Genomic DNA, 125,593 nt, shown 5'->3' on the forward strand with positions numbered 1-125,593 from the left:
ATGAGGGGAATGAGTGAGAAAAAAGTTAAAAAAGAAATAATTACTATGGAAGAAGGAACTGGAAAGAAATCAATGACTTGACATGAAGTATAAAATCTGCCCGAGCAACAAAACTTACTGAAAATTAGAGTTGACCAAATAAAATCAAAATTCCATGAGGTGACAAAAAAACAAAGTGAAAAGGCTAAAAATTTTAGAAGAAAATAGAAGCTATCTTATAGCAAAGGCAACTGTCCTAGAAAACAGATAAAGAAGAAAAAAAATTAAGACATTAAGACTCATTGGACCATATAAGTTATATGACAAAAAAAAAAATCTGGCATACTATTTCAAGAAATCTTAAAAGAAAACTGCTTGGATCTCTTAGAACCAGAGACAAAGTGGAAACTGAAAGAAAACACCACTCATCTTCTCAAAGACAACCCAAAATGAACCCCACCCCCCAGAATATCACAGCCAAAATCCAGAGTTTCTGGATCAAAGGAAAAATGCTGCAGTCAAGTCAGAAAGAAAGAATCAAGTACAAAGGAGCAATAGAGAGGGCCACACGGATTTAATAACCAGAATTATAAAAAAGCAGAGAGTTTGGAATATATAGTATTTCAGGAGACAAAGGATAGGGATTTATAGTCCAGTATAACTTACTCAGAAAAACTAAGTGTATAATGTTACAAAGAGGAAAAAAAATGAATTTTTAGGGAAATAGAAGACCTCTTCAAGCATTTCTGATAAAAAGAATGGAACTGCAGAGAAACTTTTGACTTTCAATCACAGAAGTGAAGGTATAAAAGTTAAGCACGAGTGAATAAACTGTTTACATCCAAATATGGGGAGATGATAAATCTCTGAACCTTTATCATCAGGATTCATAGAGGGAGGCCAATTAGACAAAGTTTGGAAATAGTTCAGTTATGACTTGAGAAATTTAAGAATGGAAAGGAGAAAGAAGGATGGGGGGAGGAGAGGAGAGGAAGAAAGATTAGGGGAAATTATCTCACATGATGAGGTATACAAATAGACATTTAAACCTACAAGGAGGAGAGGGTGAGATTGGCATTTGCCTTCACTCTGTCTTAACTGGTCAAAAGAAGGAAGAACATATACACATACAGTTGAGAATAAAAATATATTTCACGGTGGCTAGGTGGCACAGTGGATAGAGCACCAGCCCTGGAGTCAGGAGTACCTGAGTTCAAATCCGGCCTCAGAAACTTAATAATTACCTAGCTGTGTGGCCTTGGGAAAGCTACTTAACCCCACTATCTTGCAAAAAAAAAACCTTAAAAAATATATTTCGGGGTGGCTAGGTGGCATAGTGGATAAAGCACTGGCCTTGGAGTCAGGAGTACCTGGGTTCAAATCCGGTCTCAGACACTTAATAATTACCTAGCTGTGTGGCCTTGGGCAAGCCACTTAACCCCATTTGCCTTGCAAATATATATATATATATATATTTCACTGAACAGGAAAATAGGAAGGGAAAGAAGAGAAGGGGATGGAGATTAGACAGAGGACATAGCTCTTTTTGTGATGGCAAAGAATTAAAGACTGAGGGGAGACCCACCATTTGGGGAATAACTGAACAACTTGCAGTATATTAATATGATTATTATGGTTTTGTTAGAAATTATGAAAGGGATGGTTTCAGGAAAAAATCTAGGAAGGCCTGGATGAATTGATGCAAAGTAAAATGAACAGAACTAGGTCAACAGTTGGCACAGTAACTTTGGTAATATTGTCAAGATAATCTACTCTGAGAAACTTGGTAACTAATCCACAATAACTCACCAGAAGTCCAAAGGATTCATGTTGAAAAAATGCTACCCACTGCCATCTCAGAGAGCAGTCTTTTTTCTTTTCTCTTTTTCATTCTTCCTTCCTTCCTTTTTTCTTTTAACTTTTTTCCTTTTTTGGACATGGCTGATGTGGAGATTTATTCTGCATGACTAGGCATATTTGTAATGGGTTTTGTTTTTCCTTACTTTTTTTTAATGGGTAAGGAAGAAGGACTAAGAGACTTCAAAGCCAAAAAAAAAATGGTTTAGAACAAAGGAATCATCAGTGTAAGATCCCCAACCAAACTCTGCCTGTGTAGCCTGCGTAGCCCAAGCATATCTGCTACCTCATCTTTTAATTTCTTAGAATTCCTTGGCATGCTTTTGTCAAGATGGGATGTATCCACCACATCCTACCCCCCACCATGATGAGCCAAAGGAAGTACAGGCACTGCCCCCAAGGTATTTATAAAGAGATGAAGAAATATAAGATACATACAAAATAAAGAGTGATGGGCGTGAGGGGTCACTAATGGCTAGAGATATCCTGAATAATCTCTTGAAGGAGATGCCACTGGAGCTGAGATTTGAAGGGGAACAGGGATCCCAAGAGGCAGAAGTGAGGAGGGAGAGCACTGGGAGAAAAGGGAGAAGAGACAGCCTGGGAAAAGACAGGCATGGGCAATGAATTATTGAGTAAAGGGAGCAGTGAGAAAGTTAGATGTGAGGAGTCGGGTGAGAGAGAAGATAGTCATAAGTAATAAGGTTAGCACCGAACTCAGAGGAACTTTAAATGCTAAAAGGGTTTGCGTTTTAATCTCAAGGCAAATCAGGGGATGATGCCATCAGAGCTGCATTAAGGATCTCAGTGGCAGCTGGGTGGTGGAGGCATCGGAGAAGAAGAAAGTGAAGGCAGGGAGGCCAAGCAGGACACTTGGGTTATAATGCAGCTGATGTGGTGAGGGCCTTGGTTAGCATGGCAGCTGTGGGAGTAGGAGGTTTCAGTGGGCCTGGTGGTTCAGGTGATGGGATCCCTCCTGTCTGTGACTGAGGAGTTACTTAAGGGGAGGTAGAAAGGGACATCTGCTTCTCAGTTGAAATAGTTAAATCAGAAGTTGGAATAAATAGTAGGACCAAGACCCAAGGTGAGAGAGGGAGGGGCAAATATCTGGATTTGGGAGATAAGATCATTGATCTTCCCCTAGAGAATAACCACCAAAAAAGTGTAATGGGGAGATTGGGAAATAAATGATCTCACTGCTTTGTCCTCCTGAGGTTGGTAGACATCTAATAGGACCTTCCCCTTTCTTCCCCAGGTCACCTCCCATTCCCTGCTCCTTTTTAGAGGACAAGGCATCAGCCCCAACTTGCTCACCCTTAACTCCTTTGTGACCTTATTCCATTTAACTCCTCTCTCTCCCTGTAGCATGTGATACCTAGACAGAAGATTCCTGGCCATCTCGCATCCCCTAATCTCTTATCCCTGTCCAGATCAGCAACCCATGTCAGCCCTAGCTCACACTACCCTTCCCTTCCACTATGCCTTCTGCAATGCTGTTCTATCATTAACAAAATCCTTCACATTAGACCTCTTCTCTATCATCCCTTCTAATTCCTCCAAATGAAAACTATCTAACTCTCTGCAGAAGGTGCCATGTCCCTGGCCACCCTCTCTAGTACTGGATGTCCCTTGAGTAAAACTCACAACCTTCTGTCCACTGGACCAGGAAGAAGAGGGTACTGGTTTCTGGTTTTCTATGGTTGCCTCCAGACCCTCCCCTGCCAACTTCACTCAGCAACCTTTTGTATAAGGTTCACTCCAGATATATCACCTTTATCCAAATGTACTGGATAAAGATTGATCCAGTTCCCACCCTCACTTCCTGTCATATTACTCTGATTTCAGTGGCTATTTATTACTACTCTCCCTATGACCCCATTCTTCTTCCTTTCTCAATGATCTTGAGAACTTGCAGTCTCCCTGCTCCCTCCATCCAAAACCACACACTTAGCCTTGGGGACTTCAATACCTATGTAATTGTTCCATCAAATAATCCTCGCTCCCCAGTTTCTCAGTTCCCATGATAGTCATCTCTCCACCTCAGGAAGAATGGTCACAGCCAGGACCTGGCCATTATCTTCATGATCCATTTCTTTGAAATTTCTCTCTGTGGGAAGGAATCAAGTGCTTTGTTTCCATATGTTTGAGAGGATATTGCCAGAATCTCACATATGTCTGTGAGGATAATACATTACAAAAGCTGGGATGTCCAGTCTTTGTGGAAACCAAAAAGATGCCAACCTGTTTACAGGAAGGAGAGAGCTGGACAAATGAATCACTTTGCAAATAGTCAGGGGTTGAATGGGGGTTTGTATTATCATCCTTTGCACCTGTTCAAATATATCAATTAGATTGTGAGCCCTGTCAATGATTGGCATGAAGGGGGAGGAACAAGCCTTTTGGGGGGGGGGGTTACTAACAGGACAACTAGCAGAGCTGTTTTTATGGCAGAAAAACCATAAAATTAGCATACAAGATAAAACAATTCAATGAAGTTTCTCAAACTTGCACAGAATGTAACCCAGGTCAAGAAGTTTGGGTACAAGGATATCACGCAATGGTCACATATTGGTCACACAATAACATAGTTGTGTTATTAGCACAGCAGAGTTCCGTGAAGAGCCTCTCACTAGAGGGTTAGAAAAGCCACAACTGACCTTTCACCACGATTTTCTCAAGCAGCTCATCATCTTATAGTCTCAGCTGGAATAGACTCAGCACCAGGTTCTTTCCCACTCAAAAGGAGCCTAATGGCATTTAAAATGTCTTCTTTAATTGGAACTTCAGTTCAGAATTGCTTAATTTCAATAGTTTCTGCACTGATTGATGATGGTCTGTTAACACAGATGTATTCAACCTACTCCTCTAGGATCAAGTCCCTATTGTTAAGCAATGTGGATCCATCAGCACTAAGTACTAGAGATGCACCATAGGACTTTGGTCCATAAAGAGCCTTCAGGGCATCATAAAAGCATATGGATTTGTTACTGTTTGCATAAAACTTTATTTCATCTGCCTTCTTACTGAACCAAGAGTCCTGCATCTCTCTAAGCTTCACTTGGACTTAACTTTTTTTTTTGCAAGGCAAATGGGGTTAAGTGGCTTGCCCAAGGCCACACAGCTAGGTAATTAGTAAGTGTCTGAGACTGGATTTGAACCCAGGTACTCCTGACTCCAGGGCCAGTGCTTTATCCACTGCACCACCTAGCTGCTCCTGGACTTCACTTTTGATGGAATTAAATACTGCTTCTTAGAAATGGATGAACTATCTTGCTTGTAAACCCTGTGGAGTTCTTATTTTTTCATTTAGCAGCTTCTGTATTTTCCAATCATTTTCATCAAACCAGTCTTGATTTTCATGTCTTCTGGCCTAGATGAGCAAATGCAGCACTGTACACCAGATCTCTGAAAGTTTCCCACTCTTTTTCTGCTTCTATTGCTAACTGTGTGTTGTCTCACTTTTACCTTGGGATCATCACTCAGTTGAATATGAATACTTAACTTAGAGAGGATGAGTCTGTGATCAGTCCAGCACTCTGCACCACACATTGCCTTTGCCACTCTCACATCCTGTCTGTCTCTTCTCCTTATGATCACATAGTCTAATAGATGCCAAAGTTTGCTACAAGAGTACATCCAGGATTGCATTTAAGTAAATGGAAGACAGTGTTTGTGGTGAGAAGGTCATGAGATGTGCAGTATGTGACCATCGCTGTTGCCATTTCCAACTCCATTCCTCCCAAGACTCCCTGCCGTGTCTGGTAATCTGAGTTTACTCCAGTATTAAAGTCGCCCACAATTATGAGATTATCCTCTTTTGATGCATTGATGATAAGGGTCTTCAGTTCTTCAGAAAATCTTTCTTTAACCTCATCAGAGTTTGTCATAGTGCGAGCAAAGGCATTGATGATGTTTTCCTGGAAGTGGCAATCTATTGTTATGAGCCTGTCATTCACTCCTCTTGGTAGGCATTCAAGAATGTTGACCAGATTAGTTTTTTCTTTCTTTCTTATTTATTTTCATCCATTTGTACATATATATTTCTAAGTTACAAAGTTTTTCTCCACCTTCCCTTCCCACCCCCCTCCCCTCAGTTGGGAATGGTCAGGTTAGCATTTTACATACATATTTTGTTAAACACATTTACAAATTAGTAGTTTTGGGCATGAGGAATAAGGATTAAGGGAAAGAGATACATAAGAGATAGTTTTTATAATGTTTTCATCAGATTCAGTAGGGGTATTTTTTTTCTGTGTATTTTGTTTTGTTTTTCTTCCTCTGATTGGGGATAATATAGTCCATAATCTATCAAATACAGTTGTCCTAGCTCTCTGGACTGAGGAGAGGGGTTGCTTCCATCAAGGTTGTTCATCTCATAATGCTGACATGTAAATTGTTCTCTTAGCTCTACTCCCTTCGTTCAGCATCGGATGCCATAAGTCATTCCATGAATCTCTAGAGTTCAACCATTTATTGTTTCTTATAAAACAATAATATTTCATAGTATTCATGTACCATAACCTGTTTAGTCATTCCCCAATGGATGAGCATCCCCTCAATTTCTAATTCTTTGCCACTACAAAAAGGGCTGCTATGAATATTTGGGAACTCTGGGGCTTTTTCCATCTTTTACAATTTCTTCTGGATATAGTCCTAGAATTGGAATTTCTGGGTCAAAGGCTATGAACAGTTTTATTGCTCTTTGGCATGGTTCCATATTGCTCTCCAGAAAGGTTGGATCTGTTCACAACTCCACCAGCAACAAGCCTTTCAAAGTATACATAAGACCCAACTTCATCATGATTCAGTACCCCTCTCCCCTTGAGAGAGGTGGTCCTTTTGTTGAGATATCTTAATAAAAGTCTTTTTAATCATTCTGGACTAAGTATAACACTTGATAACACTCTCTTTGACTGACCATTACTGTAATAAATGATTTGTTTCATTTCTACATTAGTTAGGAGAAATTGAGAAGAGTTTAAGTCTTACAGAGAAACAGCTAGGAAGGATACAATAAAAACTATTAAGTGGACTGATGTAGAGTCAGGAGCCTTGTATTGAGGAATGTAGGTTTACAGGACGTAAATCAAACTAACTTACAACTTACTGGGAACAAAAGGAATCCCTCTCTATAGAGAAGAAGTAGATAAACTTGCAACAGGAAAGCAAGGGACCAAAGAATTAGAAGCTTGGGTGAATTAGTGAATAAAATGGCACCATATGGGGTGGCTAGGTGTCACAGTGGATAGAGCACCAGCCCTGGAGTCAGGAGGACCCAAGTTCAAATCTGACCTCAGACAATAATTAGCTATCTGTGTGGCCTTGGGCAAGCCACTTAACCCATTTCCTTGCAAAAAAAACTGGCATCAGTCTAAGTGTTAGATTCATACATCTGTGTTATATCTCTCAAGGGCCTGGCTACCAAACTGTGGGGATAGGGAGGGTCCCCACAGGGAGAGCCTTGGGTTCTTTGGATAGGATTTTGACCTCTGCAATACCCAGTCAATTGGGGACATGGGAGGGACTTGTGTTTCTAGGAAGGAAATAAAAGGCTATGATTTCATGCCCCATGTGTGCCCATTTCTGTTTGGGACACCCCTTCTTAAGGATGTTTCAATAAAGGATCCTCTTTGCTTCACTAATGGTGGTTCTGAGTTCTTGATAAGGGATTTGTTTCTTACAACCTCCAACCTCTTTTCCTCTGAAATAGTCTTGGTGACTCTCCCCCCCAACCCCTACCAAAACCAAAACTTATGTCCTTGGTCCCTCTCTCCTGTCTCTTCCCTTTCAATGCCACACCTTCCCTTCACATAACCTATTTTTCAATCTCTCTATTCCCTTCCCTTTGGCTTTAAACATGCCCAGACAACCCCTATTCTTAAGTAGACTTTCATTGACCATCATCCCCTCAAGCTATCATCCTATGTCTAAAATTCCTTTTACAGTCAAACTTTAGAGCCATCTATACTGACTGCCTACACTTTTACCACCTCCCCTTCATTTCTCAGCCCTTGAAATTCCAGTCTCAGGTCACTACCTCCTTATGGCTAAATTCAATGACCCCCCCTTGACCATTTTGCTACATTTGACCCTGTAAGACCATGAAGAGATGAATTCTGGATCCTGTCTTCACCCCTGGGCTTTTATGATGTTGCTCTCTCCTTCTTCTCTTGCTCATATCACCATCCATGTCATGTGTGTCTATATTTGACTCTCTCTGCTTCTCTGTATGTTCATCTGCTGGTCCCTATGTCTGTCTCCCATCACCACCACTGCCTGCCATCAGCTGCCAGAGTTCAAGACATATTTCTATGCAGATGACCATTTATTCATTTCCAGGGGATCTCCTGAGCTCTGGTTCTTCTATTTTCCCTTATCTCAACCTTCAAACCTCAGAAACACATCAAACTCATGTCCACTAGACATCTTAAACTTAATATGTCCCAAAAGAAATGCATTCTCCTTTCCCCAAGACCCTCTCCCACCACCTTTCCTATAACTTTTGGGGATAATTCACAACCTAGAAGTCATCATGAATCCACCATTTCGAATTTCTTGCCAAGGCCTGTTGATTTCCATGTTGGCAGCTTCTTTCCTCTGACATTGTCCCCAGCCTGGGATAGGGCCTCATCATGTCACACCTGTTCTATTGCAATAACCTGCCTGTCTTCAGCCTGCCTCAAGTTTCCCCTCCCTCCCCCCCACCTCCAATCCAGTCTCTACTCAACCACAAAAATGATTTTTCTATAAAAGATCCCATTGTGTCACCCCCCCCTTTGGTGGCTCCCCATGGCCTCCAGAACCAACACAAATGCTCCATTTGGCATTCAAAGCCCTTCATCCTCAGCCTTCTCCTCACTTTCCAGTCTCTTTACATGTTACTCCTTCCTCTTGGATCCTGTGATCCAAGCCTGGAACCTCCAGCTCCCCCTCTTTATCTCTTGACCTCCCAGATTTACTTTAAGCCCCAGTTAAAACCCCACCTTCTTGATGATGCCTTCCCCAACTTCATTCTAGGTCATTCTCTCTGAATTTTCTCCTATTTACCCTGTCAAGAGCTTGCTTATATATAGTTATTTGCTTGTTGTCTCCTCCATTAAAATGTAAATTCCTGGAGGGCAGGGACTGGCTTGCCCTTTTTTGTATAATCAGTACCTAGCATAGGGTCTAGAACCTAGTAGGCACTTAAGCAATGCTTATGGATGAATGCTTGGATAGATGATGGATGTTTGGGTAGATGATGGATGGATGGTTGATGATAGATGGATGATGGATGAATAGATGGGTAGATGGACAATGAATGGATGGATGGACAGATTAGATAGATGATGGAAGGATGGATGTCCAAAACTGTGGTGAACATCTTATGCTCATCTTAGCTTGGTGACCTGCTATCTGAGGCAGGGGATGTTGGTCCAAGGGATCCTGGGCATATTCTTTTTCCCCTCCTGGGCTTTGGTTTTCTTCCCTGTACAATGAAGTTGGACTAGATGCTCTCCAAGGTCTTCTCAGCTCAAGATTACTGATTCTTTGGCCTTAGAAGATGGTCTAAGTGGCAGCTAGGTGGCGCAGTGGATAGAGCACCAGCCCTGGAGTCAGGAGTACCTGAATTCAAATCTGGGCTCAGACATTTAATAATTACCTAGCTGTGTGGCCCTGGGCAAGCCACTTGACCCCATTGCCTTGCAAAAAACCCTTAAAAACAAAGATGCTCTAAGTTCCCTAAATTTACCAAACTGGCTGCCTGGCTCTTCTGAGCATTTATGGGGGGATGAGCACATAGTTGGCATCTCCCTGGCCTGTCTTTCTAAATGTGATCCTGAAGTGCCAACAGCTGGGGATTTTACTGGGTCTTGGCCAGGCTGAACAGTTATCAGCACTGTTGTCCTAGAGAGAGCAGATGGGTTCTTCTGGGCTCTGGATTTCATTTTCTGTCTAATGGCTGTGAAAATCTTTGGTTCCAAGGCTCAAGAATAACTAGCCCATTACCAGCTCTATAGGCTTCCTACCTGCCAAATGTGCTGTCTCCTGCAGCACTGGCAGCAGAGGCCAGCGTGGGCTGATCCCTAGAGACACAACCTAGTTTTGCCCTCTTTCCTCCCACACAATAAATTACTTGGTTAGTACCGCTGGGTGTTATAAAGAACTCTTGGCACAGGAAGGAGCTCAATCATCTGGGGAAGGCTTTTGTGGTGTGGCAGGCTTAGGAAGATTCATTCTCCCAGCAGGGTCCTCCCTCCAACCTCACCTTGTGGGCATCTAGTCTCCCAAAGTCATAACCACTGAGATGGACACTGATGCCTCCCTTACCTTTGCCCCATAGTACCTTCCCAGTCTAAAACCTTTATTACCACCACTAGCTTTGGCCCCTTCTCTAGGGCTATTATGAAGGGCAGGATGACTACCATATTTTCCCCAAAATAAGACCCGTTCTTATATTAATTTTTGCTCCAAAAGATGCATTAGGGCTTATTGTTAGGGGATGTCTTATTTTTTCATGTGCAATAATCTATATTTATTCATTTATTCATGTGCAAAACTCAACATTTATTCAAATACAGTCATGTCATCTTCTTTTGGAACATCATCATAACTTTCCAAATCCCAGATTCTGGTCTGAATTTCCTGTGACTCCATTTCTTGAGGAATCATTGACCCCAATCTCTCATGTCCAGCAATAGAGTTCTCCTTCAATAGAGCTAGACAGATCATAGTGCATTAACAACACATTCGTCAGTAATTTTATCCCATGAATTCTTCACTCCAGTCACAACCTTTTGCAGGCTCTCCACCCTATTTTCAGTGTAGTCATTGATTTCCATGTGCAAATGATCCTCGAATGGCTTGTTTATTGCAATATCAAGAGCCTGGAGATAGGCAGCCATTTCTTCAGGAATCCTTATTTGACTTATTCTTCTCTCTGCAAGGACATTCGTTCTTCGCATCTTTAGCATGGTGTGCACTGCTGAATCTAGGTAAGCCGACCTCTCTGGCCACCTCACAAAACAATTGGCAGCATTCAATCCACCCACTTCCTCATAACTGCTCATGGTCAAGTGCTCACGTTATTTGTGTGTGGTGTCTATACTTTGATCAGAAATTCAGCAGTAAGTTTCAAGTTGATCTGTTTATATAGGTGTTTATCTCTTGCTCAAGACCCTCACTTGGATATTACAAATACTTAATTATAATTTATATGATCATTTATATTATTGATGTCAATATTATTATTTATTTATATTTGATTCTACATTAATATTATGATTTTATAATTCAATACATCCAATGTGTATTGCAGTGGACATACTTAATGCATCCATCTGGCTGATGATCTTAACAGGAGCTCATTTTGGCGGTAGGACTATAATACGAGCATCCTGAAAAAATCATGCTAGGGATAATTTTCTGGGGATTTTATTTAAGCAAAGCAGGAAACTTAGCTTGGGATCTTCAGAGGAAAGTGACATGTGGGTTTTTTATTCTGATTAAGGCAAATGCTCTAATATTTTAATATCGATATCACTAGAAAAATCAAAGAGGTGAAAGAGACCTCAATGGACATTTATAAAGATTTATTCATATATATATATGTATATATATGTATATATATATATATATACATATATATATTCCACATTGGGGCAAGTCTCATGGTTAGGAAGGCTTTCATGACAAGTCCAAACTGACCTCTTTGGGATTTCCTCCACTACTTTTCTGGAACCATTCTTTTCCATATGTAAGATCTACAGATACTTCCAGATAGCTAATGTTATGCTTAATCTCTTCAACTAATCCTCCTATAACATAGGGTCATATATATTTAATCTCTTCAACTAATCCTCTGATGACATGGACTCAAGAAGAAGGATTGAGAACTGAACCATTTCTCCAGCATCCCTAAGGCGCTTTCCACTAGAGTCTTCCACATTAAGCCATTAAAACTATTCCTTCAGATAAGCAGAACCAGAAGAACATTGTCCACCCTAACAGCAACATGGTGGGGGGTGATGGTCAGCCTTGATGGACTTGCTCATTCCATCAGTGCAATAATCAAGGACAATTTGGGGCTGTCTGCGATGGAGAATACCATTTGTATCCAGAGAAAGAACTGTGGAGGTTGAACAAAGACCAAGAACTATGACCTTTAATTAAAAAAAAAAATCAGGGTGGCTAGGTGGCGCAGTGGATAGAGCACCAGCCCTGGAGTCAGGAGTGAGTACCTGAGTTCAAATCCTACCTCAGACACTTAATAATTACCTAGCTGTGTGGCCTTGGGCAAGCCACTTAACCCCATTTGTCTTGCAAAAAACCTAAAAATAAATAAATAAACAAACAAACAAATAAATAAATAAACTGTTATCTTATTATGTAATTTTGCCATCTTTTATACTTTATTTTTCTTCCTTAAAGATGTGATTTCTCTCTCATCACATTCAACTTAAATCAGTGTTTAGTGTGGAAATAATGTAAAGACTAACAGACTGTCTTCTGTGGGGGGAGGGAAGCAAGATTAGGAGAAAATTGTAAAATTCAAAATAAATAAAATCTTTCTTAAAAAAAATAAAATAGATGTTTATGGGGGAAAACAAAGTTAAAAAAAATAACAGCTCCTTCAATCCAGCCATCCAACCAGTCCAAATACTAACATTTATCTGACACTTTAAGATTTGCAAAGCATCTCCTCACAAAAATCTGAAAGAGAGATACTATTACCCTTATTTTACAGTTAGGAAAGTTAGGCAAACAGAAGGTAAGTGACTTGTCCAGGGTCACACAGTCAGTAAGTATCTAAGACTGGATTTGAACTCGTCTCTTCCTGGTTCCAGACTTCCACTGCTTTTGCATTCCCTAGCTACCTCCATGAGGACAGTATGAGATGGTTTACAAAAAAAAAACCAACTTGGTTAAAACTTAGTTTAAAACACAGCATTCCCCTCATCTACTGGTTTAGCAATCCTGTCAAAAAGAAAATAAAGATGATTCAGATATGGCCTGTGCTTGCTGACACCAGGTTGGCTCTTCATAATCATTGCTTCACTTCCAAGATGTTCGTTAACCATTGCTTTATTGATCTAATCCAGAATTTTCCCACAAATCAAAGGCAAACTTACTTGCCTGTAATTTATAGACTCCATTCTCTTCTTTTTTTATTATTATTTATTTAAGGCAGTGGGGTTAAGTGACTTGCCCAAGGCCACACAGCTAGGCAATTATTAAGTGTCTGAGGCTGCATTTGAACTCAGGTCCTCCTGATGCCAGGGCCGGTGCTCTATCCACTGCGCCACCTAGCTCCCCCCACCACATTCTCTTCTTTTTTGTGAAAATTGAGGCACTGGCCCATCTTTACTGCTGATACCTCTCCTGTGCCTTTCTCAAACAAGGAGAGAAGAAACAAACCTATGAGCAAGCTTCCACTTTGCTTTAGTGCCACTCTAAATCCTCATTAATCAGAAGTTGCCACCTGCATGGAACTGAGGAAACTTTTGAATGCAGTACACCTGCCCACTCTTTCTTCCTCAACAGCATCTAGACCCAGCACAAAATAGTGCTTGAAAGAAGGCCGCCTTTGTGGTGAGAGGGGAAATTACACATTGCTCGCATTCAGGACTTTATTTTCTTTTCAAAGTTCAGCACCTGTATCTGGGGGAGGAAAACTTAGAAACCTGCTATGACAACCATCCATGGTTAACTCCCACAGGTTGTCCTTACATCTGGGACTATAATTTAATCCAGAGGAGGCAAGGGGAAAATGAAGAGAGAGAGAAGGGTGGAGAGGAGGTAAATAAGAGCCATTTTCTGGCAAAAACAGAAGACCATTACAATTACCCTTCATATCATTTGACAGATGTGGAAACTGAGAGGCCCAGAGAGGGGGGGCATGTGAGCCAAGATCTGAACATAAATCCTCTGACTCTAATGGGTTTTCCTCTGCCCTTCTCTCTGTTGTTGTGCAAAGTGATGTGTCTCCCATTCCAAAGGAGGGAAGGGCCAGAGGCCCTGAGAGAAGAGAAGGGAGCCCAGACTAACACATCCTGGACACCTCTTCAGAGGTAGCCACCATATTTGTTACTAGAGGTGACAGGAAGACACAGAGAAGAAAGGAAAGGAGGAGTGACTGGGTAGCTGGATACCAGATGGCTGCCCTCACAGGAAGCTTGGTGCAAGATTTTGTGAGCAATTCCCCAACCTCATTAGGGAGAATTCAACCCAACTCAGGTAAAACCCAGGAACCATACAAGAAAAGTCCCCTGCCCCCTCTACCCCCACCCCATGGCACTCACTTTTTACTTTTTGGTGGAAAAGACTGAATGAATAGCATAGAATGAGCAGTTATGGAAAGGTTCTGAGGACATCATCTTTGCCCCCAAATCCTCCCCCTGCCACTTTCCCTATTACTGCTGAGGGCATCACTTCCCCCCCCCCCCCAGACCCTCAGGCTCCCAAGCTATACATTATCCTCAACTTCTCACTCTGTCTCATCCCCTCCTGCCCCCATATCTAATCTGTTGCCACTTCCTGTTGCTATTACCTTCATAATCTCTTTCCATGTACACCCCTTCTCTCTCCTCTGACATTCCCTGGTGTAGGGCCTCATCACCTCACACCTGGACAACTACAACAACTTGATGGTGGGTCTGCCTCAAGCCTCTCCCAACTCCAGTCTACCCCCACTCAGCTGTCAAAACAATTGTCTTCGGAGGCAGCATCAAGATGGCAGGATGAGAGTCAGCAGTTCTGCCCAGTTCTCTCAACACTCCCCCTCCCCACACACAACAACAACCCAGAAAAATGCACCAGACCGAATTCTGGTAGAGAAAGCTAAGAAAGACTCACAGGGAGTCATTTTTCTATCCCAGAGCAGCTTAGAAAACTAGACAGAGAGGTCTATGGACACTGGGGAGGAGCCTAGGAGAGCAGCACAGAGACAGAGATCATTCTGGCTCCCAGAGACAGAAAGGGGCCCGAGACTGAATACCAACAGCAGGAATCATCAGGGCAGAAGATCCCAGGAGACCCCTGAGACACACCTGGCAGTGGAAATGACTATCATCTGGCGGTTTTTACCCCTTCCCCAACTCTCAGGCACAGATCTAGGACAGAAGCAAATGATCTGATCTGGTTGCCATGTCCCCCCATTGCCCTGTCCCAGGTCACAGTTCTAGGGTGTGATAGAAAAAGAATTGGGCATTATGTAAGAAAGTTATGAAAAACAAATTAACAACTTTGTAAAAGAGGCATAAAATTAATGAAAAGAAATAACTTTAAAAATCAGAGTTGGCTAAATGGAAGACAACGATTCAATGAAACATCAAGAAATAAGGTCAAAAGGCTGAAAAAATAAGAATAAAATACAAGATATATCATAGGAAAAAAGAACCTACACAAAGAACCTACAACAACAAAAAAAGAAAACAACTGATCTGGAAAACAGATTAAGGTGAGATCATTTAACTGCTACCTTAAAGCAATCCTCAGAAAATTTCTAGATATCATATTTTAAGAAATGAAAAAAGGAAACATCTTGGGACCAGAAACGAAAACAGAAATAAAAATAATCCACCAGTCACCTCCTGAAAGAAATCCCAAAATGAAAATTCCCAGGAATATTGTGAATATGAATGGAATAAACTCACTCATAAAATGGAAAAGGATAGCACAATAGTTCAATAACATACTATTTACCAAAAACAAATTTGAAACATAAAGATACATATAGAGTTAAAAAAAGATTCTGGAGCAGAATTTATTCTGCTTCAGCTGAAGTAAAAAAAAGGCAGAGATGACATTCATGATCTCAGACAAAGTAAAAGCAAAAACAGAGCTAATTGAAAGAGAATTAGAGAACCCACATTTTGCTAAAAGAAAGCACAGATGATAAATTAATATCATTACAAAAACATGCACTAAATAGCATGGGATCCAAATTCTTTTTTTTAATTGAAATTTTATTTTATTTTTCAATTGCTTTTAGTGGTAGTTTTTCAACATTCATCCATTTGCAAATTTATGATTTTTATGGGTTTTTTAGGCTTTTTTTGCAAGGCAAATGGGGTTAAGTGGCTTGCCCAAGGCCACAGCTAGGTAATTATTAAGTGTCTGGAGCTGGATTTGAACTCAGGTCCTCCTGACTGCAGGGCTGGTGTTCTATCCACTGCGGCACCTATCCACCCCGAGTTTTACATTTTTCTACCACCCTCCTCCCCTCCCCATGTCAATGAACAACCTGGTTAAAGTTGTACATGTACAATCCTGTTTAATATATTTCCATATTATGTTGTGAAAGAGAAATTAGAACTAAGGGAGGAAAAAAACAGGAGAAAGGACGGAAGAATATAAAAGAAATTTTAAAAAAGTGAACATAGCATACATTCACCTCCATGGTTTTTTCCCCCTGGATATGGATGATATTATTCATAGCAGGTCTCTCAGGGTTGTCCTTGGTCTCTGAACTGCTGAGGAGCTGCATCCATCATATTCAATCATCTGACAATGTTGTTGTTAATATGAACAATGTCCTCTTGGTTCTGCTCACTTTACTCAAGATCAGTTAATGTAATTCTTTCCATGGTTTTCTCAAGTCTGACCACTCATGATTTCTTTTTTTTAATATTTTATTTATTTTTTTCAACTACATGCAACAGTTGTTTTTCAACAGCCATTTTTCTTTGGAAGGTTTTGAATTTTACATTTTTCTCCCTCTCTTCCTTTCCCTACCCCTCCCCTGACAGAAAGCACTCTAATATTGGCTCTATATGTACAGTCATGCTAAACATATTAATCATGTTGTGAAAGAAGAATCAAAATCAAAATGGAAAAAAGATATTAGAGCAAAAAATATAATACCAAAGACAACTTTTAAAAATTGAAAATAGGAAGCTTTGGTCTGCATTTAAACTCTACAGTTCCTTCTCTGAATATGGATGGTATTTTCCATCATAAGTCTTAGAATTGTCATTTCATACTGCTGAAAGGAACAAGTCGATCCTAGGTGATCATCACCCAGTGTTACTGTTAGTGTGAATAATGTCCTTTTGGTTCTGCTCACTTCACTCAGCATCAGTTCATACCAGTATTTCCAGGCTTTTCTGAAGTCCCATCCCTCATTATTTCTTATAGAACAATAGTGTTCCATAGACTACATATACCACAACTTGTTCAGCCATTTCCCCAATTGATGGGTATCCTCTCAATTTCTAATCTTTGCTACTACTAAAAGAGCTGCTATGAATATTTTTGTACATGTGGATTTTTTATCCTTTTTCATGATCTCTTTGGAAAACAGACCTAATAGCGGCATTGCTGGATCAAAGGGTATATACAGTTTTACTACCTTTTGGGTATAATTCCAAATTGCTCTCCAGAATGGTTGAATCAGTTCACAACTCCACCAACATTGCATTGGTGTTCCAGTTTTCCCATAGGCCCTCCAACATTGATCATTTTCCTTTTTAGTCATATTGGCCAATTTGAGAGGTGTGAGGCAATATCTTAGAATTGTTTTAATTTGTATTTTTCTAATCAATAATGATTTAGAGCATTTTTACATAGACTATAGATAGCTTTAATTTCTTCATAAGAGAATTGTCTTTTCATATCTTCTGACCATTTATCAACTGGGAAACCACTCATGATTTCTTATAGAACAACAGTAGTCCATAACATTCATATGCCACAACTTGTTCAGTTGTTCACCAGTTGATTGGGCATCCCTCCAATTTCCAATTCTTTGCCATTGCTAAAAGAGCTGCTATAAATATTTTTGAATGTGTGAGATTTTTTCCCCATTTTTAAATGATTTCTTTAGGATATAGATCTAGTATTGGTATTGCTGGGTCAAAGGGTATGATCAGTTTTATTGCTCTTTGGGCATAACTCCAGACTGCTCTCCAGAATGGCTTATGGATCCAAATTCTTTTTTTTTTTTTGCAAGGCAAATAGGGTTAAGTGGCTTGCCCAAGGCCACACAGCTAGGTAATTATTAAGTGTCTGATTACGGATTTGAACCCATGTACTCCTGACTCCAAGGCCGGTGCTTTATCCACTACGCCACCTAGCCACCCCTGGATCCAAATTCTTAAATGAAAAGTTAGATGACTAATAGTGGGGAGGTATGGAGAGGGGACTCAAGTTATTCCCTCTTAGGCCTAGGTAAATCTAACCATATAAAATTTGGTTTTTTGTTTTGTTTTATCCTTCATGTGGTTTTACCCTTTAGTTCTGATTCTTCTCTTGGTTCTGCTCACTTCACTCAAGATCAGTTCATTTAATTCTTTCCATGGTTTTCTCAAGTCTGACCACTCATGATTTTTTTTTATTTTTAGTGTTTTATTTATTTGTTTTATATATGTAACATGATTGTACATATATAAGCTATATCAGATTACTTGCTATCCTTGAAGACAGAGAGAGAGGGAACTAAGGAGATTAATAGGATTTTAGAAAAAGTAAGATATGATAGGCTTCCAGAGAAATTTTGAATAGGAATAAAAAGTAAACCAGTTTCTCTTACTGGCCAAGTCCAATGGTCTTTTTTTCAATCTTTATTCTTTTTTGACCACTTCTTCTCCTTGATTCTTCTTCCTCTCCAGATTTTCGTGAGGCTTCACCTCTCTCGGTTTCCCTGAGGCTCACCTCTCTTGGTGGCCCTGCAAGCTGTTTGACCACTCCTTTTCTGTCTCCATTACTAGATCTTCATATCATACTCACTCATCACTAGACTCTCTCCTGGACCCTTTTCTCTCTATACTCTTGGTGACTTTATCTGCTCCCATTGATAGAATTAGTGACTCTATGAGTTGACTCTCAATTAGCTATCTGTTTTTGTTGTTATTCATTTGTTTCAACTGTGTCCAACTCTTCACGATCCCATTTGGGGTTTTCTTGGGAAAGAGACTGAAGCATTTCATCATTTCCTTCTCCAAATCATTTGATAGATGAAGAAACTGAAGTAAACCAGGGTAAGTGACTTGTCTATGGGGTCACACAGCTAATAAGTGTCTAAGGCCAGATTTGCACTTTCTGACTCCAGGTCTGATGCTCTATTCATGGTATTCTATCTATCTATAGATATATTTGTATTACCATTCCTAGTTTCCCTCCTGAGCCACTGACTTGTGGAAATCACACAGCAGACATCCCAAATTAAACACTTACAAAACAAAACTTTTCTTTCCTCCTAAACCCACCTTTTTTTAAGCTTCCTTATTTCACTAAGGATATTCTCACCATCCCTTCAACCACCTCAGTTCATGGTCATAATGCCCTCATTGACTCTACTCTCATTCATCCCTCATAGCCAACTAGTTGCCAATCAGAACTTCCTTTCCACCTGTCCCATGGATTAATTTTTCTTTTTTTTAAATTAATTTTTATTAAAGATATTATTTGAGTTTTACAATTTTCCCCCTATCTTGCTTCCCCCCCCCCACAGAAAGCACTCTGTCAGTCTTTACTTTGTTTCCATGTTGTACCTTGATCCAAATTGGGTGTGATGAGAGAGAAATCATATCCTTAAAGAAGAGACAAGAAGTCTAAGAGGTGACAAGATCAGACAATAAGATATCTGTTTTTTTTCTAAATTAAAGGGAATAGTCCTTGAACTTTGTTCAAACTCCACAGCTCCTTGTCTGGACACAGATGGCACTCTCCTTTGCAGACAGCCCAAAATTGCTCCCGATTGTTGCACTGATGGAATGAGCAAGTCCTTCAAGGTTGATCATCACTCCCATGTTGCTGTTAGGGTGTACAGTGTTTTTCTGGTTCTGCTTGTCTCACTCAGCATCAGTTCATGCAAATCCCTCCAGGCTTCCCTGAAATCTTGTCCCTCCTGGTTTCTAATAGAACAATAGTGTTCCATGACATACATATACCACAGTTTGCTAAGCCATTTCCCAATTGAAGGACATTTACTTGATTTCCAATTCTTTGCCACCACAAACAGGGCTGCTATAAATATTTTTGTATAAGTAATGTTTTTACCCTTTTTCATCATCTCTTCAGGGTATAGACCCAGTAGTGGTATTGCTGGGTCAAAGGGCATTTCTTTCTTTTTCAAAAAAATTATGTATTCATTTATTTATTTTTCCAATTATATTTAAATAGATTTTTCAACTTTCATTTTTGTACAGTTTTCTCCCTCCCACCTTTCCCTCCCCCCATTCTAGGAGAGCAAGTTTTTTGATATAGATAATATGTACAGTCATGTTATAAAGATTTCCATATTAGTCACACTCTGAAAGAAGAATCATTTCAAAAGGGAAAAGCTACATGAAGAATAAAATAAAAAACAAAGTTAAAATAAATGTGCTTTGATCTGCATTCAGATTCCATAGTGCTCTCTCTCTCTCTCTCTCTCTCTCTCTCTCTCTCTCTCTCTCTCAATGTACATGGTATTTTCCATTGCAGATCCTTTAGAAATGTTTTTGATAACTGTATTGCTGAGAAGAGCAAAGTCCATCATAGTTGATCATCTCACAATATTGTTGTTACTGTGTACAATGTTCTCTTGGTTCTGCTCCCTTCACTCAGCATCAGTTTATGCAATTCTTTTCAGGTTTTTCCTGAAATCCACCTGTTCATCATTTCTTATAGCATAACAACATTCCATTCCATTCATAGATCACAGCTTGTTCAGCCATTGCCCACTTGATGGGCATCTCTTCCACTTCCAATTCTTTGCCACTCTAAAAAAGAGCTGCTAGGAATATTCTTGTCCATGCCGGTCCCTTTCTCTTTACTCGTGAAGCCACCCCCTCCCCCCATTCAAGCCCTTAGCACTGCTTACCTGAAATACTGAAACAATCTCCTAATTGTGTTCTCTGATTAAATTTCTTGCCTCTTCAACCCATTCTCCAAACATCCCCCCAAAGAACTTCCTAAATCAAGTCTAACCATGGCTCCCTCTAAATTCCAAGATAAAAAAAACATGCCTGAAATGTAAAGTCCATTGCAATTTGTCCCCATCCTGCTTTTCCATTCTTCTTACATGGCCCAGCCTTTCAGGCCCACATGCTCTTTCTGGAAGGAAGTTTTGAGCCATTGAGTCCAAGTCCCTTATTTTGCAGATGGGGAAACTGAGGTCCATCATGATGTTGTAACTTGCATTGTGAATATCTGAGGCTAGATTTGAACTCAGTTGTATCTGGTGACAGGTTGTGCCTCTTAGCTGCCTTCAGAAAGTAGTGAAGCAGAGACGTTGCTTTATTCCCATACAATCAAACAGCTATTAAATGGGGAAGCTAAAATCTGAATCCAGGTCTCTTGATGCCTTAATCCATAGTTTCTTTGTTACATCATTCCCCAGGACTCCCAAGTCCAACCTACTATTTAACCCCAGTCTAGTTTCTCATGCCCACCAAGAAAGCTTTTTAGGGATAGGGTCCACACTCAGCCCTGCCCATGACTTACTCCTCTCCCCAAGACCAGGAGTCAGGTCACCTTAAGGTAGCCTACTTTCATTCCCAGGGACCAAAGGAATTTCCATCTCCCCTATCCCCTCAAAGGAAAGAAGGAATCCCTGGTTTCTTGTTGGTGGCTCTAAGGCATGGGTCTTCAGGGAAACCTTCATCACTTCAGGTCACTGCAGTTCCTTCAGAAGAAAATAAGGCTTCCCCATGCCAGTCAGAGCAGCTGTAAAGGCCCCCAGAGACCACTCCCCTCTTCCTGTTCTCTAGCTGCTCTGGGCTCCAGGTCTGCTGGACTGGGCAGAGTGACCACTTGCTTCTTCTTGTCCCTGATGGGCAGGCAGCCAGCAGCCGGGAAAGTTGGGGGGGGGGAAGGGACTCCATGTAGGAATGGCAAAGGAGCAGCAGGTGAATCTCTCAGAGAAGAGATGAAGGAGGCCTTTCACAGCTGGGAGCTGTAAGGTACATCAAGAGTCCTCTTGTCCAATCTCCTCCTTTCCCAGTTATAGCCACTGAAAGATGTTCCTCCCAATAAGCTGAGACCCAGGAAAGCCCTCTATAGATAGAGATCTTTGTTTGACAGAAGAGGAAACTGAGGCACCAGGCCTCCCCAAAACCTCTTCCAGACAAGGAGAAGAGCCAGGTTGATCTTGGTACTTTGGGGGAGAGTGGGAACCTCCTGGACAAAGGGTTCTTGGACTGAACTTGGAAGATACTAGGGACTCTGTGAAGTCTCAGTGAGGAGGGAGAGCAGAGATGGAATCATCCCAAGGGCTCATCGTGGTGGGGGGATTCAAAAGAGAAAGAACAAGTGATGAGTACCTGGGCTTGTTGAAGAGAGAAAGGGCAGACCACTTAGCTTGCAAATTAATAATGTTGACTGGATTCCTTCTCTTTATCCTCTTCTTCACAACCTGACTTTTCCTGGAGTCAGGAAGACCAAAGTTCAAATCGGACCTCAGACACTTGCTAGTTGTGACCCTGGGCAAGTCATTTCACCTCTGCCTCAGTGTCTCCCTATTTATAAAATAGAGAGGATAAGAATCACCTGCCTCACAGCATTGTGGTGAGGATCAGATGACAGAATAATTGTAAAATCAACAAAAAAAGAGATAAAAATATAAGAATCTGAATAGAAATGTAGAAAAACAAGATATGATCAATCTCTGGGGATTACTGAGTAGGAATAGAACAGAATGTACATATTCTCAGCTTGACAACGACAAGTTTACAAAAGCTGACCATGTGCTCAGGCATAAAAACCCCTTCAAAAAGGGCAGAATAGTGAAAATATTAACATATCTTTTACTGGTCACGAAACATAAAATTATTATCAAAAATGGGCATTTGAAGAAAAGATTCAGATTTAACTTAGAGTCAAACTTGGTCCTAAAGAATGTGTGGGTCAAAGGAAAAAGTCACAGAAACCCGGTCTGGGGCTATAAGTTGGCAACAGCTTTGGACGCTAGCCCTGTCCCTCCCCTGTAGAAACCTGCAGCTTCAGACTGTCTTCTGAAGTTTCCCTGAGTTGTACTGGCCTTGTCCCTCTCCCTATGACATCAGTCACTGATGTAGCCCCATAGGGGATGATCTACTAGGGTGACCCCAGATCCTTGAGCTCACCGAACTTGACCTGGTTTATTTGCCTGGGCACCTACCAGAACAGGGAAGTATTGACACCCCCCACCCATCTCCTTGTGCCTTTCTTATATCACATAGAAATGGATACCTGAGGGGCAGCTAGGTGACATAGTGGATAGAGCACCGGCCCTGGAGTCAGGAGTACCTGAGTTCAAATCCAGCCTCAGACACTTAATAATTACCTAGCTATGTGGCCTTGGGCAAGCCACTTAACCTCATTTGCTTTACAAAAAAAAAAAAAAAAGAAATGGATACCTGCTCACTCGAAATATTTCGAGTTAGAAAACCACAAATTAACATTATCTGGACAGTATTGTATTCTTATTTATTTTGTTAAACACTTCCAAGTTATGATTTAATCTCTTTCCTCCCCCCTGGGAAGTTTTAAAGGTCTCATTTTGCCTGTGGGATGGATTTGTTGCTCTGCCTCATGTGACAGTGGGTTTTTGAATAGTTCTGTTGTTAGAGGCAGTAAGGGATAAAGGTCCTAAACTGGAGTCAGGAAGAAATGAGTTCAAATCCAGCCTCAGATACTTACTGGGAGAGTCACTTAACCTCTAGGTCTGTTCCCTTTTTATTATAAAAAAAAATGGGGAAACTAAATCTATCTCTAGAATTGTTGCGAGGATAAAATGAGATAATTTTTATAAAGTGCATTGCAAACCTTGAAACATTGGTTAATCTGTTGTTTCCTCCAGGACTCTTCCTCATCAGGATACTCTTATTGGGGAACTGGATTTATCTATAACTTTTTAGGTCATCATCTTAACCAGAAATCAATATTCGTCATTTGGTCCAAGACTCTCAATCAGTCAATCAATATTTATTAAGCATCTAACTTAATAGAAAAAAAGAGGCAAAAGAAAGTCTCTGCCCTCAAAGAGGGATCCAAGGCCGACACTGCCCAGAAAGCAATCAGTGAAATAAGGCGACTAAAGAACTGAGGAGAGTGTAGAGTTGAATTGGTTCACCAAGGGTTCAAGATGGGGAGAAGAGGAGAGATTGGCTGGAGCAAGAGAGATGGCCTAGGAGAGAATTGAGGGCCTAAGGGACTGGAGGTGACAGTGAGGATGAAAAGTGGGGTTCCATAGGGGAAGGCAGAGGGAGAGGTAAAAACCAAGAGATGATGATTAGGATAGAAAGATTTTAGAATTCTTTTTTAATTTTTTTTATTTTAATTTTTCCCAATTATATGCAAAGATATTCATTCTGGTAATATTTTGAACTCTACATTTTCTCCCTTTCTTCCTTCCTCCTCCCCCAAGACAGCAGGTAGTCTGATATTAGATTATACACATATAATTATGTTAAACATATTTCCATATTGTCATGTGGTGAAAGAAGAATCAGAACAAAAGGGGAGAAGTCATGAGAAAGCAATTGTTTTAAAGTGAAAATTTTAAAAAGTAAAAATAGCATGCTTTGAACTGCATTCAGACTTCAGAGTTCCTTCTCTGACTGTGGATAGTATTTTCCATCACGAGTCCTTCAGAATTTTTTTGGATCACTGGATGGTTGAGAAGAGCTAGGTGGATCATGGTTGGTCATCACAATCCTTATTACTCTGTTCTCTTGGTTCTGCTCCCTCCGCTCAACATCAGTTCAGGTAAATCTCTTCAGGTTTTGGGGGGTTTCAGAATTCTTGACCCTGGAGGCAGTGCATTTGTGAGTGAAGGCAGGTCGAGGGGAAGACCATCTTTGAGTGGGGGGGCTCTTGTGGGAGGTGAGTAGATTGAGAAACTGAGTGAATCATGAGTTTGATGTTTATTGAAATCCCCTAGTCTGAGGGCAGGAGTTGGGTAGAAGAATGGTGATCCAAGTACTGAGCTCATTGAGGAAGGAAGGGAAGGGGCCTGGGGCGGGGGGGGGGGGGTGCTGTAGACAACAGTGACCACATTTTGATTGGGAAGCAGGTATGAATAGTATGAACCTCCAAGGATGAGAGTCTAGAGACAGAGGGAGAAAGGGGGAGAATCTGGAAGTGTTAGTGGGCAGCAAGGAGCACCCCAACTCTCCAGCCTTGACTAGTGAGGATGCAGTCAGTATGGGGATGGGGAGCAAGAATGCCATCACAGGAGCTTGGATTTGGAGCTGGGGGGGGGCATCTGCTCTACTCAACCCCATTGACAGAGGATGGGTCCAGAGCAGTGACTTTCCCAAGGACTCAAGCAGGATTTGATCTTCCTGGTCTTCCTGAGTCCAAGGTCTCTAGCCACCGTCTTGCTCAGCCTCACGTGTGTACCTTAGGCTCCTTAGGTGAGTGCAAGCCAGAGATTGGGTGGATTTGGATGGTCCGTGATCCCCCCACCATATGTTTTCTAGGGGCGATAAATGATAGTTCAATCTCATGCTTGGAAACAAGAAGCTCCTCAACTCCCCTCTTCCTATCATGTCATAACAGCCTTTGAAAGGCTGTTTGCCTGGCCTCATTCTTTCCAGAATGAGAGATAATTGGCATGACCTCATTGACATCACTACTCTGGAGCTCAGGTGGAATTGGCCCTGCCCAAAGGAGGTCACCGAGTGCCCAGTTATCTTTGGGTCCTTGGTGTTGTCATGGCTTGCCTGGGTGGTTTTTCAAGATACAGCCATCGGTGTGATGACAGGTGAAAGGTGGCGAGGAGGCTCATCTCCATGAGCATTAGGTGCCGGAGAAGCCACACTCAGAGGGAACTGCTGCCCAACAGTACAGGCAACTGCCAGCCTACTCCATAGCTTGAGACTTGGCTGTTGTTGAGAAATGTGCAGGGCCATCCTGGGGGGAGCTGTGAAGAGGGAATGGCAAGGGACGGTGGAGGGAGTGATGGCCAAGGCTGCTTCTTGGAGAAATTTCGGAGGCCTCATCTGGCACAATGAGGAGGCCCAAGGCACGGCAGCAGGGAGCAGAGCCAGGATAAATGTGGCAACATCTGGCCAAAGTGTGAGACAGACAAGACAAGTTCCTGACTCAACCCCATGAAGAGAGTACCAGGGTCTGATGTTGGCTGAGACATGACTTGGAGCAGATAAACAGGTCATGGTGGTGGCGGGGACCAGGTGACCTGGACAAGACCCCAGGACTCCTGGTGACCTAGGCAAGACTCAAGGGCAGAGAAGGTGACAACTGGCATTGGTGGAGGAAGTTTCTCATCTGGGAGTTCCCTATAGGAGCAAAATCACATTTCTAACCAAAAAAGTCTACATTTCCTCAGATAACTGATTGAAGGCCACAGAGGGAAGCTCGTCAGTGGGGCTGGGAAGACCTATGTGACCACCCAGCCCAGGGCCTGGCACTCAGACTCATCTAACTGTAGAGAGACAGTGACTTGTGAAGAACCCAACAGGAAGCAGAGCACCAGCCCTGGTCAGCAGGGCCTGGATTCAAATCCAGCCTCAGACACCTATCTGAGGTGCTTAGTGACAGGGGGGACAGAAAGAGAGAGAGAGAGAGAGAGAGAGAGAGAGAGAGAGAGAGAGAGAGAGAGAGAGAGAATGAATATGGGAGGACCAGAAAGAGAGGGGGAGAGACAGAGACAAAGACAGAGATGCAAAGGGAGACAGAGAGTCAGAGACACAGAGACACAGAGACAGAGGGAGACAGAGAGAGACAGTAAAAGAGACGGAGAGAGAGAGAAACAGAGACAGAAACAGAGAGACAGGTAGAGACAGAGACAGAGACAGAGGAGAGAGACAGAGACAGAGAGAGAGAGAGAGAGAGAGAGAGAAGAGGGAGAGAGAGACAGAGACAGAAACAGAGACCACACTGGACGTCAGAGTCAGAGATCCCTGAAGGATGACTGAGGAGGTCAGCTTCTGTAGACAAGCCACATGTCAACTCTCTCCACAGTGGATGGAAACTCCAGCCATACAATGGCACTGCTGGATGAAGGCCCTTCAGTCAATCAAAATGCATTCATTTATTTTACATTTAAAATTTTTTATTTTAAAATTAATGGATAATAAAGAATTATTAAACAGAAAACCAAAGACTATCATGGACTACTTCCAACAGAAGAAGATGGTAACATGTGAAACTAGAAATGTCTTCTATAAAAACTGTGAATTCTGTCACTTTCAAAACTGTCTGGCTTGTCTGTGGTCTTCTTTGAATTTCCTTCTGTCCCCCCATGTATTTAAAAATGTTTCGATTCCTCTTTTTTCTTCTTTTTGTCCACCCTATTGTTATTACTTTCACCCAGTTAATCCCCCTTCCCAAAATCCTTATGATAATAAACAAAACAAACAGACAAAAACAAATCCACACATTTGCTGTGTCCAAGAATATATCCTCCACAGTTAATGGGAGGGACATAGCCAGGACCATCCCCAGGCTTCTGGAATTGTGCGGCATCATCACATGGATCAGAACTATTGAGTCTTCCAACCTTGGCTTTCTTTCTGGTGCTTTAAAAAAAACTTTGTTTCTTGGGGTTTTTTGATACCACCTCACTGCCCCCTTTCTTTCTGATGTTGTTATCATTGTGCCAATTGTTCTCCTGGTTCTACTCACTTCATCCACATCTTCTCAACTTACTCTGAAACTATCCTTTTCACTAGTTCTTATGGTGAATAATATTCTATCATGGAGTCTAAACTCTGGACTCACAATTCTACAATGAGACTGGTTCTATCTCCTTCTCTGGACTCTAGAGGTGTTGAGGGTGATTCTCAATATCAACTGGGAGTCAAACCCTGCTGGTGTGACCCCTCCTACTCTCTCTCTCTCTCTCTCTCTCTCTCTCTCTCTCTCTGTTGATCCACTCCAGCCACCCCCCCTCCTTCTAGTGGGGGGTAGTCTTGAGCTTAAGAGTGCACAAGGAGCTTTCTTAGGAATAATTGGGTTCTGGTTGTCTTCCATTGTGGGGTGCTCAAGAAATTGCCCTTCAGCATGATGACTGCCAACCCATGGGTGCTTGGCTTTTGGACTGGGGACACTGGTGGGCCGTCAGCAGGAGGATGGGATACTGGAGATCCTCAGCCCTCCTCTGGTGAAGAGAGATGGGCATGGTAGGAGGAAGAGACCCAGCCAGCCCGAAGCGCAGGCCTCCTCTTCTGGCTCCCCAGCACTTCCTCCCTGGAAGCAGCCCCTGCTCTGGTGGCTGGGATCCTGGCCCTCTCAGCCTGCCTGGGAGCTGACAGACAAGCTCCAGGGTACGATCAGGTGGCCTCCCCAAACACGAGGCCCAGCTTCATTCCTTGGAGTGCATGGTTACAGGATTCCCTTTGGAATTAACCTAGGACTGAATAGGTTGGCATCTTGTTGCTGACTTTAGGTGGGTGACTGAGTAACTCCCATCACTCAGCCTTTACCTTCCTCCTGGTGAAGAAACACCAGCAAAAACACAGAGTTAACTAGATTGTACTTTCCCAAGCCCACAAAGCCATGTTTTCCTAACATCTCTGAAAAACTTTTATCCCCTCAAGGAGAGGAGCCAAATGACAAGTTTTTCAGTATTCAACTCAAAACTCCAAAATGATCCTAGACCACAATCTGCATGGCTACTGTGATATTTTTATATATATGTGGGACTTTTATCTCTTTCTTTGATTTCCTTGGCCATATAGACCTACTAGTGGATCACCATTTTGTGATTTGGGGGACACAGCTCCAAATTGTTTTTAAAAATGGACTAGGGGCAGCAAGGTGGCACAGTATATAGAGCACTGGCCCTGGAGTCAGGAGGACTTGAGTTCAAATTTGACCTCAGACACTTAATAATTACCAAGTTGTGTGACCTTGGGCAAGTCACTTAACCCCATTGCCTTAAATAAATAAAATAATTTTTTAAAAAACTAAAAAATTTTTTGAAATGAAAGGACTAATCATGGTCAGAGAAAAGATAGAGATTCTAAGGAAGTAAAATGAGAAACTTTGATTACACAAATTTAAAAATTTTTGTATAAACCAAACCAATGTAACCAAGATTAGAAGAAAAGCAGGAAACTGAGAAAAAAAAATCTTCATAATAAGTTTCTCTGATAAAGATCTCATTTCTCAAATATACAGGGAACTAAGGGGTGGCTAGGTGGCCCAGTAGATAGAACACCGGCCCTGGAGTCAGGAGTACCTGAGTTCAAATCCAGTCTCAGACACTTAGTAATTGCCTGGCTGTGCTGCCTTGGGTAAGCCACTTAACCCCACTGCCTTGCAAAAACATATGTTTGTATGTGTGTGTGTGTGTGTGTGTGTGTGTGTGTGTGTGTGCACGCGTGTGTGTGTATGTGTGTGTGTGTGTGTGTGTGTGTGTGTGTAACTGAACCAAATTTATAATAAGGGGAAAAACAGACACTAAAGCACTGCAGATGGAGTTGTGAACTGATCCATCCATTCTAAAGAACAAGATGGAATTACATATGCCTAAAGAATCAAAAAGTTGTGCATACCCTTTGATCCAGTCATACCACTCCTAGGTTTATATCCAAAAGAGATCAAAGGAAAAGGACCTGAAAATGGCTGAAAAAGTTATGGGGTATGAATGTGTTAGAATATTATTTTTTATTTTAAATAATGTTTTATTTTTTTCCCAATTACTTGTAAAATTTTTTTTTTAGAAATTTTGACTTCTGGAGCAGCTAGGTGGCACAGTGGATACAGCACCATCCTTGGAGTCAGGAGGACCTGAGTTCAAATCCAGCCTCAGACCCTTAATAATTACCTAGCTGTGTGGCCTTGGGCAAATCACTTAACCCCATTGCCTTGCAAAAGAAAAAAGAAATTTTGACTTCCAATTTTTCTTCCTCCCTCTTTTACCTTTCTCCTCCCTGGGACGATAAGGAATTTGAAATAGTTCTATGTGTGCTGTCATACAAAATATTGTTATGTCATCTCAAAGCAATAAATCTGGGAGTACTAAGATTTTTCTTTTTATATGTGTTTGAGACCCAAAGGAAAAAAATAAAGAGAAACATAATAGGCTTCAATCTGCATTTGGACTCTTGATTTGAATGGCATCTTTCATCATGAGTCTTTGGATCACTGTATTACTGGGAAGAGCGAAGTCATTCACATTGCATCGTTAAACAATATTGCTCTCACAGAATACACAGTGTTCTCCTGGTTCTGTTCACCTCACTTTGCATCAGTGTGTGTCTGTCTTTCTGCAGGGCAGGTGGTGCAGTGGAGTCAAGAGGATCTGAGTCCAAATCTAACCTCAGCCACCTAATAATGGCCTAGCTGTGTGATCTTGGGCAAGTCCCTTGACCTCATTGCCTTGCAAAAACCAAACCAAAACAAAAAAGTGATGCAATATTATTATTATGCTGAAAGAAATGACAGTGGGAACAGTTCCAGAAAAAGATGGGGAAACATTATGAACCGATGCAAAGTGAAATGAAAAGAACTAGGAGAACATTGTACAATAGCAGCAAGATCAGAAAAAGAATCAATGACCCATTCAGTTCCAAAGGACTCATGATTAAAAAAAAAGGCTCTTTATGTCCAAAAAGATATCAGATGCCTGTAAAGTACAAATTGAAGCATATTTTTTCTCTTTCTCCCCAGAACAGGACTAATGAAGAAAGGCTTTGTATGACCTCATATATATTTCTTGCCTTCTCAATAGATGGAGGAGAGGGGGAAGGAGAGAATTTGGAACCAAAAATAAAACTGAATTTTAAAAAAATCATCCAGTTGAGAAAAATCATTTTTGCCCAGCTTGGCTTGCAGAGGATAGGAGAGAAGATGGGAAAGTTCTAGAAATAACCTTTCTTTTTCTTAATTTAAAAAAAAATTTTGCAGCATGACCAAAAGGTAATATGTTTTGTATGGCTACACATGCATAATAAGTGTCATATTGTTTGGCTTCTCAATGGATAGGGAAGAAACAAGAGGAAGAGAGAGCATTTGAAAATAAAAAATAAAAGAACGAAAGTTTAAAAAGAAATTCATATGCTAGGTGGTGCAGTGGATAGAGCACCGACCCTGGAGTCAGGAGGACCTGAGTTCAAATTCAGCCTCAGACACTTAATAATTACCTAGCTGTGTGGCCTTGGACAAGCCACTTAACCCCATTGCCTTGCAAAAACCTAAAAAAAAAAAAAGAAAGAAAAGAAATTCATAGAGGTGAAAAAAAGAAATCTTTAGAAATGAAACATATAAATATAAAAATCTTAGTACTCCCAGATTTATTGCTTTGAGATGACACAACAATCTCTTTGTCAAGAAGGGTTTATGTTAGAAAACTAGTCAATGAGTCAAGAGGAGTTGCCCATTCTAACTTTAAAAAAAAAAAAGACAACTTCTGTCTCTATCCTCTTCTTCCTCTTTCCTTAACTTAGTCTCTGGGACTTTATAAGCAAGTCAGTTCTCTCCCTACTCCATGTGGGTAAAAAGAATTTATTGTATTGTTTAGGAATTATTATGCTATTTAAATCTAATCCTATGTGATTAAAGGTTGTCCACACCCAGAATGTTGCCTCACCTCAGAAACTGTCTAAGAATGCTGGAGAATGTTCCAAGGTGTTTTAGGTCTCCCTGGATCTCAGATTCACTCAAAGCATTCTTGTGTTGGGTTACAGACTCGGGACTTGTGATGGATCCACTCAAGCTTGTGTTCTGGCTTTGGGGTTGTGTAAATCCTATTTAAAGTAAACCTTCCAGAGTTTAGATGGGAAGAAGTCACAACTCCTTTCCAGCTGCCTCTACCAAATGACCTAATGAACTTCTTTCTAAAACTATTACAGATCTTCGGGTCTTCTTCTCATGAACCACATCCACCACACACCCTGTCCATTAAATCAACTACTCTAATTGACTTCTGGTCAATGTGCTGCAGAAATGAGGTAAAACTTAGGCCTCTGTCCCTGGACATCTATTCATGAAGTTTTGAAGAGAGGATGATGGAGAATCCTGAACAAAACTGCCTCACCAGACAATAAAACTGAAGAAAACAGCTATCAGAGGCCCAATGAGGACCAGCGTCGAAGGCTTCCCTAGAGATGTCGAGAATCCCCAGATCCTCTTTGTCTACAGATGACATTCCCAGCCCTGGAAGGTCACAGAACATCCTAGACAAAATTTATGGCCAGTCCAAAGAGTATGGTCTAGTCATTCACATAATGAAAAAACATCTATTTTGGTAGGTCTGTAATGGCTGCCCATCAGTGTATAATCTTGGACAATGGGTAAAAAAAAAGAAGAGGAACAAGGTAGGCTAAATTGCCTATAGGGAATTGCAAAGTTCTTTATAAAGACCTACAAATCTAGAAATACCACCAAGATAAATGTTATGTTCATCATAGAGGATTGGAAATGCTAAAGCAGGAATAACAGGCAAGACTGGCCCTGGAATACAAAACTATGCAGGGCCAAGACAAGTAAGAGTTTGCTAAGACAATACACCGGTCACAACACTTTTTTTTAAGTTTTTGCAAAGCAATGGGGTTAAGTGGCTTGCCCAAGGCCACACACCTAGGTAATGATTAAGTGTCTGAGGCTGGATTTGAACTCAGTTCCTCCTGACTCCAGGGCCGGTGTTCTATCCACTGCACCACCTAGCTGCCCCAAAAACACTTTTTTTCAATAAGCCAAAAGGAGACTCTACGATGAACATCACCAAGTGGTCGATATTGAAATCAGTTTACTTATATATCATGTAGCCAAAGGTTGAGAAGCTCTATATAGTTAGTTAAATGAGGCCAGCTCAGATAAGTTTCTTATTGAAAAATTCAGATTTGAATAGGAAAAAAGCAGGGAAAACCACCAAATTGTATAGTGTGATCCAAATAACACCCATTATGAATATGACATGGAGGGAATGAATAAATTTAAGGGATTAGGTCTGGGAGACAGAGTTCCTGAAGAACTATGGGACAGAAAGTGTGTGAGATTATATGGGAGGCAACAACAAAGAAGTATTTAAAAGAAACAAGAAAACAAGATGGCCATCTGATGACGCCTTAAGGATGAAAAGCAAGATATATCCAAATGAAGAGTTCCAGAGAACAGCAAGGAGAGATAAGGTTTCTTATTGCCAAAAAGATGTTAGATTCCACTTCCTAATCCATTGTGCTCCCCTCCTCTGTCCCAGGGGTGGGTTCACCAGACTCCTGGGCCAGGGCACTCACCACTGGGCCACTAGCTGCCTCTGTTGGGCTGCCTCTCACCCTGCCATCCTCCCTATGCATCCTTAAGTAGCTCATGCTTAGCCCTGTGCCAAGGGCTGGGGATACAACTGGTCCTGCCTTCAAATAGCTTACATCCAGGGGAGATGGGGAGAATGACCCAACAGCAAATCAACACATCACTACAATAAAGATGTCACACATACAGTGATGTACCAATGGAGCTTTGAAAAGATCTAGAGATCCTAAGGCTTAGAGATGGCAGTGGATTGTCATGTGGCAGGGGAGACAAGGTCAGTTTGACTGGACTATATTGCATGAAAGGGAGGACCGTGTGGAAAGGTCAGTTGGAAACATTGTGAAAAGCTTTAGGTGACAGAGACAGTGATAAAAAGGGAAATTCCATTCCAAATACCCTTAAAAATCATAAAAGATCAGGATTCAATCTCCCAAAGCATACTCAATGCCTGTTAATAATGAGATTCAATTATAAAATACTCCTTAAAGAAATAAGAACAAGGGGTGGCTAGGTGGTGCAGTGGATAGAGCACCGGCCCTGGAGTCAGGAGGACCTGAGTTCAAATCCAGCCTCAGACACTTAATAATTCCCTAGCTGTGTGGCCCTGGGCAAGTCACTTAACCCCATTGCCTTGCAGAAACTTAAAAAAAAAGGAACAAACTTGAATCACTGGAGGAATATTCAGTATCTGTGGCCAGGTCATAGAAAAATGACAAGACAATCAAAATTCTTTGATAGATTTAATGCTTTTCCAGTCAAAGTGCCCAAGGTCTAATTTATAGAACTAGCAAAATCATAACAAAATTCATTTATAGAAACAAAAGATTTAGAACTATCCAGGGATGTTATAGAATAAGATAAAGGGGAAGGAAGATTAGAAGTTGACTAGATTATAAAAGTGATCAAACTACTTTGGTAATAGTTAAAAACAACTGCAAAACTAGATCATGGTCTGTAGTAGATAAGGAAGCTTCAGAAATAATTTAATTTAATAACTGCAGGCTCAATAAATCAGCTGACAGAAGAATTTCTGGGAAAAATGAAATAGTAGTGTGGCAGAAATTAGGTTTGGAATAACATCTTATATTCCACAACAAATTGGAAGTGGATCTGTGATTGTTAATAGAAGAAAATCGAATTTAAAAATGAGAAGAGAAGCAAATGCTATGCAGATCCTTCCACCGCCAAGACCACTCTCCCTCCCCAGGATAGTGTGGTCAAACTGGGGGGTTCTGGGGCCCAGGGAGAGAGTGCCAACCACTGAAACGGGCAGACACCCAATACTCTGGATGACGGACCAATGGGGTGGAAGGGTGACCACGCACAGCCACCCTCCTCTGAGAACTGAGGGAGCAAGGCCCCCACCCCCTGCTCTGAGCTTAAGAGCAGCACCCTATCAGGACCAAGACACCACACACACACACACACACACACACACACACACACACACACACCAGTCACTCACATACCCCATGCATTCATATACACACATACCATACCCTCATACACCACACACATACTCTCATACACACCCTACACCACACAAAGAGGTTCACACACACACATGTGAGTGCAAAGTCAATACTGATTGCCTATTGGCTGAGAATGTAGCATCACATCAAATGGACGCAGATCTGAGGAAAGCTGCTCGAATGGACATTTGCATTTCTCCTTCGAATTGAAAGCCAGGAAAATGAGGTGCAGGATCAGTTTGGAGGACACCCATATCTTGCCCATGAGCAGCATCTGGTGCAGACTCCAACTGGTCCCTGCAGGTGGTGGGACATTTCCTCCCCCTCCATTAGGAACCCACTACTGATCCCCAGCACTGTCACACCTGGGCAGGTACCACCCCAGCCACCCCAAGACCACAGAAGGCAAGGTATCACAACAGCGTGTTTATTTTAACAATGAGAAAAAGAAGCCTGTGGTCACCTGGCCAGAAGCCGAGCCAGGACCATCTATCTCTTTTGGCTGCTTGCCGTCCCTCTGGGAAAGATCCAGGTCATGGGGTGACCGTCGGCTGACCGGGGTCCCGCAGGCTGTGCAGGGGAGCCCTCTCCCATCATCCAATGGCACCAGGGCTCCCTCATCTAAAGGAAAGCCCAACCCATGCTCAGCAGAGTCTGGTGATGGGGATTCTGAAGGACTGCTTCCTTTTCCTAGCTATGATGGGCAAATTCAGAAGGAATCTCAGAGGATTAGCAGGAAAGTAAACTCCCTGGATTGTCCACAAGCATAAGGAAGTGAAGACGAGCCCGAGGTCCTGGCTGCCCTCCGACGCTGGGTCTTGGGCCTACCTGTGCAGAGCTCCTCAGTGGTGGGGCAGACGAGCCTCCGAGATGGGGCTCCTCACCAGCCGATACAAGGGTCTGGGCAATCTCGCAGGTAGACTTCGTACACATTACCGGGCACATCCATCAGAGTGGTATAGACTGTGAGCTGTAAGAAACAGCACTGAGCCCAGGGCAGAGAGGCCCATGACCTGTCCAGGGTCCCACAGCCAGGATGGGTTTTCCTGACTCAGAGGCCCTCCGTCCACCACACCACACAGCCTCTCTAGAAGCCAGACCAGGACACTCTGGAGAGCAGCATCCACAGCCCTCCCCGCAGGATGGCCGTGGGTGGGGGCTCCTGGCAGCTAGTGCTAGAAAGGCAGCCTCCGCTGGCTACCACGCTTCCTGCCCATTTGCCAACAAAACAAAATGGCACACCACACCTTTGTGGCGCCACACAAAACGACCCCAACTCAACTGGTGCAGCCCCCACCCCACTCAGAGCAGCCCAAGGGGAATGGTCATGTATTGGGCCCCAGCAGAGACGCCCTCACAGCCAACAATTACCTTGTTGAGGATGGGCTTTGTGGACAGGATGTCATAGGAGGTGGTCTTGGAGATGTTCTAGGAAAGAAAGGCACCATCTTGGGTTCTGGCCCTGGTGACTGGGAAGATCTCTCCTCCCTGACAGACCTCTCATGCCAGCACCCCAGGAGGGAAGAGGCTGGTATGGTCCCTTCTGGGGCCCCAGGCAGTGCTCCTGGGGCCAAGAAACAGCCCCCAAGGGGGGCTACTGGGGAGATGAGACCCCAGCCTTTGGGGTGGGAGCAAGCAAGTCCATAGGGCCAACACTGGGCTCACAGACCCAAGCCAAGGATAAAGCCACCCTGCTGCCCTGAACCATCTGCCTGCCATTGTCCCCAGGGGATGCCCCACCCCGCCAGACTGAATGAAGCTAGCTTCTGCAGGTGTCCAGTCTCCCAGACCACTGAGTCAGGCCAACCCCATTCCACTGACCCCCCACTCCAGCTGGTAGAGAGCACCAATACAGCCTGGATGCCCCCTTACTACTCTCTCTTGGACCACCAGGCATGGGACCAGTTTCCCAATGCGCCACCTGTGTCCTTTCAGACCAGGCGACCTCTAGTGTGCCGGTGACAAACCACTGACCTTCACAGAAAGGCTCTCCTCATGGAAATGAGAACACCCTCTCCATATTTTTCCTAACAACATGACCCCCTCCCATTGCCCATCTTCTGGTTTCTGCCCCCCCCAGGTCCCAGTAATGCCCAGCTTCCTCTGGCTGCTGTGCAGGTGTGGGGGGAATGGACTGTACAGGCGGGCCCCTCCCCAGACACTTCTGGGGTCTCCACAGTGACTCCTCCTTTCTTTCCTGTCTAAGGAGGGTTAAAGCTAGGCGGCCATCTGCCTTTCCCACCCTCGGATGAGACAAAGCTGTTCCACCTGGCCGGTGGTCTGTACACTCTGCTGTGAGCCCAGGCCAGAGGTTCAAGCCCATCCTTTGACCCCACGTCCTCAGCCAGCTGCTGCCTTCCCCACCAAACTCCATTATTCTGTTGGTGCCCCCTGGCTTTGAGCTTGTGTCCGGGGTCTTGGACTCCAGGTCATTGCTTTGGTTTTGATGACTCAGAGTGAGAGTCAATAGGAACTGTTTCTGGACCCCGAGGGCCTTTCCCCATATTGACTTTTTCTTTTGTTGAAGAGGTAAAAGAGGCCATTTTCCCCTCCTTTCTTACCTAACCTCAATCATTGAATGGACATTGCCTCAATGAACTGGGAAAGACCTCAGCTTTAAAAGGTCAAGGTCTCCCACTCATCTAGGGCCATCTCCAGTCATCCTGATTCATATCTGGCCACTGGACTCGGATGGCTCTGGAGGAAAAAGTGAGGCTGGTGATTTAGCACTCCCCCACTCAAATTCAATTCACAAGGTTGTCATGGCATCATCTCCCTTTGAGAAGGACCACCACCATCCTTTGGATCCATGGGACTCAGCAGAAAAGGCTACCTAAGGATCAGGAGGGTCTTCTGGATGGACACAACAGACCTCACCAGCAACATCATTCACTGACCCGCCCCTGCCTTGCAGAATCCCCATCTGCTCCTCCTGAATCTCCTGTGGGCTTCATCCTTGGTGGCTACTCGGGGGTCTCCCCCAACTCCAGTCTGGCAGACCGGGCCACCCAGCTCTAAGGTGCCACACTCATCCCTCTCTACCCCTTCCTGATCAAAGCAGAGATCTCATTTGTCCCTTGACCACAGCCTGGTGAAGCAAGTCCTCCATCATGGCAGATGGGGTGCGGTCAGCCACTCCTGGGGGTGAGTCCAGCTGAGCCCCGCCAGAGCCTCGCCAGCTCCTCCCCTCTGCCTTGATTCTCTTCTCTGAAGTGTCACACTCTTCATCTGCCTTCTACTCCAGACCCTCCTCCCTTTCTATCTAGAAGGAGAGTCTAGGTCCCTCCCAGGGCCTAGAGATTGTTGTCCTTTGTTTTCCTCCATTTTCCCCCATTTTCCTGCCAAGTTCCCCCCCCCCCCAGATTCACCTTTGACTTCCTCCTCTCAGCTGCCCCAGCCACCTGGCTCTCCCCTGAGGCTTGCAGCTGTCCCCTCCTCACATGATACATACAGTAGGAGGTTACTCCAGGCTTGGTCCTCTCAGCTTCAAGCTCTGCAGACTCACCTCTTGTGTGGTTTGGTTTAAACAGGTGATTGTGGGGTTTCTTCGGTCATCCAAGAAGAAGGGAGCTTTCCAACGGTCATAATTGGTCTCCACCACGAACCATCTGCCCTCCTTGGGTTTGAGCCTGGGGCCAGACAGGCAGATGGACAAAGTTCAGAGAGCCTGGCCCCTCACCCCCCCCCCCCCCATCCCCAGCATCCACTTCCTCCCAAGCAGACTCACTCATAGAAGTCTGCAATGGATTTTCGGTCCCGCGTTATCACACAGCCCTGCCCGGACTTGTTGCCTCCCAGGATGAAGTAGGCTGGGGCCAGGATTTTGGTTTTGATCAACATGTTCTTGGCGTCTTCGTAACTGCTCAGGGGAATGGGGAAAAACAGGTCATTTCTTCCCTCAGCCGAGACACATCCTTAGGGGCCGAGTCTGCCCTCGGAGGGCTTCCCCTCTATTGGGAGGACCGCACTCGGTCCACAAGCCTTCTTCTTGGGGATACATTCTTTCTTCAGACTTCAGCAAGCCCAAGGGAGAATATGGAAGCTAAAGAGAGCAGAGCCAGCCTGAGACCACCTCAAAAGAGGGGCCCTCTATCTTTTCTGGCTGCTGAGTTTGGGGGTCCTTTATGGGATGACTGTACACTGGCTCTCACATGGAGCAGAAGGGCTGACCCAGGCATCATTTCTAAATTAATATGAAAATGGGCCACCTACTCAGGTCTAAAATGCCACCCCAAACTTCTGAGGATTCTGGAGCCCTTACACAAAGGGCTCCCCCAATCAGACAAGCGATCTCACTTAGTCTTTGACCACAGCCTGGTGGAGCAAGTCCCCTACCAGGGGATATTATTTTCATTTTATAGAAGAAGAAACTAAGGCACAGAGGGGCTCGGGCACAGGCCACATGGAAATCTTGCCTCTGCCCCCTTTTTATCTGGGCACTTCCCTGTTGAACCCCAAACTAAGCCCCAGAGAGAGAGACAGTAACAGCAGCTCTCCCTCTCTGCCTGCCTCCATCACTCCCTCCAATGTGCAAGGTCTCTAGGAGCAAGGGAACCCTCTTAACAAGGAGAGGAGGACCTGGGCGGGGGGAAGCCTGAGCCTCCTTAAAACTAAAACCCCAAACAGAGTGTTGCCATGGAGCAGTCCTGGGGGCAGATTACAGCAGCAGGTTCGAATCTTTCTGTGTCACCCTAGGGCCTACCTTGTGGCATTTTCCAGCACGCTTCTCATAAGGAACCCAATCCACGTGTCATCTCTTCTGCCCAAGAACCACTCTAAGATGCCTGAAAAAGAGAGGAGCAGGCCCAGAGGATAGTCTCGGGGGTCTTCTGAGTCTCCCCCAACCCCCTGCTCAGCCTGGGAGGCCCCAGAAGAAGCCGCTCACCCAGATAGCCGCCGTTAAGAGTGAAGCGTTCATTCAAGGTCAGGCTGAAGATCCCCTGAGAGAAACAGAGAGAAGCAGAGCAGTGCTTAGGGGCGGTGGGCCTTGCAGAGCAGTCTGGGGGTCAGCGGCAGGAGCAGGGCCAGGGCCTCATGGGAGGACCACTCTCAAGCTGCAGCTTCACTCCCTCTCCCCAAGGCTGCCAGGGGCCACTGGGGGCATGCCCCCCGAGCCCAGAAAGAGAGGCTCCTCACTGGCTTCATGCCTGTTAGCGAGCCCACGTAGCCTGCAAATGAAGTAGCTTTGAAGACTGTCTGGTTGTTCTTCTGGAAATCCAGATTCACCGATATCGATTTCAGATTTTCTGTCACAGTCCAGGTGTTATTGTTTATGTTCCACCTGCAAAGACATAGCCCCATGGCAGGAAGACACATCCAAGGAGACCTGGGCACTCCAACCTCAGTGGTCTGAGGACCACAGGCAAGGGATGTCCTCTTGAAGGGGAGACCCCCGGGAAGTGGCCTGAACATGGCTGGGGAGGGGCGGTGTGGGGAGACAGGGAGGGCCCTGGCCTGGCTGCAGCTCTTCTCTTCCCTTCATCTTCTTCCTCGCTCACAGTTATTCCCATCCCCGTCTCTCCCCTCCACTGAGCCTAGTCTCTGGGACCCTTAGCCCTGATGCCTCAAGCTAATGAACTTTTGGGCTAGATCTGGGGCTGCCTCCCAGTCTTAAATCAGAGACTCAGAATAAATGGCCATGAAGCCAGTCTTCTTTACTTACCCAAGAAAGATACCAAAGTCCATATTTCTAGAATGGAATAAATGACCTCAAGAAAGAAAAGAAGGAAGAGTAAGGATTAGAACCCATGATGGCCCCTGTCTTTCCACCAGGTCACAGCAATGGCAAGTCCTCTGGTGGCCCCAAATCCAAGGGCCTCGGTTCCTGAGTGGAGCTAGCCAGGCTGTAAAGGTCAGGGTCATGTCTGCTGGGTTCTACTTTTGGCTTCCAAGTTGGACTGGTTCCACCTGGGAAGTTCTAAATGAGGAGGGGGAAGAGATGGCTCCATTATCTATCACGGTGCTCTTCACCCCCAAGATGGTAGCCAGCTCTTTCCCACCTCTCCTGAGGAGGGTCGAGAGGGGGCCAATCACCCCAGTGTCTCAGCCTTGAGAGTTCTTAGGGGCTGTTTTTTTTTTAACATTTTTTTTTGGCAAGGCAATGGGGATAAGTGGTTTGCCCAAGGTCGCATAGCTAAGTAATTCTTAAGTGTCTGATGTCAAATTTGAACTCAAGTACTCCTGACTCCAGGTCTGGTGCTCCATCCACTGTGCCACCTAGCTGCCCCGGGGGGGGGCGCTATTTTTGCTGTTGGAGGTCCAAGGGAGGGGAAAGAAGGCCATCATGGCAGAGGCTAGAATGATAAGTGGCAAAGGCACCAAGATTTAGTGGGACAGACCCATCTGGGATTTTGGGGGTGCCATACTAGGGCTAGAGAGCTCCTTAAAAGACCCACTGCCAGGCTCATGCCAATGCCTGAAAGACTGGTGGAAAACTGAGCATAACTGACTTAAGCCAGAATTGCAAGAGTCTGCCCCGAGGCAGGAGAGGTTGAAATAGGAAGCCCAGCTCTCCACCCAGGCCTAACCCCCACCCCCACCCCCAGCACCCACCACATATCTTACCTTTCTTATCTTCTGCTATGATGGAGGTACACATGGTGAAGAGTTCATAGAAGATGTTGAATGAAAGAATCTCACCTGAGGGGGACAAGACATATGCCAGGTTATTAAACAGACCAGAGATCTAAGGGCACTGGCACAACCCCAGTTATGCCAGAGGGGCCCACCTCTGCCAGCAGCTCTTTGGTGGCGGAGGGTGGGCAGGACCAACCATGACTCTACTTCTCTTCTGCCCTCCAGTTCTATGTTTTTTTTATTTATTTAAGGCAGTGGGGTTAAGTGACTTGCCTAAGGTCACATAGCTAAGCAATTCTTAAGTGTCTGAGGCCAGATATGTACTCAGGTCCCCTCCAGAGCTGGTGCTCTATACACTGTGCCACCTAGCTGTACCCTGCACTCCAGTTCTAAGAGATCTGAGCACTTCTCTTTTAAGATTTCTTGAAACAGGACAGCTTTTTGGTTGTGGCATTCAGATAATCCAATGAGTCTTAATTTATTCTTTTCCATCTGTTTTCTAGGTCAGTTGTCTTTGCTAGGAGATGCATTCTAGTTTCTTCTATATTTTTTTCCCTAGCCTTTTGGCTTTGTTGTAGTGTTTCCTGTGGCCTCCTGGAGTCATTGACTTTAATCTGGTCCACTCTAACTTTCATTAAGCTGATGTTGGACAGGTTCTCTACCTTTTTCCAATTTTCTTCCATAATTCTCATTTTTTTTTCCATTTATAAAAACCATTTTCAACTCCCAGTTCATCTCTTCCAGACCTTTGAGCTGCAAGTCAAGGCTGGCTTTGCTTTGAGACTGCTTTTGAATGTTTTAGAGTCATACACAATCAGATCTCAGTGTACTGGGGTTCTTTTGCTGTTGCCCATTCTCCCAGGGACATGCTGTGAGGACTGGGCTCTGTGGCCCTTTGGGGAGGTCTGGGGGGGGGGGGGTCCTCCTTCTCAAGGACAGCTTGGGATCTTTAACTTTTGGTGTTCCCAAGAGTCTGCTCCTGGGAAGAGCCTGATGGTTGCCCCTGGCTGCGAGCCCTATGGTCTCCGGACTTGGATCTGGGTCGAGAAGAACAGAAGCTGCCTGTCTCTGCCCACCAGCTCCAGTCTGTTCAGTTCTTCCGTCCAGAGCAGTAAAATGCCAGGATCCCCTTGGTCTGGGATTCTTGGCCTGGTCATTCCCTGGCGCTTCGGCTAGATGGTGGAAGCAAGACGCTGTCCTGGGCCCAGAATCTGAGCCCACGGCTGCTGCTGTTGCCGCTGCTGGTGATGAGGCCCCAACTCCTTGCTCTGGACCCTGCCCTGGACCTCCCTATGACCTCTCAGTCCTCCCTAGATCTGGGATCTGGAACTGGTAATGGGTGATAAAACTTCCACAGTCACATGTGTCCCCACTGCCTGAGACCTCCTCTTGCCCTGGTGTCCCACCTTTCCCTGGTCAACAACATGCTCCTGGCCCAATCCCTGACTCCAGACTTCTCTGTCTGTCTCTCTGAATTTCAGTCATTCTTTTGGACAGTCCCTCATGGGATGGATGGGTAGATGAAGGGAAAGAAAGAGCATGGTCAGGTGGGATTTGGGACTGGTGGAAGGGAGGAATCCAAAGACTTATCATTAAAGGTTCAATGTCAACCTGAGAGGTATCCACAGAAGGGCCTGGCTTCATGTTTCAGAAAAAGGCCTAGAGGACACCCACAGAGCAGGGGCCAAAAGATCTCAGGCTGAATAGCATGAGATAAAATCAGATGGGCATAGATGTAAACCCAGCAGTGCAGCCCCACCCGGCTGATGCAGGTCACCTGAACTGCCTCAGAGGAGGTGTCCGGGGCTAAGGAGGTGGGGAGTCTCCTGACCTTGGCCCTGCTCACCCCTTGGCTGGTGTTCCATGCTCAAAGCGATGGAGAACCCCAAGAGAGGAGCAATCAAGACAATGAAGGGCCCCCAGGGTCACACCACCTGGGAGGGCTAAGTGAAGGCATTGCAGGAATATATGTAGGAAGACCAGAGGAAGTGGGTGGAAGTTCTCGGGAAGCTGATGAGGACCCCCAAGGGCAATGGGAGGAGGATGCAGAGGCAAAGTGAGGCTTGAAGCCTGGAAAGCTGTCCAGTAAAGAGTAGCAAGTGCCCTGTCATGGAGGTATAAAGACCAGCCTGCTGTCACTTGTTAGGGAGGCTGAAGGCAAGGGGGTTCTTGGCTAGGGATGGGATGGCCTTGATTTTTCAACAATTTTTCCTAGATCTTTTACTTAATTTGCAAAGCATCATGTAAAAATTACTGTAGCAGATGGTGGCTTCCAAAACACTGAAAGCACCAGAAAAGGCATCTCCCCTCTCCCTCAGCCCTCTCCCAGTCCCAGCCCAGGGGATTACCTAGGGGGATTCCAGACACATCGGCAATCCCCTTCAGTTCTTCCTCAAAGGGCCAGGGAAGGTTCCCAAGCATGCTGGGCTGGAATTCAGAAAGCAGAGACATCAGCAAGTTCTTCACAGGGTGATTTTCCCCACATAAAACACACTAACCATTCTCATTTGAAAGTGAAATGTTGGGAAAAGCAGAATTTTTCCCAGAAGGCACAGAAATCACTGACTGGTCCTGGGTGGGAAAAACAGTGAATGTTCAGCTGTTCTTCAATCTCTATTAAAGTTGGTTTTAATTGGAAACCGAGGAACTGCCCATTGGTTAGGGATGGACGAACAATCTGTGCTATATATGAATGCAATGGAATCCTACTGGGCTTGTAAGAAAAGTTGAGCAGGTGGATTTCAGAAAACTCTAGAAAGATGTAAGCTTTGAACTGATGCAAAGTGAAGTGAAAAGAACCAGAAGAATACTGGATACAGAAACAACACTGTGCAGAGGTCAACTATGAGAGATTTCGCTCTTCTCAGGAAGGCAGCAATCCAAGACTCATGATGAAAAATGCCAACCCATTCAGAAAATATGAAACTATGGAATCTGAAGACAGTTAGAAACAGACTGTTTTCACTTTCTTTGGGTTTTTTTTGTGTGGTTTTTCCCCTTTTCCTCTCTTTAGTTCTTATTTCTTTCGTAACACAATTAATGTGGAAATTTGTGTACCAGAACTGCACATGAACCACCCACATCAGATCGTTTGCCATCTTGGGGAAGGGCAGGGGAGAAAACTGTGGAACTCAAAATCTTATGAAAAATGAATACTGATGGGGCGGCTAGGTGGCACAGTGGATAGAGCACTGGCCCTGGAGTCAGGAGAACCTGAGTTCAAATCCAACCTCAGACACTTAATATTTACCTAGCTGTGTGGCCTTGGGCAAGCCACTTAACCCCATTTGCCTTGCAAAATCCTAAAAAAAAAATGAATACTGAAAACTAAATTTATATATAATTGAAAAAATAAAATTCTATGTACAGTGGGGTGGCTAGGTGGCGTAATGGATAAAGCACCGGCCTTGGAGTCAGGAGTACCTGGGTTCAAATCCGGTCTCAGACACTTAATAATTACCTAGCTGTGTGGCCTTGGGCAAGCCACTTAACCCCATTTGCCTTGCCAAAAACCTAAAAAAAAAATTCTATGTACATAAAAATAAATGAATAAAAAAGAAATGTTGATTTTAATGCTTTGCTCTCTTAAGAACAGCAGGAGAGTTCCAAGTTTCTTCCAAAGTCAGGGCTAAAAATTGTGAGGGAAATCAGGGAGAGCTTGAAGAGAAAGGGAATGGTGGTAGGGACAATCCATTGGAGGAGGGGCTGAAGAGGGGAATGAACATGTCTGGAGATGATGATATGAGCAAGGAGAAGACCATCTCCTTTCTTCACCAGACAAAGAGGGGAAAGAAAAGTGTCAGATGATGAAGGGGTTTGGAAAGGTAGAGGAGACAAAAACCATATCCCTATTGGTCTATTTTCTCGGTGAAGAAAGAGGTGAAAGCCCTGTTTGTGTTTGGGGTGAGGGAACACCTTGGGATGCTTGAGAAGAAAAGTGAATGGGTAGAACAGTTACTGTGGGGAATCAGGGAAAGAGTGTAGAAGGCAGGACTTGTTGAGATGAGACACCATCTATTTGCATTGGATTTTCTTAGGATGACTTTCTCAAAGTTGGCAGCCTGAGAGTAAGGGTGGAAGAGCCTCAAGGCTGAGGTTGGGCAAGGCACAAGTACTCCCAGAGACCAGGAAAGGTAGGATGGAGGAAGGGCAAAGGACTTGAGGGCAGAGTAATGGGTAGAATGAAATGGGGAACCTGGGACTGAGGCTATGGACAGAGGAAAAGAGAGGTGGGGCCAAATACTAAGGGATGGGAAGGACATGGACGGACCAGAGAGGAGGAAGGATATGCTTGCCATGGTGGCAGGAAAGGTTTAGGCCAGGACCTTTCAGAGTTCTCCATCATGGAGTGAAAGACTCAGCAGTGAAATGAAAGATGAAGGGGGTCTATCCCTAGGGGTAGAAGAAGGGGATGATGGTGGAAGATAGGGGAGCTGAGAATGGGAAGGGAGAGCTCCTAGAAGTCCACTAGAATAAAAGCAGGGGTAGGAGTAGAGAGAGAGATAAGGGTTCAACACAATGAAAAGTCCTGGGAGCCAAGAGATAATGGTGTTCCTTTGGGTAGTAAAATAGACTAGGCATTCTAATAGTGCTTACCCCCACCCCTTGAGTGTGGCAAGACAGAATTTGTCCAGCCTCCCCTCCCTCCCCCATCTTGCCTCCATCCCAGAAGAGATGGGTCAATCTTCCCCTTAAGTGAATGACAGATACCACCAATCCATACATAGAGATGCACACATTTGTACCTACATAAAGATTGTTTTGGACAATAAAAATTCTTACCAAGCGTTCATCCACCATCTTCATAATTCTTCCAGTAGGAGAGAAGGCATTCACTACATCCTTCACATTCTGCACAATAGTACGGAGCTGGAAAAACAAACAAATGCACCAATCAGAAAGCAGGAGGCAAAAATTATAGGGTGCTGACATCAGAAACCTTAACGGTTCCCAGGATACAAGCCAACAAGAGGACCATCAACTTTGAGCTGGAAAGGCTCTCATGAGTCTCTTGGTCCAAGCCCCCCATTTTACACTTTGGCAAACTGAAGTTCAAAGGGAGATGCCATCGGTTCAAGAGGAAGAGCCAGGATCTAAAGATCTAAACTCTGCCTCCAAAACCCTCTCCAAGGGTTTTGACTACTCCACAAATTAAGTTGTAATTTGTGTCTGAGGAGGATTCTGGATGACAGATAAGCTTTCTATACCTAACTGGATCTTTAAAATTCCATTTCCTGGATTACTCTGATCTCTTCTCTCCCAACACAAACACACCCAGAGAGAGCTGAGGGCCATCAGACAAGCAGAAACCGGCCCAAGAAGGCTGGCTGCTCTTGTGAAGCCATCCTTGAGGCTTCTGGGAATGTCAAGAACATCCAGGCATCTTGTCTTTGTGCACGATGTGAAGGACTGGAAGAAAACCCAAGCAGAGGGCCAGGGAGTCTGAAGGCAGGGGCCAAGCCCAGGCAGGAGGAGCTGCTGATGCTCCAAAGTGACTTTCACAGTTCTTTTACTGGATCTGTAGCCCCAGCAGGGTGAGGATGAGCAAGCAGGTCCCTTGATCAGAGTTAAAAGGTGTGGGGACTCCCCCCCCCTCCCCAGGGAACAGTTTCCAAGAGGGCAGAGTCCTTCCTTGAACCCTGATCCTCTGGCTCCAAGGAAAGTGTCCATCCTCCTCCTCCTGTGTTCGAGGCCCTTGGGGTCCCATTCCCACCCTGTCCCTACTCCTTGTGCCTCCTCCCTTGGGGCCTCAGTTTCCTTATCTATAAATGAGGCAACTGAACCAGAGAGCTGCTTTTCCAAAACCAGTTTCACGATACCCCCAGTCAAGGTCCCTGGATGCCCCAGCAGGCTTCCTCATGGTCCAAAGGACAAGCAAGTCCTGGAGGGCATCAGTCAGAAGAAGGACCAATATCTTTGTCCACAAATAGCCCAGCCCACAGAGGAAAAGACAAACCCACTCCCAGGCGAATCCTAGGAATTTCTCTGCTGGGACAACATGATCATGTCCTGTTCCCATGAGGGGGACACAGGTGTAGACACCTTGAGCAGTTGGGACACAGGTGTAGACACCTTGAGCAGTTTTCTGCTTTTGTCATGGGATAATTGAAACTCCAGAAAGGGAAGAGACACACAAGTTGTAAGTCCCAAGGCCAGGTAAAAACCTCAATCCATCTCAAACACCACATCAGGTACTCTTTTCCCTGGACCTCATGGAGACCAAGGCTCCATCAATTCATTTTTCCTACAAAATCCTTTCTAATCCCTCAAAGAAAAGGTGACTGACTTCTGAACAAGACCACAGCCCCAAGTCTCTCACTAAGTCTGAGGCCTAGCTGAATCCAGGTCTCCAAAGGCTGATTTAAAACATCAGATCAGGAATGGGCTCACAAAAAATGGAACTATGCCCCCCCCTCAAAAGTAGTCTTCACATAGTTGCTAAACAAGTTAATGCAATGTTCTACTTTACTTTAAAAACTATATACAACTGTGAAGAATTAGCATGGAAGGTTCTCATACCCCTGGTGACAGGACTGTGGTGACCTCCTGCCATCGCTTGTACGGGGGCAAGTCAAGATTGATGGTGTACCAAGGCAATAGACCTCTGTACCTGGAAGGAAAATACACACATTATTTATTCTTTCAAGTCCCAGTTTTGGTTAGGCAGATACTCACAGCATTGGGCCAAGTGCTGAGGAAACCAGCCCTGGCTAGAAATAGCTAAATCCCCTTTGGACACTCTATCAGAGAGAAATCACGCACACCCAGGAAATGCAAGGGAAGGCATGGGGCAGCTCCTCAAGGAGGGAATCTCAAGGGTCTCCTTTTGGAGGTGGCGGCTCAGGAGCTGAGCACAGAAACAAAAGATGGAGAGCATGTCCTTGCATGAAGCCAGGAGTCCAGGGGGAGAGGCAAAGGGGTCGACCCAGGGAGATAAGTGGCAGCCGTGCTATGCAGGTAGATGGCCAAGACTTAGAACCTGACTGAAAGGGGGTAAAGGATAGTGAGGAGATGAGGAGGATTCATGGTTGTGACCTTGGGCAGCTAGAAAGATGGAGGCTAATCTTGAAATAACTTCATTTGAAAGGGGGATGGGTTGGGAGGGTTGAATGATTATGAGTTCTATCAGGGATATATTGAGTTTGGAATGTCTTTGGTGGGCAGTACTGGTCTCAGGAGAGAGGTTAGAACCAGATATAGATCTGAGAGTCAGATGCACAAAGTGATACCTGGACCAATGGGACTTCATGAAGTCACAAAGTGATAAAGTATTTAGAGGGGCAGAGCCAAAATGGTAGATAGGATACAACTTCAAAATAAGACCTCAAATAAAATTCTATTGTGGCAGAGACAACAAAATGTGGAGGTGACACATTTTTCCAGTCTAAAATAACTTAGGAGGTCAGCTGGAAAGGTTTGTGACCAGGGTATCATTACAGGATGGAAAATGGATAATTTCAATTACATCAAATTTGATAATTTGTGCACAAACAAAACCAATGCAACCAAGATTTAAAGGAGAACAGGAAACTGAGGGAAAATTTTTTTACAAGTTTCTCTGATAAATACCTAGAGAAATGAGTTAAATTTAAAAAGACTATAGGTCATTCCCCAAGTAATCAATGGTCAAAAGATATGAATAGGCAGTTTTCAGAAGAAATCAAAGCTATATAAAGTCGTATGAAAAAATGTTCTAAAAATCTCTATTAGAAAAATGTAAACTGACACAACCCTGAAGTACTACTTTATGCCTATCAGACTGGCTAACATGGTAGAAAAGAAAAATGATCAATACTGGAGAGAATGTGAGAAAAGTGAGACACTAACATATGATTGTAAATTGTGAACTGGTCCAACCATTCTGGAGAACAATTTGGAACTATGCCCAAAGGACTGTAAAACCATATCACTACTATACCCCAAAGAGAGTAAGGAAAAAGAAAAAAGAACCTATATGTACAAAAATAATTACAGTAACTCTTTTTTAAGGTGGCAAAGAATTGGAAATTGAGTGGCATCCCCATCAGATGGGGAATGGCTGCACGAGTTGTCCTATATGAAATGATGAGCAGGATGGCTTCCAAAAACCCTGGGAAGACATGAATTTATGCAAAGAGAAGTGAGCAGAACCAGTAAAACATTGTAACAGCAATGTTGTACAATGATCAACTGTGAATGACTGAGCTATTCTGATCAATACAACAAACCGAGACAATTCCAAAGGACTTATGATTAAAAATGCTATTCACTTCCAGAGAAAGAAGTGATAGAGTCTGAAGGCAGATCAAAGCATACTTGTAAAACTTTATTTTTTAATATTTTTTCCAATTACATGTAAAGACAATTTTTGACATTCATTTTTAAAAAATTTTTTATTTATTTAAGGCAATGGGATTAAGTGACTTGTCCAAGGTCACACAGCTAGTCAATTATTAAGTATCAGAGCCTGGATTTGAACTCAGGTCCTCCTGACTCTAGAGCTGGTGTTCTATCCACTGCACCACCTAGCTGACCTTTGACATTCATTTTTTGTAAGATTTTGAGTTCCACATTTTTTCCCTCCCCTTTCATTGAAGACAGCAAGTGATCAGATATAGTTTCTATATGGACAATTTAAACCTTATTTTTCTAGTTTGTTTTTTAAATCTGTGCTTTCTTTTGCAACATGGTTATAAGAATGTAGAACTCAAAAATTTAAAAGACTAAAGTTAAATTTTTTACAGGTAATTGAGAAATATTTGATGAAGTAAAATATATTAAAAACAACAAAATACAAAAAGTTGTAAAAAACTAAATAAAACAAATAGACCTTTGGGGAAAAAATTAATTGCTCATGGGTAGACTGAGTCAAAATAATACAAATCACAATTCTACTCAAATTAATTTATTTATTGTGTGCCACTTCATCTTATAGAGCTAGAAAAAAATAGATCAAGAATTTCAAGGGGCAGCTAGGTGGCGCAATGGATAGAGAACCGGCCCTGGAGTCAGGAGTACCTGAGTTCAAATCCGGCCTCAGACACTTAATAATTACCTAGCTGTGTGGCCTTGGGCAAACCACTTAACCCATCGCCTAGCAAAAACTAAAAAAAAAAAAAAGAATTTCAAGGGATCCAGAACCCTGCTCAAAGATCAATAAAACTGATCATACTCTTTGACCCAGCAATACCAGTATTAGGTCTATATCCAAAAGAAATCATGAAAAATGGAAAAAGTTCCATATATGATGATGAAGAACAAAGAGAACATTGTACACATGAACAACAACATTATGTGAGCTGATCAACTATGACAGATGCAACTCCTCTCAGCAGTTCAGAGATCTAGGACAATCCTGGAAGATCTGTTACAGACAATATCAACCACATCCAAAGGAAAAACAAAAAAAAAACCCCAAAACCCACAGAATCTGAATATATACTATGTTCACTTTTTTTTAAAACTCCTTTTATGTTTTCCTTTCCTATCTCATGGTTTTCTTTCTTTTCCCTTAATCCTAATTCCTCTTACACAAAATAACTAATATGTAAATATGTTAAACAGAAATTTACATGTACAACTTTTACCAGTCTGTTGCTTCATAGGGGAGGGAGAAGAAAAGGGAAGATGGTAGAAAAATATATAATATAAATTTGCAAATGGATGAATGCTGAAAAACAACCATAGCATTAAATTGGAAAAACAAAATAACAATTTAAAAAAAAAGAATTTCAAGGGAATTAATGAAAAAAAATGTAGAGGAAGACAACCTAGCAGTATCAGATCCTCAAACTATATTACAAAGCAATAATAATCAAAACAGTCTCATATTGGCTAAGAATAGAGTGATGGAGCAAGTGGAATATACATTAGTAAATGACCATAGCAATCTAGTATTTGATAAATCCAAAGGTTCAAGTTCTGGGGGAAAAGCTCGACGTACGATAAAAATTAGGTATACACCAATATCTCACACCATTTATACCAAGATAAGGTTAAACTGGGAACATGATTTCTTATTTAGATTTGGATTTACCTATATCTGAAAGGAATAAATTGATACCCTACCCACCCACTAATATAATCTCACTGTCTATTTCCCTTGCAATTCATTTAATTTTTTTTGAATGCTATGCCATTTGCAGCATATTCAGTTATGCTATTAATTCATAGTCTTTAGTACATTTTAGGAAAATGTAGTTTCCTTAACTATCTCTCCTTTAATCAGATATATTTTTGCTTTTGCTTTTACCGGAAATCATGATTGCTATCTGCCTTTTTTATTTCAACTAAAAAGATTCTACTCCAGCCCCTTATTTTATCTATTGTATCTATTTCAAGTGTTTCTTGTATACTGATATTGTTGGATTTTGTTTTCTAAACCCTCTGCTCTCCACTTCTGTTCATCCCAATCACATTCAGAATCATGTGTGTGATTCTGTGTATTTCGTCTTATCCTTTTATCTTCTATTTTTTTATACCATCCCCTCCTCCAAAGACTCCTTTGCTTCTGACCACTGCCTCCCTTAATCTAGCCCCTCAAGCTTTCTCTAAATCCATTCCCCTCCTTCCAATTGAGTGCATGTGCTCTTTGAACCTGTTTAAATGAGACTAGAATTCAAATGTTGTTCCTTACTCCTCCCACTCAATCTTCTATTGTTTAATTTTCCTCCTATGCCTCTTTTATGCAAAATAAATATTTCCCCATTCTTCCTCTCCTTTCCTTTTCTCTTCTTTTTCCATTCTTCTTTTGAAAACATCCCAATCTCATAGAATCACTCCAAAGCCCACAGTCTATATATGTAGACTCTTTTTAACCGCCAAGTTCTGAGAGGTTATATGTTTAAATGTCAACTTTTCTATTCGTCTCTGGTCTTTTTTTTAAGAATGCCTGATAATTTTCTCCTTCATTAAATGTCCAGTTTCCTTCCCCTCCCTCACCCCTTTGCTGAGTTTTCCTGGGTAGGTTGTCCTTGGTTGTAATTCTACCTCATTTGACTTCTACAATATAATATTCCAAGCTTTTTGCTCCTTTAATGCAGTAACTGCTAACTTTTGTGTGATCCTAACTCTGACTCCACAGTCCTTGAATTCTTTCTGGATCCTTGCAGTATTTTCTCTTTGACTTGGGAGTTCTGGAATTTGGCTACAATATTCCTGGGATCTCTTTCACATGACTAGTGGACTCCTTTAATTTGTACTTTGCCCTCTGATTCTATGATATCTGGCAGTTTTCTTTTATAATTGCTTGAAACATGATGTTAAGGTTTGTGAGGATTCTGGCTTTCATGTAGTCCAAAAATCCTTAAATTATCTCTCTTCAATCTATTTTTCCAATACTTCACATCTCCCCCACCACACACACACACACACACATTTTTTCATCTTTGATTTCGTATAATTGTTTCTTCAATGCCTCAAGGAATCACTGGCTTCCATTTGATCTAGTCTGATTTTTAGGACTTATTTTTTTTCAGTATTTTTTGATACCCCTTTTACCATTTGGCTAACTCTGATTTTAAAGGAATTATTTCCTTTAGTTTTGGTTTGTGTCTCTTTTACCATGCTATCAATTTTATTTTAATAATTTTTATTTTTACCATGCTATTAATTTTCTTTTAATAATTTTTAAACATAGTTTTCATTTTTCCCCAACCGATCCTATCTGATATTTAAAATATTTTCCCCCTTTTTTAATCTCTCTTCATTTCTTTTTTTTTTTTTTGCAAGGCAAATGGGGTTAAGTGGCTTGCCCAAGGCCACACAGCTAGGTAATTATTAAGTGTCTGAGACCAGATTTGAACCCAGGTACTCCTGACTCCAAGGCCAGTGCTTTATCCACTATGCCACCTAGCTGCCCCATCTCTCTTCATTTCTGCTTGGAATTCATGCTGGATTTTTCTCCAATTTGTATTTTTCTTTGAGGTTTTGTCTGTAGATGGTTTCAAGCTATTGCCTTCTGAGTTTATGTCTTGAGGTTTCCTGTCCCCAGGGTAGCTCTTTGTGATCAGATTCATTGTTGGCTCGTTCTTTCAGCCTCCTTTCTGACTTTAGACTTTCCTGAATTGCGCTCTGCTCCCCTCTGGGAGTATGTCTGACTTGAGCTTTTGCTACTTTTCCAGCTAGATCTAAGGCCTATAACTTTTTGATGCTTCCAATGTGCAGTGGTCCAGGGAGAAGTCTGGTCACTGTCCTGATTTGTGTTCAGCTCATGACCCAAGGATAAAGCCCCTGCTCCCTTGCAACTGCAATTGTTCCTCTCTTCCATAGAGAAAAACAAGACAAACAAAAAACAAACAAAAAACCAGAGGAGCAAAATGGAGCTCAACCCTGGTTCTCATCTCAGAATGTCTTTCTGATCCCCAGGATGTCTTTCTTTTCAGATATTCAGCAGACCTCTACCACTGGAACCATTACACAACCAGTGCTGCATCTGTTGCACCCAGCCTATACCCTAGTGTCCGCAGACCTCTCTTTCTGTCTGCCTTAACTGCCTTAGGCTGGAAAAGAATGACTTACTGTAACTTTTTGTGGGTTTCCCACTCAGAATTTGGTATATTTTTGAAAATTGTTGTAGAGGGGGTATGTTGGGAGTTTGAGAGAAATATGGGTTTCATCTTCAATAAAATATAGCACCTATTCCTACTAAAAACACTAGAGAGCATAGGAATAAATAGATTGTTCCTTAAAATGAGAAGCAGCATCTATCTGAAACCATCAACAAACATTGTATGCAATGGGGATGAGCTAGAAGAATTCCCAGTAATATTAGGGGTTAAAACAAGGATGCCCATTATTACCACTACTCTTTAATATCGTGTTAGAAACGTTAGCTTCAGCAATAAAAGAAGAAAAAGAAATTGGAGGACTTAGAACTCGGAAGGAAGAAAGAAAACTCTCACTGTAGATGACATGATGTATACCTAGAGAATTCTTAAAAAAAAAATTTAAGAAACTACTAGAAACAATTAGCAACTTTAGCAAAGTACCAGGATATAAAATAAACCCACAAAAATCCTTAGCATTTCTATATCTTACTAGCAAGATAGAGCAGCAAGAGCTAGAAAGAGAAATCTTGTTTAAAATAACATCAGACAATATAAAATACTTGGGAGTCTACCTACCAAGGCAGACTCAGAAACTCTATGAAAACAACTATAAAACACTTCTCACACAAATAAAATCAGATTTAAATAACTGGGAAAATAGCAACTGCTCATGGATAGGCTGAGCTAATATAATAAAAATGACAATTCTACCTAAATCAAACTACTTGTTTAGTACCTTACCAAACTTCCAAAAAAATTACTTTGGTGAGCTAGAAAAAACTGTAAGTAAATTCACGTGGAGAAACAAAAAGTGAAGAATATCCAGGGATTTAATGAAAAAAGTGCCAGAGAAGGTGGCTTTGCCTTACCAGATTTAAAATTATACTATAAAGTCATCAAAACTATCTGATACTGGCTAAGAAATAGAGTGGGGGATCAGTGGAAGAGACTAGGTGTGAAAGAGACTACAGGAAATGATTATAATAATCTGCTGTTTGATAAACCCAAAGAGCCCAGCTTCTGGGATAAAAACTCTCTCTTTCCAATAAAAACTGGTGGGAAAATTGAAAGTCAGTATAGCAGAAACTTGGATTAGACCAACATCTCATACCCTATACCAAGATAAGTTCAAAATGGGTACAGAAATTAGACATGAAAGACAAAATTATAAGCAAACTAGGAGATCAAGGAATAGTTAACCTGTCAGATCTATGATAAGGGAAATAGTTTATGACCAAGAAAGAGATGGAGAACATCATTAAAAAACAAACTAGTCAATTTTGATTACATTAAATTAAAAAGCTTTTGTACAAACAAAACCACTGTAACCAAGATCAAAAGAAATATAGTAAATTGAGAAACAATTTTTACAACTAATATTTCTGACAAAGGATCATTTCTAAAATATAGAGAGAACTGAGTCAAATTTATAAAAGAAATAAGCCTTTTCCCAAATGACAAATGGTCAAAGGATATGCAGAGGCAATTTAAATATGAGGAAATCAAAGAGATCCATAGTCATATGAAAAACTGCTCTAAATCATTACTGATTAGAGAAATAGAAATTAAAGCATCTTTGGAGTACCACCTCACACCTCTCAGATTGACCAATATGACCAGAAAGGTCAATGATCAATGCTGGAAAGGATGTGGGAAATCTCAATCACTAATACATTGGGTTATTTTAAAATTAAATTAAATTTATCTAAAACAATGGAGTTAAGTGACTTGCCCAAGGTCACAAATCTAGGCAATTATTGAGTGTCTGGGGTCAAATTTGAACTCAGGTCCTCCTGACTCCAGGGCAGGTGCTCTATCCATTTGTGCCACCTAGCTGCCCCTCACTAATACACTGAAGGTGGAGCTATGAACTCATCCAACCTTTCTGGAGAGCAATTTGGAATGATGCCCAAAGGACAATGAAAATGTGCATACCCTCTGATCCAGCAATACCACTACTGGATCTTTACCCTGAAGAGATGATGAAAAAGGGTAAAAACATTACTTGTACAAAAAATATTCATAGCAGTTCTGTTTGTGGTAGCAAAGAACTGGAAATTGAGTGAATATCCATCAACTGGGGAATGGCTTAATAAACTATAGTATATATGTATGTTATGGAAGACTATTGTTCTATTAGAAACCAGGAGGGATGAGAATTCAGGGAAGCCTGGAAGGATTTGCATGAACTGATGCTGAGCGAGATGAGCAGAACCAGAAAAACACTGTACACCCTAACAGCAACATGGGGGGGTGATGATCCACCTTGATGGACTTGCTCACTCCTTCAGTGCAACAATCAGGGACAATTTGGGGGTATCTGAGATGGAGAATACCATCTGTGTCCAGGGAAGGAATTGTGGAGTTTAAACAAAAAAGTTGTCTTGTATATTATGTAATTTTGCAATCTCTTATGTTTTTTTTTTCCTTGAGGATATGAGTTTTCTCTCAACACATTCAGTTTTGATCAACGCATTGGAAACAATGTAAAGACTATCATATCACACTGCCTTCTGTGGGGGGGGGGAGGAAAGAAGCAAGATTGGGGAGAAAAGTGTAAGATTAAAAAAGGAAGAAAGAAATATGGGCTTCATTCCATCTTCCTTCCTTACATTTTAAATGGAAAAGAATCTCAGAGAGAAAAAATTAACTTTAAGCAGGCCTAGGAAAGGCCTCCTACAGAAGGGAAGATCTGAACTGAGTCTTGAAGGAAACTAGAATAGCAAAGAGGTGTAGGAGGTTAGGAGTGTAAATACCCCCATGCACCTGACAGCAAAGTCAGGAAATGGAGGGTCAATTGTGAGGAACAGCCCTAGGCCAGTGTGTGGAGTCAAGTCTAAGAAAACTGAAAAGGTAGATAGCAAAGTATAATAATAATAATAATAATAATAATAATAACAACAATAACAATAATAGTTGCTGTAAGTTTTGATGACTATATTCCTAGTCAAAGGCTGATTTTCTTGCTATTGTGAGAAATGAAACTAGTCTTCCTTTGGACTTTGAAAGGAAGCCTTGCCCTGCCCTCCTGGCCCTTAAACTCATAAAAGGTTACTACCTCCCTCAGGCAAGACAGCACTGGAGAAGGATGGTTCTCTTGGATATCAAATAAAAAAAATGGCCCCCCAGGAAGTGTGAGATTTTGTCTACTATTGTTGTATATGTTTCTTTCCTCTCCCTTTGCTATAAATTTTGTAATCTCCCTCAGTTTGGGTTGGTCATTACTAAAATGGCCTCCAACCCATAGGTTCTTCAGTAATTTTTTGTAATTCCTTCACCAAGCTGCTGAGTTGGTTTTCTTGATTTTCCAGCATCACTTTCATTTCTCTTCCCAATTTTTCCTCTACTTCCCTGATGTGATTTTCAAAACCTTTTTTGAACTCTTCCATAACCTGAGACCAATTCATATTTTTCTTAGATACAAGAGCTTTGACTTTGTCATCTCCTGAGTTTGTATTTTAATCCTCCATAGGACCAAAGTAATTGTCTATAGTCATATTCTTTTTCTCCTTTTGTTCATATTCCCAGTCTTTGGACTTAATTTTAACTCTTTTTTTAAGATGAGGGTCTGCTTGCAGGATGCACTATCCCAAGCTTTTGAGTTTTTTGCAGGACCACTCCACCCACCCCACCCCCCACCCCCGCACCAGAACTCAATCCCTTCAAGGTGTGATTAAAAGCTCTGATTGCTCTCCTGGCCTGTGTTCTGGTCCTATGGATAACCACAAGCTCTCCCCCCCTGTCCTGGAGCTGGGAAGAGGGCCCTTGCTCCGCTATGACAGTATGGGGCCCAGACTGTGACCTGGATCTGAGTATGGGCAAAGCCACAGAATCCTGCCTCTGGGATAGCAAAGAGACCTCTACCACCCCAGAGTGAGTATGAAGCCCAGTCCAATGCACAGACCTAGCCCCCTGCAGCTCTTCTAGAGTACTTGAGTAATGGAAAGTAAGGGGGTCAGGGAGAATGCAGAGGTCTCTTTGCTATCCCTGAGGCATAACTCTGGTTTTGTTCACTGTCATATCCAGATTGCAGCCTGAGCCCAGTCCCAGGAAGAAGGGCAGAAGCATGAGAGAGTATACCTCCATAGCAGGTGGGGACCCTCCCCACAGCTCCAGGACAGGGGGAGAGAGCTTGTGGCCACCCACAGACCACAACACAGGTCAGGAGAGCAGGAAGAGCCTCTCATCAGACCTTGAAGGAATTGAGAACTTGCAGATCTCTGAAAACAGCTGCAAAAACCCTCAAAAGCTCAGGACAGTGCACTCTCTACCCTGGAAGTAGAGCCACATGAGTTATAGGCTGGGGAAATGAGCCAACAACAAAAGAAAAAATCCAACCACAGACAATTACTTTGACCTATGAAGGATCAAAACACACTTAGAAAATAACAAAGTAAAAACTAATGAATCCAAAGCCTCCGAGAAAAATATGAATTGGTCTCAGGCTGTGAAAGAGCTCAAAAAAGATTTTGAAAACCAAGTTAAGGGAGGTAGAGGAAAAAATTGGTTAGAGAAATGAGAGTGATGCAGAAATCATGAACACCAAATTAGCACCTTGGTGAAGGAGATACAGAAAAATATTGAAGAAAATACATCTTAAAAACCAGTTTGGATCAAATGGAAAAAGCAATCCAGAAAGAGTAGAATGCCTTAAAAAAGCAGAATTGACCAGGTGGAAAAGGAGATACAAAAGCTCTCTGGAGAAAATTTCTTAAAATGTAGAATGGAGCTAAGGAAATCTGACAACTTTGTGAGAAATCAAGAAACAATAAAACAAAACCAAAAGAATGAAAAACTAGAAGAAAATGGGAAATATCTCACTAGAAAAGCCACTGAGCTGAAAAACAGATCCAGAAGAGATAATTTAAAATTTCCTGGACTACCTGAAAGTCATGGCCAGAAAAAGAACCTAGACTTCATTTTTTCAAGAAATTCTCTAGGAAAACTGCCCTGAGATCCTAGAAGTAGAAGAAAAAAAGGAATGGAAAGAATTCACCAATCACTTCCTGAAAGAGATCCCAAAATGAAAACTCCCAGGACTATTATATCCAAATTTCAGAACTCCCAAGTCAAGCAGAAAATATCACTTTGTAGCCAGAAAGAAACAATTCAAACATTGTGGGGTTGTAGTAAGGATAGCACAAAATTTAGAAGCTTCTACATTAAGGGTTTGCAGCCCTTGGGAATATGAGATTCCAGAAGGCAAAAGAGCTTGGTTTACAACTAAGAATCAACTACTCAACAAAACTGAATATCCTCTTCCAGGGGAAAAGATAAGACACTCAATGAAACAGGAGACTTTCAAACTTTCCCATTGAAACAACCAGAGCTGAACAGGTCTGATCTCCAAGAACAAGACTCAGGCTACCTCCTTCTGATTCACAAGCCATCACCAACCTTCCTGTGCACCCCATATCACCCCTCTTCAACAGGAAGTAGCCACCAAAGTCTGGGCTAGCATCCTGATTCCCACAAAGTATCCATCCCCTTATCCTCTCTGACACCCCCATCCCTTTTGAAATCTCCATCACGTTGTGTTGTTAGAAACAGTAGCTGGAACCTCTCCAAGCTTGATTAGCCACACTCTATCCCATCAATGTCCAGGGGTGACAGGCTAATCAATCTCCCATAGCCTTTGCAGACAAGCAACTTTCCCTTGACCAGTACAAAAGCAGTGGCTCTCTCACCTAACTGACCCAGATCCCTAACTGATCCTAAAACCAAAAAATTAAAACAAAGGGTGAAATGTTACATCCAGGCCTGGGTTTCATCTTGCCCAGTTGAGCCTGGTTGAGTATTGTTTCCTCAGAAAACAAATCCTAACCTCCACAGAAACTCTACCCAACACCCAAACTCACCTTGGCAACCCCAAACAATTCACCTCCTCCATGAAGATCCCAAATGTCTCTCAAACCTTTGGTAAACCATAACATTCCTATTCCACACACCCTATAAAAAAGTGCCCCCCAAATACCTGCTGCTTGAAGTTATTCTGACCCAGCCCCCCCATTCTTTCCATTAATAAGTTCACTTTTGAACAGCTGACTTTGAGATATCTCAAGAGGGAGTTGATGTTATGGGACTGCAGGTCAAGAGAATGTATAGGATAGGATAGAACTGGTCTTCATTTGCAGAGATGTTAATTGAACTCTTGGGAGTGGTTCAGATCAACAAGAAAGATAGTACAGAATTAAAACCCAAGGTCAAGAGGATGAGGAAATGGCAAAGGAAACTGAGGAGAGTGGTCAGACAAGAAGAAGGCGTGAACTTAGAAAGTGAACTTAGAAAAGAGAAAGTATCCAGGAGGAGAAGGTGCTTGACACTGTCCAAGGCTGCAGTGTGGTCAAGATAAACATTGAAAAAGGTCATTAGATTTGGTGACTTGGGGGGGGGGGGCGGCTAGGTGGTACAGTGGATAGAGTACCGGCCCTGGAGTCAGGAGTACCTGAGTTCAAATCCGGCCTCAGACCTTGGGCAAGCCACTTAACCCCATTGCCTTGAAAAAAAGAAAGAAGGAAAAAAATTGGTGACTCAGAGATCACCTCTGAGGCCAGAAGTCAGACTGCAGGGTTGAGGAGAAGGAGCGGAGAGGAAGCAGAGGTCTGGATTATGAATGGCCTTCTTTACTTGTATATCCAGAGGGATGGTTGAATCAAATGATATTAAAGCACAGGAGGGACTTGAGGAAAAGAGTCCTACAGCCAGGAGAAGATAGACCAAAAGACAGAGTGGAGAAGGGATTGAATTCTTTATCTGAGAGTGGGGTGAAGAAGGCATCTGCAGGTAATCATATGAGGGGAGAAAGCTCTCTGGAGAATTCCCTCTATGTTTTAGTGCTATACTTAGAGGTCCTTAGCTAAGAGACTGGGGTAAAGATGAGCTCTGAGGACAGAGGAGGAGGTGGGGAGTGGATGATGGGTCAGTTAGGGACAGGTTCAAGCATGCCCCATGGAGGTTAGGGTGGACTTGGTCATCCTTGGTTCATTATTTTCTACAGCCTTGTTCAGCAACACATGAGCAGGACAGATGGTGGAAGAGATCCAAGTCTCAGATTGGGCAATGATAAGATGAGGAGACAATGGCCTTCAAAGGACAGGACGGATTCAAGCTGGTTCACCAAAGAGCCAAGATGGGGAAAGGAGAGGAGTATAAACTGTTCCAGGGTGAGTTCTGAGAGGTTGAGATGATGACAAAGACCAGGGTCTAGGGTCCAAAACAAGGAGAAAGATGGAATGATTAAAAAAAAATGCTCTGATGAAGCCATCATGTCCTATGCTCATGCTCCTTGCTTCCTGCAGGGATTTTTAACATTTCATATTTAGTTCCTGAGTATCACCCACTAATCTTCTCCCTCCTTGTCTCTCTTCTCCATTCCACCGAAACCTTCTCTGAGGCTTCTCCTCACCCTCTTAATTCTGAGATGCTGAGTTAGCTCAGGCTCCCAGATGGATGCTGCTGTGTTGCAAAATGGCATCTTGGTGAGGTGTTAATGACCCAGGGAATGGTGAAAGTCTATCAAAGTGTTTGTCAGCAATGCTAGCTATTTGTGCTTGCCAAGGGTAATGTTACATCTTGGTCAAGAGGGAGGATAAACCCTGGAGTTATCAAGCCCGTTACTTTGATCTAGGGTCAAGGCAAACACAGAAAGGTTTTTACCAATTAATGGTTGCCAATGGCCTCTACTACAGTTTGTTTAGAGTCTGTCAGACACAGATGACTCATTCTCCTCAAAGAATGCTCCCTTGAGAATGGTGATGTATATGTGTTCTGGGTTCAGCTTTACCAAAGGCCTTCTCTCCATGTTCAGTAGCGGTATGGAAGTGTCACCCCTGGGGTCCCTGGGATGGCCAAGGAGGTGCCAGCCACTGGTAGATCACACATCTCTTTGCTGCAAAGTAGGCTAAAGTACGTTTGAGCCAGAGCATCTTGGTGCACAAAGACCCTCAATCAAAGGTCAAGGAGTTAGCTACGGGGAGCAAGGACTCGCCCTTAAAACATAGAAGGATGCGTGATATCCCACAGCACCAATCAGCTGACTGCCCAAATAGACAGGACAGGTACTACTGTCTGAAACCACCTCAGAGCTCACCTGTTCTTTTAACCTCCTCACGGGTCAAGGGCAGTTCTTGCCCTCCTGAGGACATTCATTGTTCCTAACCACTCCTTAGGAGAACATGTTTCAAGTGATTTCCCCCCCCTCCTCACCATGTTCATCCAGTCTCTCTTGCCCATTTCTAGAGGTCAGTGGTAGAATCTGTGGCTAGAAGGAAAAAACAAACAAACAACCCATCACCACTGGTCCCTTTAAGACATAAGCCCTGACACCATTCCTTCACCCTTGATGAGAACCAACCCCACTCTCAAGTTTGGAAGGATCCAAGATACCCCTCCAGTCCAAGAATCTTCAGTGTTAGGGTCTCACAATTAATTCAACCAAGGCCTGGAAAAGATGTTATTATACTTCCTCCACAAGAGTCATCCAGTCTTGGGTTGGAGAGCCCTGAAGGGGGGCAGCCACTACCTCCTGAGCACTCCTTGGGATGCTCAAAGCCTGGCCAGGTAGGCCATCAAGGAAATGCTACCCGAACTAAGGCAGGAAATGAGAACCTAGGTTGGAAAGGGGAGTACCAGACATGGTGCCGTTTTCTCCTTGGTAGCAGTGGCCTCTGGCTCACTCCTAGATGTCTTGGGCCGTGGCTGTGGTTGTGGTCTGGAACTGACACAGGTCTCCTCCATGCAGAATGCTCTTTGGCCTCACTTCAACCTCATGGAACACTGGGTTCCTTCAGATCACGGTCATCTTCTGCACAAAGCCCCTGCTGCTTGTCGCTGGTCTCCCAATAATTCTCTTATCTTTTATTTAGGTCTTTCAGACCTGGGCTTGATTTCACTGGAACAAAGCTCTATCCACATGATATAGAACCTTCTCCTTGGGAAACTTTCCTGAGGAGATTTCATGGCAGGTCTTGAATTCGGGTCTCCCTGGCTCTGCATCTGGCTCTCCATCCCTGGATTGATTTGTGATTATATATGTTTACTCCTCTAATAGAATATAAGCTCCTTCTCCTGGCAGCATGGTATGGTGGAGAAAGCCCCTCCCCAGCACCTCAGATGGTTATTGCATGTGGGCCACGGACTTTCACTTGGGATCCAGAGGGCAGGGCTGGACCACTCCCTGCTAGCTTCAAATCTGCCTGGCCCTAACATCCCTCTGCCTACTCCTTCAGCCTGATGGAAATCAGACAGAAATCCAGCAAGTACTGAGTATCTTGCCCTTGAAAGAATCCATAGTTTGGGGGGCAGAGCCAAGATGGCAAGAGGAGAAGATCCTCTCTTAGGTGCTCTCTTTCTAATATTTCAAAACTTATAAAATAAGAACTCAACTAAATTTTCGAGACAGAACCCACAGAGGGATCCAGTAAGGCAATTCTCCAGTCCAAGGTAACCTGGAAAATAGTGGAAAGGCTCCGCTCCACAGGGTTAGAGGGACAGCCACCAGAGTGAAGGAACTTCAGCCTCCTGGAGGCAACCCCAGGGCGCTGGGAGCTGCGGCTCATGGCAGCGGGGGCAGTTTCCTGACCTACACCCCAGGGAGCATTGGGCACAACTTGGAAGATCAGCAGGGGACCTCTGCCAGAGCAAGTGTGTGAAGCTCAGCCCTCAGGGCACTCAGCAAGCAGCTTGGCCTGGCAGCACAGATGCAGGAACCGGAAGCAGGCGGAGTCCGAAAACAGGAGTCCCCAGGCAACAGAGCCTTGAGTACACAGCCTAGGGAGGGGAGTGAAGAAAGAGAGACTGCCAAGCTCTGTCCTTTGCCCCTGGAACAGGACTCTGGGGCTCTGACCACATTCAGATCCTGATCACAGCCTAGCCCCCCCCCAATAGAACAGCAGGTCCCCCCTCCCCTCAGCCCCATGGCAGAGGGGTGTGCTTGTGGTCATTCACAGACCAGGAGGAAAGACAGAACTTCACACATGGAGATCCTGGGGTGGGGGTTCCCAATAATATGCAAAAGCTCAGGAAGTACCCCCAAAACAGGCATAGGCTGGGGAAATGAGCAAACAGAGGAAAAAGAAGAACGCCATTGAAAAATATATTGTCTATGACTCCAAGAAGGATCAAAACACTCAATCTGAAAATGAGGAAGTACAAGCTCCTTCACCTAAAGACTGCAAGAAAAATGGAAATTGGACTCAGGCTATGACAGAGCTCAAAAAAGATTTTGAAAATCAAGTGAAGGAGATAGAAGAAAAATTGGGAAAAGAAATGCAGGAAAAACATGAAAATGAAGTCAGCAGCTTAGTCAGGGAGAGCCAAAAAAAAATGCTGAAGAAAATAACATGTTAAAAACCAGCATAGGTCAAATGGATAAAACAGTCCAAACAGTTATTGAGGAGAAGAATACTTTAAAAATCAGAACTGGTCAGATGGAGAGGGAGATAAGAAAACTCTCTGAGGAAAACAAGCCCTTCAGATGTAGAATGGTACTAATGGAAGCTGCTGACTTTACAAGAAATCAAGACAATACTTCAAAACCAAAAGAATGAAAAATTAGAAGAAAATGGGAAACATCTCATTGAAAAAAACAACTGATATGTAAAACAGATTTAGGAAAGATAATTTAAAAATTATTGGGATACCTGAAAGTCATGATCAGGAAAGGAGTCTTGACCTTATTTTTAAAGAATTTCTACAGGAAAATTGCCCTGATATCCTAGAAGCAGAAGGCAAAATAGAAATTGAGAGAATCCACTGATCTCCCCTGGAAAGAGAGTCAAAAAAAACAGCCCCCAGGAATATTATAGCCAAGTTCCAGAACTCCCAAGTCAAAGAGAAAATATTACAAGCAGCCAGAAGATCACAATTCAAATGTCATGGAGCTGCAGTCAGGATCACACAGGACTTAGCAGCAACTACCTTAAAAGCTCGTAGGGCTTGGAATATAATATTCTGGAAGGCAAAAGAGCTCAGAATGCAACTGAGAAGCAACTACCCAGCAAAACTGAATGTCCTCTTCCAGGGGAAAAAGATGGACTTTCAATGAACCAGGGGAATTTCAAACGTTCCTGTTGAAATGGCCAGCACTGAACAGAAGGTTTGATCTTCAAATACAGACTCAGGTGAAGCATAGAGTGTGGAGAAGGGGAAAATATGAGGGACTGAGATTGGATGGCCTGTCCGCGAGTATAGGGCTGGGTGGATGCTGGGCCTAAGGGGTGGTATGTGGGCTCATGGCCTCTTGGCCCCAGAGCTGGTGATCTGTCTGCTACGCCACTCAGCTACCCTATAGCAAATTTAAGAAGAGGGACAGAGTGAAAGGACAGAGAAAATATAGTGTATGGTAGTGGGGAAGTACAAATGGAGGGAGTTGCGATCAGCAATGGCAATGGTGGCAAAATATGGAAGTAGCTTTTGTGATGGACTTATCATAAAGAATGTGATCCATTGGGGCGGCTAGGTGGCATAGTGGATAAAGCACCGGCCTTGGAGTCAGGAGTACCTGGGTTCAAATCCAGTCTCAGACACTTAATAATTACCTAGCTGTTGTGGCCTTGGGCAAGCCACTTAACCCCATTTGCCTTGCCAAAAACCTAAAAAAAAAATGTGATCCACCCACAATGGAGCTGGAGGTATTGGAACACAGACTGAAGCACATTTTATTATTATTATTTTATTATTATTATTATTATTATTTAGGGGGTTGCAGGGCAAATGGGGCTGGGTGGCTTGCCTGGGGCCACAGAGCTGAGTGATTGTTGGGTGTCTGAGGTCGGATTTGGACTTGGGTGCTCCTAGCTCCAGGGTCAGTGCTCTGTCCACTGCACCACCTGGATGCCCCTACTATTATTATTATTTTATTTTATTTTGAGGGATATTTTTTGGTTTTTGCAGGGCAATGGGGTTGGGGTGGCTTGCCCAGGGTTGGGTATCTGGGGCCAGATTTGGGCTTGGATGCTCCTGGCTCCAGGGCTGGTGCTCCATCCACTGCACCACCTGGCTGCCATTATTATAATTATAATTATTATTATTATTTAAATTTTTTTCTCTTTCCTTTACTTTATTGCTCATGAAGGTCTCTCTCTCTCTCTCTCTCTCTCTCTCTCTCTCTATATATATATATATATATATATATATATATATATATATATATATATATTTTCTTTTTTAGGGTTTTTTTTGACAAGGCAAATGGGGTTAAACAGCTTGCCCAAGGCCACACATCTAGGTAATTATTAAGTGTCTGAGACCGGATTTGAACCCAGGTACTCCTGAATCCAAGGCTAGTGCTTTATCCACTATGCCACCTAGCCACCCCGAGGGTCTATATTTGGGGGGGGTATTATGTTTACTCTTAAACAAGGAATATTTTAGTAATGTATAAAAAACATCATTTGTACAAAAATAATAAATGAATAAATAATTTTTTTAAAAAAAGAACCATAGTTTGTACATCCAGAGAGTGGGTATGGGTCTGAGCCACAGAAGGAGAAGGAAGGCCAGAGAGGATCTGACCCTAAGTGAAGAGGGGCAAGAGGATCCAGCCCAACCCCAACCAGAGTGACTGCAGCCCCGCAGGACCAATGCAGAATGAATTCTTCACCACAGACAATGGCCAGCCCAGACAAACAAAAGGAGGACCCCATGGAGCTAAGCCCAAAGACACCCATACCCTCTTGAGGACCATAGATAGAGTTCCTTTTCCTCTTCCCAAATACATCATGTGGCTCCTGAACCTCCTGGTTTCTATTATTCCTTCCTTCCAAATGGAGAAGGCACCACCAGTTACTACTTCTTCCACAACTGCTGAAAGCCAGAGACACCAATGCACCCCTCCCAGGGAGGGCAGTTGCTGTCCACCAGAACAGGGATAAGCTCACTCCTTTGTTTTGGGTGGGCATCATGCCCAGCTGCCCAAGCTCTCTGTCCCCACCTCCTGTGATTCCCTTGAGCAGCTAGGTTCAAATACAAACCCCTCTGCTTGGCATGTGAGGCCTTACCAAGCTGGCTCCTGCCAACCTTTCCCAGCATTCTGATATATTCCTCCCTCTCTGTACTCACCCTGTATTCTGACCCTACTGGCCAACTTGCTCTTCTCCACATACAACATTCCATCTCCCATCTGTACACTTTTGTAGACAGTGCTCCCTACACCTGGCATGCACCCTGCCTCTCTGTTGATCTTCCTTCTGTCAAGGATCATCTTCTCCAGGAGACCTAGGCCCATTCCCCTAGGGCAAGGACCCTCTCTCTAGGTTTGGCTTTCTATGGCCATTGGACTGATTTTTCTGTGCAATTTTCCTCCAGAAAAATGTTAACTCCATGAGGGCTGGCATTGTTTGGGGGTCTGGGCATCTCCATCCTCTTCACTCAGTGCTTCTGATCTACTTCCAATAGGCTCATCTCCCTAATTTTTACTTTTGCTGTCATTGTTATATTCCTAATATTAAAAGAGGATTCCTTTGACCCTCCCCCTTCTCAATCTCTAGAGCTGCAGTGGCCTGTTGCCCCATAGCCTCCACCCTCTGCATTCTGAGATCGGCCCCACCCCCAGGAGCAGAGCTCAATCTCCTAGCTCCAACGTACAATGGCTTTTTTTTCTGATGTCTGCAGCTTTTGAAAGAGTCAATCCTTGCGACTTGACTTGAGTTAGCACACTTGTCTTATCTTCTATATCTCCACCGCTCCTGTATCAGTTTCTTACCCTCTTCTCCACCCCTTAATTTGTCCAGCATCTATTTCAAAGGCTAATGTCTGTAGCTTTAAAACCAGGTGGAATGCTGTGGAATGGGCAGTTTTAATTGTCCCTCTGGAAAGATTTGTGCGGTGGCTTGAGAAAAACTTGTCAAAGTTAGAGAAGACAGGGAAAAAAAAGAAAAGAGAGGACCTTCTTTCTTGATTAGAACTGTTCTACTTAACCTTTATTTCCAAAAGAGGATGAAGAGAATTTTTACAAGACTTTCACTGTTATCCTAAATGAAAAAAACAAGAATCTGAGGTACCTCTGCTTGTGGACATCTCACAATCGTTTATGAGAAAATATCTAAACACAGCCCTTGTCTTACCCTTAAATTCAGGAGTAATGAAAATGAATGGGGTTGATGAACTGCTAAAGCAGCAGCTTAACCCTAGAGGGGAGATACCAGTGATGCAGGCACCTTTGTTACCCATGGGGATCATCCTTAAAGTCCTGTTAAGAGGATTGGTTCCTAAGGAGGGCTCAAGAAGAAGCCAAAGAAGCAGAAAAGACCAGAAAGGAGCTGGGCCTAGGGGATGAACCAGGCGATCTAAAAAAGCACTTATCCAGAGAAGACAAAAGGATTGGGGAAAAGAAATGGACAGTTTTCCGGCCTAGATGGAAGCAAAGTATTGCAACTCTTCCAAAAAGGGAAAAAAACAACTGCCAAGAAAGGAAAAAAATAATGAAAGCAATACTTTTGTTTCTTCAGTGGGCCTTCTATTTAATTGGTACTTCCTCACCTACTGGATAAAATTACTAAATCTTTATTATTGAGAAAAATGGGTCCCTTCTAGCCTAGATCACCCAGACCTAGACTACTTGTGAGTAATTTATTTAGCAATTGCCCCAGTCCATTTTCATGTTATATGGATCTGCTCCAAAGTGTTTACTGGCAGGTACCTATTGTTTCTATGAAATATTCCTCCTGGGAGAATTTCATTTTCAGAGAATATATATTGCCATGGATCTTACACAAAAGGAATTCTAGACTAATTCTATCAAGACAAGATAGAGACTTCTATCAGAGTTCACTTGACAGGTAATAATGCTATTGATGAGGGAATTAATTTTTTTTTTTTTAGTTTTTGCAAAGCAATGGGGTTAAGTGGCTTGCCCAAGGCCACACAGCTTAGGTAATTAGTAAGTGTCTGAAGTTGAATTTGAACTCAGGTCCTCCTGACTCCAGGGCAGGTGCTCTATCCACTGTGCCACCCAGCTGCCCAGGAAATTAAATTCTTAAAGCAACCAGTGAACAGCTTTGTTCTAAATTGTTTCCTTGCCAAGGTTGTTTTCATTTATTTATAGTGAACAAAATTTGTTTTATACTTTGCTGACACATATTTCAAGAATTTTGTAAAAAAAACGCTTAATAAACTAGTAAAATATTAAAAAAAAAGAGGATTGGTTCCTAAGACTATCCTTGGTCTTCTTGTCACACCTCTCTACACTCTCCCTTTGCAATCTCCTTCATTCCCCAAACTTCACCTCATGGGAGCAAAGGAGGAGAAAACTAAGGGACAAACTGCCTCTGTCCGGTGCCTCATCTGCCTCAGGGCATCTCCACCTGGATGGTTCATTCCCTGCTGAACTTGGTCCCTACCTTCTGGAGCCTAGGGTCTCTTGCCCCAAACCAAGTCTCCCCTAGCACTGTCTAGGGCTCTTCTTCTCATATAACAACCATGTTTAGAAGCCAGGTATGATCTCTGCCTCTCTCCTCCCTTCTCAGTTCAAGTCTATCTGGACCCAGGGTTGGTGTCTGCCCCTTTCTCTCTGCATCCAGTCAGCAGCCTTGTGCAAGCATGAGAGACAGCCCTTCTCCTCTGCTCTCCCCCCCACCCCACCCCCCGTCAGTCTATAAAATTTATTGATGCTTGCCAGGCCCTGAACTAAGTGGTCCCATCCTCTTCTTCATACATTAACGGGACACTTTTCCCTTCCCCTTACCTCTCACACCTGACTCTTCCTCCCCTCCCCTTCTCAGGGGTTCGTTGCCAGGGTTGGGCCAGCTCTTGGGTAACCCAGAAGGCCTGGCATGAGAGCTACCTAAGGGGACTGACTCCCTGTGCATAGTAGCCAGCCTGTTCCCTACCACAGTCCCTGGAGCAGGGTTTGCCATCAGCTCTAGCCAGGGTTTCCTGAGGGCTAAGGGCAGGTCAAGTGGTATGCAGGAGAGGAAGGACATCCTGCTGGGAGCAGGGAGAAATGAGGCTCCTAAAGCTGAGTGGGCCTCCAGGGAGGGAGACCAGGACCTGCCACCCACTGACTATGGATGGCCCTCTTCTAGCCTGCAAGCTTCCCTGGCTGGGGATCCTGCCCCTCATGGGTCTGGGTGACATTCTGGGTTCATGTTCTAGAGTGGGGGGAAGGGCTCTAACCCTCACGGCAGGGACAGGGAACCAGGCCTTCCTTCCCTAAGATCTCTGAGGTATATGGTGAAGGACAGGATCACAGGATCAGATTCTGAACCTGAAATGGACCTCAGAACCCTAGAGTCCAATTCCCTTGGTTTACAGAGGAGAAAATCAAGGCAAAGAGTGGTCCCCAGTTCAGAAGGCGTCCTTCTGACTCCAAGTCCTGTTCCCTATGCCCGAGTCACAAGGGAGGAAACCACACACAAACCAAGAGAGCATTGCTCAACTCACGTGGGTCCAGAAGGAGGGTAGGTAGATTTTTTGCAGTCTTCTGTCCACTGTAAAAAAAAAAAAAAAAAAAGACACTGTTTGAGAACAGACCCTCCCTGGCTCCTTGACCAGATCACAAGCCAACCCTTGTTAGAATGTGGGGTGTCTGATGCTGAGACAAGCAGAACCAGAAAAACACAGAAAAACACCCCCTAACAGCACCATGGGGGTGATGATAAATCTTGATGAACACGCTCATTCCATCAGTGCAACAATCTGGGATTATTTGGGGCTGTCTGCAATGGAGAATACCATCTGTATCCCGATAGAGAACCATGGCGTTTGAACAAAGTTCAAAGACTATTCCCTTTAATTTAGGAAAAAACCCGATATCTTATTGCCTGATCTTGTTATCTCTTATACTTTATATTTCTTCCTTAAGGATATGATTTCTCTCTCATTGCACTCAACTTGGATTAATGTACAACATGGAAACAATGTAGGGACTGACAAATTACCTTCTGTGGGGGTGGAGGGAAGTGAGATTAGGGGAAAATTGTAAAACTCAAAAATAAAATCTTTAATTTAAAAAAAAAGAATGTGGGGTGTCAGAAAGACCTGAATTCAAATCTCACCTCCCTGTCTAGCCGTCTTGACCTGGGCAAGTCATTGAACTGCTACCTGCAAAATGAGGCTACTCATAATACCTCCCTGCCTAGGGTGCAGTGAGGGTCATGGGAGAGAGCTGAGGAAAAGCATCATTGTTCCATCATTATTATATTGCAGCTCAATGGTGCAGTGGATAAAGCACCAGGCCTAGGGTCAGGAAGACTTCTCTTCCCAGGTTCAACTCTGGGCTTGTTGACTAGCAGTTTCCCAGTGATCTCTGGCTTATTTGGGTAGCAGCAGTAAGGAGCCTTGGGGGGGGGGGGCAGTGAGGTGGCATACTAGCCCTGAGTTCAAATCCAGCCTCAGAACCTACTAGCTGGATGGGCACATCGCTGAATTCTGTGTGCCTCAGTTTCCTCATCTGGCAATCAAGCTGGAAAAGAAAATGTCCAACCACTCTAGTATCTCTGCCAAGAAAACCCCAAATGGAGGTAAAGAGTTAGAAGTAATGGAAATGACTGAGCGACAACAAAGTAAGGACCCTGAAAACTTGCCCTCTTGCCCCAGCCATATCTATGGAGCACACGTATGACAACCACCTCTCTGGACAAGTCACTTCACTCTGTCTGCCTCAGTTTCCTCATCGGCCAAATGAACTGGAGAAGGAAATGGCACAAACGACTCCAGTATCTCTGCCAAGAAAACCCCAAATGAGGTCAGGAAGAGTTGGACCCAACTGAAAACACATTATTTCAGAGACTTAAGGGGCTGTATCAATGAAATACCAGATGTCAGAGCATCCCCTCCCCACCTCCCCGGCTGGGCTGAAGCAACCCTGAAATACAATGGCCAGTTCCAGGAAAAACCAAGACGCACCATTCAGCATGGCTTGGTTTCTTACTGGCTCTATTGCTGTTGGACCCACATTTATTGGTCAAGAGAAGTCTCCCAGGATGAGGTTCCCTCTCCCTCTTGGGAGACCTGAATGCCACAGCCAGGGGGTCAGAACAGCTCTCCCTGGACCTGGAGTAGAGGCTAGCTCTCCCAAGCCAAGCCCTTTTAATCTTTCTAACTGGACTGAGTTGGGGAGCCCAGTTCCTTCAATCACTTCCCCAGTTCCAGCAGGCTGTGGTAGCCTGGGGACAAGGAGTTAGAGTCAACTCTTGATTCCTAGACTAGATTTTCTCTTAGACCTCTTTTGACCGAGAATTCTCAAAATCTTCCCATGAGGAAGTACCTCTCTGCTCTGCCAGAGGCCCCCAACCATCACCAAGTATGGCAAAGTCCAGATGGCTCCAAGCAGTGTTAGCCCCATTTCACAGATGAGAAAACTGAGACAGGGTCTGCTCTGGATTCAAACCCCCCAGGTCCCTTCTCACTCAGAATGAGACCTGTAAGGAGGCGGCTTGTAGCATCCACAGCATGCCAATGCAGGGACTCTCGGAAGACACCTGGGGATTTCAGAGGCCTTGGTCTGCAGATCTCAGTTGGTGCTCTAGCTCACAATTGGTACCACCGGCACATCCTGCTGGGGTCTGACCTTACCCCTCTATGAACTGGGGAGCAGGATGGCTTCCCCATGGAACCCTTCCTCTGGGTGTGCACAGGGGATGATGCCCTACCGCAGTGCTGCTCAAAGGACGATTTGAGGCCTGCTCCTCACTGCCTAGGGGCCTTTGAACAATCGGCCTTGCTTCATAGGGCTTCAGTTTCCTCACCTGTAAAGTGGTAGGGGGTAGACCAGGTGGAAGCATCCTCCAGCTCTGAGTCTATTATTCCAGAGAGGCAGTGAGGTGATGTGCCCAAAGTTATCATATGTATGCTCCATAGATATGGCTGGGGCAAGAGGACAAGTTTTCAGGGTCCTTACTTAGTTGTCACAGTCATTACTTTCAACTCTTTTTACCTCCATTTGGGGTTTTCTTGGCAGAGATGCTAGAGCGGTTGGCCATTTTCTTCTCCAGCTTGTTTGACAGATGAGGAAACTGAGGCAAACAGGGTTTAGTGACCTGCCTAGGATCACACAGCTAGGAAGTGTCTGAGGCTGGATTTGAACTCAGGTCCTCCTGACTCCAGGGCCAGTGTGCCACTTTGCTACCCCAAGGCTCCTCACTGCTGCTGCCCAAATAAGCCGGAGACCACTGGGAAACTGGCAGTTGTTAAGCCCACAGACAACAGGTATGTGTACACACACACACACACACACACACACACACACACACACACCTAGAAGCCTCTAATGGGGTATGTGTCATATAGAAAGTGAAAGTCAAACACACACATCTACATAGGCCAGCTCCTCTTCCAGAGGAGGGGCCTGGTCTGCAGGGGGAGAAGGGAGACAGAGGAGGCAGCAGCACTTGTTCAAACAGAAAGGGCTCCCTGGGGAAGAAGGGTTTCTGAACTGAGCCTCGGCCCAGGCCCAAACCCAAAGTTTTGATCCCCAGGAAATGCCCTGCCGTGGGCTCCCACTATCCAGGTTATGTGGAGTGCCAGGCCTAGAGGCAGGAGGACTTGCCTCCCCAAGTTCAAATCTGGCCTCAGGCTCTCACTAGCTGTGTGATCCTTGGCAAGTCACTTCACCCTGTTTGTCTCAGTTTCCTCATCTGTCAAATGAGCTGGAGAACGAAATATTAATTATCACACCCCTCTAGTATCTCGTCCTGGAAGACCCCACAGAGAGTCATGAATAGTCGGACAAGACTGAACAACAAACCACGATAACATCTGGATCAAATCCATCTTATCTTTCACCTTGGAGCCAAGATTTCTTTCCTGAGGGCTCAAAAGAAGCTGACTCTAAATGAGATGAAAGAATGATGTCCTCAAATGAGAAAGCTGGAGCTCCCAGAAAAGAAATGCCCTCCCTAGGGTCACCAAAGCAGGATGCCAACAGCCAGGTGTCCTGCCCCCCCCCCCACACACACACACCAGAGTACCTAGGGCCACACGACACCCTCACACAAGTCACTGACAGAGAACACTCCAGAAGGGCTAGAGTCAGCTCCATCACAGAGGTATCTGGTACCAAAAGTCTGCCTCCTAAGCACCCTCCCTTGGGTAAAGTGGCCAATTCCCCCCTTTCCCTCAGACCCATGTCCTCTAGGAGCAAGCTCATCAACATCCTTCCCTTTCCCCTAAGGAATCCTCAGCCCACTCCCCCTGCTCCTGTGGATACCCCTTCCTTCTCCAGCCACCTCCAGCAGGAGGGCTGCTACTGTTCTCCACTCCCAGGAAGGACTGGCTCACTCCCTGCTTCCTTCCCTCTGTCCCAACCCCCTCCCTAATAGGAAGTCTGGTGATTTCCACATCCACACTGGCCGCCCTTCTAAACCACGGTCTCTCAGTTCCTCAATTCCAGAGACATTTGTTTGTCTCCTCCTCCAACCCTCTGCCCCAGGATCCTCAATGTGCTCCTGCAAGACTTTGGGCTGAGATGCACCTCCCAACCATGATCTACCTCTTGGTCTTCCCTCAGTGGTACCCCACGTTCCATGCCACCCTGCCCATAGGCACAGAGGGAAAGACAGCTAATTCAACTTAATACCAAATGCCCACTGGGTAAAAGGCAGACTGAGCCAGTTGGAGCAGGAACTACAGTTGTCAATGTGGCATCTCAATTAGTTGCCATAATAAGAGCTTTATGCACAGGAAGGGATCTCCAAACTGCCCAACGAACCTGCAGTCAGGCTTTACCTGGCCAAGTGCACCTAAGATTGGAAGGGTCGTTCTGCACCTGCCAAGCAGGTAGCCAGCAAGGCCTGGCCAGGACCCCAGAGACACAGCCTGTTAGAAGGGGAAGGACTGGTATTGGGGAGAGGCCTTGGGTGGAGGAAGGGCAGAGGGAGGGGTCAGAGTCCAGCAGAGAAGAAGGAAGCATTTCAGAAGGGCCTCGTGAGCCACTGACCCGTGACCCCAAGCTGAGCACAGAAGGAGTTGGCTCAGCCTGGCAGCCCTGCCTGACCTCAGGGAAGGACTTTTACTACCCTCAGCCTCAATTCCTCATCCAGGAAACTAAGAGCAATTACAAGTTCCTTGGGACAGCAAGGTGGCTCCAGGAATGCAGAAGCCGGCCTTGGGGCAGGAAGGCTCTCTTCCTGAGGTCAAACCTGGCCTCAGACATTTCCTAGCTGGGTGAGCCCAGCTTGGGATGTTTTCCAGAAATCTAGCCCTGCTGAAGACCAAGGACTGACAAGAGAGAACACAAGGGCTCTCCATACATCTTAGAAGTAAGATGTAAGAAAATGAGAAGGGGCAGCTAGTGGATAGAGCACCGTCCCTGGATTCAGGAGGACCTGATTTCAAATCTGGCCTCAGACACTTAATCATTACCTAGCTGCGTGGCCTTGGGCAAGCCACTTAACCCTATTGCCCAGTAAAAACAAAAATAAATGAGAAAAATGCTCTTAAGACAATTTTGCCAAGGGTCCCTGAAGGGGAGCACCCACACCAGTGCTTTATGGATTTGATAAGAAGCAATGAGTGGAGAAGGCTCTGAGCCTCTCCTCTTGGTGACCCGGCAGGCAGCAGGTACCTGAGAACAGTCTGGTTTTCTGTTCTCTGGCCAAGCTGCGGGCCGGCCTCTGGGTGCCCTTCCCCCAAGGTGACAGGCACCCAAGAACAAACAAGATCAGAGGGGGCTTCTCTCAAGGCCCAGCTCCAGCTCCTCTAGCAGGCCTTTCTGCCTGGATCCACCCACCCCCAGATATCTTCTTCCCCTTTCTCCAAATTGTGTTTACTTATATGTGAATAGGCTGTTTCTAATTCAAAAGGGGGAAAAAGGGAAAAGGAGGGTAAGGACTGCTCCCGGTGTCTTCATCTTTAGTGCTGGAAACCTGCTCCGGCCAGGCTGGAGGCTACAGAGCTCCAACGGGCCTAGGCCGGCCAGCCGACATCAGTCTGGGGGTTGGCACTACCGCTGGGTCTCCCTGGACAGAGAGGGGTCGCTTGTGCCCCGGCGGTAGGCGCGTCCCATGGGGGCCGGTGTTCCACCCGCTCTCAACGGGGCATCACTGCTGCCCCAGAAGCTGTCCTAGAGCCGGGACAGGCGGGTCTAGCTAGGCCTGGTTTGGGGCGGGATTCAGGTCTGACCCCGTACAGGGGATAATACGGGACAGCCACGGGGCCCCGAGAATAAAGGCCAGGACGCGGGAGCCCCGGCATCTGGGGACGGCCCTCCGCCTGGGGCCGCGGCTCGGCTCCTCCTGCTCGGCCTCCCTGGCTCCTCCCAAGGGCTCGGGGCGTCGGCTGCCGGCCTGGGGGCGCCAGTGCCGCCCGCCTCTGGTGGAGGCCCCGGGGTGACGGGCCCGGGCGGCCGGAGGCCTCGCCCCCAGCTGCCGGCCGGGCATCCATCCGCGTCTCCGGGGTGCCGGGGCCCCGGGGCACACAGGGTCCGCCCCGGGACAAGCCCCTCCGGTCCCGCCTGGGCCCGGCCGCGGCTGGGCCGGGAGGAGGGGGCGGCCCTCGGGACTCGGGCAAAGCCGGGCCGGCCGGCGGGGCCAGGGTGCGGCGGGGGTCCGGGAGGGCGCCTCGCTCATGCGTGCGCAGACACACAGACACACACACACAGACGCAGACACAGAGACAGACACAGACACAGACACAGACACACACACACAGACACACTCACACACAGACGCTGACACACAGACAGACACACACACAGACACACTCACTCACAGACGCAGACACACAGACACGCACGCGCACTGCCGGGCCCCGCGGCTCCTCTGCCCCCCGCGCCCCGGCGGCGTCCCCGCCCCCCGCCCGGCCCCGCGGGCCTCACCGGCGGCGCTTGCTGGGCCCGCGCGCAGGCCGTGGCCAAGGCGGCCGCCGCGGCGAGCACGCAGGAGAGGCGCTCGGAGAGGCGCATGCCGTCCGCCGCCGCCCGTGGCTCCTCGCCGTCCCGGCCGGCCCCACGCGCCCCGCTGCGGGCCTTGGCGGCGGCCCCGCCCCGCCTCGGGCCCCGCCCCGGACCGCACCACGCGGGAGAGGCGGGGCCCGCCAGCAGGCGCCCCCCCCCCGCGCCCCGGCGGCCGCCCGGCGCCAAGACGCACCCCTCCCCCGCCGTCCCTGGGAAAGTGGTACGGTCCGCGCCCGCCGCCCGGGCCCACCGCGGGGGGGCGGGGCCAGGGAGGGGCCGCCAAGCCATTGGCCCACCGGGGCCCGCCTCGGCCCCGCCCCCCGAAGGAGGGCGGGAGAGGGCAGCGGGAGAAGCCGCCCGGTCCGGGCGCAGCGCCCAGAGCCCCGCCCGCGCCGGGCAGCTGGGGGGTGAGAGAGGAGAGAGACAGGGACACACAGGGGTGACGAGCCATGGGGGGCCTGGCAGAGGCAGAGGCGACGTGCCCCGCCCCGGCCCGCCTCAGCCCCCGCGTGCCGGCCTCCACGCCTCATCCCGCCTGCTTTTGTTGAACCCTCCGTGGGATCCCAAATGGCGCTGGGCGCTCCTCTTACACGGTTCCGAGACCCGTGATGGGGCGCGAGGGAGCTGGTGGGATGCGAAAAGAGCCGGGGAGAGCCACGCCAAGGTCTCAGCCCACTGAGCTTTCCTGTGCCAACAGCTCTAAACAGACCCCCCCCCCCCCAGGAAAGGCAGCAGAGAGAAGCTGGGCCAGTGGTGTCAGAGAATGGCCTTGGGTATCTCCTGTGCTCGGGGTCAGGAACGACCAGCTCTCCCTCGCAAAGACTCAAAACCACTGGTGCTCACCAGCCTCCGGGCTGGGCACATTGAGCAAGAGAAAAGAGGAGGAACAGGGGAGGGGAAGGCCAAGGGCAAGAGTCCAGGGATGGCTGAATGAACTTGGAAGAAGGCCAAAATGGCCTTGTAGTCAGCTTGGACAAGAGGGAACTTGGAAGAGTGGAAAACAAATGAATGGAGGGAAGGAGAAACCTTAGGCCTGGCACTCAACTTTGGGATTCTTTCAGCAAAGCTCCCAGTGTTCATTTATGGTCCCCAAAGCTTCTGGGGGTTTCTGATTGGCTTTTTTCCCAGAACCAAATTTTACCCTCAGATATGTCTTTCCACCCCCTCTGAATGTGTTGGGGAGGGCAGGTTCTTAGCTTTCCATAGCTGCAGTGCCTTGCTTCCCATACCAAGGAATTCTGACCTCAGATTTTTCAAACTTGTTCCAAGGCCAGAATTCCTCTGCCACTTAAGAGCCTTTGAAGCACTGGGTCATGATGGGCATCTCCTGGTGTTGTTCCCTGGTAAAAGAAGGATGCCCAACTAGTTCTGAGGCTCTTGGCCAAAGGTCCCAGAATCAGCGAAGGTAAGCTACGGTCACAGACACTGGAATTAGGGACTGATAGAAGGACTTTACATTCAGACGCTGATTTCCATAAAGGTTTACCTGGTGTTTTCTTCCTTCTGCCATGCTGACTGACACACCTTAGGATGATTACCCTAAACTTGTGGCTTTCAAAAAATCTTGAGTAGGTTTTCTCATATATCTATTACTGACTGTCCTGGAAATGTCCTAGAAGCCAGGAGAAGGGAAGAAGACTTCGGAATCCAGCCAGGCCAGGCCAGGCCAGGCCAGGATGTGGCTGCAGAAGAGTGACCTATTTCAGAAAACATAGTATTGGGATGAACAACCATCCCAGTGGAAAAGGCTGTTTAGAGGTGGCCCGCACATGAAGGTAAGTTGCTCACTTGAGTAATCAGTTTGTTCAACAAGAAAATCAGCTTTAAGTTATCAAAATATCTATCAAAATAGCTGAAGTTCTTGACTGACTGACTGGCGACCTCCCTACCAGCACCCACGCGGAATCCCTGAGTCAGAAGGGGAAGGAGCAATGCCACCAAGCAAGCAGCCGTGCTGACCATCAACTCATTTTCTGTTTCCTTTTCCTTTTTATTTTCAATTCCAAAATCTCTCCTTCCCTCCCCCCTTTTTTTTTTCAGCCATTGAGAAGACATGAAAAATGCAATCCATTATACATGGGAAGTCATGCAAAACATCGCCTCATTACATTGGCTCATTTTCTATAGCAGGTGTGTCTCGGTTTCTTAAAAGACCATATACAAAAGTCAGGCAAATTAGAAGATAAATATTCAGTCCATGTAATGAGTCTTCAGTTTAGAGAAGGAGGAGTCATAAGTCTCTTTAATTAACACATACTCACACTCACACACTCACAGATACATATACAAATCAGTAACAAAATTGACCTCTGGTACATTCAAACAAGGAAAAGTTAACAATTTGACTTGCAGACTTTTCAGGACTGAATTTATTAATAAATAAATAAATTTATTAAATTCTCAGGGAAGTTCTAATAGGGAGACACAGAAAAGGTGATGGTTGCCAGAAGGGAAGGTTCCTATGCCTAAAGGGCAACAAAGATGTTCATACCCTTTGATCCAGCAATACCACTACTGGGTCTATACCCTGAAGAGATGATGAAAAAGGGTAAAAACATCACTTGTACAAAAATATTCACAGCAGCCCTGTTTGTGGTAGCAAAGAACTGGAAATCAAGTAAATGTCCTTCAACTGGGGAATGGCTTAACAAACTGTGGTATATGTATGTCATGGAACACTATTGTTCTATCAGAAACCAGGAGGGATGGGAATTCAGGGAAGCCTGGAGGGATTTGCATGAACTGATGCTGAGCGAGATGAGCAGAACCAGAAGAACATCGTACACCCTAACATGGGGGTGATGTTCAACCCTAATGGACTTGCTCATTCCATCATGGCCACAATCAGGGACAATTTGGGGCTGTCTGCAATGGAGAATCCCATCTGTATCCAGAGAAAGAGCCATGGAGTTTGAACAAAGACCAAGGATTATTCCCCTTAATTTAGGGGGGAAAACTGATATCTTATTGTCTGATCTTGCTATCTCTTATACTTTATGTTTCTTCCTTAAGAATATGATTTCTCTCTCATCACACTCAATTTGGATCAATGTACAACATGGAAACAATGCAAAGACAAACTACTTTCTGTGGGGGGTGAGGGGAAGGAAGTAAGATTGGGGGGGGATTGTAAAAGTCAAAATAAATAAAATCTTTAAAAAAAAAGAAGGGAAGGTTCCCTGAATCTTGGGGTGCAGGGACAAAGTAGCTCTTCTTTCATGACATTTCCCCAGGACTGGTGGCCAGTACTTTCTTTTCTGGGTCTTCAGCACCTGTAACTGTAGCCTCTGGAGGAGGGACTGGACAGCGTATGAGAGAATTACCTTCAGCAGAGCCCACATCAGTTCTTTCAAACAAGTTTTCCCCATCAGGGTCCTCAGGGAGGACAGATGAGACAGGGAGAACAGGGTACCCAGGAGAAAACAATGGCTTTGTCCCATGAGAGGCCATGCTCTGGGGCAGAAATCTCCAGGGTGGGACTCGTAGAGGACTCTCCCCCAAACATACACAATAGAGCCAAAGAGAATTAAATTTTCCGCAGACAAGAGAGTCTGAACACTACTGACCCTTTCAAGAATCCATCCTTCTGGGTTTGCTATAGCCCCCTTTAACTTCCTTCCTTGGGGCAGAAGTCTGGATGAATTGGGTTTGACTCTTGGCCTGGATGTGAACACAGCCCTAATCAGACCCATGATCCCAGCTGGTATGGGCCAGTCCCAGCCCATGGGGCAGCCTCTTCTGAACCTCCCTTTCCTTGGTGATTTCCTGCCCCTGAGCCCAGAAGGCTCCTGGCCACCATTTAGTCCTGGCCCAACACTTCATGGTCCCATTTTCCAGATGCAATCTCAGTTTATTAATTTGTTCCAGGGCAGGGTTATTGGCCATCAATCAAAAACTGTTCTTTATACACCCAAGGGAACAAAGGCATAGTCTGTGAGAAAATGAAGAAACTCATGTAACTACTTCAAAAATCTTTCAACATCTCCAGCTTACTTCAGGCTTTAATCCAATGTTAGAAGCTCATCAAAAATAGACAGCGGAACTGTAAAAACAGCATTGAGTTCAGAAGTCACCTTGATACTCCCTACCTGGATGACTTTGAGCCAATCCCTGAAGCTCCCCGAAAAATCCCTCTGAGGCACCTTCCAGCTCTATATCTGGGATGCTGGGTCCTTTCCATGGTCCAAGGAAGATTCCCTGCCTTCATCCCATCATAAGTGGGGACCCCAACCTTCTCACTCTAGAGGTAGGCTGGTTGAATGGCTAATCTGGAAATGTTTTGTCTGAGTTCACGTGTACATTAGCTTGCCTTTCTGAGGAGGGATAGGGGAGGGAAGGAGGGAGAGAATATGGAATTTGACATTTAAAAAATATTTTTTCCAATTGCATGCAAAAGCCTGTTTTAATGTTCTTTTTGAAAATTGAATTCCACAGTTGCTTCCTCCTCTTTCCCCTCCTTAGAAGGCAGGTCATTTGATACAGATCAGACATGTGCAGTCCTGCAATACCTATTTCCATATTCACCATATTGCAAAAAAAAAAAAAAAAAAACAGACAGACAAAAAAATGAAAAGAAAAGAAAACAACCCAGCCCTAGGACATTAAGGTAATGGAAAAGTCTGCTTCGATCGGTGGTCAGACTCCAGTGGGTCTCCCTCTGGAAGTGGCCAGCACACTTCATCATGAGTCCTTTGGAGTTATCTTGGATCTCTGTGCTGCTGAGAAGGGCAAGTTTTTTGCAGTTGATCGTCATACAATATCGATGTGACTGTGCAGTGCTCTCCCAGTGGAACTCAACATTGAAAACGTTTAGAAATGTGATTGGGGAGGAAAGAATGAAATAATTTTTATTTTAAAAAAAGGAGTCGGATGGTTGACTCAGAGGGGGAGATGAGGGGAGGGTGGGTCTTTCCCTATGAAGAAGGATTCCACCCTTGACCGATCTACACATCAGTGCCCACCAACCAGGCTGATGCTGGACCTGATTCCTTCGACTTTTAAGAAGGAAGAGGGAGAGTTCAAAATTGGCTTGGCTGGGCAAGCCTCTGGATGGTAGACAGAGGCCCCAGGGCCTGGAGAGGGAAGGACAGAAAATGTGATTATGCTTCTGATAAAGCTCCTTGACTTTTGGCTTGGCTTTCCTTTTTTATTTACATAAGATAAAGCCTTGGGTGGAAGGCTGTAATAAAAGGATTTGTGGTCCAAAAGTGCAGGACAAGAAGAGAAATGATGTGGGAAGGTAGAAAATCAGTGGCCCCCAGATTATCCCCAGTGCAGGCCCAAAGAGAATACCCCAGGGAAAGGAGCCTGGGGGTGATGTCTCCATCCAAATGGAACTCTCCTAGGAAGGACCCAGGAGTGCCGGCCTCCCCATGACCTGGTTGTCCAAGGAGGGAAGCCCTACGAGTCCCACCCTGGAGATTTCTGCCCCAGAGCATGGCCTCTCATGGGACAAAGCCATTGTTTTCTCCTGGGTACCCCGTCTGTTCTCCCTGTCTCATCACTGATCTGAGCCACGGGGGAAGAAGACTGCCCCCATAGCTGAGAGTCCAGGGTCAAAGACCTCCCACCAGTTCACCCCCTGGGCCTCAGGTTCCTTAGATGTCATGGGAGGGGGCTGGCCTGGGGGGGGCTCCCACATCTTGTCCAGCTCCAGATCTCTGGTTCCTCTTTCTGCTCTTGTCAGTGAAAGAACTTTGGAAAGGCAACTAACTGGGGGCCAAGGGCAAGAGCCAAGTCACAACCTTGTATGAGATGGGATCCATGGGATCTGGACAGCTTTCTGGAGGATCTGCTGGGTTTGGGAGTCAGGAGAGACCCCATACCGGCTCTCCAGCTTACTCCTGGTGGGGTGGGATAGGGGTGTTTGGGGGGCAGTGTACAAGCTGTTTTTCCTGATAGAATGTCAGCTTTGAGAGAACAGGGCACCTAGTATCTGTGGTGCCTCCCATGGATCCTGGGACACACAATGCTCCTTGGTTGTTTATTTAATTTGTACTTTGAATTCCACATCTTCTCCCTCCTTCCACTCCAACCCCACTCATTGAGCTTACATCTACAGTCATACAAAACTTATGTCCACACCAGCCAATAATAAATACCTATTGATTAATTGGAATGATTTTTGTAGCCTCAGTTTCCCTCTTTCACTGAGCAACTCTCAGTACTATTGGGAAGAAAGTATGTATCATACCTTACAGTACAATTAAGCGGGAATTAATTAATTTCATATGAGACATGTCTTTACTAAAATAAATTTTTATTGATATTTTCCTTTTAATTTTGCCTCAATTTCCAGTGTAATTTCCTCCCTCACCCAGAAAACAATGAATGTTTTTATTTTTTTTTAATTTTTGATTTATTTAGGGCAATGGGGTTAAGTGACTTGCCCAGGGTCACACAGCTGGGCAATTAAGTGTCTGAATCTGGATTTGAACTCAGGGTCTTGACTCCAGAGTCAGTGCTCTATCCACTCTACCACCTCGCTGCCCCACACAATGAATGTTTTAAAAGAAAGGGAGGAGAAACCCAATAAACCTCAAAACCAATGAATAAATCCACAAAACTCTGAAAATATTTATCTCATTCCACACCCACCACCTTCTCCTTCTCCAAAGGGGCAGGGGTTGTCTCTTTTGGGGGGTCATTCTTCGGATTTCATAACTTTCATTTTGGATTGTTTCAGGGCTGTTCCCATGCCCATCATCATGGAGGCAAGTAACGTTCCTAAGGATTTGGAGAGCGGCCATGGCTTTCCAGACACATTGATGCAAAGGTTGAGGATGGTTAGAGCCTGTTGGAGTCAGTCTGGGAAGATGGGCAGGAGAGCCACCTTTGGTTTGGAAGGAGACCAGGGATGTGTCACTTGACTGTGTGGAGGGCAGTGACCTGATGTAGCTGTGGGTATGCAGGGCAGGGACCTTGGCTCGGACCACAAGGATAATAAGCAGGTCCGCTGACCACAAAGGCAGCCATGGACATGCTCCGGGAGCCCAAACCCATCCTCTCTTTCCTCAATCACGTCCAGATGCTGGATAGAGATCTTGGCTGGGAGGAAGAGGCCACCTGGGGTCATGGAGAGAGTAAGGAAGGTCTAGTTCTTCCTCTAGGCACAGCTCATTTACATGGCCATGAGGCCATGCCTACGACTACAGCGAGGTTTCCATGGCTCTCTGACAGTTGGAAAGCACAGCTTTATGGAGAAGGGGCTATGATCATTCCCATTTTACAGAAGAGGAACCTGAGTCACAAGGACTCGTCCAGGAAGTGTCCGAGGCCAGGTCTGACCGCTGATTCACCCTGCCCCCAGGTCTGGTGGACATAGGTGTCCTCAGAAGGACTGTGACCTGACTAGCTCAAGTCCTGAGGAGGACTGGCCAGCCCAGCAGCTCAGAGCCAGTGCCAGCATGGGTCTTGGCCCCCAGTTCCCTTCAGCACACACTGCTCTGGCTACTTGATTTAGGGTTCTTGGTCTGACTTTGGGGTTCTATTCCTGGCTGCTGCCCTTCCCAACCTGATCTAGGCCAAGGATGGGGGCTCCTGCCTTCTTTGGGTAATAATGAATCCCTCCAAGGACTCCACCAGGTACTTGGAGGAGGGCCATTTAAGGAGACTGTCTGTAGAGCACTGGCCTTGGAGTCAAGAGGACCTGAGTTCAAATCTGGCCTCAAACACTTAATAATTGCTTAGTTGTGTAGACCTTGGGCAGGTCACTTAACCCCATTGCCTTAAATAAATAAAATAATTTTAAAAAATAAAATAGAGTCCAAATGGGAAATGAGGTCAGCAGCAGAGGGAAGAGTTTCTGAGAAGAGCGGGTCTGGAGCAATGTCATGCCCAACTTGAGTGGGAGTGGGATAAAAGGGATCAAAGGCAGCGATCTCTAGCTTTGGGGGATGGCTATGGGCCCTTGAAGTCTGTGTCTCCAGGGTTAGTCAATGGAGAGACCATTTTTAGAGGGGGTTCTTGTAGGGCCCCTGAGTCACTGAGATAGCACCAGACGGTCACCAGCCCTGCCCCTTCAGATGGCAATGGGTGGCAGTGCCACCCTTACAGGTAGCACCCTGTGTTTCAGGTGTATGGATGATCCACCCAGGAGCTCTGGAATTTTTTACTAAGGGAAGCAGCTCCAGAAAGCCCAGCAGAATTCCAGGAGGATGAAGACACTGGATGTGGCCATTGGAGACTTTGGGAGCAGACTAGAGAGGGGATGAAGCCAAGAAGGCTCCCCTAGCTCCCCACAGGCCAAATAGGCCCCTAGCCTTCCCTGGTTCAGTAGACGGGATACTGGGGGTTCCTGCCCGGCAGCTTGCCCTGGTCAGAGGCTCCAGGGAGCCATGGGCTGGGGCTGAGCCGGACTGGGCACTCTGGTTCTGGGGTTCACCAATCATGTGTTTCTGAGTAGCCTGAGTCCCATGACTTGCTCATGAGTGCTCTTTCGTGATTAGGAAGCAAGGCTACGGTGAAATCAAAGAAGGCAGCACCGCAGAAGAGGGTCTTGTGAAATCGTCTCAATGTGTCAAACATGTAGGGGGAAGGGGCCCTGGACTGAAGGGCTCTACAAAAGGCTCCTTTTTAGAGAGAACAATCACTGGGGCTGGCAGGGGAGGCAAATGCCAAGGCCCAGCCTTCCAGAAAGTCTGCCTGGTGTTCCCAGGGCTGAAAGGGCAGGGAAGGGCAGCAAGCCAAGAATCCTGGGAGAAAGCCAAAACTCAGAGGTTTTTGTGTTGTTTCTTAGAGCTGGCAGGAACCTCAGCCATCCTTCTGGCTGGTTGTCTTATTTAGAACTAGGAAACGGGAGTCAGAGAGGGGAAGGGACTGGCTGGTGGGCCCACGAGGGCCCCCACCCTGGTATCCAGCCCAGGCCCAAGAGGCCTGATTTTATTGGTTGAATGACATAAAAGCCATGCTTCTTATCTTTGTTGTTGCAAGGACTCTGGGCCATCTTCCTGCCACTGAAACCCCCGATGTGACATCTCCCCACTGGGATGTGCCCCGCCCCCCCCCCCCAATAGTAGTAAACTAAGAGACTCCAGAGCTGGTTGTCTACCTCCTCTCCTGGCAGCATCCATCTGTCCGGGATTGCAGTGGCTGGCCAGGCCCTGGGCCTGGAGCAGGGATCATAGTGGGGAATTTCCATTGGGGAATGGTCAGGGGAACACGGGGGAGACCAGGACTTTGGGGAGAACGTCATGAATGGGATTCCTTCTGTGCCAGTCAACATCACTTAGCATGGGCCACCCACATGGGGATACAAGGAAATGAAGTGACAGGCTGGCTGACCCAGCATCCATTATTTTAGAGCAGGGCGTAGTGAAGTCCTGCCATGGAAATTCCCTTCACCTGTGCAGTGCAGGGTTAGCTTAGGGCATTGAGGGAGCTCAGATGGTAGCAGGGCTTCAGGGTGCCAGAGGAAGGACTTGACTTCAGCTCCTTAGCTCCTGGGAGCCCCAAGAAATGGCCCAGGGCTCTGAGGGGAGGCCTACTGAGTATGGGAAACGTAAAGTAGAGCAAATGAAGCCTAACTACCAGGCCCTTAAGCAGTGCTCCCCGCTTCTCTGTGGCTGAGAGCCACATGGGAGTGACTTGTCCCTAAATTCTTGACCTTCGGCTGTTGGTCTGTCCCTCAACTCGAGACCTGAAAGAGCAAAGTTCAAGTATGACCTCACCACTTCTTAGCAGCACAACTGGGGAAAGCGCAACACCCTCCATTTCCCCTCCCAGGGCTGCTGCGAGTCTAAAAGGAGACAGCACTGGCACAGCCTCACGTAAATAGATGGTGGCCGGGGCCTTTGGCCATGGAGGTCATTCCCAGTGCATGGCATACTGGCTGTTTTCTTGCTTCTCTAGAAGCTGTTCCTTGTCTTTGAGGCTGAGTGGATAGAGCACTAGGCTCAGTCTTCCTGAGTTCATATCCAGTCTCAGATACTTCCAAGCTCAGTGACCCTGGGTAAGTCACATAACCCTATTTGCCTCTATTTCCTCCTCTGTAAATGAGAAGGAAATGGCAAAGTGTCAGGATCTCAGCCAACAAGACACCAAATGAGGCCACAAAGAGTAGGACCCAACTCAAGATGACTGAACAAGCTGTCTTTGAGTGTCTAAATATTCATAGGACACACACATTCTGGGACCCTCTCTAGTCCAACAGAGTTGAGCCAATTCCCCAGAGGATGGGGCACTCCCTTTACTCCTGGTTCCTCAGCCCACAGATATTCCTGGTGGCTGCAATAATTCACAGCCCCTACCCCAACACATAACAGAGACCACCAAGTCAATCTGGATGAAACATTTATTGAAGGGGGTGCCACACACACCAGGCTCTAAGGGCACCCAAGTGGACCCTGGACAAGACCTTGGCCTTGCTGGCCCCTCTTCCTCTGCAACATGGGGGAGATGTTCTGTGAGTCCCTTTCCTTCCCGGGAACCAGAGGACACTTGTGAAGGAGGTAAGCATGGTGAACTTTGACACCAGTTCAACTGCAGGGATGGATCCGCTGGTGCAAGGCATCCCCCTCTGCTAGCTCCCCCTGGGGAAAGGTAATACCCCTCCCTGGAGACACTCTGCAGGCATGGGGAGGGGTCTTCTGTTCCTTCCCCCTTGGCCTGACTCAGCTGCAGTTTCTCCCCATGAGGCTTTGAAATCAAGTTTAGCTCTAAATTTTGAGTCAACAGGCCACACCACCTAATTTGTAACCTTGGATCTGCTTCTCAGAGGGAAAGCTTCGAGGCCTGGGGAGGCACCTGGAGAGGACAGTCCGATGGTGGGCTCTTGTCCAGGTGACAGGTCAGGGCTCCTCTGGGTCTAAAGCACTTCCTCCGGCAACGCCCCAATGGCATCAGGCCCCAAGGAGCGATGCAGACTGGTCATCTCATCTCCTGGGGGCCTCCCTTGCCAACACAAAGGAAACAACTTTTCTGGACAAAGACTCACATCTGCGGAGCATTTTATTCAGGAATAACAATGAAAAGGACAGCAATGGCAAAACTATTTTCCTCATTTGCAGTATCTGTCAGCTTTCAATTTGACTCTCCTGTTTAAACAAAAACAAAGTCAAACAAAGGTAAGTGTCCCTGCTTGGAACAAAACAGCAGCAGTCTGTGGGGGGACACTGGCCTCAGGTTCCTCAGTTGCCACCCAAGGAAGCCAGAGCTCATGCCTCTAAGGAAGGTCTCCTTTTGAGCTTTGACTGTGATTCACCCCCCCCCCCCCCAGGCTCTGTGTGTGTGGGGGGGGGGGGGCAGGGCGGAGGCTTCAGCATACTGTGAAATCGGGTTACAGCTCCCTGGGCTTCTGCCCTGCTGCTCCCAAGGGGGGGGAGGACCCGCCTGCTCTCAGCCCTACTTTCTCATTCTTCAGGACTCCAGCAAACTGAAAATTAACCTAATCCTTGCAGAACTTGTTTAGCAGGAAATCAGGACCATCAGCCTGGTTGCCCGCCCACCCGTGAACACAAACAACCAACTGGGAGCCCCCTTTCCTTGGGAGAAGGAGGGCTGCACCTCCTGGGGAGTTCTGCCCTCATTTACTGGAGAATCATTGGGGTCCCTGCCCCTAGGAAGACCCTTCTCCACTGCAGGTGTCACAGCCCTTTCCACATTATATTCTCACTTCAAAATGGGTGGGGAGGGGGAGAATCTTTCAGTGAAATGAGAGGCAGCTAACAGGAGATCAGGGGTCAGGATCCTAGGGAGTCCCAGTGAACAGCCCTGACCCTTGCTAGACTGCTTCCTCCTATTTATAAAAGAGGGCCTGGAATAAGCCTTCCTCGAGGTCTGAGGTGATTTCTAAGAGCCTTCCTTCTTCCCTCACCCTCGCCCTCTCCCACTCTCTCGTCAACCCCTCCACTAGTCAAGGGGGAGCCTTCCAGTGCCTCTCCCCAACTTGGGAGAACCCTGGACTCCTGGATGAGGAGAAAGGAAGGGGATTAGAGGGAGAGCAGACAGGTGTCACAGAAGCCCCTCAGGACATGAGTGATTGGGCAAGGCAGCCAGGAAGTCCCAGGGGATGGAGAGTGAAGGCAAAGCCCAGAGGAGGAAACACTCTAAGCTTCAGCCATGTCCTTCCAGGGAAGCATTCTAGATTCTACAGGCCTTAAGCTGGTGCTGGTGGGGCTTTGGAGGCTGGCCATTCTAACCCCTTTACTGTAACGCAGGAGGAAACCGAAGCCCAGGTGGGGAAGGCAGGTGGGATTGGAACACAGAGCCTGGGAATGCAAGCCCACTGTATCAGGCTGCTTCCCACCATATCAAAGTTTTTTGGGGTTTTTTTTTGGGGGGGCTAAGGCAAATGGGGTTAAGTGGCTTGCCCAAGGCCACACAGCTAGGTCATTAAGTGTTTTGAAACTGGATTTGAACCCAGGTACTCCTGACTCCAGGGCCAGTGCTTTATCCACTGCACCACCTAGCCGCACCCCTCACCATATCAAAGTTATCAACAATTAGGAAGAAATAAGGATTAGGAGGGAGAGACAGAGAAAGGGAGAGCAAGTAGCCTGCATTTTGCCTTTTTTGCCCTAGATTTGAAAATGGCTTTGTTTCTGGTTTGCAAGTACAATGTGTGTGAAAGTATGAAAAGCAGATCTAAAATCGCCCCTTCTGGGGGCTGGTTTTGAACTTGGTGCTTTTCCTGGACCAGCTCCAAATGTGGTATGGAAGGAAAAGGGTCACACACATACCTGTCCAGAAGCGTCTCATGAAAAAGTCCATCTTTCCGAGCTTTTTTCAGAACTCTGCTGTCTTCTTTGCTTATTTTCAGTTTGTGGTCTTGGAAGCTCTGGAATTTCTTTCTGTTAAGAAAAACTCCATGTTAAACCAAATCACATGGTGATGATGATGATGATGATGATGGAGATGATGACAACAGCAGTGCACATTTCTGGAATACTGTGCAGCTTGACCAGGGGTTCTCCTCTTTAATCCTCTCTATGGCCCTGGCAGGAAGTTTCCATTTTCATCCATACTGTACAGGGGAAGGAACTAAGGCAGAGGGTCAGAGCCTTGCTTGGAGGACTGACAGAGGCTGGATTTGAACCCAGGCCCCATGCTCTGTCCTGATGCCTTAACCAGGCTCCTGAGCTCCATGACCCCACAAGTGGGCTTCAAAGGGAAGCCCCTGGCAGGCCTGGAGGGTTGGACCACTCACATTCAAACTTGGTGGACTTCCCCCACTGATCAACTGATGACCCTGCAGCACTGGGATTATGAGTCATTTTGGCCGCATGTATTCATTTACGTGCTTGCTTCACTTGCACTGGGAACCTTGTTTTGGCCATGGCCCCTTAAGACTGCCCTGGGCTGTACCGGATGATGACGTGGTGAGACACGTGTCTGGTCCTCACTCTATCAGAGGTTGGAGGTATGGTGTGGGAGTTTTGCTTCTTAATTCCCCCCAATAGTGGTTTTCTTTCTGTCCCCTCCCCAGCCCCTCCAGTCCTGCCTGAGGTGAATGAAAATGAAGATGCCTCTTCCCCAAATGGGTTCACAGCCGCATGGAGCCCCCTTGGCCCATGCAGCCACTGACCAACCAGACTAGTGATCAGAAGAGCTGGCACGTGGCTAGGTCACTGTTCTTAGTCAGACTGGACCAAATGGCCCAGCAGGACCTTCCAGCTCTAAATGCTCTGACTCATCTCAGAAGTTGGCTCAGACCCCAGGAAGGATGATGGTGATGACATCCCACAACCTTGTTTGGAGGAGGAGCTAGAATCCCTCTACTAAAAAGCACCTCACTCCAGTCTCTGCCTTATGGGGTATCATGGAGGCAGATGCTTGGGGGCACATGAGGAGTTGTGGCGGGATGTCCCCCATGGTGAAATAGCACAACAGCCTGGCTCCAGGGGTCAACTGAGGCAGAGACCTCATTTGTGGCTTGAAGTCACTCAGCACGTGGCTGAGTTGGGACTTTTAGGGTCTCTCAACTCTACTGCTTCTTTTCCCCAAGTGGCATCCTGTTTACAAAAAGCTGCTTGAGGAAGGTCCCAGAGAGAGCAGAATCCACCTGTCCACTCCTCCATGTATGGTGCACCCTGCCCGCCCAGACACGTACACGTAGTTGATTTCACACTGTTTCACGTTCCCCTTGTCCTCCTCAGGAATATCGTCTTTCTTCTTCATTTCTCTTTCCGCACAAGAGCGAATCTAGAGGCCAGAGTTTGGAGAACAAGCGAGGTACATGTTACTGCAAAGCACTGTGTGTGGGAGCCTCAACAAGGAGCAAGGAGAAGGACCGGCCCCCCAAGAATACCAGAGCAAGTGTCGTACATAAACCTTCTCTTTCTCTCTCTCTCTCTCTCTCTTTCTCTCTCTCTCATTCATTAATCATCTGGCAGCTCTTGCTTCCAATGAACGCTATGTCCTGAAAAATGGGAAATGGACACCAGTTCAAACCACTGCCATTCCCTGAACCTCTCAGGGAGGGTAGGGTAGAGAGCACTGTGGCCACCTCAGTGGGGCTAAAGGCTTCTGTGGAGGAGCAACATGACAGAGAAGAAGCCAATGGACAGACCTGGTGGTAGCAGACCCAGGGAGGGCTTGGTCCCTGGGAAAACCTGCTGCTAAAAGGGATTTTCTTTTCAGAGCCTCGTATGGATATCTTTGGGCTTTACCTAAGTTCACATGTGATCTCCTCAGGGAAGAATAAAAAGGAGGCAAAGCAGACTGATGCAACAAGCCAGACCACTAACTAGCCCCTGACCAGGCACTCACGAATGGAAGGCTAGAAAGGGCACAATGACAACAAAGAAAAGAAGAGGGGCTAGAGCTGGACCAGAGATCCCTGGGGTCACTGTGCGTGGCTGAATGGACATTGTGCCACGCCAGTCTGATCTCTGCTGGACCAGCAGGATAGAAGAGAGGTTAAGGCAGCCTGCAATCTGCCTCCCAGCTGCCACAACACAAGGGGGAAGCAACACCTTGCTTCCCTCCAAAGAAGGTCCAAGCCTCTTCTTCTCTGGAGGTTGGCGACTGGAGGGCAGGGGCAGGGGCAGAGCCAGAGCCAGAGCCAGAGCCAGAGCCAGAGCCGGAGCCCTGCATTCTCTGTGGCCAGACCAAGGGGTGCTCTCAGTATAGAAAGGGTGGTCATGTAAAAAAAAAAGTCTTTGAACATTTCCAAAACTGAAAATGAGCTGCCAAAATCTATATCCTGCCCTCAGTGCCTTCAATAAAGGCTCCCAGAGGGAGGTGGGCAAAGAGAGCCCCATGACAGGCATCACAGGCCGGAGAGGTGAGGCAATTAGCTATAAAAGCCCTGGACTCTGGGGAGGCAGCAGGCAGCACCCTAGGGCATCATGCCAAGGCTGAGATAGGAGGCTCTGAGTCCAAACTGACCTCAGACACACTAGCTGTGTGACCCAGGGAAAGTCACATTATCTTTCTTGCCTCAGTTTCTTCATCTGTCAAATGAGCTGGAGAAGAAATTGGCCAACCCCTCCAGTACCTTTGCCAAGAAACCCCTGCAGGGACTTGAAGATTCAGACACAACTGAAAAACAACAACTACAGTCTTTCAAAGATGCTGTATGACTGGGAGTTGCTGAATAACCAAGGACTAAAAGATGCCAGTCAGCAGCAAGGCAGCGGAAGTCTTACAGGGGGCATCAGAGTGCCAACAGAGAACTATGTGTGCAGAGTCAGCTAAGAGACATCTCAAAGAGCAGTGTATCTGGAGAAGGAGAGATAGAGGTGACAAAGAACAAGTGACGACAGACTGGCAGAGAGAGAGAGAGACGTAAGGCTGGATGTCTGTCAGGAACCAGGTAACTAAGATCAGGAGGTCCACAGAAGTCCTCAGTTACTGGGAGGAGGTGGTGTGATGTGCGCGGGGGCAGCCCAACTTCTTCCCTCCCTCCCCACTGCGGTCAAGCAGAGCTGATGGGGCAGGACTACCTTGATCATTTCTTCTCCTCCGGCAGTCTTGCTCTTAGCTTCTATGTCACCTGCTTCGTTGCATCTGATAAAGCAGCTGTTTGAAGCCAGCAAAGCCATCTTCCCCTGGGATGGGAAAAAATTACTTGGTTAATATAAAAGGCAAGTTCTGGCTTCTAAGCTGCAAGTCTCAATATACCTAGCAGAATTGTTTTCCTCTACCAATGAAAGGCACTAAGCACTGAATTTACTCCTAGTTTGATCAAAGCTCAAATTTTAAAAATCTTATTTGTAAAAAAACCTTATTTTGAAAAAAATTCATAGCTTCCCCAAAGGGTAAGTTGTTCAAAGATATGAAACAGATTCTACAAGATTCAAAAATCATCATGAGCCATGTGAAAAGCTGTTCTAAATCCCTGAAGAGAAATGTGCCCATTTAAAGTCAGGTTCCTGGAAAGATTTGCATGACCTGATGCTGAGTGAGATGAGCAGAACCAGAAAAACACTGTACACCCTAACAGCAACATGGGGATGATGGTCAACCTTGATGGACTCGCTCATCCCTTCAGTGCACCAATCAGGGACAATCTGGGGCTGTCTGCAATGGAGAATCCCATCTGTATCCAGAGAAAGAACCGTGGAGTTTGAACAAAGACCAAGGACTATTACCTTAAATTTAGGAAAAAACATGTTATCTTATTGTCTGATCTTGTTATCTCTTGTACTTTGTGTGTCTTCCTTAAGGATAAGATTTCTCTCTCATCACACTCAATTTAGATCAATGTACAACATGGAACCAATGCAAAGGCTGACAGATTGCTTTCAGTGGGGGTGGGGAAGGGAAGTAAGATTGGGGGGCGGGGATTGTAAAACTCAAAATAAATAAAATCTTTCTTTACAAAGAAAAAAGTCAGGTTCCCCCTGAGGTGGGTTGCCCAACAATGAACGAATGTCTGGACAATCTCCAGGGAAAATAGAAATTACTTCAGAAATGAGAATCCTGAAGAATTCACAGAAACTCAGTCAGATGTGTATGAAGACATAGAGAAACTGAAGAGAAGAGAAGCAGGAAACTACTATGCATAACAAGTATGATGCCAATAAGTGGGAGAAAGTGCAGCCCAAGGCTAGGGCAGAGGTGACCAGGAAATGGGCCTCCCCCTGGCAGGAATGGGGTCAGAGCAGGTGGTGGAGCAAAGCCTGCAGACACAATCAGAGTTGGTCACTCCACGGACTGTCTCTGTAGGAAGGGACACACCTAGCAATGATGGCATGGCGCAAGTGACTGGAATTAGAGACATGTGCCAGTCATCATCATCATCATCATCATCATCATCATCATCATCATCCATCACTGCTCTTCTCCACCTCCACCTACGGCATTGCTACTCACATCTTGAAAAACTGGCTCCCACTGCTCACGGGGTCCTATTGCATCGGAGCGCCCCACAACCAGGCCATCTGAATTTATTCCGAGATACTTTCCATAGCCAGACTTGAGGGCAATTCTTTAGGAAAACAGACCAGAAGAGGAGAGTCAGGCCCAACATTCTTTGCGCACCCCTTCATGACTCCCTCCCTCCAACTATCAGGCTTGGGTCTGTCACCTGGCATCCCTCCCAATGCCCATCCCAGGGCAACCACAGTTAGGAAAAGTGCAGTGAGTGTCTGCTGGGTCCCCCCACCTCCAGCCTGAGCTGTGAGTAGAGGAAGAAAAGGACCTTGTGGCCCACACTACCTGGAATCCGACAGCTTGACCGCTGTGAGCTGCTCAGGGGGGCTGGGACCCTCATCATCTAGAAATAAGAAACATTTTTTTTCCTTAGATTTTTGCAAGGCAAATGGGCTTAAGTGGCTTGCCCGAGGCCACACAGCTAGGTAATTATTAAGTGTCTGAGGCTGGATTTGAACTCAGGTCCTCCTGACTCCAGGACTGGTGCTCTATCCACTGCACCACCTAGCCACCCCAAAGAGAAACATTTTTCAAAAACTGGCCCTTGGGGCAAAGCCATCTTTCTTGGAGGACTCCAGGGAAGGGAATGGAGACCCCTCTATAAGGATGATGTCCCAGTGCAGGGTAGCGGGGGTGCAGGCTGGGCTGGGATGCTGTGGCTTTTCTTTTCTTTTTTTAGGTTTTTGCAAGGCAAATGGGGTTAAGTGGCTTGCCCAAGGTCACACAGCTAGGTAATTATTAAGTGTCTGAGACCAGATTTGAACCCAAGTACTCCTGACTCCAGGGCTGGTGCTTTATCCACTACGTGCTATGGCTTTTCAATGGCACTCTGACCAAGGGTACCTTGGTGATCCCTCCCTGCTTTGTTGAGGGTCCGTCCTTGATCCAGCTGGCTGGGGCTTGGCCACGATGAGGCCCAATACCTTTGTTTCACGAAGGGGCCAATCAGGAGCCAGGTGAGGAACAAGGGGGAGAGCTGATCTGAACTCAGGTCCTGTGTCTCTCCAGTTAGTGCCATCTTCCCCCTTTCTATTCTTTATTTTGGCTACCAGCTCAAAATCCTCTCCCCCACCTGCCATGCTCCTTCCATTGTGGGGTCTGCCTGCCTGCCCAGTCCCCTTGGCATCAGAGTCTCTTCCCTGTTACTACTGTGTGGCAGCTAGAGCCAGCCTCCTCCTGGTGGAAAGAAGCACAGTGGAAGACATGCCAGGAATAGATACAGGAAGGCCTGAGTTCAAATTCAGCCTCAGAAGCTTAACAGTCATGAGACCCTGGGGCAGTCCCTCAGCCACCCTCTGTTTCCTGAAGAGGGTGAAGAGGACTCCCAGATTGTCATCCCCTTGCCTCATGGGCCAGGCCATGACACCCTCCTCCCACAGGTATTTAGAGGCTGCCACCAAGGGGAAGCATCATCAGTGGACCCAGGAACACCCAAAAGATAAAAGGGTGATTCTGATTACAGAAAAATAAAAAGCTTTGAAACAAATAAAAGCCCCAGAATAAATACTGAAGGTGAGGACCAGGATCTCTGGTAAGCCTGGCACTCACATCCTTGGGGAACAGCCACCAACATCAATGTTGGGCAGCCGACCTGCCACAGAGCCCCCACTCTTGAGTCTGGCTCAAGTGATGCTCACAGTGACCCTGCTCACAGTGACCTGTTGGAAGCTGGAGAAAAGGAGGCAGGCAGAGTTGAAGTGCCTTGCCTGGGGTTGGGTTAGATTTGAACTTGGGGTCTCCTGTCACCCCCCCCTTGGGAGGGTTCACCAAAGGGCCTTCCAGACTCATGGCCACAAACCTTCTTTATGTGGTACTCCCAGGGTGAAGAGGCCATTGTCAAGGGCGTGGACGTAGGTTCCTTTGTCCATCTCAATTGCAATGGTTCCAGAAATTTCACCAAAGTTTCGGACTGCCCACCAGTTTCCTAAACAGCAAAGAAATACTCATTCTTCTTTCAGTTGTCAGATGTCAACCTGATCCTGCAAAGTACCAGTCTGGCTAAAGTGTGCCTGCAGCCCTTCTGGGGTTCGAGGGCAAGGCCTTTGGAGGCTGGCCCCATCACTCCTGCTGTTCTTACAGCCTGTCTCACCTTGCAAGAGGAGGCTGCACAGAAAACCCTACATGGCACATCTGGTGGTCCAGGGAGGGGCCCATAACCACCCCCACCCAGTCTGACAGACAACTTTCCCCAGGTTCCTCCCACCCATCTTCCTTCAGAGCAGGTGGTATTCCTTGAGAAGCAGTGTAAATGGCACGCTCTCCTAGGCAGGCCAGGCTTTCAGATCGATGGGAGCACAACACAGACAATATATTATCAGTGGACTGCGGCAGACCCAGCAGTTATGGTGGCTTGGTGGAGAGAGGCTGCAAGATGAAGCCTCTTAAAGTCTTGATTAAGATTCTGGTCCTGGTACCATTGAGTCACAAGACTTTTGGTGGTCATGACTGGGGGAGGGGGCAAGGATTCTGAGGAAAGCCTGGAGGGACTGGGTGAGGCCCTGACCCATTTCTACCAGCCCTGGGCTAGGGTTCTGGGCAGTGGTGCTAGGCTCACAAAGTGACTCCCAGTGTGCTCTCATTTGGTTCTCATGGTTAGTTACCACGCCCATCTTCACCGTGGCAGTGCCAGCTTCTAAGGGGCTCAGGCTTCCTTCTTCTAGGCCCCACACTGACCACTGGCTGATGTCCCATCTAGAGATGCTCCAGGGGAACTCCATCGGCTTTAGCCCCCCACCAAACGTATCCAACTGACTCAGAGCTGAGCCTGGGGCTTGGCTCAGGGTCAGAACTGGACCAATCCCTGGGCCATAGTGAAGCTCCCTGGATCTGGAGAGGGGGTCCAAGGAACCATGGCCAGAGGAGAAGGAAGGATGGTGGTCACGCATGTCAGCATCCCTCTGCCTACATTTTCTTTAAATTTGTCCCAGGTTTTATAGACTGTACAATTATGGAGTAAAACGTCTGAGAACCACCCTGGCTTTGCGCAACTGAGGAGATTCACCCAATGTTCAAAGAAAATAATGTGAAAACTCATGATTAAACCTCCCCAGAGAACCCCGTGGGGCCCCGAAAGCCAGAATCTGGGGCTTCAGCAGAGGAAAGGAGGAAGATGCTGATAAGGAAGGGCTCGGACCCAGCGGCCCCCCGGTGGTCCGCGCCCGGGGACTCACCGACGCAGTCAAGCTGGCTTTCCTCCTCCTCCTCCCTCTTCCTCTTCTTCTCTTTGCTCTTCTTCTTTCTACTATAAGGCACGAGAGGAAGGCCACGCTGGGGGCGCTGCACATGCCACCCCGCCCTGCTCTCCGTCTACCGGGGCGCCCGGAGGAGGGCAGGCCGGGTGGGCGCTGGGCGCGAGGAAGGAGGCCCAGAGCGGGAGCGCCGGGCCCGCGGGGAGGCCGGAGGCGGCCGTGGCTGCCATCTCAGTCCTGGTTGGCATTCAGTCTGGGTCCGGGCGCGGCAGGGGGCGGGGCCGGGGAGACCCGAGTTCAAGTCCAGTCCGAGGCCGCGCCCGGCTGTGAGACCCCACGGGGGGGGGGGCGGCGCGCGCGCGCGCGCGCGCGGGGGCGTGGCGCATGCGCACAGGGCCACGGCCGCCCAGGCCTTTCTCTACGCAGGCGCACCTAGGCGGAACCGGGGCGGCTCGGGAGGGCAGGGTGCGGAAGGAGAGAGAAAACCCGGCACGGCGGGTGCGGGGCGGAGCTTCCGGGCTAATGACACGGGCCCTCCCGCAGCAGCCGGCGGGGCGCATGCGCGCGCAGCCCGCAACACCCCCCCCCCCCGTCCTCTCCCATCCAGGCTTCCGTAGGGCTCGCTCCCTCCCTTCCCTCCCCGGCCGCCCCGCCCGCCTCACCTCTTGGCCTTCGTGCCCTTCAGCACCAGCTTCGTGGACTTGACCGAAGCGTACTCGGCCATGGCCGCGGGAGCCGGAGACCCCCGCCGAGTCCGCGCGGGCCGACCCCGGGTGGCCGGACGCGGGCGCAGGCGCAGGAACCACTTCCGGCTCCCCGGGCGCTTCCGGGCCCGGGTCGAGGCTACTGCCGCCGCGGAGGCCCCGCCCACTCCGGAAGTCCTTCCTCCTCCCCGAGGTCGCGCCTTTGTCCACGAGATCCCAGCGGCATCCTCTCACATCCTGTGGAAAACAAACTTCCCATATTTCTCACAAACACAAAGCAGCTACAGCGATAGAAGATCTTTAAGGGCCGTGTGTGTTTTAACTGACAGGCCAGAAGAAAGAGAACTCAGCGCCCGCCCTCTCCACCAATTCCCACTCAGGGCCATTGGAAAGACGAGGCGTCTAGGTCCCGTATTGGAGAGACTGCTTCTGGTCAGGGTGTCAAGGCCTCTGTAGGAGGTCCCACCAGTGAAAGCAAGGCCAAGGTCAAAATGAAAGTCAAGAGGAAGTGTTCTAACAGCACAGAGGAAGTTACAAGGACCGGTTCCCAAAATATAAGATTTTAACAGTGCAAAAAGATTACAAAATTTGTTTCCAATGACACCGTTTCCTTGTGCCCATCATTCCCTGCAGCATTCCTTGTACATATGGGACTTGCCTGAGCCTCACTGAAGGGAGTAAAATTTTCTAACCCACATTTAGAATTCCCAAGTGTTAGAGAAAAGGTTTGCAATCCCCATAGTCGAAACAATTACACCACACTAGGCAATGAACAAATACAGGACGGAGGCAGGAAGAAACCGTTAGGAAGAGATGTAATGATACAATTAGGGTTCCAACTCAGGATATATGACAAATTGTGGCAGTTTTGGTGAAGGAGGGAAATAAAGGGCCTGATGTAAGAAAAAATTCCTTAACTGGAAAGGAATTTCTCAGTTGTATTTTTTTTTTTTAGGTTTTTGCAAGGCAAGTAGGGTTAAGTGGCTTGCCCAAGGCCACACAGGTAATTATTAAGTGTCTGAGGCTGGATTTGAACTCAGGCACTCCTGACTCCAGGGCTAGTGCTCTATCCACTGTGCCACCTAGCCCTCACTCTGTGATCCATTTTTAAAATAGACCATAGGTTACACTCTTCTGATAAACTTAGCTAACAATATTTCCCTTAAAATAGAACTTATGATAGAGAATCATATTGATGACATGGAAATAAGAGGTGCAGTTGAAAAGATGAGAGTGCTTCTGAAAGTGAAAAAGTCACAACTACTCCTGGAGTTGGAAAAGCTGGGGATTTTTATTTTACAAGCCTGCAAAGTTCACAGAGTAGACTTTTTCCTGGAGAGAAAATAAGCTGCTTGAGGACAGGCTGAAAAACTAAGGTCTAGGCAAGAATGCCAGAGGGAAAGAGAGAAAGGAGAATGGTCCTAAGAGATGTCTGGCTGGCCAGTCTTGAAGAGAGTGGAGGCCAAACTTGTATAGTCATGCCCACTCGTGCAGGGAAGAGTTAGGGAAAGGCAGGTAAAAGGGGGCACTCAGCCCCTCTGCGTGATAGAGGTCAGTACCCATTCTGAGAGGATGGAAGCTAGAGGAGGGGGTAAAGGGATGAGCAGAGGTTGCTCATATCTTGAAGAATTTACATTTAACCATGGAGTCACATCCGATTAGGGCCCATGCTACCAAGGGAGCCCTCAGAAAACATCAGGCAGGTGCAAATAAGACTTTTTAATGTTAAAAACTAGGAAAGATATTTCTCCTATAATATCTTAATGTCACCAAAAACTTATGTCCCCTTAGCATTGTCAAAAAAAAAAAAAGGATCTTAATTTTCCTAGGAACATGTAGCTGACCTCAGATTCTGAGGCTATATATTAACTTAGCTGGCTATTAGAATAGATAAAAGTAGGCCTTTTGGCTTAAATGTTTATATTTGGGTTTCATATTGATTATCTGACATGATTATAGCAATTTACCATAAAGACCAGAGACATAAGTAAAGGAAAATACCTTTATTTTTTTTTATTCAGATTCCAGTTTCCAGGTAAGACTACATGAATGACCAAATGCTTTGGGCCAGATTTCAAATCTTCAGGTGAGACATTTTTCAAATACCTTGTTTGGGAAAGCAAGTGAGGAAAATACAGCCTTAGAGCTAGCTTAAAAAGCCATTTTCTAACCTTTTCCAATGAGCCTGTCCCCTAGGGTTACTGACAACAATAAAACATTGGTACAACAGCATTTCTTTTGTTAATAATCCCTGGAGAAAGATACATCAAAGTATTAATTAAAATAGTCACATAAAATCTTTTTTTTTAAGAAAGATTTTATTTTGAGTTTTACAATTTTTCCCCCATTCTTGCTTCCCTTCCCCACCCCCCACAGAAGGTATTCTGTTAGTCTTTACATTGTTTCTATGGTATGCATTGATCTAAATTGAATGTGACAGGAGAGGAATCATATCCTTAAGGAAGAAACATAAAGATAACGGTTCCTTTTTTTTTTTTTAAATTAAAGGTAATAGTCTTTGGTCTTTGTTCAAACACCACAGTTCTTTCTCTGGATACAGATGGTATTCTCCATTGCAGACAGCCCCAAATTGTCCCTAATCAATGTTGCACCGATGGAATAAGCAAGTCCATTAAGGTTGACCATCACCCCCATGTTGCTGTTAGGGTGTACAATGTTTTTTTGGTTCTGCTCATCTCACTCAGCATCAGTTCATGCAAATCCTTCCAGGCTTTCTTGAAGTCCCATCCCTCCTGGTTTCTAACAGAACAATAGCATTCCATGACATACATAGACCACAATTTGTTCAGACATTTCCCAGTTGAGGGACATTCCCTTGATTTCTAATTCTTTGCCACCACAAACAGGGCTACTATGAATATTTTTGTACAAGAGATGTTTTTACCCTTTCTCATGTTCTCTTCAGGGTATAGACCTAGTAGTGGTATTGCTGGATCAAAGGGTATGCACATTTTTGTTGCCCTTTGGGCGTAATTCCAAATTGCTCTCCAAAAAGGTTGGATGAGTTCACAGCTCCACCAACAATGTATTAGTGTCCCAGATTTCCCACATCCCTTCCAACATTGATCATTATCCTTTCTGGTCATATTGGCCAGTCTGAGAGGTGTGAGGTGGTACCTAAGAGATGCTTTAATTTGCATTTCTCTAATCAGTAATGATTTAGAGCAATTTTTCATGTCTATGGATCACTTTGATTTCCTCAGCAATAAATTGCCTTTGCATATCCTTTGACCATTTGTCATTTGGGGAATGGCTTTTTTTTTTGAAAATTGACTCAGTTCTCTGTATATTTTAGAAATGAGTCCTTTGTCAGAAATACTAGTTGTAAAAATTGTTTCCCAATTTACTACATTTATTTTTATCTTGGTTACAGAGGTTTTGTCTGTGCAAAAGCTTTTTTAATTTAATGTAATCAAAATTATCTAGTTTGTTTTTAGTGATGTTCTCCATCTCTTCCTTAGTCATAAACTGCTTCCCTTTCCAGAGATTTGACAGGTAAACTACTCCTTGATCTTCTAGTTTGCTTATAATATTGTGTTTTAATGTTTAAATCCTGTATCCAACATAAAATCTTAAATAGCAAATTCCACCTATCAGATCTTTAGGTAAATTAAGCTTCAAAGGATGAAATATAAATTACAATCTCAAATTGGAATTAACAAGATTATCATATATAACTGCAATTATCCCAAATTGCCTATAGACACAGATTCTATAGAAACAATTTTCTCTGTTAATATGTTTAGTTATTAGATAATGTTCAAAAATATATGACCAACAAATCATTGCTTTCAGAAGACTTAAATTACTCTTAAATAATTTGCTTTTGTTTTAAATTTGAACGAACATAAAACACTTAAAATTCTACATAATGTTTCTATGATGAAATCTTAGAACAAAGCAAAATAACAAAGAGAATTCTTAACAAAGGTTAAGGTTAACCCTATAAGTTAATGATCTTTTCATCTTTGTTTTACAAGTTTAGTTACTTCTACCCAATATACTCCTATCGTTCTCAAAAAGAATATGAGATTGTTCAGGAATTTAAACTTATGCATATGATAATTTCAAAACACTAATGTAACTTTTACTTGTGTCAGTTTAGTACAGTAATTTTACGTGCTTTCAATATTAACCTAATGACTAACTGATTTAGTATCACAATGGTAAACTTCCAATTTGAAAATTGAAATTTTTTATGAAAACTATACACAGCAATATCGTCACTTTATTGCAATGAATTAGCTTATAGATTTGAAAATTTAGTAGACCTTATCCAAGCCACATAAAAATTTATGAAACATTCCTTTTCTGAAAGTGTTTCTCTTTTCTAAAAGTAGCAATAAATATTCCTGATGTTAAAAGGACAGCAAAAAGTATCATGAAATACATTAGTTGTGAACTTGCAAAGTGACAAATATCTCTTTCTTATTCAATTTTAAAATAAAAATAAATCTTTAAAATTGGAATTTATCAAACCTAAGTGTAAAATTATTTTTCAATATCATAAATAAATCCCCCCAAATTCTTTACACAGCAATAAATTCCAATTACCATAAAGTTTACAACTACACTTCCTTGAACCAAATGGTGTTTACAAAAGGAAGGGTCTATTTGTTTAAGACAGGGAGAACATAACTTATTAAATTACTCTTATCACAAATATTAAAGTTTATCAAGCTTAAAGTTTTATCCAAATATAATTTTTCTTTGTCTTTGTCTTTACCTTTATCACTAGAAATAATCTCTGATTAAAATTTCAATATAACTCATATATAAGATATATCTTTTAGATGATGTTCTCATGAAAAGATTTTTCTCTTTATAGATATTTCTGCAGTACAAAAATTCTTGATAAAGATTTATGACAGATGGTTTTTAAAAATCCCTTTTATAATTACAAGATTTTCTTTGTATTTAATTTAACAATCCAATGAAAGTTACAATTATAATATTACAATAAGCAATAATAATACACAAGAGATTTAGTTAAATTTTCTTCATTTTTTTAAATTAACAGCACAATTTTAAACTCCCAATTGTTTAGTTTAAAAGAGCTTTTATTCCCCCCACCTTTTTTTGCAAGGCAATGGGGTTAAGTGACTTTCCCAAGCTCATACAGCTAAGTAAGTACTAAGTGTTTGAGGCCGGATTTGAACTGAGGTCCTCCTGACTCCAGGGTCAGTACTCTATCCACTGCATCACCTAGCTGCCCCAAGAGCTTTTATCCTTATTAGTAATCATAGTTGATATGATTATTGACCAATGTTTCCAAGTATTAGAACATTTGGGAACATCATAATATCATAATCAAAATTATGTATTTTATAAACTTGAAGACTCCTTAATTTAGTTAAATGTATTTTCAGATTACCTTACACAGATCAACCCATATAGAGTTAACTGAGAAGATGCTAAGAAAGTTAACATTCATATAGCAATTTCTTTCATACCAAACATCTTATAGCTATATGACCTAAAAATATGGGTCTTTGTTTTCTCCTTACTGAATAATAACCTAAAGTAGAAAGAACTTTTTTTGTGTAATTTATAAATTTTCTAATGCCAAAATATCCAATATTAGTAATCCTATTCTTGTTCCCTTCAGAACTAAATTTTTGATTAAATCAAACTATATTTGGACTTAGAACTCCTTAGCTCCTGATACATATATTCCTTTCTTCTTTACAAGAACAGTTTAAAAAAAATATTCCTGTCACCAACTGCTTTTAATTTTTTAACCTGATCATAGATTTTACTTTTTTTTTTTAAGGTTTTTGCAAGGCAGTGGGGTTAAGTGGCTTGCCCAAGGCCATACAACTAGGTAATTATTAAGTGTCTGAATCCGGATTTGAACTCAGGTACTCCTCACTCCAGGGCTGGTGCTCCACTGTGCCACCTAGCTGCCCCCATAGACTGCCTTAAAAAAAAAGACAAATTTTTCTCTTTGCAATTTCCTCTAACATAGACTAGACTCTGAAATTTTAAGATTAGGTGATAATCCATTTCTAATTATCAATCCACATTAGTCTTTTTCACCTCCTCTCTTCTTCCCTGCTATTGCAATAGGTCCTTTGTACCTTTTTACATAACGTGATTTACTCCATCCAGTCTCCTCCATCCTCTCATTTCTTTACTATCCCCCCCCCTTTTTTAAGGAAATATTGTTTTTAAATCATTCTATCAGAGTCACAGATAAGTCATGAGTGTCCATTACTTCTGGCTAAGTATATTCTCTATAATAGAGTTACAATTCTTGAGAGTTATGAGAATCTTTCTCCCAAGTGGGGATATGGCCAGTTTCATCATATTGGATGGCAATTTTTTTCTTTACCCTTTTTTTAACCTTGTCATGTGTCTCTTGAGTCTCCTGTTTGAAGTCCAAATTTTCTATTTAGCTCTGGTCTTTTCATCAGGAAGAGGCAGAAGTCTTCTATTTCATTAAATGTTCATCTTTTCCCCTGGAAGAGAAGGCTCAGATTTTCCGGATAGTGAATTCTTGGCTGCATTCCAAGCTTTCCTGATGTTTGGAATGTCACATTCCAGGCCCTTCAATCTCTTAATGTTGATGCAGCCAAGTCCTGTGTAATTCTTACTGTGGCTCCTTGGTATCTAACTTGTTTCTGGCTGGCTGCTTGCAGGATTTTCTCTTTTATGTAATAGTTCTGGGATTTGACCACGATATTCCTTAGCATTTTCATTTTGGAATCCCTTTCGGGGGTGGGGGGGATTGATGCAATCTTTCAATAACTATTTTGCTCTCTTGGTATCAGGACAACTTTCCATCACTAAATCCTGTAATATTGAGTCCAGGCCTTTTTTATCCTCAATATTTTCAGGAAGCCCAATGATTTTTTTTTTTTTAGTTTTTGCAAGGCAATGGAGTTAAGTGACTTGCCCAAGGCCACACAGCTAGGCAATTATTAAGTGTCTGAGGCAAGCCCAATGAGTCTTAAGTTGTCTCTAAATTAGTCTTTTTAAAAGCCCTAAAGAATAAAAGGAGTATTCACATTTTAGACCATTTGTTTTAGTTAGTCTAAGACTAGGATAAATTAAAACTATATCTGGATTTGTATACAGAGCCTCAGTTTTAGCATTCTGAGCACTCTTTTTCAAGTATTCATTATTTCTTAAGGTTCATTATTTCCCAGGCCATATACTGCTAGAGATTTTGCACAGATAGCAGTCTGATGTTAGGATATAAATTTAACTTTATTTCAGACTATTATTTCTAATGAACATTTCTTTTTATGCTTTTAGCAATATGATTATTAACAGATCATCTACCACACTATATTTTTTATTTGTTTCAACTTAGTTATCACTTAAAAGATAAAAAGCATCAAGTACATTCTCTTAAATATATTTTAACCTTTCAAATTATTCACAACCCAGCAACAAAAACGAACAAGACATTAATTTATAGCAAGAATTCTAATATTCACAGCATACCTTCCCATTCAAAAATCTTAATATTTAACAGTCCTTGATTTTAACTTTGAAAAACAGCTACTCAAAAATCCCAATCTGTTAGGGCAGCATGGCAGCCTCAGTAACCCGAGTAGGGAGAAGGAGCTGTTCATATTGAACCTTTCCAGAGCAGTGACAGAACTGAACATAGAGATAGCCAAGCTTTAGACCAAAGGCAGAGGGAGAGACAGTGGGGAAGGAGAAGATTTCCCTCCACACTCCCCCAAAGCACTCAGAAAGAGTGGTACATTTGAAAGAAACTTGTCTTCCCCCCTATGGGATGGGCAGAGTCATTCTGGTCTGTCCACAAACTTGCAAAAAAAAAAGTTTAAAACTTAAACTTATGGAAATAAGTTTTACCTTAAGAAAAAAACTGGAAAGAACAAGGGGGAGGGAAAGTTCCCAAATCCTGAAGGAATGTGGTCAGGAACCTGGGAAACCAGGAAATCAGCAAATCAGAACACAGAACTACAAAGTGGTTAATATCAGAATAGGATTTTTCAGCTTCCATCATTTATCCTGAAACAAGAGCTTGATTACTTCCTGAGAGCTCCCCAAACAGCTTCTGGCTCACTTTCATGATGCCAGGATTCCATCCATCCACTCTAAACATGAGTATGTCCCAAACCATTTCTACATTGCCAGAAAGATTCATCTCTCTCTCTCTCTCTCTCTCTCTCTCTCTCTCTCTCTCTCTCTCTCTCTTTCTCCCCCTCTCATACATGCACACACACACACACACACACACACACATTTTCTTCCTGTCTTTTATAAGTTGTATGTTCCCAATATTTCAACATCCTCTCTATGGTACTACCTGAAGGAATGTCCAAAGGGGTATCTCCATTATCCTTTATACTTAGCCTTAAGTTTTGTGTTCTTATTTCCCATTCTATGTTTTGACTCTATTTCCCTTTGTGCACAGAATTACTTTGTTGCAGCATTACCTATGTTTTCTTTCCCCTTTTAATTTTCTAGATCCACAGTGGTCTCACTGTGGTGGTGCTGGGATCTGAACAGTCCCTGAGTGATGTCTGCTAATGATGTATGAGACTGTTGAAGTCAATGTGACATGTCTTCCCATCCTTTGGCAGTGGCAGCTTCACACTCAGATGTCTGGATCACTTTTGGGCCCCCATCTGTAAGAAAGAAATGCCTTACCAAGAAATTCACAGACTCTTTGGTGAACTGAGGAAAGGATTCTATTTATGTTCTTGCAATAGTGGGTGTCCCATAAGTGGGGGCAGACCCTTGAAGTGCAAAAGCTCTGCTTTTCATCTCCTATTCTGAGATGCAAGCCCCTCTCCTGTTCTCCATTGGCAGAGATTATAGCCTATCCAAAACACCTAATCCCATCATGTGAATTTCTGCCCCATTACATCTCCTACTCCCCACAATTCAGCAGCCCTGGCCCTTATTTTCTATTGTCCTTATTTGGGTGTGCATGAACCTTTTTTTTTTTTTGCTTGGTATGTGGATAATGTTAATCTATCCCCAACCTCAGAACTGTTTTTCACTGGTCTATTAACTCATCCACAATAACAGATTTCTATTCTAATTTGTGGCTTCCCCATCCTCCCTGTTATACATCAACTTAACTATATCTGTAAGAAACAAATTTTCCCTGTTATACATCAAACTATTTGTAAGAAGCAGATTCCTTTCTTTGGACTTATGTAACTGATGTAGAAATAAAAACTAATCACTTCTTCCAGTTGAGAATTCCTCCTCTCATGAATATAATCTAAGGGGAAGGTGAGGTAGTACCTGTTCCCTTAGAAGGGCGTAAGAGATTACAACCAATTATAGAGAATCTGATCAAGGATGGGCTTCTTGAACCCTGCATATCACGCTTTAATAGTTCCATTTTACTAGTCTGGAAACTGATGGCATGGGTCAAGATCTAAGGACCCCCTTAACAAAATCGTCCAAGTTAGACATCAAGTAGTGCCCTTATTCTCTTCATAGTAAGATTCCCTTTGATCATGGATGGTTCAGTGTAATTTATTTATTTATTTATTTTTTTTTAGTGTAATTGATTTCAAGGATACTTTCTGGGCTTGTCCATTGGCCCAAAACAGTAGTGATATGCTTGCCTTTGAATGGGAAAATGGAAACATCTCTTGGTGGACAGTCCTTTTCAGGGATTACCAAGTCCCCTAACCTCTTTGGTCATATCCAAAAGCAAAGTGCAAAGAAGTCAAACCACTTAATCAGTGAAGGAAAAAGAAGGAACAATCCAGCAAGAATCAAGGGAATTGTTGAACTACCTCTTCCCAAGACTAAGAAGGAGTAAGGAAGTTTTGGGACCTAGTAAGTAACTGTAGATTATGAATTGATTCCTTTGCTCAGAAAACAAAAGGTTTCTATCTTAAATTACTAGAAGAAGAATCAGATACACCCCAGTAGAGAAGAAAGGGGAGTTAAAACAAGTTTTAATCAGGGTTCCAGCACTGGCACTCTTCTCTCTCTAAGCAAATGTCACAGTAGAAAGGAGAGTGGCACTGGGGGTTCCAACTCAAAGTTGGGGTGGCAGAAAGCAACCTGTGGCCTTCTTATCAAAGTTATTAAATCCTGTTTCACAAGGCTAGTCAGGCTATGTCCAGGTTGTGGCTGCCACCTCTGTTTTAGTAGAAAAACATAGAAAACTAGCTGTTGGAGGTGCATTGGTGGTGAACATTCCAAATCAGGTCAGAACTATTTTGAGCCAAAAATCCAGGAGAGGACTAACAGACTCCTGAATTCTAAAAAATGAAGCCAATTTTCTTGGAAAAAAGATGATCTGGTGCTTGCCACTGACATTGGGTTTTTTTTAGGTTTTTTACAAGGCAATGGGGTTAAGTGACTTGTCCAAGGTCACACATCTAGGTAATAAGTATCTGAGACCAGATTTGAACTCAGGTACTCCTGACTCTAGAGCCTATGCTCTATCCACTGCACCACCTAGCTGCTCCTTGCCACTGACTTTTGTTTGAATCTAGACACCTTGTGGAAAGGGGGAACTAGAAATGAGGATATGGAATATGATTGCCTGGATATCATTGAATATCAGACACAGGAACACCCAGACTTAAGAGATGTCTTTCTTCAGAATGGACCCCACTTATTATTCACTGATGAATCATCCAGGATAATAAATGGGAAAAGACATAATAGATATGCCACTATTGATGGGGATTACAATTTCCTAAAAGAGGCAGATAGAGTACCAAACTCTTGGTTGGCATGAACTTGCAAATTATCTGCATTAAGTCAAGCACTAAAGCTACTGGATCAGACTGAAGGATCCATGTACCCTGACTCCAAATATGCTATAGTGTGGTACACACATTTGGTACAAATCTTGTCTGAAAGAATATTAATAGTGTGGGGAAGAAGCTGGTACATGGTGGATTAGTGAAGCAGTATTAACAAACTTGCTATCACCAAAGGAAGTAGTGGTGGTCCATATGAAGAGCCACCAAAGAGGAAATACACATGGCAAGAGGAAATTGGTTTGCAGATGAGATGGCTAAGGAAATTGCCCTAAATCCTGAACCCAAAGAAATCTATGTCCTGGTTCCATCACTTCCTGAACTAAGGGTGATTCCAACATTTACAGACCAGGAGGGAGAGGGATTGATTGGACTAGAGGCAGAGGAAGGTCAGTGGCTACTGCCAGATGGAAGGGAAATGTTAAACCAATCCTGAGGGAACTCTTATGTGTGATTTAATATTGAGGAGGTATGGGTGTATAGGGATATATACACAATCACTAAACAAGTTTGTGAAAGAAAGTTTGTCAAAAAAGGAATAAGAAGGTCCAAAGAAAACAGATTCTTGGAGGAAGGGAATCAGGTCTTAGGCCTTTTCAGAACCTCCAAGTAGAGACTTTGCTGAAATGCTGGTATGGGCAGGCTGAAATATATTCTGGTGGTGTTTGACCACTTGAGAAGATGGATTGAGGCCTATTCAATGGTGACAGCTATGGCTGCAGTTGTCTCCAAAGTTATTTTAGTACAAGTCATTCTCTGATAGGGTCTGGTGGAAAACATTGATTCAGCAATGGTAGTCACTCCACTTCCTAGGTACTACAGAGAGTAATGGAAGGATTAGGAATATTCTGGGATTTTCATACTCCTTGGCATCCTCTGAACCAGACATTAAAAAGAATTTATCCAAATTGATTTTAGAAACTAAACTCCCATGGACCAAATATTTACCGATTGCCAATTATATTAGCCCCCAGGAGGGACCTGGGGCTCTCACCCTATGACTTATTGTTTGGTTTACCTTCCCTTATATGGGAAAGAGTAGAGCTATACCAGTACTGGTATCTGGTCTCAGAAACAAGGGACTGCTTGCTCAGACTTCACCTCTTGAATTTGCTGTGCACAACATACAGCCAGAGGATTGAATTCCAATTAAGAACCGGAAAGGGATCAAGTTGCAGCCCAACTGGGAAAGATCCTACCAACTACTCCTGACCATAGAAACTGCAGCCTGGACAGCAGAAAAAGGCTGGACTTACCACCCTACAATCAAAGGACTAGTGGACACTCCTCCTTTCAATTCTGAGCAGTGGAGTGTGTATGCAACTGGAGGCCTCCAGAAATTGAAGATAAAGAGACATTAATTTCACTACTTGTAAAAAACTCGTTTTCTTTATTTTGCTAAAGAACTCTGTGAAAAGAAAAGAAAGGGGAAAAACTCTGTAAATTAAATTGTAATTCTTTGTAGTAATCTGTGAATTAAAGTTTATGCCTTTTCTTATCTTCCTAAGTCAGAGAGCTTTGTGATTTCTTCACTGATAAAACTAACTGAACCCCTTGAAAAAACTACATGACACTGAAAGGCAAGATAAAAAACTTGCGGAAGTCATGAGTTAATCCTTTCCAATATACCATCTAAGCTCAAGTCCACTTTTCCCTGGACTCTATGTGTATTTGTAGGACAGCTTATTATGGGCCTAAGGGTGGAATGTTTTGTATGAGCTATACAAATGAGGCTGCCATAGTAAAACATTCCTTTAAAAAAGTTAATTTACTCTGGCTGATTTATTGTTAACAACACAAAAGCTTGGGAGAAAACACACTGGTGGGGATTCATGAACTTCAACATTAGAAAGACAGACACAGCAGCCTTGCTTTGGAGACAGCCTATGATCTGAATGGCCATTGAGAGAGTAGCATCATTTTATGTCAATACTATGACCCTTCTTGCATACATCCATTATTTTGACAAACTGTCTCTTTCTTGTTGGACTAAACTCCTGTCTCCTGGGAATCTTGGATCCTCCTCTAGAGTCCATGATGAGGATGGAGCCTTGACTATAGGGCTATGACTTGAACAGCCAGTCTTATCAGAAACATGAGAAAAAGCCTCAGGAATCCAAGTCCCAGACTATCAGAAGTGAGAAGGGTTTTACACTTAGGCCAAGAGAGAATAAGTATCCTCTGTACAACCTTGTTATTTTTTGTGTTCCTTTTGTAGCTTCTACTTCCAGAAACACCAGGGTCTCTTTCCATTTGACAAGAACTCAGCCTGGACCATTATGGACTCCAGACTCCACTGGGAGTTATGATGTGCTCCTGCTGCAAGAACATGATGGTAGATGGGGAGAGGCTCCGCAACTACTAGCAATAGATATGAAGATCTTTTCTTTACCTTGCTCACTTAAGAAAACCTTTCTCCTTATTGTTTTCTGGAATTCTGCTTTCAGCTGGACCCCTTCCCTTATTCCTTCATCTATACACAAAGCCTCACCAGACAGCCATTTTCCTTTCTTGCTCTTCTTTTTTCTTTTCTTTTCTTTTTTTTTTTTTTTTGTTGTCTCCTATACAATATTGTGAAACTCTGTCTATAGTTCTTTAGGAACCCTGTCCAGCAGATCTAATTCCTTAAATATACTTATCACTTCTGCCTTACATCCATAAGAGATGTTATTTAGGTCATATCTATAAGGTCTGATGGTTTTCCCTACTTTCTTCTGAGTTTTACAGTAACAAGCTAATGATCTGAGCCACATTCAGCTCTGGTCACATTTAAAAAATTTTTATATTATTTTATTTTTTAGAAAGATTTTATTTATTTTGAGTTTTACAACCCCCCCATTCTTGCTTCCCTCCCCCACCCCCACAGAAGGCATTCTGATAGTCTTTACATTGGTTCCATGTTGTACATTGATCTCAGTTGAATGTGATGACAGAAATCATATCCTTAAGGAAGAAAAATAAAATATAAGATAATAAATTTACTTAATAAGAATGATTTTTTTCCTAATTTGAAGGTAATAGTCTGGTTTTTGTTCAAAGTTCATAATTCTTTCTTTGGATACAGATGGTATTCTCCATTGCAGACAGCCCCAAATTGTCCCTGGTTCTTGCCCTGATGGAATGAATGAGTCCATCAAGGTTGATCATCTCCCCCATGTTGCTATTAGGGTGTACAGTGTTTTTTGGTTCTGCTCATCTCACTTAGCATCAGTTCATGCAAATCCTTCCAGGCTTCCCTGAAATACCGTCCCTTCTGGTTTCTAATAGAACAATAGTGTTCTATGACATACATATACCACAGTTTGCTAAGCCCTTCCCCAATTGAAGGGCATTTACTTGATTTCCAATTTTTTGCCACTACAAACATGGCTGCTATAAATATTTTTGTACAAGTGATGTTTTTACCCTTTTTTCATGATCTTTTCCGGATCAAAGGGGATGCACATTTTTGTTGCCCTTGGGGCATAATCCCAAATTACTCTCCAGAAAGGTTGGACGAGTTCTCTGGTCTCATTTTAACTGACTGTATAGAATAGAACTTCTCCACCTTTGGCTGGACCTTCAATCTAGATTTAAAATCTAGTCTTCAGGGGTGGCTAGGTTGCTCAGTGGACAGAGTACCGGCCCTGGAGTCAGGACCACCTGGGTTCAAATCTGGCCTCAGACACTTAATAATTACCTAGCTGTGTGGCCTTGGGCAAGCCACTTAACCCCATTTGCTTTGCAAAAACCTAAAAAAAATTTAAAATCTTGTCTTCAGAAATCAGTCTGATTTTAATATTGACAATCTGATATAGAGAGATTTCTTTTGAGTTGTTGCAAAAGAGCATTTGCTTTGACCAGTGAGTTATCTTAACAAAACTCTATTGGATTCTACTGTGCTTCATTTTAAACTTCAAGGACAAACTTGTCTGTTATTTCAATTAGATTTTTATTTCCTGCTTTCCATTCCAATCCTTTATGTTGAATGGGACATCGTTTTTTTGTTTTGTTTTGTTTTTTTGTGGGTGCTGCTTCTAAAAGGTGTTATAGGTCTTCCCAGAACTGATCAACATGGGTTTCTTTTGCATCAGTGGTTGGGGCGCAGACGTTTGTTCTATGATGTTGAGCAATTTGGCTTGAATTCAAACAGATATGTCAGTCATTTTTGAGAATACACTCTAGTACTGCTTTTTTCACCCTTTTGTTGACAATGAAGGTTATTCCATTTTTTACAAATTGTAGATGTAAGCATTACCTGAATTAAATCCACTCATTTCTGTCTAGTAAGTTCACTGATATCCAAGATGTCAATGTAAACATAAATCTTTCCATCTTTTGTTGTTTTGTTTGTGGTTCATAGATCTTATGTGCACTAATTTTTTTTAGTTGGTTTTTTTTTTTTGCAAGGCAGTGGGGTTAAGTGGCTTGCCCAAGGCCACACAGCTAGGTAATTATTAAGTGTCTGAGGCCTGATTTGAACCCAGGTACTCCTGACTCCAGGGCCGGTGCTCTATCCACTGCGCCACCTAGCCACCCCTTATATGCACTATTGATTGTTACAATGGTAGACTTCCTTTTGTCACCAGCTACACCTGCAGTGGAGCTTCCTTCTGACTCTGACTCAGCTGCTTCACTGGTAGAGGAGCTCTTGCGGTTGTATTCTGCTCTTCTCCAGTAGCATTTTGAAAACCTTCAGGATGGAGGGGGCTCATCTGATGTCATCTCTTTCAGCATTTTTTGCTGTACACATTGGAGTGGTTTGCCATGTCCTTCTCCAGAGGATCCCCACTGGAGTCAGCACCTCAAGACTAAGTCTTGGATGCTCAGCTCCTCCCCACCCCCAGGTTCCTCTCCCCTCTGACTGCAGGGCTGAGGAAGACCCCTCTAGAGCTCTCCTTAGAGAAACTCCCATCTGCTCTCACTTGGTAGTTCTAACTTCATGGAGAAGATAACCTTTAGTGTCTGTCTCTGTGGGCGCCTCTTCAAACTTTCTTTAGATTGGGAGCTCCTGGAGGGCAGGGACTATCTTCTCTTAGTCCAGAATGCTTATTCCATTAATATTAGAGTGGTTGATCTCAGTGGCAGTCTCTCAAAAGTTGCAGAAAAGCATCTGCCCTAGGATGGTGGCTTCCTCTAGAGCATGATTCTTACAGAAGAGAAAATGCCAAAAAATGGGTTTAAAATGGCTTAGTTCCTAGAAATCCAGTGAATGGCTAGGACAGAAGAGGGCTGCCCTTAAAGGGAACTTCAGGAGGATTCCATGAAGGAAGACAAGAACCTATGCATCCTCAACACAGATGCCTCATTTAACACTATTTTTCCAGTTTGAGTCCAGTTGCTGCCAAAGTGGATAGAGTCCTGGGCCTGAAGTCAAGAAGACCTCAGATACTTTCTAGTTGAATGATGCTGGGCAAGTCACTTCACCCTGTTTGCCTCAGTTTCCTGATCTGTCAAATGAACAGGAGAAGGAAATGGCAAACCACTCTAGTGTCTTTGCCAAAAAACTACCAAATGGGGTCATGAAGAGTCAGACATGATTGAAATGACTGAACAGCAAACCTCCATGGTTGTTGTGTATATTGGGGAGAGAATCTACTCCCTATTTGGGGGGAAATGAATCTATGATTCTGATTCTTGGCATGCCTTTTTTAATACACACCTTTTATAAGGAATTCATTAAATCTGGCTGACTGACTACTAATGGGAAGCATAGTGGTGGGGGCTCATGAGGGACATTGAGTCAGATCCTCATGATTAGCTTGGAAGCCTGATAATAGTAATAGTTGCTTCTCCGGGGAACACAACTTGCCAGTACAAATGTGAATTGGAGGGAGTTACCCCATAAGGGATATTATATTAAGTCGAATTAAAGGGGGGGAAGCAGATGAACATGTGCTCTTTACATGTTCAAATGTTATTTCTTCTCTAGAGTTCTCTGCTGAAAGGCAGTAGGACCCTGGCACTAGAGTCAGAGGACCTTAGTTCAAATTCTGCCTCTGATGCTTATTTTTTCTGTGACATTGGCCAACTCCCTTCCCCTCCCTGAGTCTTTTTCTGCTTTGTAAAATAAGGAGATCAGCCTCAGAGGTCCCTTCCAGTTCTAGAGCCCGCTCAACATTGATAGCAATATCCCCAAAGGCCACCCAGGGGCAGTGTTCACCAGGACTGAAGAAGGGCTATTCTGGAAGCAATTTGAAAGGATGGATGGAAAGTCAGTTCACCTCTGGTTTTCCCAACTGTAAAATGAGGGTTAAAGTGCCTACTGCTCATGGGGTTGTTGTGAGGATGAAATGAAATGAGATGATGTTTGAACAGGGCTTTGCAAACCTTAAACTCTAGGTAAACTTTGTTGGATCTAGCTTGATTTTGCTGAGGAGCATTTTGAAATCAACAGACCCTACAAATCAAGGCTTCATTGTTTGGTTGATTGTCAAATCTTAAGAGAGCAATGTCCCTCATTCCTTCCCCTCCCATCTGCCTCCAGAGCCAATTGTGAAAACATCAGCAACCCCTGGCTATTATCCTCCTGAGATGAGGAATGGGGGACAGGCTGTTCCAAGGAATAGATCCACAGACAGAAGTCTGGGAAGGAGAAGAAGGACCTCAAGGCAGCTGGTTGAAGAGGTCAGGAGTTCAGGAGAAGGCTTAGGGTTGGATGCATGGATCCCTGAGGCATCTACAAAGAGTGATCATTAAACTCCTGGGAAGAGCTAAGATCAATGGAAGAGAGAGGCCAGAGACATAGGAGAGCAATCAGGACAGAGCCTTGGGAACATCAGATTTAATAGAGAATGGTGGCCAGATGTAGTGGAAGTAGGTCATCCAGGAGAACTGGGTCCTGACAATGGTACCAAGATGATGAAGAGATTCCAAAGTTTCTTGAAGTCCCAAGGGATGTTTAACTCAGGATGAGTGGGAGAATGATCACTCTTCAAAAATGTGAAGGGTGAAGAAGGGGATAAAATTCATTTTGTTTGGTCCAAGGGGAGTAGAACTAGAAGTCCCCAAAGGACAAACTGAAGTTGCAAGTCAGGAAAGCCTTCCTACCCATCAGAGCTGTGCCAGAGAGGAATGGACTGCTTGTGGAAGTGTCAAAACACAATGGTCTCCTCTAGTTAAGGGGCTCTTTGGCTAGGCCTGTCAAGATGCCCACTGAGCTTCAGAGCCCAGGTGGGACCATGTGGGACTTCTGACATTCTGATCAAATGGTAGAAGGCTGGTCAGTTCTTCAGACTTGTGAGCAGAGCTGACTTTGGGCAAGGCTTGACACAGAGAGAGTTGTGGAAGAGATCAGAAATGGTTGCTTCCCTCTGGACCCTTTTTTAGTGGTGGGGTGGAGGGGGTGGAGACCTACACACTTCCTCCTTTTGTATGAGACAATAAAGAGCTCCTGATTGGAGTCAGGGGACCTGAGTTTCAATCCCATCTCTCCTTTTACCTCCTGAATGACCTAGGCGAGTGTCCTGATCATGAGCTCACAGAGGACTTTCAGAGCCAGAGGGGACCTCAGGGGTCAGCTAGTCTGATGCTCTCTTATTTTATTATAAAAAGATCACTGAACTCATTGACATACACTAAGTTTTATAACTTTTGACATTTTGCATTTTAAAAAATATGCAATATGTCCTCCTTTTGCTGCCATTCATAGATGAGGAAACTAAGGTCTAGAGAAGTCAAAGGACTTGCCCAAGGTCACATAAGTGGCAGATTTGAATCAATGACATTATAGCCCAGTTTCTTTTCTTTGGATCACATTGCCTCCCTCCTCCTCTCTGGGACTATTTACTAGTCTGTCAAAAGGGAATGATACTCTAACATCTTTCCCCGTGACGTCCTTGATCTGTGGATGATCTGAGACGTCTTCAAGGGCAGGCATTGTTCTGAGGAAGCTCAAGGTCCACCAATTCTTTCTATGCATTATTGTATATATGATACATGATAGCATATGCCTCATTCTATGTATGGAGTATATATATATATACATATATATATATTGCATATATATAGGATATTGCATATATATATATATACTTTGCACTACGAATGTAGTATATACCTTATTCTCTGTATATGATATATAGTCATATCTACCTCATTCTCTATATGTGATCTATTGGATATAGTCATGTTTACCTCATTCTCTGTATGTGATATATAGGATATAGTTGTATATACCCCATTCTATGTATGGAGTATATAGTAAAATATTCCCCATTCTATGTATAGTATATAGAGTATATAGTTATATATACCTCATTCTGTGTAGGTAGCATATCCCCCATTCTATGGATTTGATATACAGGATATAGTCATATATACTTCATTCCATGTCTATTGGATATATAGTACATAGCTGTATATACCTCATTCTATGAATATATTCATAGATACCTCATTCTTTGTATATAACATAAAGTCATATATACCTTATTCTATGTAAATTATATATATATATATATATATAGTCACATATACTTCATTCTACATATATAGTATATATAGTTCCATAGAACTCATTTTATATATAGGTCACACAGGATATAGTCACATATACTTCCTTCCATGTCTATTGGATATATAGTACACAGCTGTATATACCTCATTCTAGGCATATAGTCTATAGTGCTATGCACCTCACTCTATGTCTATCATAGGTATAGTATTTTATCCTCTATACCTTGTTCTATATAGGTAGTACAGATATGACATATACTATCATTCTAAGTGTACGGTACTTTGCCATAGAGACCTCATTCTATGTATATGACATTAATATTCCATATATCATATAGACTGTATTCTACATACAGACAGATCCAGAGCATATCATCCTATCTATCTTGTTCTATGATGTATGTGGTATACACCTCACTCTACATCTATAATAGATAGGATATAGTCGCATATGCCTTGTTCTAAGAGCTAATGTGTGTGTGTGTGTGTGTGTGTGTGTGTGTGTATAGTATAATTGTAGCCTCTACTTCATTAACCATATAATAATACCTATGTATATGTCTCCTATATGCTTGTAGCAGTAATGTATAAGCCAGTTTATGGATATTGTCTATAGTAGTACATACCCCCACTCTAGGTATAAAGAATACAACAGCATCACTTCTAGTCCTTTGCAACTTTTTGAAGCAGAGTCTCTGGGATAATTGAAGGGAATCCAGGCTAGCCAATTAGGAAGCTGATTTGAGTGATGATCATTTTGAGCTATAACTTATCTGCAATGAGAGAGGCCATACAACTTTATCTAACAGGTTAGCATCATCCAAAGAGCTGGGATCAAGCCCAGGGCTCTGAGCTAAAGAACTAAAAGAGGCCGCTTATTCAAAGAAGACATCCCGTTGAAGGGAGTAGCTGCAGCTACAGCCAGCTGATCTGTTCCCCCAGCAGAGCATCTTGGTGGAGAAGTCCAGCACAGAGAAGAGCAAGGTCATCACCACTGGACAATGGAGGCTTTTCATGGAGAGAGGTGAGTTGTACTCTCTGTAATCTCTGGTTGTGTGAGCCATTCCTTGTGCTTTCCCTTTATGTGTCTTTCCCTGACTGATAGCCTGGGGATGATTGTATCCTTCTGAGTACAAGGGGAGAGAGGTTGTCATTTATTTTCCTATGCTGTTGAATTAAATAGACTTTTCTCTTTTTTGTTTTGTTTTGAACTGATGTGCCTTCTGATTGGCTGAATAAAATTAGCACATTGATGAACATTTTGAACTGGATGTGCAGTAGAAATCTCCAGCTCAACATGTCCAAAGCAAAAACTCAATTCTCTTTCCTGCTAAACCCTCCCCACCTGCTACCTTCCTTAACTCTGTACCACCCTCCTCCCAGTTCTTAGGGCTCACCTCCTGGGATTCATCCCCGACTTCTCACCCTCTCTCACTCCCCAAATACAAGGTGGTGCCTTGACTTCTGGTTACCTTTGTGGCATTTCTGAACATGCTTCCTCTCTCCTCTGACACTACCACACCCAGGTGCAGACCCTCATCATCTCACATCTGGACAATTGCAATGGCTGCTGGGGAGGGGGTCTGACAACTTCCAGGCTCTTCCCAATCTAGGCCATTCTCCATTCAGCCCCCAAAGTGATTCTCCTAAAGTGCAGGTTGGACCACATCACCCTCTTACTCAACAAACTCCAGTGACTCCTTATTTGCCTCCAGAATTAAGTACAAAAATCCTGTTTGGCATTCAAAGCCCTTCATAGCCTAGCCCCCTCTTCCCCAGTACTAACTCTTCACTCTTCCTGGCTGTTGCTCCAACTCTTGCCCCTGGGCACTTTTGTTGACTGTCCACCATGCCTAGAATGGTCTTCCTCCTCCCTTCTAACCACTGACTTTCCTTTGAAGTCCCAACAAAAACTCCACCTCCTACAGGAAGCCTTTTCCACCCTTCTTAATTCTAGTGCCTTCTCTCTGTTGATTACTTTACTTTGGATTGACTATGACTCGCTTGTTCATATTGGTTGTCTCCCCATTTGGCTGTAAGCTCCTTGAGGACAGGGATTGGCTCTGGCCTCTTTTTTGTATTCCAGATGGTTGGCTTGGTGCCTAGGATATGGTAAATGCTTAATCAATGTTTACTGATTGGTTGGAAGCTATGAGCTCTGTGTGGTGGCTGATCTACCTACCTAATGTCTCGAACCTGAGGTCATTGGTGGGGTTGATTGAGAGAACCCCAAAATGGTACCGAGTCCTGAGTTTGGTAGCTTTTTGTTCCTTAATTTGGGAAAGGCAAAGATTTGATTGAATGATTTTTTTTTTAGTTTAGTTTTTAGGGGTTTTTTTTGCAAGGCAAATGGGGTTAAGTGGCTTGCCCAAGGCCACACAGCTAAGTAATTATTAAGTGTCTGAGACCGGATATGAACCCAGGTACTCCTGACTCCAGGGCCGGTGCTTTATCCACTATGCCACCTAGCCGCCCCAGATTGAATGATTTTTGAGCTTCAAACTTCTGTGAAATGGCCATCAATTTCACCCATCAGAGACCAGTGGAACAGCTCCCTCACCCCCAAATGATTCTGGGGTCCCTTTAAGCATTTGGTTAGTGCCTAATGCTGAGCATGGGCCAGGTCCAGTAGGAGAGCACCTTATTCTGGGAGTCTGCTCTGTCCTACTGAGGGTGACTGAAGTTTCCTCCATGAGTAGGATAGGAGAGCTCCCAAGATGAGTGGAGCTGACTTTGGAAGCTCAGCAGAGAGGTGGAAGTCTGGGTGGCTTGGCCAGTGAACGCCTTCAGATCTGGATGGCCACGTGGCCATCAGGGGTGGGCATGGCTCAGCAGGGAGAGGGAAAGGTGAGCTCCATTTGGGACATGGCAGCCTCAAGATGCCTGTTAATTCAGGTGAGAACATCCACTCTGAGTCCTCGGTAATTTGGGCCTAAGCTTGGGGGAGAGTCACATAGATGTCTTGGAGTCCTTGGCAGATAATTCAACCTATGGGAGCTCAGGAGGAAGTCTAGGGCAAGGAGGAGGTGGCCCCAGGTCAGAGTCTTGGGGACATGGACAAAGAGCCAGTAAAGGAGACGGAGGAGGGGAGTTCAGATAAATGGGAGGAGGAGGACCTGCCCAGTGAAACCATGAAAAGTCAGGGAGGAGAGGGTGGGCAGTGGGATCAGAGAATGGAGAGAGGGAGAGGATCAGGAGGGAGAGAGACCAGATTTGATATTGTAGAGGTCATTAGTAACTCTGGGAAGAGCAGCTTCAGTTGAGTTAGGAGGTGAGAAGCAAAGGATTCAGAGTGAATGAAGGAGGGGTGAAAACAACTCAGTTGTACAGAGCTGGATTGAGAGGTAGAATATTGAGAACTGTTTCTGTCTTTGTGTGTGTGTGTGTGTGTGTGTGTGTGTGTGTGTGTGTGTGTGTGTGACAGAGACAGAGTTGTCCTACTGTGCATGGTTCTGGTGGGACCACAAGTGAGAACTGCATTTAGTTTGGGGTGCTAGGACATTGATTACCAATGGAATATCCTAAAGGGGTCATGAGTTCAAGTCAAACAAAGAGAAGGAGCTAGAGATATCTAACTTGGAGAAGAAAAGATCCTGGGAACCAAGAGAACCCCTCCTCCTAGCCATGTGCCAGGCTCCAAAATGGTCTATTCCCCAGAGAGATTCACTTAGTGGGACAATGAAAAGAAAGAACAGAAGAGCATCTACTTAGAGCTGGAAGGGCCCTAGAAGTCTTCAGTTTCACTGTTAAATTTATATCCCAAACACATAAAAAAGGAAAAAGGCCTTATTTTATAATATTTATAGCAGTTCTTTTTGTGGTGGCTAAGAATTGGAAACTGAGGGGATGCCCATCGATGTTTGTGCTTTATTCTTAAAGAATGATCAGATCAGGGAGGTGATGGCATAACAAGCATGTGAATTGGATTTGAGTGGGGGAGTTGTGCTAAGTCACCAGCCTCACCTTCTCCTCCAGAATATCTGGGACTTATGGCCAGATAGGGATCAGGATGACAAGAGATGACCCTGAATATGAGGCAAACAGGGTGAAGTGACTTGGCCAAGGTGTCTGAAGCTGGATTCGATCTCCCATCCTTCTGACTCCAAGGCCAGTGCTCTATCTACTGTACCACCTAGCTGCCCATCAAGAGGGGAATGCCTAAACATTCTGTGGTATATGATTGTGATGGAATACTACTGTGCTATGAGAAATGACCAAGGGGGTAATTTCAGTCAAACTTGGAAAGACTTAGATGACGTAATGCACAGTGAAGTGAGCCTGGTAGAGGAGGCTGTCTGTACAGGACATCTGTACAGGGCTGGGAATTGTTTAACTTCCTCAGTATTCCACTGATCCAAGATGATTTCAAGGGACCGTGATGAAGCATACTAACCATCTCCAGAAAAAGAACTGATATGGATTGAATACAGACTGAAGCAAGTTTTTTTTTTCCACTTTCTTTCATTCTGGTCTTTTTCTGTACAAAATGACTAATATAGAAATACTTTATATAACTGCCCATGTATAACTCTCATCTGATTGCTCACTGTCTAAGGAAGGGGGGAGGAGAGGGAAAGATAGACTGATATTCAAAACTTAAAAATGTCATTGTTTTTTAAAAAAAGACATCTTTGGGTTCAATCTCATTTCATAGGCTTGGAAACTGAGTCCTAGAGAAGGGAAGTGATCTTGCCCAAATCACACAGATAGTCAGATCTGAATCTGGGGCTGTGGACTTGTCAAGGAATCAGAGGAGACTGGTGGGTAGACAGCTGGGGGACAAGGAATGGCTCTTCAAGAGGAAACATTGGCAGTGGGAAATGGCGGGGAAGTACTTTCTTCCCTGGTCTTTTAACCTCACCAGGCTGGATGGAGCTTCCTCTTTTTTGACTAGAAGGCCTTTGGAGTCCCTTTCAACTTCAAATCTAAGATTCCATTTGCATGGTAGGAAACTGAGTCTCATAGAGGGGAAGCATCTAGGGAGGGGTAGAGCTCGTTCCAGCCCCAGCAGCCCCACTCTGCTTCAGGGGCTCCTCCTCTTGGCACTGAGTTGAGTCTTGCTGGGCTCTGAACTAATTAGCCCCAATGCATCTCACTTTAGACACTCCCCAATTCTCTGCATTTTGGAAGGACTGCAAATGAAGTTCCATTGTGAGTTTGGAGTTGGGTTTCCTTGGAAAAAAAATTCTGGCCCAAGAAAATGAAAGTCATACTTGGGAAGGTTGCCAGTGAGCCCTAAGGGCCCACATGGAGTTAAAATGTTAATTTTCCTGAAGAAAAAAAAAGTCAAGTGAACAGTGATTTTTGCTAGTACTGTCAAAACAAGGGCCTCAACCTCCTCCTCCTCCTGGCTCTCTTGCCAGACCTGCCAAAGGGAAATGGAAATCCTCCAATGGTTTCCAGTAAAACAACGACCTCCCACCCCACCCCCAGCCCCAGTTTTGGCACAGGGGAAAGGGCCGGGCTTGGCTGGAAAGGGAGGTCCTAGATGTGGGTCCGCGTCTCTGGAGCTAATTGACCTTGGGAAGATTTCAGTGGCCCCAGACCTCAGTTCTCTCAATGGTTAAGACTGCAGCTTCCTCTAGGCTTGGCGTGGACCCCATGGCGACCCTTGGGTCAGGGTACAGATAGGAGGTCTCCTTCTGGGGACATTATGGAGACAGGGCATTACTGATATCAACAACCCCCACCCCATGAGCAGGGCCAAGCTGCTGTGCAGTATGGGGGTACCCACTCATGGGTGGGAAGAAGAATCCTGGTCATGAGGCAGAGATGGCCGAGTTTCTCCCTTGGGGCAGCCCCTTTGAGCTGGGAATGACCCCTATAGCTCCTCTTTATAACACCATCTGTCTCCCACAGATCTGACCAGGTTGATTCAATTCAAGCACCAGTCCTCATTCTAGATCCCAGAAAGGACCATCATTGAGTCCTTGCCCTTCATGGCAAAGGGACCTAACATAGATGAGTTGGATGGGGTGGGGGTGAAGGTGGTAAAGGGAGAGTCAGACAAGGTGCTCTAAGGAGGCGGGGGACAGAAAAGGAAGAACATGGGACATATGGGGAGGTAGCACTTGAGCTGAGCCTGTGGAATTGAAGTGGTGGTGGTGGGGCAACTTCAGACCTGTAAAGAACCAACTGGGGCACACCAAACAGCCTCCCTTTCCTGAGAGACTCAAGACCCAGTTGCCATATCTAAGGAAGCCTCAAGAGGCAAGTAGAAAAGCCTTGACTCTAACCTGATGGAGGAGGAGATAGGCTGAAGAGGGTTCTTATCCAACTTGGATGTCATCCTGAACGGTGGAACTCTGCTTCCAGTGTCTGTGGAGAAGTCACCTGGGCAGAGGTAAGTCTGGCCAGAAGCTTCAAGGTATTGTTGAAATATCTAAATATATCTTTGTGCTATTTTTCATACTGTCATATTTCTAGGACCACTATAGGTCAGAACAGATGAAATCAAGTTTTATGTAGAGAGAGAGACAGAGAGGAGGAAAAACTTAAGGGAAAGGGCATTTCTCCTGTGTATTTATAAAAGGTGGTGGTGGGGGGGCTCAGGGTCAGTTGATTAATGAGAGAAATTATGCATTTCTCTTCATTTATGAATCAGAACATGTCCCTAGATTAACTAAGAACCCGGGCAGAGAATGAAGAAGGCGGTGAGCCAGGCAGCTAGAGAGGATGACAAGCTCACTACTCATGATGGGTTGCTGGCCCCCAAGCTTACATTTAAATGCCATTTTCATAGTTTTACCTCTGACCTTCATAGAGGAGAGACCTGTCAGAGAGGGAATTGTGGCAGAACAAGGATCTGATCCCAGTTGTTCTGAATTCAAATGCAACATTCCATTAACAATAAGTTGCTGCACTGAAGATTTTTTTTAAAACCCACCAAAAATTCTCTCTTATTGAGTGGGCCCCAAAAGAATGAATGACCCAGAGGGAAAGTGGAGAAATGTGGAGAAAGAAAGTGGAGGAGAAACAAAAGATTTCAATAAAAACTTTTTTCAAAAGTCGGAAAAGTGCCTGAGAAAGAACCGCCAACCCACAAGAATATCCATTTTCTTTTCCTTTTATTTAAATTTTCCAAAGCAAGAATTATTTTTTTTAAATTCTGCCCAGTTAGGACCATTTGACAGTTAACTGCAATTACATTTCACAAACTGTGGTAGGGGAAAACCCTACCCAAGAGTCCACCAAACCCAGCCTGTCCTTCCTCATCCTTGGAAGGTCGTCACACGAGCATCAGGTGTGAACGGCATTGAGGCGCCTTAGTAAGGAAGGGGGGCCGATGAATCTGGAGGCCTAGGTGTTGGGTCCCAGCAGCAGCTTGGATGCTGCCAGTTGCTTGAATGGAAACTGGAAGTCACTGCCTGGGAGGGCAGCTTCTCTGAGAGTCGGGAGAGGGGCCCTCTTGTGCTTAGTAGAGTTGAATCGTTCCATATTCCTGAAATGCAGAAACAGCCTCACCTGGCCATTCCTTGGTGTTGTCTTTCCCCAGGATGGAAAGAGGATGTGGAATTCTCTGCATAGATGCAAATGGAAGGGTTTTCAGGACATCCAGGCCCTCCCCCTGTTCAGGGGAAGCAGGCTCTCCAACAGATTGGGTTGGGGGTCCTCAGCCCCCTGGGAGACCTTATTCCATAGGGGTTCCTTAAGAGTGTAAGTCACAGTGCTCACATCACACATTCAAAATGACCACAAGAACACATAAGAATGTGGGCATCTGGGCGGGCATCCCTCAGCTTCTCCTAGTGGGGAAGCCCTCCAGGGTCTTCAGGAAATCCCAGATATCCTTTATCTACAACAGACTTTGCACTGTTTCATGCCAAGAGAAAAAGGAGAGAAATCTCTATGCATAGATATGGAGACACACACCTAGAGGATTCCAGCTGCCCGCCGGCTCTGGCAAGTGGGCTGGAGAACAATTTATACATCACCATCTTGCTTACACTGTCCACACACATACACAAAGAGACCAGACAGAGGGATTCACTCAGGGGCTCCCACAACCTCAACCTGGAGCCATCTAGTGCATTCAAGTATTCAAGAGAGAAAGAGGGAAATAGCCACAACTGGATCCTCATGGCCATGACCAGTTGGCATGCCCACCTGCCTCCCCGGCTCTTGGGAGGCCTCAGAGGCTGAACCCCTCCTCCCCCTTTCAGAGAGATGCTGACTTTGAAATGTCATTAAATATCCCTGGCCAGCTCAGGGTCTGGCCTCCTTCTCCCACTCCCTTTCCTTTCCGATGGAGGCCCATACCCATCATCACCCAACTGAGGCAGCTAGGTGTGATCCCCTTGGGAGTCTCATGGAGCATGTGTCTCTGCCCCTGGATGGGCCTTTGGCAGCTCTGGCCACCAGAAATGCCAACAGGAAGGCCCTGCTAGCTCTTTGCAGGAAGCCACCTGGCAAAGTTGTCTTATCAAAACCACGGGGAATGCTACGTCCTGGGCAGGAAAACCCAAACACATTTCTTCTCAGGTCTGACCTCCTGGTCTTGGGGATTTTGGAAGGCACTCTGTTCATTTTCAGATGCCTCTGGGTGTATGCTTGTGCCAGTGATTGGTGGTCACCAAAGAGGCTTGCCTGACTCTTGAGAAGACTTACAACAGGATGAACTTGGATGGTGAAGACACCTTTCTTTGGGGACCCTGTATCGTCACTGAGCCTATGTGGCGGCAGTAAGACTTCTCAGCTGGGCTCTTTGGGCAGTGATGGGAATGGGTCTTGAGCAACCATTTCTCTCTTTGGGTTAATGGCCACCACAGTGAGTGAATCATCAGCTGGAAGGGGGGTGGCAATGGGGTCCCACAGGCATACTTCCTGTGGCTTTGGTCAGTCTGACCTAATGTGAAGGA

The 125,593-nt window shown here is 44.7% G+C and overlaps 2 protein-coding genes across 6 annotated transcripts; both read right to left on the reverse strand.

Moving 5' to 3' along the window:
- Positions 1–28,078: 28,078 nt before the first annotated feature.
- ASAH1 (N-acylsphingosine amidohydrolase 1) lies at positions 28,079–76,394 on the reverse strand. Of its 4 annotated transcripts, none has more exons than XR_012476828.1 (15): positions 76,269–76,394; positions 69,896–69,942; positions 47,508–47,598; positions 45,771–45,857; positions 43,337–43,415; positions 40,977–41,051; positions 40,075–40,120; positions 39,549–39,693; positions 39,298–39,352; positions 39,115–39,196; positions 38,140–38,271; positions 37,918–38,041; positions 35,784–35,840; positions 35,241–35,382; positions 28,079–28,176 (listed from the first exon to the last, which is right to left on the reverse strand). XR_012476828.1 is itself a non-coding variant. In XM_074228226.1 (14 exons), exons 1-14 carry the CDS (start codon positions 76,353–76,355, stop codon positions 35,293–35,295), a joined length of 1,197 nt encoding a protein of 398 aa, XP_074084327.1. In that variant the 5' UTR covers positions 76,356–76,394; the 3' UTR covers positions 33,702–35,292. The 4 variants fall into 4 exon arrangements, 1 of the variants encoding a protein (XP_074084327.1); XR_012476827.1 differs by lacking the exon at positions 28,079–28,176 and adding an exon at positions 33,702–35,033; XR_012476826.1 differs by lacking the exon at positions 28,079–28,176 and adding an exon at positions 33,702–35,106.
- A 10,206-nt stretch (positions 76,395–86,600) lies between these two features.
- Positions 86,601–97,663, reverse strand: FRG1 (FSHD region gene 1). 2 transcript variants are annotated; one of them, XM_074228228.1, is made up of 9 exons: positions 97,513–97,663; positions 96,833–96,903; positions 95,461–95,586; positions 93,948–94,005; positions 93,603–93,717; positions 92,231–92,335; positions 90,394–90,485; positions 89,024–89,134; positions 86,601–87,379 (listed from the first exon to the last, which is right to left on the reverse strand). In XM_074228228.1, exons 1-9 carry the CDS (start codon positions 97,572–97,574, stop codon positions 87,343–87,345), a joined length of 777 nt encoding a protein of 258 aa, XP_074084329.1. In that variant the 5' UTR covers positions 97,575–97,663; the 3' UTR covers positions 86,601–87,342. The 2 variants fall into 2 exon arrangements, with proteins under 2 accessions (XP_074084329.1, XP_074084328.1); XM_074228227.1 differs by having other exon boundaries at positions 96,833–96,900; positions 97,513–97,661.
- Between the last annotated feature and the right edge of the window lie 27,930 nt (positions 97,664–125,593).

The sequence above is a fragment of the Macrotis lagotis genome, chromosome 3 (assembly GCF_037893015.1).
Source record: "Macrotis lagotis isolate mMagLag1 chromosome 3, bilby.v1.9.chrom.fasta, whole genome shotgun sequence".
Lineage (NCBI taxonomy): Eukaryota > Metazoa > Chordata > Mammalia > Peramelemorphia > Peramelidae > Macrotis > Macrotis lagotis.

Coding starts and splice junctions, on each gene's coding strand:
- FRG1 (XM_074228228.1), bottom strand. CDS start 97,574: ATGGCCGAGTACGCTTCGGTCAAGTCCACGAAGCTGGTGCTGAAGGGC. Junction 96,904..97,512: donor AAGGGCACGAAGGCCAAGAG/GTGAGGCGGGCG, acceptor CGTGCCTTATAG/TAGAAAGAAGAAGAGCAAAG. Junction 90,486..92,230: donor GAGGAGAAGAAATGATCAAG/GTAGTCCTGCCC, acceptor TCTGGCCTCTAG/ATTCGCTCTTGTGCGGAAAG.
- ASAH1 (XM_074228226.1), bottom strand. CDS start 76,355: ATGCGCCTCTCCGAGCGCCTCTCCTGCGTGCTCGCCGCGGCGGCCGCC. Junction 35,841..37,917: donor TAAACCAAACCACACAAGAG/GTGAGTCTGCAG, acceptor TTTCTTTCCTAG/AACATCTCCAAGACCACCTC. Junction 35,383..35,783: donor CAAAGCCCATCCTCAACAAG/GTAATTGTTGGC, acceptor TGTTTCTTACAG/CTCACAGTCTATACCACTCT.